The 144179-nt window shown below is 41.1% G+C and overlaps 2 protein-coding genes and 1 long non-coding RNA gene across 19 annotated transcripts; 1 reads left to right on the forward strand and 2 right to left on the reverse strand.

Annotated features, from left to right (window-relative positions):
- Positions 1-4045: 4045 nt before the first annotated feature.
- Positions 4046-120470, forward strand: LOC129400843 (uncharacterized). Of its 12 annotated transcripts, none has more exons than XR_008627939.1 (9): positions 4046-4212; positions 51473-51567; positions 59353-59419; positions 67381-67455; positions 88693-88762; positions 90252-90415; positions 92692-92792; positions 117052-117148; positions 118684-120470. It is a non-coding gene; the product is annotated as an uncharacterized LOC129400843 (long non-coding RNA). The 12 variants fall into 12 exon arrangements; XR_008627932.1 differs by lacking the exon at positions 67381-67455 and adding an exon at positions 96835-96885; XR_008627940.1 differs by lacking the exon at positions 67381-67455 and having other exon boundaries at positions 118684-119454; positions 120228-120470.
- Positions 96592-118634, reverse strand: TRIM13 (tripartite motif containing 13). Of its 6 annotated transcripts, XM_055123908.1 has the most exons (5): positions 118380-118634; positions 117741-117861; positions 117181-117202; positions 107527-108654; positions 96592-96635 (listed from the first exon to the last, which is right to left on the reverse strand). In XM_055123908.1, the coding sequence occupies exons 1-5, from the start codon at positions 118456-118458 to the stop codon at positions 96627-96629; spliced, it is 1359 nt and encodes a 452-aa protein (XP_054979883.1). In that variant the 5' UTR covers positions 118459-118634; the 3' UTR covers positions 96592-96626. The 6 variants fall into 6 exon arrangements, with proteins under 6 accessions (XP_054979883.1, XP_054979882.1, XP_054979887.1 ...); XM_055123907.1 differs by lacking the exon at positions 96592-96635 and having other exon boundaries at positions 107419-108654; positions 118380-118633; XM_055123912.1 differs by lacking the exons at positions 96592-96635; positions 118380-118634 and adding an exon at positions 118111-118299 and having other exon boundaries at positions 107419-108654.
- Positions 98573-107412, reverse strand: KCNRG (potassium channel regulator). Its single transcript, XM_004604610.2, has 2 exons — positions 104569-107412; positions 98573-100691 (listed from the first exon to the last, which is right to left on the reverse strand). Exons 1-2 carry the CDS (start codon positions 105144-105146, stop codon positions 100451-100453), a joined length of 819 nt encoding a protein of 272 aa, XP_004604667.1. The 5' UTR covers positions 105147-107412; the 3' UTR covers positions 98573-100450.
- Positions 120471-144179: the final 23709 nt, after the last annotated feature.

A 144179-nucleotide genomic window follows, 5' to 3' on the forward strand; every position in this document is an offset into this window, starting at 1 on the left:
GCGTTTTGCAGGAGACAGCCCCCGGGGATCGGCGCGGGGCACGTTGCCACGCCTGAAACAGGCGTTCCCCTCTCCAGATTATATTCCTCGTAAAATCTAACGCCAGTGCATCATTTGGGCGAGTTCCCATTTCACCGCGGAAAGCGCAGATTTGTTTCCAAAGTGGACTCCAAATCGAGATTTCTCGTGCGGGGTCCCGTGGTGTGCACAAGGTTTCAGTGGCTCAGCGAATTGCTCGATTGTGTGACGTTGTAGGCACGTTAGTCTGAATCTAGCTCAGGCAAAGCATCATTTGCCAATGCAGAGTTGCTTTTTGAGAAAAGAAAGAAAAAGTAGGTAGGCTGTTAAAGATAACATGGGCTTTCAGAGCCGTGTGTATACTTTTTGTTTTAAGTAGAATGGGGGGAATAGGGCAACTTTATAATTACAGACGCTCAGTTCGGCAAGATAGTCTGACATACCTCACCTGGACAAAGATAAATTAGAAAGGCATGGGGGATTGTAAGAAAATGAGAACAGCGGGCACTACAGGAAATCAAAGGATGAGCACAATGAAAGGCTTATTTTAATAAATACGTTGCATCAAGAACAACTTTTGTTAAGTATTTGAGAGAAATAGAAAGTTGTTTCCAAAAGTAGCATAGCCTGAGTCTAGTCTCACCTGTAGATCTTCTCTCTTTGTATATTGCATAAAGAAATTTGTGTGACTGGGCCGGTTTTTTTTTTTTTCAAAGAGGGTATTTTGGTATTTTCAGTTGTGGTGAAGAAGGGTGGAATAAAAATGAGCAGAGCTAGTCTGGGATTGACTACTGTCGTTACCGTCAAAACATTAGTAGGAAACCAAGACTGGTTCCTGAGGTTCGCTTAATGAACTTAGTTTTGTGTCTTAAAACATTATAGCAGTTTGTGAACATTGTTCCTGAAATGAATACCTGGAGGTAAGGCTGACCACCGCAAACAAGCACGTAATTCCAAGCCTCCATAATTCCATCGTAGCTTTTTCTGTAACAAACAAGAGGACGCTGCTAAACCGCCTCCGCGCGCAGGTTGGAGTCGTGATAGCTGTTCCTTGTACCACCAAGAGAAAACCCAGACCCGTGTTGCAGACTGATTCCAAATTCCAAACTTAAGATCAAATGGTTTTTCAACACTTTCTAGAGCTCGCGGATAATGCTACAATAAAGGCGTTATTAAGTAAAATAAAGTTAGGGGTTATTAGGATGAGTTGGGGTCCTCCCACGTTTGGAGCACACAAACTCCCCGCAGCTGTCGAGCAGGCCGATGATGACCGTTCCCGCGAGGAAGGGCGGGGACAAGCTTGGACGACTGGTGGCTGACCCGCCTGGGACCGCTGCCCTCCCCGAGGGGTGCTAGTGTGTGTGTGCCCCGTGAAGATATTTCCTTGCCTTCCCATAGCTGACAAAGGTCGTGACCCGTAAGGCCGCCCACACGCTCCGCGCGCGTCGCAGGCGCTCCGGCCGCCTTTGTCCCCGTAGGGACTACCTCCAGGGAGGGGACTCGCTCCAAGGATGTCACGAAAGTTTCCCCAGTCCTTGGAACGCTTGGAATCTATTTTGCTGGAAGCTGGGGCGTTTATTCTGTATCAGTCGGGCAACAAGTCCTCCGAGGGCCTCCAATTCCCAGTGGCCTGTGCCCGACCTGGTCGCGCTCACTCGCTCCCCGGGCCTCCCACTCTGTAGCATCCGATGACTGGTGGGCGGGGAGTGGGGGTTACACTAGACCCCAAACCACAAGGCTTCGCCTCCCAGCCCACACGGGACAGTCCCAATCAGTCTCGAATTGCAGTTCCAGACCCAGGTCTGGGCAGACTGCTATATTCACTTTAGCCTCGGGGTTGTGGGCGTGGAGAGCAACGGGGCTCCTAGTAGCTGCAGGACGCCCTCGAGGACCACCTCCCCATTAGGTCTCCGAACTGAGGGGGGGGGCCCTACTCTAGCTCAGGGAGCTTAAATCTTGGCCTCCCATCTCCACACTAGCCGAAGCCCCGGCTCTGGGTGCGCGCAGTGAGCTTTCGTTTTGCTTTCGCTCCCTCCATTCGTAGTTAGGAAGGCTTTGGAAGAAGTTGGGTGAGAGCCTGCATGCTGACAAACTGGTGAGGACCCCGCGCTGAGGCCCAAAGTCGGGGAAAGGTTGAAGCTGAGGCCTTGCCCACCCAACCCTCCCATCGTTCCCTTGCCGGTGCAAAAAGGGCCTGGTGACCCTGACTTGTTGCAAAGACACGCGATTTGAAGATACTGATACAGCCCAATTGGCACGAGAACGAATCATCCTTCGGATGCGGGCTGTATCTTTCAAAGCAGACGGCCTGGCCCAGAGACTCAGGAGGAAGAGGGGCGGACTCGGGCCTTGCACTCGGTCGAGAGCAAAGGCTTGGGCGTCGCGAGCCTGAGAGCGCACCTGCACACCGGGCTCTGAACACTGCCAGGTGTGAGGGAACCCCCAGCCCGCCCGTGCAGTTTACTGCAGGCCCACGCAGTTCTGCGTTTTGGAAACCCGGCCCCAGCCCCCAAGTGCCCCAGCTTGCTCGGCTTTATCTCGCGCCGCTCTTCAGGGTGCACCCGGTTCACTCGGCTTGTTTGCTCCTTGGGCTTACAGTCCCTCTCTGGAAAATCAAAGGGAGGTGGTGGGGGACCAGGAAAAGTTTCTCCAGCCCAAGCAAACGGACAGACATCTCGTCTGGTCCGTGCGAAAGCGCTTCTAGGTATAAATGAATCCTTCGCTGAGCTAAGAAGCCCCCGCCTCTGGGCCTCGGGATGCAGGGCCCCCGCGAGCCTCTCTCGGCCTACACGTGCTCCCGGAAGGAGGATGGCAGCACGGGAAGTTTCTCTTACTCCTTAGCAAAGGCGTGATCTTCCCAGACTGTTTACCAACTGGGAAACTGCTGCCGGAAAGGTCCGACGCCTTTCCTGTATCGTCCCAGCTCGGCCCCGGCTTTCCTCCCCGTGACCTGATGGGCCCAGATTACTCCGACTCCCGGGCACTCGGCTGCGCTCTATGTCCTGCAAGGACCTAGGCTCGCGGGTCGGTTACGCTCACTCTCGCTGTTTGCACTTGGCGTTCCTTGGGAGGCGGGACTCGTCCCTACCGCCCTGCTTGTTTACGTTAGTCTCAGGAACTGAGGCTGGGGCCGCTGAGGAGCTCAGTTTCATTTCGGGGCCTATCATTTCGCCACCGGGTTTTGGAGGCAAGTTGGAACGTTTTAGTCACACATCTAACTCTTAAAGCAATTCCTCAAAAACTTGATCCGCGTCGTCCCTGCCCGGGCAGCCGGGCTCTGCAAAGCGCGCGGCCCCACGCCGTCCAGGAAGCGGGAGAAGAGCTCGCGCCGCGCCCCGCTGCACCTGCGGGGGAGCGAGAGCGTCTCCGCGCCACACGGCACGTCGGCACCCGACTCCCGGGCCAGCCACCTCCGCCCTTGTGCTGGGGGCCAGCCGGGTGTGCCAGCCCACCGCCCCCGTCCCCTGGGCGGGAGGGGGTGGAGGAGGCCGGGGCGAGCGGGGCGGGGGCGCTCGCTGCGTTGGAGGGCGGGAAGGAGGGGGCGCGGGACGTTCGGGAGTCCACGCACTCGCCGCCGCCCCGGCCCCCGCCCCCACCCCGCCCGGCGGCTCGGGCGCGAGTGCCCCCGCCGTGCTTCGACGTTCGGCCCCGGCCGGAATTGGTGAGCCGGGCACTGCCCCGAGCGGGCGAAGCTCCGGCGCTCGGGAGCCCCGGGGAGCTGATTTCCCCGGCGGGCACGTGACGGGCTTGGCAGCTCTCCGGACCGGGCGGCGCGGGGGAGGGGGGGGACGGCGAGCGGGGGCGGGGGGCGGGCGGCCGGCGCGCTGTGTACTTAGGTCGTGTGCTGGGGCTTTTCTCTCCCGGGAGCGGCGGGGAGGAGGGGGAGGGGCCACCGCTCCGCCTTCTCCTTTTCGCAATGTTGACGCAATCTATAAATAGTGGAACAAAAGAACCAACTTCCTCGGAGCTTTGCTGAAACTGCACAAAAAATCGAGCCGAGGGGTTCCCTGGTGCCCGCGTTGGGGCGGGGAGTGCGGCGCCGGGGGAGGGGGCGGGAGCGGCGGCGCGGGCCCCCCGGAGGGGGCACCTGGCCGAGGCGCCGCCACCGCCGCGCCGCGCGAACCCCGGGCCCGGGCCCCTGCGCGGGCTCGAGAGCTCGCCCGGCCGGGGGGCTTCCTTCGCCGCCGTTGACAGGTTAGTGCGCACCGCCCCTCTCTACGCCGCGCTGATGTTTTGTTTGCCTTGGTGCCCCCTCCCCCAGCCTCTACTTTTAGAAGGGGACCGAGGGAGAAAATAGAAGCCGGCGCGCGGCTGTGACAGCCACAGAGCCCTCCACCCCGCAGCCCGGCGGGGCGACCGCGAGCGCGAGGGGAAGGTCCGCGCCCGGCCCCGCGTCGAACGGGGCCGCCCGCGCCCGAGCCGGCAGGACGCGCGTGTGCGCAGCTCGCTCGGGGCTGCGGGAGCGCGGAGGCGGGAGCGCCTCCAGGGCGCGGGGCGACGGGCGGGGGGCGCGGGCGGGCGCCCCCGAGGAGACGGGTCGGGGCCTCGCCCTCTCGGCGCTCGGACCCGGCGTCGTCGCCGCCCGGTCCCGCGGCTCCCGGAGGAGACTGGACAGAGACGCGCCGTCGCCGCACGCCGCCGCGCGCCGGGACCGGGGGGCGACCCGCTCTCCCGACCCGCGCCCGAGCGCCCGCCGAGTTGCCGCGGCCGTTCCTCGGGGCGCGGGGGCGGGGGCGGAGCTGGCGCTGTTGACAGCCCGCGGGAGCGGGGAGGGCAAAAGTTGGCGAGAAGGGGCGGGGGCGGGGGAGTCGGACTGGGGGAGGGAGCGCGCGCGCGGGATTCGGCGGGGAGTGGGGCCGATCACGTGACGGGCAGACGCCCCCGCGACAGGCTCCCAGCGGGTGACGTCACCATCCCCTGACTGCAGGGGGTGGCACTTCCGCTCCCTCCCCCCTCGCCGCTCCCTTGGGGACCCCCAGTCTCGCCCCTCTGGAGCCCGAGGCTGCAACCGTCCGGCGGAGGGCGGGGGCGGAGGGTCGCCCGGCGGGTGCCGGGTGGCCGGCGCGGGGCGGCGGTTCCAGCCGCCGAGTCCCCGGCTGGACTGAGCGGGAGCCCAGGCCGCCTCCTCCCGTCGCGCCCCTTTGTGTGCGCGGGAGACTCGGGGCGGTGGCCGGTGCCAGCCCCCCGCGGCTCCTCGCTCCGGAGGGGGCGGGGACGGGCCCGGCGCGGTCAAGTCCAAGTCCAGCCGCGTCCCCGCGCGCGCTAGAGGCCGCAACTCTTGGCCATTGGCAGGGCCCGCGCGCTTCCCCGGGGCGGCTGGTGCTTGGGGACGCGCTCAGTGGCGCTGGCCGGTGCCCCGACCCAGTGTGTGTGAGTGTGTATGTGAGTGTGTGTGTGTGTGTGTGTGTGTGTTGGGGGGGTGGGTAGGAGTTTATCGCCCCTCTGGGGGACGATCTTCCAGCAGTCGTTATAAGCTATTTGGGGAAACGGGGTTTTGGTGACTCAGCGCGGAGAGCGCTATTTATAAGCAGATGCGTTACTAGCGGGGAAATACACTTTGCTCAGATCTGAGCCCAGGGAGGGGAAGGAGTTCATAAGACTGAACTTCTAAAAAAAATTTTTAGTTTTTATTTGTTTACGGTTTGACTGTTCGAACCCGCAGGTGTAGTAGGTCTCATGAGCAGCATATTAATCGGAACACGGTTCATCTCAAAAAGTTGAAGCAGCTGCCAGGCTAGATGGAGAATTTTAGGAATACACTGGGGTTGTCTGTCTCCTTTTTTTTTTGAGTGGTTTTATGTGAACTAGGAGCAGCTAGTGCAGAGAAATGACCCAGTAAGCTTCCCAACAGACTGTAAAATGTCCAAACTGTGCTTATCAATTATGGGACTTACTAAATCCGGAACACCTTGTGACAATGAGGCACACAATAAAACGAAATTTGATGATGCTGAAATTTTCTGTACAGTATTCTGTAACTGTAGTGTGTAGTGTTCACCATCAGAAATCTGCTGGGAAGAGTAAATTACACCAGCCACCTAATTTCTCCCAAGAAAACACTACAGAAATGTACATTACTACTGACGTTTGCAGAAATGTATATTAAAGCTTGGAGCTTGGACAGTAAGTGCTGAAAACACCTTGTTTAACAGTCTGTTTTTTGTTTTAATTTTTCTCCCACTCCAATCCTCATTTAGAAATGTCCAGAGAAACAACAACAGTTTGCTAGGGCCACCCCTTTTGCCCAGTTTTCTGTAGACAGAGTGACCTGAAGTATTTCTTAACAGAGGTGGATTTGGGGGTCAGTCAAGTTAGGCCTTTAAACATCCCAAGCTGAACCAGCAAAGCAGCAATCTCTGAAGAAAAGTATGGGTAGGAATTCCGGGAGTGAAGAGAGGAGGATGGGAAGGGAAATTGGCCTGTCACTGGGTTGTGCAGGGCTTTGTATTTATTCCATGCTAAGAATTTTATTTTTGCCTGAGAGCTATAAGTTTTTGCTGGGCTCACATACCCTTTTGAGAACCAATGGGAAATAATGTGGTCTTTTTTCTTGAAAATGTACCTTGCAGCCCTCTACTATAATTTTGCATGTACTTTCAAGTGGTTTATTCCTGTAAGTAAATGACTGGGCCTCAAGATTAAAACTTGAAGGAGAGGGAGTCATGAAAGGATTTTTTAAAATGTAAATGTGTGAGTGTAAATATTTGCAGGTATTTTAAAAGATTACACTTAGGGTCCTAGAGTCAAAGATGAATTATGAAATAGCTTGTGATCTAAGAATTGTCTAGGAGAATCTTGCCTGTACCTAAGTGACAGTGGGGATACCTAGAAAACATAGTCAAAGATTTTTAGCAGGGTTGATAGAATGGGCAACTGGTGGACTGTGAGGGAAGGGCAAGAAATTCCTAAGTCTGGTCTGGTGTGAACTAGCTAGGACGGTGAAGGCCTTGGGTAGGAGACCTCCAGCTTATTCCTGGAACTTGAAATAACAAGGAACTTCAGTCTAGGAAGGTTGGAAGCAAGGAGTGGCTTCTTGGAGTTAGGAAAATGTAGCAGAGTCCTTAAACTTCTCAACCTGGAGAGAGGTTAAGATGGGCATTCTAGGGAGTCAAGTGAGAAGTGAAGGAAGGGATGGCCTAGGGAGCACCAACATTTAGAGAAAAGGGGACAAGCCAGAGGAAACTTTGAAGGACTGTGATGTGATGAAAGCAGAGTGTCCCTAATGAAACTGTAAATCCTGATTCCGTATAGGGAATGAAAATTATATATTGCTGGGTTGACTCCTTTATAAGACTGTTTCTGTGAAAAAGAAGCACCTACCCAAAAGATTCTAATTTAAAAGGGAGGAGAAGAGAGGATTAAATCTTGTTTTTCCCTACTTTTGAAACTAGGCTATTGAGAGGAGAAGAAAAAGTAAAATGGAGGGAATCAACTTTCTCTTTGTCTTTCTTGTCCAGTTGTTAAACCTTCTAGGAGAGTTTGCATATAGTCTCTGTAATAGTTTTTTGTTGTTGTTCTCGTTGAAACCACATCTAATCTCTATCAATTAGTACTTCGAGCTACTAAAATCTCAATTGGATTTAGGAGACCAGGAAATGGGGGGAGGAGGGAGGGAAGGATTTCTTTCTCCATCTCTGTCCTACTTGTTACAATTAACCTGAACTAGAGATTTATTTGAAGCAGAGATGTAAGTACATAATAAACCACCGCTGCATTCACTGTTTTAAAATAACAAGGTTCCTTGACTCATAAATATGCAGTTTGGATTGAACTCTGCAGGGCCGCTTGTTTCTAATCCCCCTGGCGTCAGCTGGGGCAGCTCCTGGGCTAGCGGCTTGCATCATCTGAAGGCTTGTTCACTTGTGTGTCTAGGGATTAGTACCGACTGATGGCTGGGACCTTTGCTGGACACTAGCCAGAACAACGACGTATAGCTTCTCCTGCACCCGACCAAGCGGGTTCAATCTCCAGCACCACTGGAGTGGTGGTCCCTGAGCACTGCCAGAAGTGATTCCTGAACACCACTAAGTGCAGCCCCCAAACAAAACAAAGTTTCTCCTTGTGGTCCAGGTTCTCCACAGCAGGGCTGCTGAGACTTAGAAAAAGCTGTATCATTTTTATGGCCTGGTTTTAAAGGTCATACAGTATGCTTCCCACCATATACTAGAAGCAAGTAAATAATGCAATATGTATTCTAGAAGGGAAAATGGACTCCACTTTTAGTGGGAAGAATTTCAAAGAATTTGCAATATTTAAAATACCAAATACTGGGGCTGGGGCGATAGCACAGCAGGTAGGGCATTTGCCTTGCATGAGGCCGACCCGGGTTCGATTCCCAGCATCCCATATGGTCCCAGAGCACCACCAGGAGTAATTCCTGAGTGAAAAGCCAGGAGTAACCCCTGTGCATCGCTGGGTGTGACCCAAAAAGAAAAAAAAAAACAATACTAACCGCAGATAGATACAATAAAAACCATATACATAATTTTTTTTTTTTTTGCTTTTTTGGGTCACACCCAGCGATGCACAGGGGTTACTCCTGGCTCTGCACTCAGGAATTACTCCTGGCACTGCTCAGGGGACCATATGGGATGCTGGGAATCAAACCTGGGTCGGTCACGTGCAAGGCAAACGCCCTACCCGCTGTGCTATCACTCCAGCCCCATACATAACATTTGGTATAAAAATGTTTACACATCCTTTTTTTTCTATTAGAGTAAAATGTTTTTTTAAATTCAAATATTTCATTGTTCCAGCAGAGCTAATCTGAATAGCAGTTTGACTCATGCTCTCCCCTCTCCCTTCTGCCCGTTCGGTTCTCTGGGACACAGGCATGTGTCTTTCCCACGCCAGGACACCCCTCCCCGTGCCACACACAAACTATGTCTCAAGAGTGAGGATCAGATCATAAAAGTTTTTCTGTTCCCTCTTTGAATTGACCTGACTTTGGATTTCACTAAATCCTGGGCAATACAAACCCTTCAGTGACATAAATCCTAATTTATCAAAGTTAGAATGTGAAATACTATTGGAGATTATTCCAATTAGTGATTGGGGGACCAAGAAGTGCCTAAAAGAGCCTGGGGTCACTCCCAGTGATTCTCAGTCAACTGGTAGGACCCAGGGATATCATGTTGCTCAGGATCTGGGGAGATCGGGACCACGAGGACCACGCTGAGACCTCTAGGTCATACCCCCTATACTGAGGGGGAAAAGATGTGGTACCAGGGATCAACTGGGGTCAACCACATGCAAGGCATTCCCCTCTACTCCTAAACTGTCTCCCCATGAGTGACTTTGTAATAAATGTTTTTAGGTGTCATAATTTTGACTATAGATTTGAGCATGGTTAGCCACAAAATATTGTAAAGGGAGGGTTGAGATCTAAGTATAAGAATTTGCATATTTTCATGAAGGTAACAGAACACCATTACAACAACAACAAAACAATTCATTTTCTCCTATTCTAACAATGAACACTGAATTACTTTAAAATCAACATATAGAAGCCAGAGAGATAGTGCAGTGAGTGGGCACTTACTTTGCACCCAGCTGACCGACCCCAGTTCTATCTTTAGCACCCTGTAGAGTTTACCAGACCCCATCGAGAGTATGGTGCTGATACTGGTCAGCCCCCTGACAACCTTCCACAGTAGCCCCCAAACCAAAAATAAACAAAAGTAATTTAGTGTATAAAGGGGCTTAAGAGTTACATTTCTGAGAAAATGAAAACTACCTTTCTTTGCATAATCAAGACTATAATCTTTTCTTATAACCTAGTATCTTTAAAAATTTTCCTTAAACTAAAACTTTCTTGGTTCTATTCAAATAATTTCCTTTATGAATCAGAGATAAAAATTGCCCTTTGATTAATAACTTATACTGCCTTAAAATACAAATCTATGTATTTTGGTAAGTTTGCATAATTATTTACATTTATAAAGTGAGATCATACTATGAATTCATATCAGAGAATACAGGCTTTAAAATAAATACATTTGGAGTTGGGTACATAACTCAGCAGTGGAAAATTTGCATTGCATGTGTGAGGCCCTCAGATGGATCTCTGGCACCACAAAAATACATTATTCTTTTTTTTTATATTAGTTTATTTTTAATTAGAGAGTCATTGTGAGGGTACAGTTACAGATCCATACATCTTTGTGCTCATGTTTCCCCCATACAAAGTTCGATAACCCATCCCTTCACCAGTGCCCATTCTCCACCACCAGTAAACCCAACATCCCTCCCCCCCTCCCCAGTCCCGTCTCCCCCCACCCCACCCTGCCACTATGGCAGGGAATTCCCTTTTGTTCTCTCTCTCTGATTAGGTGTCGTGGTTTGCAATAAAGGTGTTGAGTGGCCATTAAAAATACATTATTCTTGATTTTTTGGTTTGGGGGCCACACCTGGCAGCGCTCAGGGCTTACTCCTGGCTGTGCTCAGGAATCACTCCTGATGTTGTGACCTGCAAGACAAGGGCCCTACCAGTTGTACTATCACTCTCGCTGACAAAAATGAATTTCATAATAAAGTCTATGTAAATAGTGAGCAAGCGAGCAACTTGTGAACCCTTTATATCTTAGTGATTTTTGAAGCAGTCTGCTTTTTCTGAAACATGATGAGTTAAGCGTATCTTTATTTTGAAGTTTCTTATATAGCAGTGATTTTAAAAACTGGTACAGTGTGCACATTAAATTCTAGACTTTGTTATCAGGCTCCATACTGTTACTAATAATCTGTGACGTCATAGCTACCATGGAGGCAGCTCAGAGGTGCTTAAGTAAACACTTATAAATTACGTATTGCAATACCTGCTGAAGGAGGAATAGCCTCAACCAATCTGTGCCATATAGTTTTACAGATGCTAATTTTCTGTATATTTATTACTATAGAATTATGTCAAAATGATGATAACATGAAAGAAAATTGGAAGTGGGCCAGTCTGTTTCTAGACATCCTGAATGAAGGCGGGATAGAGAAAAGTATTTCAAGGTAGTTATCTAGTGAATGCTTTTCTTAAACATACAAGCTAGGCATTTAGCAAATCAATAATACTGAAAATGTCACAATAAGCAATAAACAATATAATTTCAATGAGAAAAATCAATAATTGTTAACTAATAATATTGCTCTGTTATTATTTAAGAGCTAAATGCAATTTTACTTTTTTATTAGGTAGAAAATATATCTCAAGTCAGTAAAAATAACATTTCTCCAAAATCCAGATGAGGGAGCATTTTAGGGAGGACAATTACACAGCCAGGCCAGTATGAGTGGAAGGGTTAGGGAGCTGGCCTTCCGCTCAGCGCCCTGATTAAAGTGCCAGCACTGCCAGAAGTCCCCTGAGCACTGCCAGGAGTAAGCCCTGAACACTGCCAGGTATGACCCAGAAAAAAACAGAATTATACATCCTTGAGATGGTAAAGTCATTAATAAGAGCGCATAAGCAAATTCAATTTTACCAAATTAAGTTACAGTCTTCCCATCAGATAGAAATTGAAAATAAATGCTAATAACCAGCATTGCTAAGAAGGCAATGAAAATTATACTCTCACCGATTACCATTACTATTTTACTCTTGTATAATCTTAAAACATTCAGATCTTAATACCCATGAAGTCCCACTTTCATGGATATAATATTTTCATTACAGAATCTGTAGAAAAGAAATAATCTGGTTATCAACATCAAATAAGCCATAGTACATTTATGTAGTATCATGCAACCACTAATAATACTTAATTCCACAAATAAATAATGTTTAGTTTAATAAAGAGTTAAAATGTTTATAAAGTGGTTTCTCTACTTTAAAATGGTATTTATTTGCATGCATAAAAAATTCAGTGAGGAAAGTACACTAAAATGTGTTGTGTGAATATGACAATTTTGCAGCCCTTTTCACTATTTCTAAACTGAACTTTTTTTTTCTTTTGGTCACAGTTGTGGAAGCCACGACTGGAAGTGCACAGGATCCAGCAGGGTTTCTCTGGGCAGTGCCAAGGGTGCATATATTCCCAGGTATCAGACCCAGGGCCTCATACATGCAAGGCATGTGTTCTTCTACTTGAGCCATATACCTGATCTCCATATTATTTTGATAAAACGCTTCCTCCCAAATATTTAAATCAAATATATTTAATTATTATAATACTAGGATATTAAATAAAGCAACAAAGCTTTATTTAATCTTTATTTTTTATTTAATCTTTATTTAATCTGTCTACTTTTTACAGGTAGTTTCTCATTTTGAATATTAGGGCAGCAATGTCAATAATCTCTGCTTACTAAAAATAAGTAAAGTATAAGCAAGTAAATATTACGTGAAGGGTATCATTTGAAGGATAAACTTTAAAAAACTTTAGGGAAAAGTTCAGGAATGTCAAATTGATCTATAAAGCTATTTTAATTTCTGGATTTATCTTATGACTTCTAGTATTTAAAATCTAAAAATAAATTTTATAGTATAAATATATCTTAAATTTCAATTATGATCAGAGGATAAAATTTATCCTTAATATTTTAAAGAACACCAAGTATAAAATTTTGTATGTAAATTATGTACAAATTATAAAGGATAAAAATATACCATTTTAAAATATCTAGAATAAAAGAGTTTTAAGTTTCCTCATACTGGCATGTAAAATGGTATTTCAAATATTATATGCCTATTGATTTCATTCTTAAATGTCCATTTATAAATGAGACAATACAGAAGCTTACAAGAAACTTACAAGAAAACTTTTGGCTTTGGGGCCACACCTGGCTCTGCTCAGGGCCTACCCCTGGCTTTCTCAGGGGTCACTCCCTGCAGAGCTTGAGTGGTGTGGTAGGGATCATATGTGGTGGTGGTAGGGATCAAACTTGTGTCAGCTATGTGCAAGGCTAGTGCCCTAGCTACTGCACTGTTCACTTAGGCTCCAGTTGATCTTTTAGAAAAACATTTGTCACAAGAAAGCTTTGTGAAACAAGATCTTATTTCTTAAAATATCCCAGATTTTAAAATTAAAAATTTGGAAAACCCCCAGCTACAGCCACCCAAATGTTTTAAATTTAGAAATGTCAATATGCTGAGCTATGAAAAATACATATTTATTCAGTTATGTCATTACTTTTACTCTGTCAAACTTGTAGTATTTATTTGTATTTTGTAATTCTATTTCTTGTGGTCATTTTATTTTCATCTATTTTAAATTCTCCAATATTTATAATACGTTTCAAATATTCATATCTACTAATTTTGATGCACACTAATTTTTCCCTATATGTATACTATGCCTTTTTCATTAATTTGTATGTGTATGTTTGTGCCTGTGTGTGAAGAAAAATCGTTTTATTTAGGGATTCTGAGGAGGGAGAAAAGGAAGGAAAGAATTACTCATTCAAGAGAAAATGCAGGCAGGGCTGGAGCAATAGTACAGTGGATAGGGCATTTGCCTTGAATCTGGAAAGACACAGGTTCAATCCCCGCATCGATATGGTCCTCTGAGCACTGCCAGGACTTATTCCTGAGTGCAGAGCCAGAAGTGACCCTTCATTAATTCTTAAAGGACATTTATTTAGATATAATAGTTTTGGGTTATGCTGATTTTGCCTTAAAACTGTGCAGGCATTTTCCCTTTGATTTCTGTCTTTGAATTACTGCCAAAAAAGTCTAAGGCCAACATGACTTCCTCCCTTAACAAATGATTTAGGTTTCTTCATAAAAGTCTGAAAATGTTTTTCTTAATTCTGTATACTTAACCAGGATAATAGCTTAACCAGGGTAAACCTTGATACTGATACCATGATGATATTTCTTTGAACATTTTATTTTGCACTTCTTCCATTATTTTGTGGAAATTCTCTTCTACTATATCTTTAAGTATCTTTAGTGAGTCATTTGTTACATTGTATATTCAGGAAGATTAATCAGAATATTTTATGCTGTGTTTAGGTCATTTCCATATTATCTTCTTTACAATTGCTTTGAACTACTTATCTTGGCATCCATTGCCATTTGTTTAATAAATTCATTTGTTAACTGGGATTTACTTAGTGTCTACTATGTATTGTATGCCAGCACCTGTGGTATATAAGATACTATTCTTGCCTTTATGGAGTGTTGAAGCTTTTGATTGAGGATAGGGGAGGTAGGAAGAAGTAAACAAATGTATAATAGTGTAAGGTAGTGACAAAAAAACCAGGCGAGTAATTGTAGGGCATGAGAAGTAATTGTAAATTTTAGAGGGTTAGAGAAAGAGTATGAGTACTGGATGGGCCACATTGTAAGAGGGCTTAAAAAATAGGCCTTAGTGAATATTAATTTTGTTCTAAGTGTAATGAGAAGCTGAGAGATGCTTTAAAGGAAACAATCTAACGGCCAATGGGAAGCATTTCAACAGCAATGGGGCATAAAGAACTGGTAAAATAGATGCAGAACCGAAAAAAGCAAAACTGGAGCACTGATGTAACTAGCTTCTGGATGCAGCTACTCCCCCCATTCCCAGAGAAACACCGGGAAGTCTGATATTCTTAGACTTCAGAAACTAGGCGGTGGGGAAACCAGCAGACCTAAACCCCTGACTTGAGGGGTGGGAGTGGGGCCTGTTTGCTGCTGATACCTCGGTAGGCTATGGTAGGATCGGTTCCGAGAGTAGAAATGTTGGATTTGGAGCTAACTGCGGCTGTTGGGATGAAGTTCCTAGAGCAGTGAGGATGCAGGAAGTGAAAAAGAAGTTTCTTTGTCATCCTCTTGACTGAGACCTCCGCGTTGACAGACATAGCAGGATTTCAGCTGGCAAAGTAGAAATGCAGTTTGCAGAGTCCTGACATCATAGGACTTAAATATTTCATTGTTAAAATAAGCACTTAATAAACTTGCACAGTTAGTATAATTGTTAGGAATTTTTAAAAAGTCATAAAGAAGGGAATACAACTGATAATATTGACATAATGGAAGACTTACGGAGAAGCAAACGGTGGGGAGAAGAAAATCAAGATATTTGTTTTGAATGTCTTAACTTGGAAGTCTTTTTTTTTTTTAATTTATTTTAATGTAGACAAAAGCCACAACTACTAATACAACTCTAGAGTTGAAATTGATTAGATTACAAGACTCCAATGCTAAAATAGATAAGTATTTAAAAAATAAAGTTTTAATGTGAAAATTATTATATTTTATCATGGGGTTGTTAAGTCCTTATCTAAGAACTTAATAAAGCTGTTGCTAGTTGAGAGCCTTCACTTTTATTGTTTTGGTTTGTTGAGTTTCGTTGGCTTCTATGATACTTTCACATCTAATTTGGTGTGCTCCTACAGATATTTCAGTATTGAGGAATTAGGAGGTGTTCAGAGACTTCAGGATCTATGGTCTCCACCAATGAGCTGACATGGGGGGGGCTATGGGAGGTGGGCGTGGCTTCTGGAGGTAGTGTTGAGGGGAGGCTAACTTGGAGATCTTTATTAGACATCTAAGTGGATCTAAGTGGAGTTCCTGGGAGGCAGGTAGATATGAGTATAGAGTTCAACAGAGATCAAAAGGATAAAATACAGTTTAGGAATCCTAATAACTTAGGCATTATTTTAAAAACAAAATAAGGGGGCTGGAGCGATAGTGCAGCGGGCAGGGCATTTGCTTTGCTGGGTTCGATTCCCAGCTTCCCATATGGTCGCCTGAGCACCGCCAGGAGTAATTCCTGAGTGAGCCAGGAGTAACCCCTGTACATTACTGGGTGTGACCCAAAAAGAAAAAAAAAAATAGGGGCCAGAGAGACAGTACAGAGTTTAGATGTTTGCCTTGTATGTGGTCAGTGAGGATTGAATCCAGGTACTGCTCACCCCTGAGCCCTACCAGGAGTAATCCCTGAGCACTGCTGACTGTGGCAAAAAACAAAAGTAGCTGGATGACACAATCTCAAGAAAAAATTAATGTTAAGGAAAGGAAAACAGTAGGGTATGGAATACCCATGAAGTTCTCAGATATTGGAGAAGGGGAAACTACCTGTCAAGAAGGCAGTCATCTCAACAGGAGTAGTTTAAGTAGTACTGTGAGCTAAAAAGTGATACTTGGAATGGATTGAAGAGATAATAAAGGAGAAAGTAGACACAGTCTTTGAAAATTATTATAAGAGGAAGCAGAAAAAAGGAACCTATAGACCTTAAGGTAGATACACGATGTATAACATAATATTCTATGGGGTTTATAGTTAACATTTTCAGAGATAAGGTCCACTCCAGGTGATAATGGGTCAACCCTGGCAGACACTCCAATCCTCCAGCAAAGGATGCAGTGCTGCTCTGGGACTCTGTGGTACCAGGGACCACCATGGCCATGTCTGTGGTGCTCAGACTCTTCTCGAGTAACAGCCAGTCGTAATGCTGGCGGGGAGCCAATGGGCATGCAGTGGTGGGGATTGAATCAGATACCCAACCAGTATAGTATACAGTATTTCTAAGATGGTAAATACAGTATGGCCACTGGGGAATAAATTAAGTTGTGCAGAAAATGGAGAAATAAGAGGATTCCTTAAAACAACAGGTTTATAGACCATCGTGCCTAAACTGAAACTTTTAAAAAGTGTTATTTGGGGCATTCATAAGGAGACTTGCCTTAGATAATAGGAGGAATAATTCATTCTTTATAAAAAAGAGAATGTATATAAGTACAGATTGTGGCAGAGTGGGATAATGGTTTGGAAGTGAGGAGCAGGGAAAGGTCAATTTTTAGGAGAGAAGAGATACAAAATCTCTTGGAGAACATGAAGAATGAACTGGAGTTCCTCCCCACTAAAGTCGGATCTGCTGAAAAGGAAGCATTTGATAATTTGTTTTCCATTGCTGAGAATGAAGAGATATGTGGTCAAGCGGCCACACTAGCAGCCGTACGGTTTTGGATTTCTGTATTTTAGTATTTTAGTGAGCTTTTTTTGTTGAAATATTGAATGTAATCAAAGTAAAGTGAAAGTAAAGTGAAATTTATCAGTTACACAGGCGGGGTGGGGGGCTGGGGAGGTGGGGGGGTATACTGTGATTCTTGGTAGTGGAATATGTACACTGGTGAAGGGATGGGTGTTCGAGCATTGTATAACTAGGACTTAAACCTGAAAGCTTTGTAACTTTCCACATGGTGAATCAATAAAAGAATAAATTAAAAAAAAAAAAAAGAATGAACTGGGAATGTGCTGGGATCACCAGTCTTTTCTTTTGATGAGAGTTCAACTTCTAGCCATGTCTGCTTAGTTGCTTAATTGCTCCAAAATGACTCATTATGAAATCGTAGTATTATTTTTGCTTCATTGACAGATTGTGATCTTTTCTTTTTCTGGTTGCTTCTTGTAATATTTTTACAGTTTTTACTATTGCTCGTGTTTCCTATTTTATAAAGTATAAGGGAAGAAGACTTTGTATTCTGCGTTAATTCATTCTCAAAGTCTAGGATAAACATTTAAAACAGACAACACTTCATATATTTTCCCAGTTCATCCTTGATATGGAAATATAATTGATAAGAAGTCAAAATAATACTTTTTTTTAATAATCACATTTACTGAATACCTATAAGCTATACCAGGCATTTTGCTATGCTATACTAACTAGGCACTTCATTGAGTACATGATCTTTAAAACTTATTATCACACCCTACAAGGTCAATATGTTACCAGTTATTTCCATAAGAAAAAACTTTTTCCTGGTGATGTCAGATCACAGAATCATACCTGAAGCTCACAGATGGCCAATATTAACAAGGTAAGAGCAACTTTCTCTCTCCTTTTTTGGGTCAAAAATTATCATCTAAGGGACTTTTCTTTTTGACGTGTAAAATAATTGCAGAAGTACACCATACAAACTCAGGGAAATTTCATGTACATTTATTTAACATGATTCTGTATCATTAAACTCTTGGTGGGAGTTGCTAACTGAGAGACTGAAGGAACTTATTAAATTAATTAGGTATCCATCTATAACTGTTACTGTCATTAAATATGATACTGAGAACTTGCTATGTCAGAATATTATTATATATTAAAACTATTATAATTTTATAAGGCTATAGGATGTGATCAGTGTTTACTTTGGAATCCCCATAATAATATCAAACTTTCATTCTGGTCAGTAGTGCTTCTTACTTAAGTGATGATACTGAAAACATAAACACATATTCATGACAAGTAAAAACTTTCTTTTTGTGATTTAAAGGTAGAAAATGTACATTAAGAAAATATTTTTAAGAATAAAGACTGCATTGGGGCCAGAGCAATAGTACAGCAGGTAGGGCGTTTGCCTTGCATGCAGCCAACCTGGGTTCGATTCCCAGCATCCCATATGGTCCTCTGAGCACTGCCAGAAGTGATTCCTGAATGCAAAGCCAGGAGTAACCCCTGTGCATTGCCAGGTGTGACCCATAAAGCAAAAAACAAACAAACAAACAAACAAAACCAAGAATAAAGACTGCAGGAAAAACAATACTTTTGTTTAGGTCGTCTTTCCTAAAGTGGAAAATACCACCTCCACAGGAGCTGGACACACTGGGGAATGTGGTCAGTTGGGGTGCTACTTGCTGTTGTCTGTTCTCTTATAGACCCTACATGGTGCGGTGGCAGGACTGGGATTGTGTGTGTGTGTGTGTGTGTGTGTGTGTGTGTGGTGTGTGTGTGTGACCACGCGTGTGCAAATAAAGCAGTAGACCAACTAAGTTTGAGAACCTCTGAGTTAGAGGCATCTATTATAGTTGAATATTTCCATGAAAATAATTAAATTCATAAAATTTAAGCTGTTTGCTTATATATGCTATATTTATTTATAACTGAATTATGAAAGTTTCCTCAAGTTATTTAAAAATTCAAAAGCATTTTTAGTGGCTGCATAATGTTCTTTATACAATGCACTATTTCTCCCTTAAGTGGTAATTTTCCATTTTTATTACAAATAATGTTGCTGTGAACTTTTTCATGTGTAAATCTTTTTGAGGGGCCAGAGAGCAAGTATAGTATGCAGTGAGGCCTTGCAGAGCCTGACTTGGGCTCTATCTCCAGTGCCACACATGGTTCCCCATGTCCCTGAGCACAAAGTCAGGAGCAAGCCCTGAATTGTCAGCCCCTGCTGCCCCCCACCAGGGTGTGATAACAAAACAAACAATTCTGTCTGAGCATTCAGATTTCTCCTAAATTAGAATAAATATCTATAAATGAGCTTACAGGTGGGCTGGAGTGATAGCACAGTAATAGGGCATTCGCCTTTCATGCGGCCGACCCCAGTTCGATTCCTCCGCCCCTCTCGGAGAGCCCAGCAAGCTACCGAGAGTATCGTGCCCACACGGCAGAGTCTGGCAAGCTACCCGTGGTGTATTGGATATGCCAAAAACAGTAACAATAAGTTGGATATGCCACAAAACAGTAGCAATAAGTCTCACAATGAGAGACGTTACTGGTGCCTGCTCTAAACAAATCAATGAGCAACGGGATGACGGTGACAGTGAGCTTACGGGTTGATATCTATAAGCTTCTTCACCTGGTAAAATTCTAAATTCCCTTTTAATTTTCTACATGATTTTGTATTGAAAATAAATCAAAGGGGAAACAGTTTATGGGCTGCTTTTTTTGGGGGTGGGGCAGACCGCACCTAGTAATTCTTGGAGCTTAGTCTTGGTTCTATTGCTCAGGATCTCTTCTGTCAGTGCTCAGGAGACTATATGTGGTGAGGGGTATCAAACCCAGGCTAGCCACATGCAAAGCAAGTGCCTTACTCACTTGACCATCTCTCTGGCCCTTGTACTATCTTTTTTTTTTTTTTTTTTTTTGCTTTTTGGGTCACACCCAGCGATGCTCAGGGGTTACTCCTGGCTTTGCACTCAGGAATTACTCCTGGCGGTGCTTGGGGGACCATATGGGATGCCGGGAATCGAACCCAGGTCGGCCGCGTGCAAGGCAAACGCCCTACCCGCTGTGCTATCGCTCTGGCCCCTGTACTATCTTTTTGAAAATTAATATATTACGGATATTTTTAAAGTTTTGTCTCAGTGATTATATATTTTTTAAAAAACGCTTACATTAATGGGAAAAATTTGTTCTTTGTATATGAATTTGTAAGGTTTACAGAGCAAACTTAATTTTTAGAGTCCAAATATAAATGTGTACCCATTTCATCCCAATACTTCCTTTTTTTTTTTTTTCAAAGTATCACCGTCTCTTTCTTCCTGTTTCTGCGTATGCTTACCCAATAGGATTGCCTGTCACTAAACATCAGGGTTTTTTTTCCTTTTTGGGTCACACCCAGCGGTGCAAGGGGTTACTCCTGGCTCTGCACTCAGGAATTATTCCTGAAGGTGCTCGAAGGACCATATGGGATGCTGGAAGTCAAACCCAGGTCGGCCGCATGCAAGGCAAACGCCCTCCCCGCTAAGCTATCGCTCCAGCCCCTCAACATCAATTTAATCTCACAATGTCCACCACTAATTCACAGGATAGCCTTGCAAATTCATCTAAATAAAATGATAAGGGTAATCCCAGACTTAGAAAATTTGACATGGAAATTTTAAAAATACCTAAACTAATATTACAAAGCAATTCAATTGTGCTAGGATGAAATTCAGAGCCATTTAAGTACAGTAGGTTTGCCCAAGTGTAGAATTAATTTAGACTGGTGATAGAACAGCAAAATTGAGTAAACCTCCAGCAGAAATCTACACAAAAGTAAATAAAATATTTAGTTCCTTTTAATAATCATTACATATGTATATTAATCACTCACTAAATACTTACTGAGCATATTTTGTGTTTTAAACACTTGTTAAGTACTGGAGTGAACAAGCTGAATACAGAAGTTATTGATTTTCTAGAAATAACATACTAGTTGAAGAGATTAGTTGAAGAGTTGAAGAGATTGGGCTGGAGCAGTAGTCCAGTGGGTAGGATGTTTGCCTTGCACGCAAGCTGACCCGGGTTCGATTCTTCCATCCCTCTCCGAGAGCTACTGAGAGTATCCCACCCACGTGGCAGACCCTGGCAAGCTACTCGGGGCATATTCAATATACCAAAAAACAGTAACAAGTCTCACAATGGAGACATTACTGGTGCCCACTCGAGCAAGTCGATGAAAAACGGGACGACAGTGCTACAGTGCAGTGCAGTGTGCTATTTTTATAACTAAATATTATTTAAGTGAAACAAGTTATTTATCCCTTCCTGTCCTCCCCCTCCTCTGCCATTTTTGGGGGAAGAGCCTTCTAAGTGGTGTTCAGGAGGCCCCAAGGCCCAGAGGCCCTTTCTGGGAATCTAGCTGGTCAGCACTTCAGCTGGTTTCAGGCAACTAATTCCTCAGTTCCAGTGAAGCCTGAGGATGCACCCCATGATTCTGGGGGACTGTGTAGTTCCAGGGATCATATTGGGGTTGGCCATATGGGTCAAGGTATGGGTCAAGGTATGGGTCTCCAGCCTCTCCCCATAATTTTTAGAAGATGTACTGAGACAAAAGTTAAAGATTTCATTGTATGACTAAAACCGAACCATGAACAGCTTTGTAACTGTGTATCTCATGGTGATTAAGTTAAAAAAAATTTTAATTTTGGGAGCCGAAGTGATAGTACAGTGGATAGGGCATTTGCCTTGCACAAGACTGACCTGGGTTTGATCCTGGGCATCCCATATTGTCCCCCAAGCACGACCAGGAGTGATTCCTGAGTGCAGAGTAACCCCTGAACATTGCCAGGTGTGACCAAAAGAGCACCCCGCAAAATAGGTTTATAATTATTAGGAAATATAAATGATCTCTTTCATAAATGAGATCGTTCAAAACTCTAATAATTAACATGCCTTTGTGCCCTGTGCCTTCACACTAAAGAAAAGGATGAACTGGTATAAAGTTTACCCTCTTCAGTCATAGCTAGGAATTTCATTATAGTCTTGTCTGACCCAATCTCAGGCATAGCATGTTGTGGAAGAAGATAAATATGCCACATTTGGGGAGTAAGGGATCCTAGGTTTTAGCAAGTGATAGTGCTGGTATTGACACCTTAGATGACATATGATTTTACAAAATGTCACTATCTTTGAAAAATAATGGATTTGACTAAAAAGATAATCTCTAAAACTGCTTTAAGATTTAAAAATTCACTATGCCCCTTCTCTCTTAAAATATTTCTTTTTTTCATGCCTCTACTTATACTGAGGGTAGGAGAAAATGATATAAGGAAGAGTATACAGTTGGGAAGAATAAGATTTATTTATGTTTATTATTTATAATGATCATTTTCTCAAGTTACTAAATATTTTAATAACATTCCAACATATTGATATGTCGTTATCTCATTTTTAAGGTAGTTTCCTCAATTTTTGTAATTATGTAGCACTGTCGCACTGTCATCCTATTGTTCATCGACTTGCTTGAGCAGGCACCAGTAACATCTCCATTGTGAGACTTGTTGTTACTGTTTTTGGCATATCGAATACGCCACGGATAGCTTGCCAGCCTCTGCTGGTTCAGGCAGGATACTCTCAGTAGCTTGCCAGGCTGTCTGAGAGGGTTGGAGGAATCGAACCTGGGACAGCCGAGTGCAAGGCAAATGCCCTACCCGCTGTGCTATCGGTCCTATGTAAGGAAACTTTAAAATCCTTACTTGCCTACTAGCAAAATACTGTTGCAGGCTCCCTTCTGCCCCATTTCACTTGTAAAGAGAGGGGAAAATTACTCTAATTCCTTTATCAACACAACCTATATACATGGGTTTCTCTCAATATGAAATCCATTTTGGACAATGTTTCAGTATTACCTATCCTCCTTTCTGAACAGTAACATCCCTGAGTGAGGTCTATATTTCTGCAACTCTCCTGCAGTAATGAAATGTAAACTAAGTCAGTTCTATTCCTGCATCAAGTCTGGATAAGGTGTATTTGAGTTTTATTTGAAGTTGAAATCCGTAAGATGAAAATCCACCAGCATCCAAGTAAGTAATGAAATTTGGCATATACCATTTGTGGTCTATCTATATTTATCCACTGAATAAATTAATCAGAAATTTTATACTCCAGGGACTGGAGCAATAGTACAGCGGGTAGGGTGTTTGCCTTGCATGCAGCTGACCTGAGTTCGATTCCCAGCATCCCATATGGTCCTCTGAGCACCGCCAGGGGTGATTCCTGAGTGCAGAGCCAGGAGTAACCCCTGTGCATCGCCAGGTATGACCCAAAAAACTAAAAAAAAAATTATACTCCAGTTTAAAATTACTTTAAAAGATAGTCTGGGAGATAAGGAGCTTACCTTGTACCTAAGCTGCCAGGAGTGACTCCTGAGTGCAGACCCAGGAATACACTCTGAGCACAGCTGGGTGTGGTCCCAAAATAAACAAATGAAAAATTACACAAAGATACCCTAAGGTAATTTAGCAAATCTTCTGGACCTAATATTTTTTGTGTGGGAGATGAGAAAAACTTCCCTTGTGCTCTTTGGCATGTAAGATATCTTTATATTTAATTCCAGACTGGAGTGATAGCAGTGAGTGGGGCGTTTGCCTTGCACGCAGCTGACACGGGTTCAATTCCTCTGTCCCTCTCGGAGAGCCCGGCAAGCTACCGAGAGTATCCGACCCGCACAGCAGAGCCTGGCAAGCTACCCGTGGCATATTCATATGCCAAAAACAATAATAACAAGTCTCACAATTGAGACATTACTGGTGCCCGCTCGAGCAAGTCGATGAACAATGGGATGACAGTGCTACAGTGCTATATTTAATTCCAGTTACTTTTGAGCTGCACCATGGTACCAATTTGGGGTCCAAAGGAACAATTCATATTAAAAATTATTTCTAACAATAGCTATGAACATTATAATCATTAATATTAGTGAAGGTTCCCCCCCCACTTGGAGAGCCTGGCAAGCTACTGAGAGTATCTCGCCTGCCCAGCAGAGCCTGGCAAGCTACCCGTGGCGTTTTCAATATGCCAAAACCAGTAACAAGTTTCACAATGGAAACGTTACTGGTGCCCACTCGAGCAAATTGATGAGCAACGAGATGGCAGTGATACAGTGATTAGTGAAGGGATGTTTGAAGTCATATAATCTAGCTCTTGTTTCACAGATAAGAAAAGTGAAGACTAGAAAATATTTATTATTTGATGATGGCTGGAGGAATCAGTTGGGATGGGAGATGTGTGCCGAACGTAGATAATGGACCAAATTATGATGACCTCTCAGTGTCTGTGTTGCAAGCCATAATGCCCAAAAGTAGAGCAAGAGTATGGGGAATATTGTCTGCCATGGAGGCAGGGGGAGGGCGGGAAAGGGGGTGTATACAGGGAATATTGGTGGTGGGGAATGTGCACTGGTGGAGGGATGGGTGTTTGATCATTGTGGGATTGTAACCCAAACATGAAAGCTTGTAACTATCTCACAGTAGCTCAATAAAATTCTTTTAAAAAGTATTTGTTATTTGCAGCAGTAAGCCTGGTGTGGAAATTGGGGGTAACTGGGCTTCTAATACTTTTTCAGTCTAACATATGCTAGAAAGATAGGTTATGAGAAGAGTTTGTAGGTAACACTACTGAACAAATTAAAGAAACATATGATCTGATGAAGCTTCATGATGGCATGCAAGTTTACCAGGTGGTTGAGGGCCTGAGTTTGATACTTGGCAAAAAGAAAAAAGAAAATAAGGAACAGGAAAAATGGTACAAGAAATATGACCATTTAGATAATCAGAAAACATTTTCACTTAATTTTTTTAAAGACAGTTTTTCTTTTAAAAATCTATTCAAAGAAATGTGAGAGGAAAACAAAGAGTTGCATGCTCAAGAGAACAAGAGCATCTCTGGAGGGGAAAAAGCTTCCTTTTAAGATTCAAGATTTTTTTTCCTTTTTGGGTCATACCCAGCAGTGCTCAGGAGTTACTCCTGACTCTGCACTCAGGAATTACTTCTGGCACTGCTCAGGGGACCATATGCAATGCGAGGGATTGAACAGGGTTGGCATGCAAAGCAAAGCAAATTCCCTACCCACTATACAATTGCTCAACCCCTCCCCCTTAAGATTCTCATTGGATGATCCATTCTATCTTAATTTATTACCACAGACACAAAAGAGAAGTGCCTTTTACACAAATTGGTGGCCCTACTGGGCACAATAAATGTCAAGGTAGAAGTTCAGTAAGTTTGGCAGGAAACATTTATATATGTCCATACTATATACCTATAGCATCTTACTTGTTCTTCTGAAAATGCATTATACATAGATCATGATATAAATTATGCCTGCAGGAATTGTACATATGGGGACACTGCAAATAAACATTTTGCATATTTTTATTAATTAGAATAAACTATTTGCCAGAATAAACTAATAGTTCAGACCCAAAATGTATAAGGGTTCAAACTTGTTTCTTAAAATTACTCAGTTTGTGGCCAGAGTGATAGCACAGCAGGTAGGGTGCTTGACTTGTTGATTGAAGGTTCAGCAGCTGACCCAGGTTCAATCCCCAGTATCTCATATAGTCCCTGGAGCACTGCCAGGAATGATTCTCTTTTTTTGCTTTTTGAGTTACACCCGGCAGTGCTCAGGGGTTATTCCTGGCTCTGCACTCAGGAATTACTCCTGGAAGTGCTCGAGGGACCATATGGGATGTTGGGAATCAAACCGGGGTCAGCAACATGCAAGGCAATTGCCCTACCCACTGTGCTATCGCTCCAGCCCAGGAATGATTCTTGAGTGTAGAGCCAGAACTTAATCCTGGGCATTGCCAGGTGTGACCCCAAAATTAAAAAAACTAAAAAACTTTTTTTTTTTTTTACGGAGATAGAAATACCAGTCTGGAAATGTAAATACCAGTTTGCTAGTAAACCACATGGCTCCACATGTATTAGGTCCTGGGTATAACCCCCCTCCACACACACACACAATTGTAGAAACATACACATAAATGGATAGAGCACTTAGCACTTAACTTAGTATTTTTTTCCTTTGAGTAAGTTCTCATTTGAATCATCAAGCTGTTCTCGGTTATTAAGTTTTTAATAGCAGCACTGCATGGTTGCACTTCTGAAATCATAAACAGGAAGTGTGAATATAAATGTCAGTAAAACTAACTCATTTCTATGGTTTCATGTTTTTCTTCCCCTTATTTTCTTTCTTTTTTGGGGGGGTGGGGGTGGGGGGAAGAGCCAGCAGGGCTCTGGGGCTGTGTGGTGCCAGGAGTCAAACCTGTGGCTCCAGCCTGCTGAGCCATCTTCCCAGGCACTTTTTTATTTTCACGTTAATACTTGATATATGTTCTTAAAAATGACTACATGAAATAATACATTATTATTTTCATTTGACAGTCTAACACTTAGGCACATAGAGGAACTCTATGGAGTGAACTAAATGTGTACTTTGACGGGGGCGGGGGGGGGAGGATGAAATGGACTAGAAACTGCTGCTAATCTGGCATTGTTAGAAACTGCTTTTGTATAAAGGTTGCCCAACTTTATTGTAAGAAAACTGGATCAAAAAAGAAAGCAGGGAGAGTGAACAACTCTTATTTTCTCTCTAAAAATTCATTATTGAAAACACATTTACACTTTTTACAGTATTTACACCTCAGCCTTTCTTTAAATGTGTTACACCACATTAATTAAGGCAACCAAAGACTACCTTAAATACTGCAGAACTCCAGAATATCATCGCTGATTCTTCCCTATTAAAATTTAGAAGGGGGGGGCGCGGCTGGAGCGATAGCACAGCGGGGAGGGCGTTTGCCTTGCACGCGGCCGACCCGGGTTCAAATCCCAGCATCCCATATGGTCCCCTGAGCATTGCCAGGGGTAATTCCTGAGTGCAGAGCCAGGAGTGACCCCTGTGCATCACCGGGTGTGATCCAAAAAAAGAAAAAATAAATAAAAATAAAAAAATAAAACTTTGAAGGGGTCTTATAATTAGTATTTTCCATAGACATTGTTTAATTTTCACTCCCAAATGGACATAACTGTGAAAATACTAAGAAAAGATTCTGGATACAGTGGGAAAGATACTTGCTTTGCATATGGCCAAACCTCATTCAATCCACACCATCATGTGATCCCCCGACCACCACTATCAAGTTCTGAGCACAGATGGATGTGGCCAAGCACCCCGCACCCCCTCAAAAAAGAAATGATTCAAACCGAGGATGAGGGGAGCAGTGAGATAGTGTAGGAGTTGAGGCACTTGCATTGTATGTGGCAGATCCCGATTCAGTCAGTCTGTGGCACTCAATTTGATCCCCTTGACGACACCAAGTGTGACCATGAGCAGAGAGGAGTAGCACCTGAGCATTACCAGATGCAGCCCAGTTCCCCATAAATTATTCAAATTGGCCAGTCTGGAACTTCTTATATTACATGAAATATTTCTAGAGAAATGCTACCAATATATCAATTCTTCAGTAATTAAAAAAGATTATGGGGCCGGAGCGATAGCACAGTGGGTAGGGCGTTTGCCTTGCACGCAGCCGACCTGGGTTCGATCCCTGGCATCCCATATGGTCCCCCAAGCACTGCCAGGAGTAATTCCTGAGTGCAAAGCCAGGAGTAACCCCTGAGCATCACAGGGTGTCACCCAAAAAGCAAAAAAAAAAAAGTAAGGGACAACCCTAAAAAAAAATTATAAAAATGTTTCTTGGTCTTAAACTGAATACCAAAGGAACAATTCTCTGAAATTATCAAGACTATCAGTTAAGGTATAGGGAAAAAAAAAAGAATGATTAGCAAAAACTGAATCATGTCTCCTTTTATCTTCCCAATGATTATCATATATTATTGTCTCTTTCCAGCAGCATTTAGTCAACCATTTTGTATTTGTCCAAGTTATGATTAAATTCTTGAAGGTTCAGCTCTTCTCCTTTCCTTCCTGGTTGAATCACTGGAAGAAAAGAAGATTCCACTTACATTCCCTTTTTCTAGTCAGGTTTTCTTTATTCATCTAGCAACACATTTTTAGTGTTTGGCAGAAAATGTTGAGTCTAGAGAGATAGTGTAGTGTAGTGGGGAAGGTGCTTGCCTTACATGTGGCCAGGTTGTATACTCGGCATTGCTGGGTGTGACCCAAGAACAAAAAGTATTTTGTATTTTGTATAGACTACTGGAGAAGGGGTTTGACAAAATGGGGCTAGGGAGATAACTAAGGATTTTACAATAGCTAAGATATGAACTTGACATTTAAAAGCTTTAAATGGTTAGTTTAAAAATGAAAAGGAAGTGGAATTCATGCTCACTTCAATCAGCTTAATCAATGGCTCAATCAATAGTACTCCTACATTAAAAATAAATAAATTAAATAATTTATAGCACTGTAGCACTGTCATCCTGTTGTTCATCGATTTGCTTGAGCGGGCACCAGTAACGTCTCCATTATGAAACTTGCTGTTACTGTTTTTGGCATATCGGATACGCCACAAGGAGCTTGCCAGGCCCTGTCATGCGGGCGGGATACTTTTGGTAGCTTGCCAGGCTTTTGAGAGGGACTGAGGAATCGAACCCAGGCCAGCCGCGTGCAAATCAAATGCCCTAACCGCTGTGCTATCGCTCTAGTCCAAAATAATTTATAATAACATTAAAAAATGAAAAGGGATAAAATAATAAAAATGAAAAGGGTAAAATACTTGAAGTTCATTCTAAAGTAACTATAAAAATTAACAAGTTTTTGGGCCAGTAGGGTGCCTTGCAAGGTTGGGTGCTTGCCTTGCAAGCAGCTGATCCAGGGTCAGTCTCCAGTACCCCATGTGGTCCACCAAGCCCACCAGGAGTGATCCCTGAGCACTGCCAGGTATGGTTCACAAACAACAAAAAACAAACAAATAATAAGTTTAGGCATTATATTTACCAGAGGGAAAGAAGGGAAATAAACTAAGATTGAAAGCTTTGTGATACAAAAGATTGCATTATTACAATGCAAACCGAGAGAGTTACAATAACTTGAAGCAGGAGGAATGAACTTTAATATTAGATCAAAATAAAGCCTCACTGAAAGGTTGAAGACTCGGTATCATAATAAGCTACCGAACCTTTCCTATGAAAGTTACTATCATTGTAGAAATTGATTAAAATCATATAGGCTAATGAGGAAAGATCTGCATATGATTTTTTTGTAAGATGGGTTGTCAATTCAGAACAATCTTAGAGAAAATGATCTTTAAAATTCATTCCTTAAGGTCAAAACTTATGTTATTAAGCATTAATTATTTGGCTGTTCCCTTAATGGATGAAATTTTATTCAAACCAAAATGAGTAAGACTGAAAGACTTTGTTCTTCTGGGTTATCTTACTCAGCATTTTGGATATTTTTTTTCTCTTTATTCTTTGTCATACTGGACATGAACCCAGGACTTTATACATGCAAGACACGTGATTTACCACTATATCCCTGGTCCCAGCATTCTGCATTTGTGATCTTAGCCAGCGTACACAAATACATGCTTTAAAAGGGACTGGAACAATAGCACAGTGGGTAGGGGATTTGCCTTGCACATGGCTAACCCGGGTTCCATCCCCAGCTCCCGTATGGTCCTCCAAGCTTGCCAGGAGTGATCCAAGTGCAGAGCTAGGAGCAAGCCCTGAGAACAGCTGGGTATGGCCTAAGAAACAAAACAAAATAAACAGACACAGACACAGACACAGACACAGACACACACACACACACACACACACACACACACACACACACCCCTTATGAGAAAAACATTAAAAATAATTACCTCCATTTTCCTTGACTATATTTTGTTTGTTCCGGGAAGGAGGAATGGCCCCACTGGTGATTCTCACTCAGACAGCCAGGTCTGCATTCAGCTCAAGGGCCGAAGGGTGCAGTGGATGATCAGAACATGCAAAGCTGAGGAGTTACCTGGGCCATCCTTGTGGTCTTTGTGGCCTCCAGGGTGCACCCTGGAGTGCTCAGTGGCTTCCAGAGCTGCATAGGGTGATGCCTGGGCAACCGTGAGCCCAGATATATGCCCTAAGCTCGGTCCTGTCTCGCAGCCCCATAACTACTCTGGTTTTGTATAAAGGCGATGGCTTCCAAAAGATAGAGCACAAGTAATCCAAACCATTTAGCTCTTGGACTTCAGTGTGGAAATTGTTCTAATAGAGTTGACATAAATTTCTATACCCAAATGAAGCCTTGTTTATGGAACTATGTAAATAGAAAACCAAGTTTAAAACAGGATTCCAGGGCCAGGGATGTGGTTCAGTGGTAGAGGCCTTGCCTTGCATGTGTGAGGCCCTGAGTACCACCCAGCACCACAAAAAAATAATAAAGATAAAGAATTCCATTTTAGAATATATTATCCTGAATAAATGTTTCATGCCACTATTCCCCCCCGCCCCGCCCCAAGTGGGTACACCATTCCTGGAGATACTGCAATACCAGTTCAATGTAAAGCCACTATTTCTAAGCATCTGCTTTCTTAACATCTTTTAACCTTAATTTGTCAATTATTTCTTTTCTTTTCTTTTAAATTGAAATCTCCACAAGCCATACCTTTAAAAAAAAAAAATCTAGTCCAGATTACCAGGTGTACCTATCTTTCTGCTTTATGACTTGTTCTCTAGGTAATTCCCTTCCCTTGCTTAGAGCATATATTTTTTTCCACTGTTACTTCAAACTTTTTACTTGACATATGTTCTTTCTCTTTTTTAGCATTTGTTATCAGAAAAAAACATCAGTGAGGCAGTAGCTCAAGTGGTAAAGAAACTGCTTTACATATTCAAGACCTGCATAGATCCCCAATACCAAGTGACCCCACAATAATAAAAGTAAACAAAAATACTGTCTATGAATGGCTCTCACTCACTTTTTCACCCCACATTTACAAGTAATTTACCTGTCTTTACTGATTTCCTGCTAATCCTAGGGAAAAGTAGTGGCCTTTATCTTTTTACATGGCAGTTCCTTTCTTTGTGCCTTAGAGTCCATAGTCCATAATCCCCTCAGAATCTTGCTCTGCCTCGAGCCTTTTTTTTTAATCTCTCTGCAGACACTTCACCCCACTTTTTTGTAAGTATTGTTAAACTCTTCACTGTAGAATCTCCTACTTGATCCAGTAACCTCCTTCCATAATTATATAATTCTTAATTTCTATTTGAACAAGGAAGGAAAAGCCTTGAAATAAGTTATTGTAAGCTTTCTTGATCTAAATATATTTTTCAACTAAACACAAATAGAATTTTGCTACTCTTAATCCATTGAAAGTGTTCTGGCAAACAGGATTGATAGGGAAAGTGCAATTTCTCATGATTTCTTTGTTTTGTTGTCTGATCTTTATTTTTCTGATGTCTTAACTTACTTCTCTCTGAAACTTCGGGGAGCTCTGCTGCTGTGGCCCTCCAGACTTCTGCTCATCTATCTCAGTTCCTTTACTGCATCCTGTAAGTCCATCCAGTTACCAAGACTGGCTTTGTTAACTAATGTTGGGTCTCACTTACTCGCCCTATACTCAGTCTTTATGAGCAGTGGAATTCCTTTTCACCATAATTCCAGCTACCACCTATATCTGCTTCTAAAACAGATCTTTCTCAAGCCTCAGACACAGAACTCCCTACTTCTTTACCTATATTGCATATGCCCTTCATCTTCTATGTTCAGTGTCCTCATTGAGGCTTCTCAGCTCCCTCCCCTTTACAGTTTTCCATCACACATACACACACACACACACACACACACACACACACACACACAGAGTCTTGAGCCTAAATTTTATCTAAAGGCAATAGATAAATGTTTTTTTCTATTGCCTTTATCCTGTTTAATGCCACCATTGTACTCTAAAATCAAATAAGTAAAAACAAGGAAATCACAGTTTTCTAGGCATTCTAGGCTTCTCCACCATCTCCTCCATAATCGTCACTACTCTAATCCAGAATCTCTCATGCCCACAGTCGCTGTAAAATCATTCAAAAATACTTCCATCTACTGAAACAAAAATAAAGAAAGAAAAGAAAAAGAGAAAGAAAAGAATACTACTAAGGGCCAAGGAGATGGCTCAAAGAACCAGAGCACTTGTGGGGGAGCCCAGGGTTTCGTCCCCACTAAACTGGGACTAAACGGTGAAGCTGGGAATATCTCCTCAACAACCATCAGGTGTGCCTCCCAAAAAGAAAGAGAGAAAGTGAGATAGGGAGAGAGGTAGAGAGAGTAAGAAAGCCAGCTGCTACTGCTAGGAGCACACTTTACCAAATTCCCCTTGGCATTTAAATTCTGCAAGACAGGGCTATAGCTCAGTGGTAGAATACCTGCTCTGATGTACATGAGGTCTGGGTTCCATTCCCAGCATGGAAAAAAATAGTTTAAAAACCTGAAATGACAACCATGCTACCTAATATTAGCAAACAAAACCATGAAGAAAACACATATCACTTGTACTATTTCCACAGGTCAGAAACTGTGTTCATAGAAACTGTGTTCGTACTCCCATACCTAACACTGTATAGCACATAACAGCTGTTGCTTAATTTGTTTTTAATAATAGTGGCATAATTTATGTCTGAAACTTTTGTTCTGATTTTGGTTCTGAGACCTCAACTGGAAGTGCTCGAGGGTGTTACTACAGGCTCTGTGCTCTGGACCAGATCACTTGGGGACCACACAACACCAGGTTATAATCCAGACTTCCTGTGTCCGATACATGGGCTAAGCCTCTGAGCCACCAAACAAGTCGTATTTTGCTGAGGGCTGTGGGGTGAGGCGCCCCTCTGGGGATACAACTCAGGTCTCATGCATAAAAGGCATGTGCTTTCCTACTGAGCCATGCCCATATAGTCATCATAATTTAGCGATATGTTAAGTGCTTAAAGATGTCAAATAATTCTGTAAGATTCAATTAACATTATGTATTAAATATTTATATATTAGTACTATATACTACAACAGAATTTTTTAACTTTGGTAGCTCATTACAGTTTCCTGTAAACATACACTCCACATACACCTACACACATGTTCATCAGGCATTAGATTTCCTACAAACTGAGCTTCCTTTTTCTCCTATCCTACTGTCAGAATCAGTGATAATGAGGATAAGTTTCCTCCAGGGCCTTCCTTAATCTGAGAGTGACCTCTGGATCAGGTTGCTGTGAGGAGCCCTCTTTGTTCCCCAAGTCTTGCTCTTAGGCCTGAAAGATGAGTGTCTACTCCATAATATACAAACTACAGTTTACCTCAGGAAGAATAACAAAGTCTAGTATTCAGTAAAACTGTATGAGTGAAATTCAATAATGCTAATATACAATGAATTCAGAGCCTTTATCAATCAGGAAAGAGAGAGGGAAGTGATATTTTGTTAAAGAGCTGTCAAAAGCAATGCTTTCCAATTATTTCCAATTTAGTTTTCTGTTCTTTTTAGTGTACAAGTACTTTATTAATTGGTAGTAATATGTTTGAAATTAAGCGCACAGAACTAGTTTTGTGGTCAAATAAATGTCATATGTGAAGTAATTTTACATAAAATCATTAAAAAAATTTTGAACGTCCTCATTGTTAACAAATGTATGTACTTTTTTACATCTAAAGAATTAAACCTTAGTATTTTAAATAAAAGGAAAGGAAATGTGAGTATATATAAAGGTAGATGGGAAGATAATTAGACTTAGTAATATGCTCCAAAAATTTGTCAGGAGAATAATTTTTATCTAGTACACTTTATTAGTAGTTTTATAGTTTAATAAAAGTATTATAATTTAGCCATGTAAACTTTGAGTTATTTTGTAATAGCATTAACACTTAATTAAAAGAAAAAAAGCACTGTGCTTTAAAAAATATATCCCTTAACAGGGGAAAAAGAACTCTTTGATTGTATATTTGATATATATTTAACTGACAGTTAAAAAATAATTTAATTTGTTTCTTATTTCTTCACTACGAGTTTCTTTAAAATTAGGTATATGGTCTTTATAAACCATCCTGAGTTCACTGGGTCAAAAGTTAACAGTATGGGGTCATCAAGTAAATTGAATGTTAACAGCAAAAATTAAAGGACTTAAATTAAAAACATAGGGTCTGATCTTAAGATAAAGAAAAGCAAAGAAAAATATTCCCACAAGAGCTGTAAACTGTTCACCTATTTAAAATAAATGACTCCTTCAAAGCTGCCTGAAAAGTTGATTTCTTTTAAATATATATGCATTTCTTTTTTAAAACGATGTGCATATTTTATTCTATTTCCCTATAGATTGATTCTATAAGAAATAGGTTTTACATATTAAGAATAGAAATGTAGCATGAGACTCAACTGTCATAGAGAATTGGCCACACAACTGTAGTCCTATTTCCTACATACCAGAGAATGTCAAGTTTACTTCTAATGAGAAAAAAATAAGAAAAAAGTGTTAATAGAGCCCTGGTTTCATCTCCAGCTTCTATTTAGAACAAGGCTGATCTCGAGTCAACAGTACCTCAGAAAGAGTTAGAACTTTTCAGTTTTTTACTCAAGTTTAAATTCTATTTTATTAAAACCCTTGATTTTTTTGGATAAAGTGTTAAGAATAATTTCTGTTATTTACTGGTTCTTCTTTATTATCTCCAGTTGTACCCCAAATCCAAACATTTTAATGGTTAGAACAGATAACCAGCCCTTCAGATATTTCAGACTTAACAGTTGGAGTATCAAGTTTTGAGAAGGGCCTTTTTAAACTGAAGACAGAAAAGTTGGCAGAGATGTTAAAGTGTTTTAAATCATAATACCACTAGAAGAGTGAATGTTTTAGGATGTTTAGAGGGGGCTGGGGACACCATTTTCTTTATGGTTGAAAATGGTAGAATTCATACTTTCAGGGCTATCACATGTAGATGAAGATGAATTTGTTCTCAGCACTCCTGAGGCACTTTGATAATGGGTAGCAACAACTAAAAGTCAGCTTTGATCTATTATGATTCCGTGGTTCCCAGGCCACAGAGATAGTACAGGGATTAAGTCACTTGTTTTGCATGCAGACAGTCCCAGTTCAATCCCCAGCACTGCATATGGTCCTCCAAGCACTATCAAGAATTCATCGTGAGCACTGAGCCTTGGACACAACTAGATATGGCTCAAACAACCCCCCATCACTACCCGCACAAAAATTAGTATATTCTGTAATTCCAAACCTGAGTAGACTACATTTTCTATGTTAAGGTCATATAAAATTATATTAGTTTTAAGACAAAATTTCAGAAATATAGTACTTAATATGACATCCAAGGACAGCATTTTCTTTGGGGTGGGGTGAGGGAGTTGGATCACACCCAGCAGTGCTCAGGTGCCACTTCTGGCTCTTCATAGAGAGAATCACTCCTGATGGTGCTCAGGGGATCATATATATGTGATGCCAGAGGCCAAACTGGGGTGGGTCTCATGGAAGGCAAGCACTTTAACCCCTATACTATCTCTCTGGTCCTTATTTCTTACAATTTTAACTCAGATTATAGAAATACATAATAAAATATGACGAGTGTTTTTCAGATTTGTTTAGGTGACAGATCAATTAGCCTCTCTTCTTTAGCTGATCAGTTAGCCTCTCTTCATTCCCATTAATACTGATCAATTAGCCTCTCTTCATTCCCATTAATACTGAATACCAGTAACTACCAAAGAAACAGAACAAGGACATAGTACCAGTCATTATTAAGCTCTCAAAACCAGGAATTATGTGTCCATTCTTGTAAATATACTCATACAGGCAAAATAACTGTTATTGTATTAGTAAATATATGGTACCATGTATTGTATATTTTCTATTGCTTCCTTAACAAATTACCATAAATGTAATGTTATGACACTGTTGCGTAGTACTAAAGCAGTAGATAGTCGTTATCTATAGTTCTGTAGATGAGACATCCAAAATAGATCTCAGGGAGTTTGTGAAACTATGGTAGTAGGCAGAGCTGCATTCCTTTATGGAGACTCTAAGGGAAAAAAATCTATTTTCTTGCATTTTCAGTGTTTCAAGGCCACCTCATTTCTGGGCTTATGGCCCTCTTCTGTCCTCACAACAGGAAACACTGGTTGAGCCTTCCTCACAACTCATCACGCTGACATCAACCCTTCTGTTTCCCTCTTCCACATTTAAATGAACTTATAAATATACTGGAACAACTCAAATAATCCAGAGTAATCTATTTTAGGTCATCTGAGTAACAATTTTGATTCTCTTGCATAACCCCTTGCCATGTGACATAAAAGCCACATCAGTTAGTTTTTCAGGATTAAGCCATGAACAATTTTGGGAGGACCATTATTCTATGTTTTTCTTCCTGTTTTTCTTCAAAGAGCTCTATCAACCATCATCTAGCTCTGAAATTGTATGTTCACACTGTTGATATGCATATGATTCTAGAAAAGGGATCTATAACTTTCAATAAATTTTTTAAAATTTAAGAATCATATGGGCTGGAGCGATAGCACAATGAGTAGGGCGTTTGCCTTGCACAAAGCCGTTCCAGGTTTGATTCCTCTGCCCCTCTCAGAGAGCCTGGCAAGCTACCGAGAGTACACCGCCTGAACAGCAGAGCTTGGCAAGCTACCAATGGCATATTCAATATGCCAAAAACAGTAACAACAAGTCTCACAGTGGAGACATTACTGGTGCCCACTCAAGCAAATCGATGAACAACAGGATGACAGTGCTACAGTGCTATTATTTTTGTTGTTGTGTTTTTTTTAGAAATAGTTGTAATCATCTAAATTTTATCTTGTACTTATATAACTTTTTTCCACATTGGTATGCATCATTTTTTATTGCTCCTAATTGTAAATCCACAATCATTCAATAGTATTTCTAATATTAAATATTATATTTTTCCACCCTATTTTTCTTTCCTTATTAGATTTAATGCTGAATGAGCATTTTTCTGCATAGAAATTTTTCCAGATTTTTGGTTTATTTCATCTTAAATAGGAATTTCTGCCAGGAATGATATGAATATTCTCATAACCCTTTTATGCACTGTTAAATTGCTTTCCAAAATAACTTTAATTTTTTTTTAGTCACCATAAGATACAGAGTTACAAAGCTAATCATGGTTGGGTTTCAGTCATACAGTGTTCCAACACCTATCCCTCCACCAGTGTACATTTCTCATTATCAATGCCCTCAGTCTCTTTCCCATCACCCTCCCCCCAGCCTGCCTCTATGACAGGCACTTTCCTTCTTTCTGTTTCTTTCTCTCTCTCTCTCTCTCTCTCTCTCTCTCTCTCTCTCTCTCTCTCTCTCTCTCTCTCTCTGTCCTCCCTCCTTTCCCACCCACCTCCTCCCTCTTTGGGGCATTATGGTTTGCAATACAAGTACTGAGAGGTTTTCATGTTTGACCTTTACCTGTTTTCAGCATATAGTTCTTATCCAGAGTGATCATTTACAACTATCTTTGAATGACTTTTAATTTACATTGCCACTAGCCTTCATTCATATCATTAGTGTGAGTAGGATTTTTAAATTTAAAAAAAATTGGGGAACCGAAGCGATAGCACAGCAGGGAGGGCGTTTGCCTTGCACACGGCGGACCTGGGTTTGATCCCCAACATCCCATATGGTTCCCCGAGCACCGCCAGAAGTAATTCCTGAGTGCAGAGCCAGGAGTAACCCCTGAGCATCGCCAGGTGTGACCCAAAAAGCGAAAAAAAAATCGGAAGCAGGGGGTCACACTCGGCAATTCTCAGGAATTAGTTCTGTCTCTGTGTTCAGGACGTGCTCAGGGGACCATATGGGATGCCAGGGATCGAACCCAGGTCAGCCTTGTGCAAGGCAAATGCCCTATCTGCTGTACTATCACTCTGGTCCTGGATTTCTAAATTTTTTTTAATGATGCTTTTAAGATAAAGAAAAGACCCTTCAGGTCACTTAAAGTTTTATCAGTGATATATAAAAAAATTATTCTTGGGGCCAGGGGCACTTACATGTCTTACATGCGAAAAGTCCCAAGTTCTATCCCTGGCACTATATACGTTCCTCCCCCAGAATTTCTTAGGTATCACCCTGAGGTTCAGGTTCCCCAAAGCACCCTTGGGATGGAGCTGGTGAGCCCTATGATACAGGGTGAGTACACTTCATCCTTGACCCTAACACTGAACCATCTGCCTAGAGGCCAAGAATCATTTGGAGTGGCCCTCAGGTCCCCTGATTTCTGCTTGAAAGAACCAAAAGCCTGACATACAAGCAACAACAAAATAACTTAGTTCTTAACTTCTTGTTTGGGTTTTATTGTTTGTTTGTTTGTTTGTTTTTAGTGCTAGAGATTGAGTCCAAGGTCTCACACATGTGGGGCATAAGCTTTAAGATGAGCCTTATCCACTACTCAGTTTCTCAACTTTCAAATTCAACTTGAAAATATGGTTATTCTTTGTAAATTTTAACAGCCTTTACTTTTCAAAGGGATCTTAAAAGAAATTCTTTAAGTACTTAGCATTTAGAATTTCATAGCTTCTATTTTGTTAAGCACTTAATGTTTGACTAGTCAACAAAACCCAAGTATTTTAAAATCTACTAAACTTATAAATACAAAACTTCAGTTCTTTTACATTTCCTGATACTATGTATATGCATAGTTCAAAGAGTCTCTTATACTTCTCATTAGTCATATAATTTAATAGGTCAACTTTCTTTAAATGTTACAAGAAGTTAAAATATAGGGATCTGGGATGGAACAATAGCACAGCGGGTAGAGCATTTGCCTTGCATGTGGCTGACCCGGTTCGATTCCCAGCATCCCATATGGTCGGCTGAGCACCACCAGGAGTGATTACTGAGTGTAGAGCCAGGAGTAACCACTGGGTGTTGCTTAAAAACTAAACAAACAAACAAAAAACAGAATCAACCTAGATGTTAGCAATAGAAGAAAGGTAGAATCTGCTAAATAATATGTAGTAGAGCAATTTATATTAAGTATTGCAAAAAATATGTTACCGGGCAAAGCATTGCTGGGTTTGGCCCAATAAAACAAAACAGAAATAATAATAATATGGTGCCTCAAATGCTTGTTAAGCATTACCTCATGTTAAGTGGAAAAAGACAAATGAAACTGTTTCCACACATCAACCAATAAAATTAAATGTACAAAAACTGACTATAAGGGAACATGGAAATTATTGAGTTGGTCTGGACTGTGATTCCATTTCCTTTTTCAGAGCTTTATAAATGTTGCTGTGATATCTTTACAATTATAATGAAATATTTTAAACCATGCTAGAGATTGGAAAGCCTTGCACTGGCTGATCCCAGTTCTATTGGGGTATCACCTGGTGCCCCAACCATCTTTCCATGCAACCTTGGGGGCCTCTGAGTGCCACTTCAGTGGTTTGGTAATCCCTGACACTGCAGAGCCCAGCAGCACCACATCTCAGGACCTCATATTGGACCACTGATCCAGATGACAAAAAATTGCTCATGGGGACAGGGGCCGTCCAGGTCTTCTGAACACCACTTGAGAAGATCCTCCCTGCCCCCCAAAAATAGAGGAAAAGGAAAAAATTAGCCTATGCTATTATTTATATTAATGCATATCATATATATACATATGTGTGAGCATATATAGTTCTCACTCCTGAAATGTACAAGTAGACAACACTAGCAAAGGACACAATCTAGCCTCTTGTCTCTTTCTTGTTCTCCACTATCAGAAAACAGGTTTCCTGAAGAAAAAATTAGCTCCAGAGCTGGCACATAATAAGGACAAGATAAGTGTACATAAATAAGGGTTATCCCAGAAAACAATGATGAACCAAATTTTTGGAACCAAAGAACCAAAACTGAAGATTTGGTTCCTACTAGCTATATCTGGGATAATCTTTTCACCAAAATAACTAAAGCCAGAAAAAAATATTTAGAGGTGAAAGGTCATGATAAATGAAACTTATTTTCAAATGGTTCCCCCAAAACTATATGGGGTACACACTTATATACGGAGAAGACATACATGCAAACAAAGCAAATACACAAATGGAAAATCACATGACCTTATTATAGTAGATGTGAATAATCCGTAAGTAAATACAGCAGAAAGGAAGGCTCTCTTTTTGCACTGTTACTGCTTTGTGCTAATGTGGTAAATGTAGAAGGAGTACTAGATTTGTTGAATTATTTTGGATTTGTCATAGTAAAATTGTACCAGCAGTGGATGCTAAAACTAAAGGAAGATTATGACGCTGAGAGAGAATATAGCAGGCAGGGCACTTGCCTTGCAAAGTTCAAACCCTGGCACCACATAGAGTGTGCCCCAAGCACCGCTAGGAGTGATCTGAGAGCACAAAGCAAAAAGTCCTAAGCACTGCTTACTGGGTGTGGCCTAAACACCGAAATTAAATTAAGATATTTTGATGAATGCAAGATTTATCTTCCAGGGGCTGGAGCAATAGTATAGCAGGTAGGGCGTTTGCCTTGCATGCAGCTGACCCGGGTTTGATTCCCAGCATCCCATATGGTCCTCTGAGCACCACAAGGGGTGATTCCTGAGTGCAGAGCCAGGAGTAACCCTTGTGCATTGCCAGGTGTGACCCATAAAGCAAAAAAAAAAAAAAAGATATATCTTCCAAAGTCTCATTCCAAATTTCTGGTTAATTGCCAAAATGAAAAAAAAATAGTAATACAATGGAAAATTCAGGCCTCATATGGACCAAGTGATCAAATTAATACCATCAGTAAGGACACATGGACATCATTTGCTTCCTTAAATTATCTGTTGAGAAGGGTATAATATCACTGTTGCAGTAGTCTACTTGAGAATGTATAACTCAATGTAGTCATGAGGAAACATCGACTGTATTTTTTTTTTAATTCTCTTTTTGAAAAGGAGAGTGGAAGATGTACTTTTTTTTTTAATGTAGGAGTACTGCTTTTTATTCAGCCATTGATTAAGCTGACTGAATTAGGCATGAACTCCACAGAAGATATACTCTTGAAAAATCTCAAGGCCATAAAAAATAGGGACTGTGAAAATGTATCAAGATAAAGGTACCTAAAAATGTAATGATAACTGAATGTAGTACCTGATACCAGACATTTCTGTTAGAGAGAAAAATGCTACAAAATCATCCTATAACGTTGAAGTAGATGATGACTAAATAATTATTTAAATGTACAATTATGAAGTTGATGGCAAATATATTCTCACATATTTTGGGATGAAAGGTTAGAATATATGTATCTTCACTACAAATGATTCAGAAAAAAAAAGACCTTATAAATACATGAAGAGAGAGAAGTGGGGGGAGAGAAAATGCACAGAAGCAAACAAATGACAGGTTTTCTTTAAAGAATTTTTATATTTTTTATTTTGAAAATGTTTTATTATGTAAAATGTTAGTACCAATATTATATTGTAATGTTGCTGTACCATCCCTTGGTGGGCCAATATCCCTGCTCTCCCATTCCCTTTAGCACACTCAAATCACAGTTCTACTAACTATATCTCAGGGTTGTTTCCATTGGGAATTGTCGAATTCCAGACTCTGCATATGAGCACGCTCATCTGGTATCTTTTTTTTTCTGACTCACTTCACTTAGCATAACTTCCGCTAATTCCATCCAAGTTGCAGTAAAATGCATGATTTCATCTTTTCCCACCACAATTTCTTTGTCAGCTCATCTATTGTTGGGCACTTGGGTTGTTTCCAGATCTTGGCTATTGTGAATAGTGCAGTGATGAGTATAGGTGTGCATACACCCTTTCAGATTCATGTTCTTGTATTCTTCGGGTTGATACCTCATAGTGAAATTGCAGGCTTGTATGAAAGCTCTATTGTTTTTTTAAAAAGTCTTTAAACCATTTTCCCAAAGATGATAAACTAAGCAGTAGTCCCACCTGCAACAAATGAATGAGAATTCCTTTTTTGCCAGCACTTATTGTTTCCTTTTTGATACAGCCCCTTCTCACTGGGGAGAGGTAATATCTCATTGTCATTTTGATTCACATTTCTGTAATAACCAGTGATGGTGAACATTTTTCATGTCTGTTGGCCATCTTTATTCTGTTTTGGAGGGACTGTCCATCTTCTCTCCCTATTTTTATGGGGTGGTTTGTTGGGTTTTGTTGTTGATCTTTGAGAGTACTTTGTATATCTTGGTTATTAACTCTTTGTATGGTGTGTGATATGTTAATATTTCCCCATATTAGTAGTGTGTCTATTAATTTTAGGTCTCATTTTTTCACAGTGCACAAGCTTTTTAGTTTGATGTAGTTCCTTTTTTTAACTTTTGTTTTCTTTGCCATATTTGCTCTTTTTGTGTGTGTTTGAAATTATTTCCAAATAACAAGTTTTCTTTTTCCTTTTTCATTAAGTTCACCTTACAGAACTACACTGACCTGAAAGTAAGAGATAATTTAAAATCCATCTAAATGGGACTAGAGAGAAAGTTTGAGTTATAGGCCCTTAATTTGATCCCTAGTACTGCACTCCTTCCCCACTTAGCACCTGCTGGGTGTAACCCTCGACTGCCCCCTAAATAAACCCAGCTGGGTTTGGCCCTTATTTTTATAAATCCATTTAAGCAAATTGTTTTTAAAACATCTACTATACTGAGTTTTCAAGTTAACTGTTCATAATGCTACTACTCATCCTTAAAAGGTAAAGACCATCAACTTTGTTAGGCAAACTATGTTTTTTTATGTAAGTTAATATATTGAAGCCAACATTCCATCAGTTGTCATTTACTCATTAAAAACAGGAAAATAGAGAAAAGCACTGAAATTACATGATCTTCTGTTCTCCACAATACCCGTATTTACCACTCCTTTGCTGGTGACTGCATTCCAGTTTCCAAGTAAAATCTGAGATTCTAAATAATGACTTCAGTTCTATTCCATTGACAAAGAGGAGTATGCAGAAACCCAGCCTGGTGGGTGGAAGGGGGTGGAAGAAATTAACTCTATACTGTATTGAAGATTTTTTTAAAAGCCAAAGACTTCTGCTCTAATTGATTCTCTACATTGACTCTTAATAGATTTGTCGTTTTATAGACCATTAAGGTTTAAGGTTTGAGGAAAGTATTCTGACTATATTCTTACTGTGAATTTATATCCTGAAGTAAAAGTGCCTCTCCCACCCCCACCCCCCCTTTAAAATTCAATTCAGGAATAATTTGCACCCCCTTGTGGTCAAACATAAAATTCTTCATTTTCAAAACACTTTTTCCAACTGTTTTTTATTTTGTTCAGGCATAGGAGCCATGTTAATATGTTTTTTCCTATTTTAGTCAATCAAGAAGCATTAATAGTTTCTGGTTTATTAGTACTCAAATAAAAGAGACTTAAGTCTTCTAGAAGTGACCTCCACATAAATTTTAGTCTATGCAAAATGGAGATCAGTTTAGCAGCCATGTCATGAACTATTAAGGTGTGGGGGGGGTGGAAATGCATATCTATGCTCTCATCAACAGCATGGTGTTAGGCTTCTCTTCAAAGGCATCATTGAAAGGGGGAGTAGATTAAAAGAACAAAGTTTAAAACAATCCTACAAATAAATTCCCCAGATATTCCACTTCTGGCCTATTCCCCACTTTCAGTACATTATATTTTTAAAGGACAAAGAATATGTAATTATCTCTGGATGACATATTTTAATATTTTTACTTTATATACTTTAGATATTTAAAACATTTTTTCAAAACAATTATTTTTAACTTTAACAAATTTTTAAAAATCAATAAAACTTTTCAATTCCATTTTCATGTTGCTCTTACAAAATGGAGAAATAAATTGACACCTTTATTCATCTAACATATCATTACTTTTTTGGCAAAAGTAATTGATCATTTTCAGGGGCTCTTGGCCACAAGTGCTAACTTAATAACTGTATGATCTTTGAACATCTCTTAAGACTAGTGTTAATGACTGACTCACTATACTGTGTTACATACAGTCCAATGCCCTTAATGTATTAACTCATCTACATTCTTATAACACGGTGAGACTAGTATTACTCCTTTTACAAAAAGATAAAACACAGAAAATAACTGGTGAGGCCACAGCTATTAAGGAGCAAGCCTGAAATCCAAAGCCAAGTTTGTACAACTGTCCACTGACTTAACCAACATATAATGTATCATAAAGATAGAGTATTCTGCCATTTTATTTCCTTTTTAATTTTTTTTTTTGGTGTCAAATCCAGGGCCTCAGATATACAAGGCATGACCGCTCACTATTGAGGTCCCAAATCCTTGCCCTGTTGCCTTTTTGAATATCTCAAATTATTAGCATCCATTTCTTTTCCAATTGTATCTCACTAGCCTCTTTCATTTCCATTTCGTATTTTAGGCACTTTCTTGATCATTGTCTTATTTAATCCTCACAGTGATTTATTTATTTACCCAAATCCTAGTGGTTCATAACACTTTTTTTGCAACAAAAATGGGGGAAATATGGCAGCGCCTTAGATCTTAAACTGTTGTCATTTTTAGGAATCTCATTACAACAGGAGCTCAAGAAAATAGTAACAGATCCAAAAAGTCAAATGTAAACATTTAGAATTAATGAGAAAAAAGCTGTCTTTCAGCTTTTTCTTTTCTTGCCCTCCCTCCCTAACAAGCTTGACTAACTTCACCAAGCAAGTGCATTATTTAAAGTTGTAGAGGTTTATTTAAAGTAGTGGCGACTTGATCATGAGTTGTCCGCTCACAGCGCCTAGCTTTTAAACGTGGACACAGATTTCGCCTACGTCTCGTGCTTCTGCGTACTGGATCTAGGATTCTGGGGCCGTTTCCTGGTCAGTGTCGGCGTCGTCCGGAGCGACCCGCGGGCGAGGCTTCCTCTCGGGCATGGGAGCAACAGGCGCGACTCCTGCCTAGGGAAGCGCTGGTTCAGCGCCGTGCCCGGCCCGGAAGCGGCAACACGCGGGTGCCCAGCTCCTGCGCCTGCAGCCCCAGCGCGGGGCACGCAGAAAACCGGCTTTGCCACTTACCACGTCCTTTAGCTTTCTTACTCTTTAAAAAACCACCCCGAGAGGCCACACAGATAGCCTGTTCGCGTTCGCGAACGAGACGTTGCGACTCGATTCGAAGAAACGCGCCGCTTGGGAGCGGGAGGAAGGACTCCGGCAAACTCGAGCCCGCAAGAACCCCCGGGTCGGCCGGGGGTGGCGCGCACACTCCGCCGAGCCGGGAGACCCGCCCGCGCGAGCCGCGCCACAGGACCACGCCTCCCGCCACTGCTCCGGCGGGGAACGGCCCGGACCCGGGCTGACAGAGCGGGCTCGGGCTACCGCCGGTTGCTCTGTACGGCCGCGAGAAAATCCGTCCGAGTCTCTCGGTTTCCCGCGCCGCAAACCAAGAACCGCCGTCAGGTTCTCTCGCGAGCGCCTGGAAAGCGCCGCCACACAGCAAGCGCTCTGCGCCTCGGCTCGTCTAGCCCGCGGGTTCTCAGAACTGTTACTAAAACTTTAGACACCGCAGTAAGGCACTGCCCTTTTAGCGTAAGCTGGACCCCGATTTGTTCTCCTCCACCACGAGGGAAAATTCCTAGGCCACGACCCTAGGTTCCGTGGACCCGGGCCCACCAGCCCCCAAGGCTCCTTCACTCGATTCGGCAGAGCCCGGAGCTGTGCGCACGCGCAAGGAAGTACCGGGAGAGCGACGCGCGCCCGAGCTTCTGCGCATGTGCAAGGCGCGGGGCTTGGGGGCGCGTTTGCGCATGTGCACGAGTGTCTGGCAGGCGGGCGGGGTGGGGGTGGCGGGGCCGGCGGCGATATTGACAGCTGTGGCGGAGCCCGCGTTCCCGGCATGCTCTTGGCGGCGGGGTTGGCTCTAACGAATTTGAATGAGGAGCCTCCGAGCTTTCGGCGCCATTTTCGAGTGATGCCCGATCTCATTAATCTAGCCGGAGAGACGGCGTAACCTGTCCGAGAGCCCAGCGCCACTCGAAGTCCGCCGAAAAATCGCCAAAAAATCGCTAAAAATTACTTTGACCCGAGAGAGGCCGCGGAGCTCCGCCGGGGCTGGCGCCGTTGGTAAGAGCGTGAAGAAGTAGCTGAGCGGGACTCGGGAGGTGGCAGTGGTGGGACCGGCGGGCAGGCGGTGTGCTGGGGCGAGGGGGGCAGCGCTCGGGGGCGCAGGGCGTGAGCCGTGGGTCCGCCTTTATCTCAGGGCCGGGAAGTCCTCGAAGGCCGGGCGGGAGGTGGCGGGGGCCCGCGAGTGGGCGGCGGCGGCGGAATGTGGCGGGAGCGCCGGGAGCCACGGAGGGGGAGGGGAGCTGCAGTTTGAGCGGGACGCGCACTGGCTGCGGCGGAGCAGCCGCCGCCCCGCGGATCTGTCAGCGGGACCCCCCGCCCGGGGCAGCTCCCCCGGCCGCCGCGGGCGTGACAGGAGCCGGGGCCGACGCGAGCGGTTCCGCGCTCGCAGTGGGACCCGGCCCGCGGGCGCCGTCCTGGGCTCCGAAACTTGGGGGCCCCGGAAAATGGACGGGCCGGGGCCGCGGCGGGGCCCGCGCGTCTCTGCGAGCGTCCGGGCCGCGGGCGCGCGACGCCCCCGCCCCCACCCCGAGGAGCGTGAGTTTCCCGAGGCGCCGGGAGAGCTGCGGGGACTTTCGCTTTTTTTGCCCGCGGGCTCGGTCGGCGGCGCTCGCGCTGCCCGCCCGCCTTCCTGGTGGAGGAGGGGGAGCGGGACTCCGGGGTGCGATGAAAGAGGGTGCGACCTCCTCCTCCCGCGGCGCACGTTGCTCCCGAGACCTTTTCCCCTCTCCCGTCTTCGGGGACGTGTCGCGCACCAGGCAGAGGCGACTCTGGGAGAGGCGGCTTCGTGCTTTGCTCCCCGAAAGTCTCTGCCCGGCCGACCTAACGGTATATTTGCGGTGCGCCCCGCGGGTGCGGGGGGGCTGTTGTTTGTCTTTTCCCTGGGGTGACTGTGGGGCGGGGGCGCCTGGTTCCTGCCACCCTCTCCCCCGACCCCTCGGAAAGGACCGCAGCCGGCTGGCTGCCAGCAGCACTCGGGCTAATGGCCTTTGTACCGACGTTCCCCGCTCGAGAGGTGATCGAGTTGGAGTCCCTCCCGGCCCCGCGCCCCCCGGTTAACCCTTCGCGGAGCGCGCCGGGCAGTGCGCGGGGCGCGACGGCGGGTGTGCTGGGGGTGGCTTTCGCGCAGCTCGGCGAGGGGTCGCCGGGAGCTGCGGGGCGCGTGGCTGACGACCCCGGGTTGAGCGCTGGGGACCGCTCCCCAGTTTCTCCGACAGCCGCCCCGACCGCGATCGGGCGCTCCCGGGGAGGGTGAGCGGCGCCAGGTGATGTTTTTCGAATTGTGGCTAACGGAGCTCCCGGGACACCGGACTGCGAACCCCTGATTGGCTGGGAGGAAGCGAGGTGGGGGGACCGGGGGGTGATTACTAGATAATAGTTCCCCACTTTACGAAAAATTATACTTCCAGAGCCCCACGAGAAGGGATGTGAAATGTTAAAGCCGGGAAAAATTTTGCAAAGCTTTGCATAGTATCAAAGCTATTGAGAACCTCGCACTATTAAATAAAATCCACAGCGTTCAAAATATTTTCATAAATAAATGTGATGCTAAATACGAGGGAGATTTTGGTTTTAGATTTGGGGCGTTGAGTAGTATTTGTTTTCCCCTTCCATGAAGGACTTTCAAATGTCTCTGAAATGCAGTATTAAAAGTAAAACGGCTTGGGGGAGGGGGATGTAGTTTTAGCAAAATTGTAATCTTCCTGACTGAAATTACGAGACTTGTGTTTTCCTGCTCTTGTTCCCTATTGGTTGAAAACGAATGTAGAATTTAGAATTTTTGTTTCCCCTCCTCCCTTTGGCAGAAATTTTTTCTCTTCATGTATTTTTATTAGATGATGATTACGGGAGAATCCCTTTTTCTTTGATAAAAAAATTTAATTTTCTTAATGTTAATAAGAACGAGGTTTCCCACATTTTCCATGTAAGTTGGATGTATTTCTAAAACGCCTTGCATCTCATTTAAAATGCAAGGATTGTATTAATTCAACCATTGCATTGGACTAAAACTTTAGTTTACAGGAAATCTAAGTTGCTTAATTTAGACAATACAACAGGTAAGTATGCACAGGTGCGTATACATGATTTTGTTCCTTTGATAAATTCATTACGAAGAAATATATTACACATAACTAGGTTTTCTGTTGATTTTTGTTTACTATTTGAGACAGTCGTCAGTATATTTCTGTTAACAAACTTGTCATCCATTTAATTGCATCTTGATAAAAGTCGAGTGTGGTTTTCAAAGAAAAAAACAGTAAACTGGTAAATGTTTTTTAAAAAAATTATTTAATAGAAATGAATAATAGCTGAAATTTTGTTTTCTCACGTCACGTCAGATAAGCATTGTAGAAAATTTTCAAATGAAAACATTCTGTGATTCCTACATCTCCGTAGGACTATAAATCTAATTTATGTTAATAAGTGGAATAGCTTAGCATTGCCTTCATAACAGGAATTGCAATTACAGAGGCTCAGTACCTTTTTTTAAATTGTTTATTTTGAATCTCATGAAAATTTCATCCAAGGCACCAATTATCCTTTATACAGTTATTTTTTACTGAAGTTGTAGGATTTAAATGCAATTTTACCTTACAATACTTAAACTAGTCAGATTTGTTCCTGTACTTCTGTTTCAAATTTCATATTAGTTTATGACTTGGAGAGTTTTGAGGAGGATGAGCTAGGGGGAGACTTTAAATTCCACCGTATAGTAATATTTATCCATTCTTTTGTGCTTTGGTTTATGGGAGGTTTTTTGTTTGCTTGTTTTGAGGGTGGTGAATGAAGAATTGTTTAATAAGCCATTTTTTTAAAGAAATGAAGGATTACTTTTAAATACTGCTCTTATAGCTTGAGAGCTCCTAAGTAAATAAAGTCCATAACATGAAAATATTTTCATATCTAAATGTGATGTTGAATATGAGGGAGAGTTTGGTTTTAGATTTGTGGACATGGAATAAGTATCAGATTGAACAATACTAATAAATATTATTACCCGTGTCTGTTCTATTTTATTTCCTTTTTGTATAAGAGTTACAAAAGTCTTGTATTACCACAGGAAAACAATTTGGGGGTAAGATGCTACTACAGTAACTTGTCTCCTGGGCTCACATAATTTTAGGGTGCAGAAAACTAAAGAAGCTAAGGTATAGATTCATTTGTTTACACTTTGGACAGAGGGTGTAATTGGGGATCAAACCCGGGGCCTCATACATTCCAAGTGAACTAGCCCCTGCCCCTCACACTTTTTTTAAATACAGGTAAAAGTGTACTTTTAGATAGTTTTACTGCTAACTTTTTAATGTTGTATATTTACAAAAGGACTTGATAATCTGGATCCCTTGTATTCATTATGCTTTGTGTAACGTTTTTGCTTTTCATTTTGTGGCCATATATATTTTTATTTCTGCTTATTGGTATGTAGTAATTGCCCAGAATGTCACAAAGTAATTCAATCCAGAAGTACTAATTTATTATTTGGTTTACCAAATTAACTGGTAATAAAATTAGCAAAAAAATATTTTAAATGCCCAATGACTATATTAAATGTTTCTTGTACAAATGTTTCTTATACATGGTACACATACTTTCTCCAATTAAAAAACTCAATTGATTATAAACTTAGCTTGAAATCCTACTTTATAAAAAATTAATCTCATTTTAAAATTTGCTGGCCTAAAATTAGCTCTTGTTTATTAACTCATTAGTTTATTTTAACCATTTTATTTTAAAGAAATAACAGATTATTAGTTTGATTATAACTAGAAAATACGTTTTATATAGGATTGTAAAAGTAAAAGGTGCCGTTTTTTTTTAAAAAAAAAATTGTTCAACAGACTGAGAAATACTTTTTACCAAGCAACTAATTTGGGCATATAATTAGAACTCAGATTATGACTTTCTGAAATTTGTTTATCCAAAATCTCAATACTAAAGGAAATCAATAATAAACTGCCAGTTTCTTATAAATAAGTGATGAAGATGTAATTAAATTGTTTACACATATTTACGAATGACATTAAAACTTTAATAATCATCTTAATATAATGAAAGTAACAGGTCACTTTTAGAATCTCATTATGGATATGGATATGTTTGATTATTTGTATATGCAAGTGACTATAGAGCTTTCCTATAAGTATAGTTCTCAGTGAGGAAATTATTTTCTTTCACCATTTCTTTTATCCCTTTTTCCTCACCTGATTGAGAGAAGCTTTAAAAGCTTTCTTTTTAGAAAGACAAACTTGAATATTACAGTTGATATTAAATATGTATTTTATTCTTTTTTTTCTTATATGAAAGATTTAATGTACTTTTTTTTCTCTAGACAATGTACTATTAAAGACCTGACATAAGTTCCAAGTATAATTACAAATAATAAGCTGTATTTTGTAATAAATAATGTTGTTGGTTTTTTATATTTTTTATATCATCATGCATGTTGTGTTCTTTATTTTCTAGTATGTTTTGTTTCCCTACTACCTAAAAACACTTCTCTTGGAGTGCATACTGGTTTCTAATATATTCTCTGATTTAAAGATAACTTCACTTTCAGTGTGCTCAAATAGAAATGTATACAAAGCTCAGGAAGCTTTATATATTTTTGAGAAAGACTGGATAAGATTTTAATTTATTTAAGGGCATGGTATTTGGATTTCTGTTTGTGAATTATATATTCGTGGGGTTTGTCATTAAACCGTCAAATATTTGACAGCAGAGAAATAAAGTGTTTGACTTTCTTCTAAACTTTTAAAGTGGAAACTCAGCATTATAGTTTGCATTGAGTTTATATTACAAACATTTGGTAATTTGATAATATTTTTATATAGTTTATAGGATGAAAGATTCAGGAGAAACATGGGGGTGTTTACATGCAAACTTATATACACTTGGTTCCATCACCTCTCCTTGGAAACACTGAAAAAAGGTTGATAAAGTCATCTATTTATTGCCAATATTTGTTCCAAAAGTAAATTCTAAACTTTGTTAAATTGGAGCTGTACAAATATTGTACAAATATTTGGATATGGCAATATTATTCACTTAAGCGTACCAAAGACTGAAGTTGAAAATAATAGCCATCTCTGTCATTATAGTATTTGATCTATGGGGGGAGGGTATTAAAAATTTCCCTCTGTCTCTTGAGTAATTTTTTTTGTTGTGAGTTTTGAGTTTTTGAAATAAAAATTATGATTCTGATCATTTTCTTAGGAAATTAATCTTTACTAGTCCTCTAATAACTCTTTCTCCTTTTCTTTTGCTCCTCTTTCATTCTCACTCTCATCTCTTTCTCATCCACATTGCTTTGAAATGAGTGCCCTAAAGAGAAATGAAAGCAGAAACATACTAATCTGATTTGTTTGAAGCGGCTTCGGATGATAAAGCATATCACAGGTGTTTCTAATCAAGTTATTTCTATTTAAAAAAACATTTTCAAGTTAGGACTTTGAACATAAGCAAGATTGGGGTCATTTTAAAGACCTGACCTCTGTGTCAGGGATCAGCTATGGAACTGCAGGAGGCGGAAATCTGTTGAGTATCTTCATGCTATATAATACATGACATTTTTATTGCAGGTTTTGACCTTTAGGAGAGAGCCAGTTCTGGAGAACAGCCTAACTTCTTTGATTGAACACTCACATAATGCTTTGGAACATTATAGGAGATTAAGGTATACTAATGAATTTTTAAAGCATATATTTTTGCAGTATAATTGATCCAGACAATAAAGATAATATCTTGTGAATTAGATCAATAATGTTTTAATAGAAATACGAAGTAACCAAAGTTGAGCTATCTTTTTAAAAGTTTTCTTTTTCATTCAGTTGATTCACATCATCTTGTATTAGGTCCAATTCTTTATTTTGAAACAAAGTTTATATAGTGATTTTTCTTCTTAAGGGTGTTAGCAGTATGATATGCAAATTAACGTGGATTTTTCCCCCCTTATAAAATAGGGGCTTTAGAGCAAGTAGATTTTGGTCGTTCACTGTTTGACAAGGTCTACTGGTAGGTAGAGTATGCGAAATTACATAAGATTATTTAAGAGGATTTAAAGTGTTCCAGACCCAGACCCATCCTGTTCAAAAGTGGCAATGTAGTTCAAACTGTGTCTTACTCAATATACTGATTAAAACTTTTTTGGCAAAAGTTACACATACATTATAAGATTCTAGCGACATTTTCTTAAATTCTAATGTACTTTATCAAAGAACCATATTTATCTCGTTTATTTTCTTGATTTTTTTATAGTTTTAGTTGAAAAGGTCAGATATTGAGCCAATAATTTTTCAGTGGCACTTGAATAATAAAAATCATTTTTTTATAATTTATAATTAAATTATTTTATAAGTAACCAGATTATTGGTTAATTTTTATCATGAATTATTACATGGTTAATGTGTTACTGTAATAGTGTATTAATGCAATATTATGGTTTTTAAAGCTAATTCCTGAAATGAGGCTTACCAAAATATTCTACATTTTCAAAAAAAGTTTTATCCACTTAGTATTTCCACCTAGAAATATTTATATTAGATCCTGAAGATAAAATCAGAAAAGGATAGTCTATGAGCAAAGTTTAATTATCATGATTGTAGAGCCATTTTTACCTTTAATAATTTTTAAAGAGTTTTAAAATGTTTGAACACTGCAATACAAATTAAAAATTAAAAACTATTAGACATTGAAATACATAATCAAAGTACTAAAATTTGTAGTCTGTATTAGGGATCAGAAAAATATTTCGGAATATGTGAATTCCTTAATACTTGAGATTAAGCAAAATAGTAAAATTTAATAGAAATAATTCAGGTTGAAGTTCAGTGTCATAAGTTATTAGTTATTAGTGTCATAACATTAAGATATCTGATATATTTATAAGCTATAAAATGCATGATTTTGATTTGAGAATGTTATTAAAAATTAGCTAACTTTTAATGGAATGGAAATATTTATTCTATTAAATTATCTCCCTCTAATTTTAACTAGTGCTTTTTAGGATAGACACTATTAAGAATAAAATTGGGAAATGAGGTTTCTGAATATCTAAAAAAGAATCCGGGTTCCATTTATCACTTTCAATACAGGTATTTGTAAATACAGTCTTAATTAAATAGAAGGGAGACACCTTTTAATTTATATTATAAATACAGAAATCCAGAGTTGCTCCTGAATTACAGAGGTTATGATTTATTATCTGTTCAGATATAAATATCTAACATAAAATTACCCTCTTTGTAACTACATTCTGGCTAATAAACCTTCTAATGTTTAGTTTACTGCATAACATCTAAAAGAATCCAAATACTGTTTTTATTAATAATTTCAGCTTTCTTTAGTAAGTTCTTGAAGGATAAGAAGCTTTAATTAGTATGTGTTATTTTAGGTGATAGGTTCATAAGAGCTTGTACAGTTATGTGTAATAACTATTCTTTATCCCTTAAAAGTTCTGTAAGGATTTTGATTGTTTTAGATTTGCAAACCTGATTTTCTGTAATCCTTAATATGAGTTCATTATGTTAAGAGTATGGGGGGAAAGATTTATTATGTTAACATTTTTCAGTAATTTTAAAACTTGGTTTTGGTTAACTGTATTTCCAGGATTTAAATACCATTCATTTTCAGGAAAAAATTCTTAATTGCTCCTAAAATATAGTTGTACTGTCAGAGTTCCTGCTTTGTTAGTTATCCGTAGGAGGAAAAAAACATGTGAATAAGCTAGAGATAATTTAACAGCTACGTATGGAGGTTTAAATTATTTATCAATGATATATTATGCTAGCTTATAAAAACTTACTTTAATAAAATTTGTCAGTTATAACAATTATCTTTAATAGAAATTTGATATATTGCTGAAGATTCATTAAAGAATAGATTCCTATGTTATTGGAAGCTTTTTACATATGTGTATATTTCATGTGGTTTCTCTTGACTAGCAAATTTATCCATTAATCCATTCCTATTTTAATATTAAAGACTTAATGCATCAGAATTATATTTTAGGGTCGGCATTTTCAAAACAGTATTTTAAGAATTTAACTATTTCAATAGCATTTGAGTTGTTTTATATTAAAATGAGGATGAAAGTTTTTTTAATAAATTTTTTGAAGTAGGAATTTTATTCTCAGTACAAACCTTAATATTTTATTAACATAATTTGGGTTGTTTTATAGTTTCCTGTGTTCATGGTTAGAATCACTTGGATAGAAAAATGCAGCTGGTTCAGTTGTAGTTGCTAAAACTGATTAGTCCACTGATTCATGTTTATTATAATTGTTCCTAAATATTTTAATTAAAAAGAAATCTTTGAATATTGTATAACTGAAACTTGATCATGAACAGTCTTGTAACTATCTCATGGTGATTAAATTTTAAAAAAAACACTTTTGATATTTGTTTTTGTTGCGTAGCTTTTTTCTAACTATGTTAAAATTTTTTAATGCTGTGATCTTTAGAATTGTTTCATCTTAAGCAAAAAACTTTTTAATTTTGATAAAAATAACACTGGGTTTTTTTACAAAATACCTGAATTTCAAAAGAATTGCTTTTAAATTTCAAATTAGGTTTTAAGTAGTATCTCATTTAAATCTAAAACTAAAAACAAATATTCCTATTTCTGTTACTTGTCAATTGATACTTAGGTTTTGCTTCATATTTTGTTCAAAGTAGGCAAATCACATGTGTAAGTTTTTTTTAGTTTGGAACTTTGTAAAAGTTTTATGGGTTAAATTTTGTTTCTTTTCTAATATGGTCTGGTATCAGACGTTTGACGCTGACTGGCGGTATGAAACCTGGGAGATCAGAGCTTTCTATAAGCAAAATATATTTTATTTCTTGATTAGAGTTTAGATATTTTCATATTTTCCAGCTGAATAGCTGACTTTTAAAACTAAATTCTAAGAATGTTGATAATTGAGCACAATTTTATCTTCTCCCCAGCCTGCTTTTTAAAGAAAAATGTTGTTTGAATAATTTCATCATAGCAGACTTGCTAGGTAGGTTGAATGAGCTAAACCATTTTTTTCTCTGTGTGAAAACTGCATATGCTTTTCTCAGCCTGCTACTTCAGCAACAGCAGCAGCGGTGGTAAATAAACAAACATCACCACAATCCTGCCCTTATCCCTTTCATCAGGGAACAGAGCCTATGAGATTGTTCCTGCTTGTCAGATGTTGTACGAATAGCCTTCATATACAATAATCCTCGTCAGAACACCAGCTTTTACACACCGAATAGGAAGCACCCAACTGTCAATGTAACATATAGAGTATAAACCCATTCTTTGTCAAAATACTGTTTTCTTCCCCAGGCTGCAAGAAGAGAACAGTAGCTGTTTATAGTTCTTAGATTCATTCGTCTTTTTATTTATTTTTTCTTTTATTTTTATTTTTGGGTCCCACCCGGCAATGCACAGGGATTACTCCTGGCTCTGCACTCAGGAATTACTCCTCGAGGTGCTCTGGGGACCATATGGGATGCTGGGAATCGAACCCGGGTCAGCCACGTGGAAGGCAATCACCCTCCCGACTGTATTGTCCCTCCAGCCCCTAGACTCATTAGTGTTATTCTTTTTACTGATTTTTTTCCCTGTGATTTTAGTTCATTTGATTTTGATATAGTTTATTCTCAGTTTCAGTGAAACTTTTTGTTTCTTATGGCATGTTTCATGTTTTTCACTTTTAAACTGATAGACTGAAAAAATAGATAATTCATTGATGATAACACATTAAATAATATATTGAGAAAAAATAATTGACTGTGGCCACACAGGAATGTTTCTTTCACTTTAGAGTCATATTCTGTACTCTTATTACTTTCAGATAATAGTCATCTAAACAGTCAAATTCTTGTTGATATTATAACTAAAAAGATCACACATTTGTATTAAGTGTGTACATAAAGGTGGAAACCCATATGTATTTTTTTCCCTCACTGTTAAAATAATGTCTTATGTCCAGGAAATTCAGCTTATTCTAAATTTTTTGAAAATAGGATTTTGTGATTTCAAGGGTTCTTCTGATTTTTATTATTTGCACAGATGTGCTTAGCCTAAATATTTGCTTTTCTTTTGTATCTAAATAATTTAAGTAGATTGCCGTTCAGGGGACTGAATTTTGGGTCTTTACTGAAGTTCTAATTTCATTTGTAGCGTTCTTGGTGGAGACTACAAATAAGGGTTCAGGGAAATAGACCAAAAGGCTAGTCTCATGTTTCGCATGCCCAAGGCGGAGATGCAGTTCCTGGGCAGCGGGGCCCAAGCAGTGGCCTCCCAGCCTGGAGTGGGTGGCCACCGAGCACAGCCAGGTGTAGGCCAAGGAAGCAAAACCTAGTGAATCAAGCCGAGAGACCCAACTTAAAGTCAGATATTTGCAAAATCATTAGGAGAAACTAGTTGTTCATAGTTTTCATTTAATTCTGCTCATATTACTTCTACTCAGTGTTTTCCCTTGACCCAGTCATAGTAAACTCAAAATACTGGTTATCTACTAATACTGTCTCCATAGAGGTTAGTTACACTGTGTACTTAATTAAAATAACAAATGACCCACAACTTGGTCTAACAGTGAAATCAAACATAATTCAAACAAATGGAAATTACTTTTTTGTTTTGCTAGTACTCGAATGTCTTAATAATGTAATTTATCAGGTAACATACTAGTAACTTGCCCTGAACCAGAAGTATGTTACATAATTCTTTTTATTGAAAACATCTTGCTTCTACTATTATTTACTGTGTAAATGGACCAGAATATCTAGGTTAGCAGGATAACCTACACCAAGAAATATTTTTCCAGATATGTTAAATCATAATCTTTGGGAGTGGGACTTGAGAATTTGTGTTTTTAAAAATTGAGTTTTTCAGAATCAACACGTGTGAAGCACTGCCCAAAATAAAAGGGGTGAGGATTGGGGCTGGAGCGATAGCACAGCGGGTAGGGCGTTTGCCTTGCACGCGGCCGATCCGGGTTCTAATCCCAGCATCCCATATGGTCCCCTGAGCACCGCCAGGGGTAATTCCTGAGTGAAGAGCCAGGAATAACCCCTGTGCATCGTCGGGTGTGACCCAAAAACCAAAAAAAAATAAATAAATAAAAAATAAAAATAAAAAAAAAAAAAGGGGTGAGGATTTTTCACAGTAAATCATTGCTAGTTTTTGCTTTTCTTTTTCCATTTTTTTTTTCTCTTTAAACCTTTGGCCATTGTGGACCTAGCTTAGTAACTAATAACAAATCCTAGATTTTTTTTTTAAACCTCAGCAGTTGTAGCTTAAGTATATTTTCATAATCCAACAGAAAAAAATATACAAAATCAGAACTTAGTTTTTTTACCAATATATTAGATTAAAATTTTGTCTGGTCAAGTTGTTTGACCTATATTATACCCACAATTGATGAAAACAAAAGGAACAATGACTTTAGATTTTTCCTTTTGTTTTTTTGGGCCACACTCCACCCTTGGTGTTTAGGGGTGACTTCTATTTGTGCTGGGGACACTGTATATGGTGCTGTGAATTGATCCAGGTCAGCCACTTGTAAAGCAAAATACTCTATTCTATACCCACTGTTCTACACTCAAGCCCCATTTTAGAATTTTTAAGGGTCAAGGACATAACTGAGTGATAGAGTGCATACTTAGCATATACAAGGCCGTTTCAGTACCTGTTACACACATATATTAAAATTCCATTTTAGATTAAGCTATTTTTCTTTATTATTCATCCAAATACAGAAAGCATACAGAAAAAGCTATTCATATACTGCTTCTGGGAGCATTTGGCTTTATTGAGAATTTATATAGCTATGAACCCAACAATTTCTAAATGTTCTAGACAAGCTATGAAGGCAGTGTCTGTTTTCTCCATAGAGAAAGAAATATTGATAAGGTAGTATTAGTCTTAAGCAACAGAAGTTTGAGAAATTTGTGGGTTGCATTTTTTTCATGCCACCATTAAAATGAAAGTTGTGTAGCATGGATATCCTAATTTAGGAAACAGTCACAAATAGATACATAGTGTAACTTAAAAGATGTTTATGTGATAACAAGAAACATTAAAGCACTAATATTTTAAATACTTGAGTTTGTAGTATAATGTAAAAACATACATAATAGATAAAATCAAATTGTGTATTTTGGTTATATCTTAGGAGAGGAAATGGGATCAGTATGATACAAAAGAAACTCAGTGGTGTGTGAGCGTGCGCACGCGAGTGCGTGTGTGTATGTGTGTGTGTTAAAGAACATAAAGCAAAAGTGAGCATGGTACTCCTGGTGGTGCTGGGGGGACCATATGGAACGCTGGGGATCAAACCCAGGTTGGCCACATGCAAGATAAGCATCCTACCCACTGTACTATCACTCCGGCTTCTTTATTGATGAAGATAACTTAGAGCAATATATACTTTGAAGATTCCACATTAGGATCTTAGGCTTTTTTTTTTTCTGTGTCATGCAGCAACAGTACCAATGTGTCACTTGGTATAAAAAAATAATAGCTTGGGGCTGGAGCGATAGCACAGCGGGTAGGGCGTTTGCCTTGCATGCTGCCAACCTGGGTTCGATTCCCAGTATCCCATATAGTCCTGAGCACCGCCAGGGGTGATTCCTGAGTGCAGAACCAGGAGTAACCCTTGTGCATTGCCGGGTATGACCCAAAAAGCAAAAAAATTAAAAAATTAATAACTTATAATCATGGCACACAAAAAAATCAAGTATGAAGTTCCCAGGGTATTTTTTAATTTACAGTTGAGCTTAAATGTTTTCATCCTGTTCATACTGGCATTTAATCCTTTCTGCTCTTAAAAGTAAAAGACCAAAGAAGCAATTTCTCTTTTCTGAATAATTATTCTTTCATTAACTCTCTAATTCAGACAATTTATAAGCATTTTCTTTGTTTTGTACATCGATCATAATTTCAATTTCTTTATGCATTTTAGCCTCCAGCTTAAATTTTTTATTTATATGATATAAAATTATTGGAAATGGACAATGTATGTATTTTAATATTTTTGGTTTATCTGTTATGTATGTACTTACATGGAAAAAGATTGCTTGTCTTGGAGAATGATCTTGAATTTATCTTAAAATACCTGCAATTATTTGATGTCTTCTGGAAACTCAACCTAGACTAGCCTTTCTCAACTGAAGACCATATAGCCCCCAGCGGGCCTTTAGTATATATAGCAAGGAATTGAGAGATAATAAATCAAAGTAAGGGGAGGTAATAGCACGGACTAGGGGGCCAGCCAATGTCAGAGGGATCCCAGGAGGAAAGAGTTGGAAGGGGCTTGTGGTCAGTTCCAAATGCTGCTGCTTATACATGTTTTATAGTAATAATTGTTCTGTACCATATAATAATTAGAAAACAGTAATAGTGATCATTAGAAAACCTTTAATTGAAAATCTTCTATCTTAAAGTTACGAAGGTTTTAAGTTTTTATTTTTGTCTTTTCCCTAGACTTAATAATAGTAGAATGAAGATCATAATAAAGCAACCCTCTACTTAAACCAGCAATTCTTACCTTGTAAGTATTAACTCATAGCCCTTCTACCGTTATGATTAAAGTTTCTGTTTTGATGGGGCTGGAGTAATAGCACAGCGGGTAGGGCATTTGCCTTGCATGTGGCCTACCCAGGTTCGATTCCCAGCATCCCATATGGTCCCCTCAGCACCGCCAGGAGTAATTCCTGAGTGCAGAGCCAGGAGTAACCCCTGCGCATGGCCAGGTGTAACCCAAAAAGCAAAAAAAAAAAAAGTCTGTTTTGTTATGTTTTACTTCTAGATACTTTTTTAAAAATTATTTTTAAAGTAACATCTTTATTTGGTGGTGGGGTGCTAAGTTACACCAGCATAGCTCTCCAGACTATTTGACAATCTCCTTTGTCCTTGAGTGGTACCTTTCTAACCTCTTACTTCTTGTATATTTGAAGTTTAGTGTGCATTTAATGTAGTTCAAAACACAATTGCTGGGAAGTATTTTATATCCAGACTCTCTTCCTCTTTAGATCTGAAAGTCAGAGGGGTTATAGGGGGTACAGTGAGGCACTTGCCTTGCACTCATCCACTCTCGTTTAACCATTGATGCTTACATTTGATCTCTTTTGGTGTAGCCCTAAAAGTAGTTTAAAGGGGGCTGGAATGATAGCACATCGGGTAGGGCGTTTGCCTTGCACGTGGCCGACCCAGGTTCAATTCCCAGCATCCCATATGGTCCCCTGAGCAAGGCCAGGGGTAATTCCTGAGTGCAGAGCCAGGAGTGACCCCTGAGCATCGCTGGGTATGACCCAAAAAGCAAAAAAAAAAAAAAAAAAAAAAAGTAGTTTAAACCCTTTTTCTTTAAAGAAGTTCATAAACAATGTCATATTTGTTATCTTTATTATTCATATTATTGACATTTATGGTTTTATAAAACGAAGGCATCGATTTGATAAGTTTTTTCTATTATTAATTTGATTTTACATTTCAGTAGACTACAATTCAGGCTCCTTAGTGAGGTGCTTGAAATTTAGCTGTTAAACTTTAGGGGGAAGGAAAATGGTCAATTCCTTTCCTTTTATATGTATACTTGGATACTTTTTTCTTAGAATAGGTATTTTACCCAAATTTACTTCAGTTTTGACAAGCTTTGTTTCTCACTGAGAGACAAAATTCTATGGGAGTAATTTTAATAGATGAATTGAAGTTAATATACCCCTAGAAAGACTCCACTCAAGGTCAGGTAGATATACAAGATACTTGATATCCTAAAAGCAGTTACCCAAGATTCATTTCCACATACTCCTTTAGCTAATTCAGCATCCCTAAAAGAATTGAGTATGGCCATTTCTGTTCTTGATTTTATGGGGTGTCCCTATTTATTTTCTTAATTGCGATTTTGTCATTTACAATACTATTAATGGTTTCTTATGCACATTATTCCAACATCACACCTATCACCAGTGTATCTATCTCCCTTCCTCAGGGACCCCCCCAGTACCTTTTCCTCCCCCAAACTCAGTTCTCCATTTTGTTGAGTATGGCCCTGTTTTTTCTTGGGGGGGCCACACCCGACAGTGCTGGGGCTTACTCCTGGCTCTGCACACTCAAGGATCACTTCTTATAGGCTTGGGGAACCATATTGGTATCAGGAATTGAGCCCAAGTCAACTGCACACAAGGCAAATACCCTACCCATTGTATTCTATCCAGTCACATGATTGCCCCAATGTTTAAATGGAAACTAGTACTTTACCCTTTTTGGGAGAGGGGCAAGGCTCGTGGCTTGAGGCATACCTGTCAGTGCTCAGGGATTACTCCTTGCTCTGAATTAAGGGATCTCTACTGGTGGGGGACCGTAGGTAGTGCCAGGGATCAGACCCAGGTTGGCCGTGTATAAGGCAAGCACTGTACCTGCTATACTATCTCTCTGGCTCCTAAACGAAGGCTTAATGATGAGCAGTATGAAGAGTGGTAGCTAGATGCCACAGGTCACTTTTTCTAATTTTTCGCCTTCATATTTTTGTCTCTGGAAATCTAGAATGGAAACACTTGCAAGTCCCCAAAGAATTCTATATAGTCCAGAATTATATTTCTTAATTGGTCCCTTGGAAGCCAACTCAGGTTAACTTCTGTATAACTTAGTACTACACCCTTTTATAAACTGGAGGGCTACTTTTTCAAAAGATAGAGGTATCTTTTCATTTCCAACATATAAGCAGATTCTTAACGTCATTTTGTAAATTTGTAAGAAAACAATCTAGATAAACTCCAGCATATTTTTCACATGGCTTTTGCTGGTTTGTTTTGTTTTGTTTTGTTTTGTTTTGTTTTGTTTTTTTTGCTTTTCGGGTCACACCCAGCGATGCTCAGGGGTTACTCCTGGCTTTGCACTCAGGAATTACTCCTGGCGGTGCTTGGGGGACCATATGGGATGCCGGGGATCGAACCCAGGTCGGCCGCGTGCAAGGCAAACGCCCTACCCGCTGTGCTATCGCTCCGGCCCCTTGTTTTGTTTTTTAAGGCTTGTGTTGTCTGTCCTAAGTAGCATGCCTGGAATTCCATTTTATCCTAGACTTTAAAATGATAATGTTGATACCCAGAAAAAATGGATAAATCATAACAGTCGTCATTGATTGTTTTAAGATGGTGTTCCTTCTCATTTTTTTCCTATGCTTGTTTAATGACATTATTTCTTTAATATAGGAATTTTTCCCACCAGCAGTGAATGAGGTTTCCTTTTTCACCACATCCACAACCAATACTGGTTGTTTTCAGACTATATAAGCCATTCTTTCTCCATTAAAAAATTATGTATATGTATATAAATATCGACTTAATAACTTTTTGCAGAAAGAAGATATTCCACATAGTTAATGCTGTTCAACAAAAGCAGAATTTTGCCTTTGGTTTTACAAATTGAGTACAGATGAGTTTTGGGGTGGAGAGGGCCTCCCAGGAAGCGCTCAGGAAGCCTAAAACCAAACCACCGCTAGTTACACCCAGCACTGCCTGACGTGCTGCTGGTGTAGTGCTGAGAGGCCACCAGGGTCACCCTCGTGGTGGTTAGGGGTCTGTGGTATTAGTGATCGAACTCAAGGTCTTAAATATTTAATCCAGTCTCATACCTCCAGCCCTTTGAGCTATCTTCTGCTCCTGAAATACTTTTCAAATTAAAGCCGTAAGCTTCTATTGCTTAACAGAAAACATTCATAAATAGTCATGTTTCTTTCCTTGTTTGCCCTTTTTTTTTTTTTTTTTTTTTTTTTTTACTTTTTGGGTCACACCTGGCGATGCACAGGGGTTACTCCTGGCTCTGCACTCAGGAATCACCCCTGGCGGTGCTCAGGGGACCATATGGGATGCTGGGATTCGAACCCGGGTCGGCCGCGTGCAAGGCAAACGCCCTACCCGCTGTGCTATCGCTCCAGCCCAGTTTGCCCTTTTTTTTAATTAAATTATGTGTAGATTTTTCACATTACATTTAGGAGTTAACAGTTTCTGTATTATTACAAAATGATAGTATATACTTTGGTGTAAATAAAATAATTTCTTTAGGTGTTTGCCAGAAGTTAAAATCATTGCTTCATTTTAGCCTACAGAAGTAGAAATCTTAAGACAGTTTCTATAAAATAGGAAATACTGAGGCCAGAGAGATAGTATAGCGGAGAGGGCATTTGACATGCATGTGGTTGACCAGGGTTCAATTCCCTGGCATCCCATATGGTCCCCTGAGCACTGCCAGGAGTAATTCCAGAGTGTGCAACTTCTGGTTGTACACACTGGAATTACTCCCTCTGAGCTTCACCAGGTGTGACCCAAAAACAAAACTATAAAATAGTAAATAGGATTTAATACAATAAATTCACCAGTATTCTATTACTAGTCCTATAAACAACTGTGTTTGGAGACAAATAGGTAGGAAAGACATCTTTGAGGATATGCCTTTTTATTTTACTTTAATTTTTGTTCTTTTGGACCACTGTGCTAAGTACCTGCTTCTGGCTGGACACTCAGTGATCACCACTGGAGGGCTCAGAGAACCTTATGGTGTCAAGATTTGAACTTTGTTTGGGCAAAATAAATAACCAAAACAATCTTGGAATGGAAGAAAATTGGAGATCTCACATTTCCTGGTTTTCAAACTTAATACAGAGCCATAGTAATAAAGACTAATGGAATACACTAGGAGGACCCAGAAATAAACTTTCATATATACATTTAAATGAACTTAAACAATTGTGCCCTAAGAATAGGATATTCAAATAGAAAAAAATGAAATTTGATATTTAACATTATACCATGTATACAAATTAACTGAAAATGGATCAAAGAACTGAAAGTAAAATCTAAAACTATGAAACTCTTAGGAGAAAACAGAGGAAGCTTCATGAAATTGGACTTTACAAATGACATCTTTTATATAACACCAAAAGTACAGATAGCAAAAGCCTTAATTGGACTTTATCAAAATTTAAAACATTTTTATAAAATCAAACATGAACAACTATATAACTCACAGTGGTTAAATTAAAATAAATATATGTGTGTATTTATATATGTAAAATTTATATATGTAAAATTATCAATAGTGAAAGTCAGTATTCAGAATGTGAAAAAATATTTGCAAAACACAACTGGTAAGTGGTTAATATCAAAAATATACAAAGAACGATCATCTAACAAAACCAAACAACCTAGTATTTTTAAAAGATCTCTTATTTTAAAAAATTGTTATAATTGATTGGGTTTCTGTGGTTTACAATGCTATTAATAATGGTTTTCAAGTGTGTTAAGGGGCTAGGAGGATAGTTCAGAGGTTAGGGACAATTAAAATACCAGCACCACATGCCACCAGCACCCAAGCTCAGGGCCCAAACAGTTCCCTCACTCTTGAGGCCTAGTACTGAACTAGTGTGGCCCTCTGAGACCTTTTGGGAATACATCACTGGGTCCATTACCACCACTGAACAGAGTACTTGAATAGTGATTTCTCCAAAGAAGATATACAAACATTCAGTAGATACAAGGAAATATAAAGTAGCTGAGAGGTACAAGCTTACAATGATGCAATTTCTGGCAGATATTTCTCTGGACTTAGTTACTAAAATACAGAAATCCAAAACCATGCGGCTGCTAGTGCGACCTCTCGACCTCATATCTCTTCATTCTCAGCAATGGAAAACAAATTATCAAATGCTTCCTTTTCAGCAGGTCGACTTTAGGGGGGAGAAACTCCAAATCAATAATAGTGAGTTTTTTGTTGAAATATTGAATGTAATCAAAGTAAAGTGAAAGTAAAGTGAAATTTACCAGTTACACATGGGGGGTGGGGGGGAGGGGGGAGGTATACTATGATTCTTGGTGGTGGAATATGTGCACTGGTGAAGGGATGGGTGTTCGAGCATTGTATAACTGAGATTTAAACCTGAAAGCTTTGTAACTTTCCACATGGTGGTTCAATAAAAGAATAAATTAATAAAAAAATAAAATATGTAGCTTTTTCAAGTTGGCTTTTCTTAGTAAAAAAGAAAAGAAAAGAAAATATACTCAAACAACTATTAGGGAAGTAAAAATAAAAACTACAGTAAGATACCATTCCATACCCTATTAGATGGCAGTTTTGGTTTTGTCTTTCTTGAAAAATATGTGGAGATTACCTCTCAGGGGAGATGCCATCATTACAAAGGTGGTTTTCACAGGGCAAGGCATACCCATTGCACTCCAGATGTGCTGAGCCCTGAGATTTCTCCAAATGTGGGGAACTCAACTGCCTATGGGAGACTGTTTTTACTCTTCCCTGGAAAAGGGGGGAAGGGAGAGTGAGAGAGAGGAGAGAAAAAAAAGAGAGAGGAGATCAAAACCCTTTTACATTTTTGATGGAAATGTATGTTGAAAATTATATGATTAATTGAAAATAGATTAAAGCAGAGCACAGATGTTTATATAGTAAGTTTTATAGCAGCATTAAATATAATAACTGAAAGATGAAAACAAACTAAATGTCCATATGAATGAATGAGCAAGATGTTACATACAACTGAATACCATCTAGCCAGGGAAAGGTAAAGAAGTTTTTGATAACATGGACACACCTTGAAAAGATTTCGCTAAGTTGAAATAAACCAGATTTTAAAAGCATTGTATGATTCCAGTTATATGAGATACTTGCAGTACTTAAATTCATAGAGATAGAAAATTAGTAGTTCCTGGGAGCTAAGGGGAGTAGAGATTATTTTGTATGAACTGATAGATATGGAGAGTTATCATATAACTATGGTAACTCTTAGTGAGATGTGGGATGCGGGGTTGCACAACTATGGATGGGAAATTTTATGTCATTTACACATTTGTTTTTGGTTTTGCTGTGCTTTGTGTGTGTGTGTGGGGGGGGTGCATATCCAGCTGTGTTTGGGGCTTTCTCCTGACTCTGCACTTGGTGGTATTTGGGATACCACATCGGATGCCAGGAATCGAACCCGAGTCAGCACTTACAAAGCAGGTGTCCTACATGGCCGTACTATCTGTAATTTTTTTAATTTAACCATGAGGACATCTTAATCGAAGTGGTCTTTTTGCAGGGGAGGAGGGGTTTGGGTTTGTGACCTTTGCATCTTGCAGTATTCACAGTTTTTTAAATTTTGTCACTGGTTTAGTTAAAATATATAGACTTAGCCAAAAAAGGTGGGGCTTGGCATTGAAATGACCTAATTTCTTTTGAAATGTACTTAGCTTATAAGTGATTTTATGTCTACCGTGCAGGACAAAGGAAAATACATATTAAACTGTTTTGTGATTTTAAGTGATTTAAGATTTTTATTGAGAAGAGACTATTGGTCCACTAGAGCCGACTTTGACAACGATGACAATGCCTGCCATGTAATAGGTGTTCAATAAGATCTTTACTAAAGGGAAAAAGATAAAAGTTTGAAAATGTTTTGTTTGAACTTTTGTCCGGAAAACAGGTGTGAGTGACAACTGGAGTGCATGCTTTAAACATTTCTCAGTTAATTGCAAGTATTTCTTTTCATTACACATCTTAAGTTGTGTAGAAACTTTAGGCAATATGTGAAACATGAATTGCTTGGATGAGCTACATATTGTTAATGGTAAAGATTCATAAAAATTAATGTGAATATTTCACAGTTGTTTGTATAAACAATTAGAATGGAGAGGCTAATTTCCGTGTAAATCATAAATTGTAAAATATAACTTTAGCATAGCTATCTTAACGAGAAAAAAGTTAGGGCTCAAAAGTCATGGCATTTTTTGTTACCTCTTTGAGAAGTAATTTTTTCTGAGTGGAAACTGATAAGAAGTATACTTTCCTGGTAAAAATACAGACAGATTGGTAATAGGAAAATTAATGAGCAGTACAGTACTATGCCTGTTTTAATCTCTCATCTCTGTATACAAAGTTAACTCATCTTTCCAATGCTTCACTCTAGAATTACTTATATGAAAGTATATTCAGCTTTTTGGGGAGCAAATCTTTTTATTTGTGTCATTTTGTTTTTATTTTGTGGCGGCAGAAATTAAGCCCAATCTCTTGTATGCAGGTTCATGTGTTTTGCCACTGAGCCATATTCCCAACCCCAAGTGGTTTTTTTGTTTTGTTTTGTTTTTTGGTTTGCATTTTGGACCACACCTAGCCATGCTCAGGGCTTACTCCTGTCTCTGCACTTAGTACTTACTCCTGGTGGTGTTGGGGGGACCATATTAGGATGCCAGGGATCGAACCTGGGTCTGCCACATGCAAGGCCCGCTGTACTATCACTCTGCCCCCCCCAGCCCAAAATGATTTTGACTCTTAGTAATTAAGCCAAAATAGAGATAAATGTTGAAGGTAAAATAATGTTAGCTATTTTAAGCAAATTAAAATAAAATTATTTTGTTTGAGGTTTTTTGAGTAACTTTACCTTAGGATTCAAAGGTACATTTGTGTTTTGCTGGTTTATTGAAACTGAGCTCTTGTGTGTCATTTCTTTTTTTTCTCCCCCTTGACATGAAGTCTCCTACTTAATGAAGATATCTTTTGTTACTGCAAGGAATGAGATGCTGTTTGTAAATTAAACTTTTTATCAAGGTAAAGAGCAGATTTCATCAATTTTGTTTATGTAAGAGGAAAATATAATACGTTTAAAAGCTTGGTTAAATAGCTATATTTACTTATTTAAGCTGACACAAAAATACTTTTCCTTTAATTACACACCTTTGTATTCTGACATAATGTGGTAGGCAATGTGCATGGCATGTATTAGGTTTATCTTGAATTTCAGGTAGAAATAAATTTTGCTATGCTATTTAAAAGTTTCTCATTAGTGTATATTACAAGAACCTTGGATCTTCATACATGGAACTATGTAGTGTATTTTATCCTCTGTTTTAAAAGAAAGAAAACATTTTGTATCCTTAGGTATTTAAAAAAAACAAAACCTTGGAGTAAAGTAGCAGCACATAATGGTTTGTGGATTTTGAAAAAGTGCAGGCCATATTGTGCTGCCTCAAAAATACAAGGATCTGATCTTCTGAAGAAAATGTTTCTTTTTGTTCATAGCTCTTTGATAGCCATGTCAGCAGTGCCTTAGCAGCACGTAAATATTGGCGTTTAAATCTAAAATTATCTCCAGTATTAACTGTGCTGCTGAAGTAAGGTTGGCTATACTCTACATTTTTACTTTAATATATGTAGGTATTACTAGATATATTTTTAGAGTTACTAAAAATGTTATCTCCAGCATTACTGACAATCGTTAGTATGAATCTATAAAAATGTTAGTGCTGATTTATCTGTATTGTGTATAAATGAAAATAATTGCAGTTAAACAATATGTTTAGTGTCATCAAGAATTTGCTTATGTTTATATATCATCAAATAAGTGTATTTTAACTTACATTTGTATTTCATATACTTGGATTTTTACTTAATACAAACATAGTTTTCCCTCTGTTCCTGCAATAAGGTATTTATTTCAATAATATGTTATAAAATAAAAAATTTAATCGGAATTTATAATTTTTAATAATTTTTAAATATTTTATCATAAAAGGAGAAAGTGTCAACTCGTGGATAATAAATTCCCTGAATCTTTGTTCTCAAAATGTCTTTAATCATACTTTTAAAGGTGGGAAAAACTTTACAGTTAACCAGTTTGTTGGACTAGAAAGGAAATGGGAACTCAAGTGACTGGTACACGCGACGAATTCTGTGATGTATTATCTTAATTCTATGTGTTCTAACTTTATTATTTTGGGGTTTTGTATTAGATATTTTATAAATCTTTACCCGAAGAATTTTTTTCCAAGTAAAATTAGAAATATGGAGTCTTTATTTTGTGGCTTTTGGTATCCAGTCTTTAACTTCAGAGTACAATAAAAATCTCATTATAGCTAGTAATTTTATGGATGTAAATATCATTTTTATATTTATAAACATCAAATCATGTTTAAGATATGAAAGAGATGCTTTCTTTACCTCAATTCCTTGCTTGTTGTGATGTTTTATCGTTAAACAAAAAACTGGTGTTCGGGTAAGACAACATGTTTGTACTTGGCCTTGCTTCCAGTCTGGTTTTCTGTAACAGTGTAGGATTTTATAGTCCTGACAGAAATCTACAAAGATTTCATAATGAATAATTGCTAATTATAATTTTCTATTTTGGGAACCTGAAGGACACTTCAGATATGATTGGAGGAATTCAGGAATCCTTTATTTAAAATTTAATTGGAGGGGCCGGAGCGATAGCACAGATGGTAGGATGTTTGCCTTGCACGCGGCCGACCCAGGTTCGATCCCCGGCATCCCATATGGTCCCCCAAGTACTGCCAGGGGTAATTCCTGAGTGCAAAGGCAGGAGTAACCCCTGTGCATTGCTGGGTGTGACCCAAAAAGCAAAAAAAAATAAAATAAAATTTAATTGGAAAATAAGAAAATTATTCTTTTGAACTAAATGTAAGAGCAGTCTGGCATTTTTCCAGCCCTCACAGACCAAAAAATATTCCTCAAATAAGGAACCACTGTATCTATGATGGACTTAAATGCTGGAGTTTACATGGATAATGATGCCTGGAACTTTTAAAACCTCTTTATTGGGCCAGCGAGGTGGTACAGTGGGTAATATACTTGCCTTGTATATGACCTACCCGGGTTCTATCCCTGGCACTGCACATGATCCACTGAATACTACCAGGAGTCAACCTTCAGCACTGCTGAGTGTGTCCCAAAAGCAAAAGCCAAAATTAATCATTTATCATTACAGGTGAGATACCTCCAGTGGCAGCATACATACCCAGTATGCTCGCCTGAACCCAGTCTCCTTACGCACATGCTGCTCTGCCCTCAGGCTCCTGTGGATTTGGTTCATCCCTACCACTATCCCCTCATGGCAGAGCACACTGCATGTTGGGGCAACAAACAACACCAGCACTGATGATGACCATAATTTTTTTTTAAATAAATTTATTTATTTTTAATTAATGAATCACCATGAGGGTACAGTTACGGATTTATACACATCTGTGCTTATGCTTCCCCCATACAAAGTTCGGGAACCCATCCCTTCACCAGTGCCCATATTCCACCACCGTAAACTCAGCATCCCTCCCATCCTCCCCAATCCCATCTCCCCCCCCACCCCACCCTGCCACTGTGGGAGGGCATTCCCTTCTGTTCTCTCCCTCTAATTAGCTATTGTGGTTTGCAATAAAGGTGTTGAGTGGCCACTGTGCTCAGTCTCTAGCCCTCATTCAGCCCGCAACTCCCTTCTCCCACATGGCCTTCGACTACATTATAGTTGGTGATCCCTTCTCTGAGTTGCCCTTTCCCCAGAATGTGAGGCCAGCCTCCTAGCCATGGAGTCAACCTCCTGGTAGTTGTTTCTACAATTCTTGGGTGTTAGTCTCCCACTCTGTTATTCTATATACCCTAGATGAGTGCAATCTTTCTATGTCTGTCTCTCTCTTTCTGACTCATTTCACTTAGCATGAAACTTTTCATGCCGATCCACTTAAATAAAAAATTTGTGACCTCCTTTTTTCTAACAGCTGCATAGTATTCCATTGTATAGATGTACCAAAGTTTCCTCAACCAGTCATCCGTTCTAGGGCATTCGGGTTTTTTCCAGATTCTGGCTATTGTAAACAGTGCTGCGATGAACATACATGTGCAGATGCCATTTGTATTATACTTTTTTGCCTCTCTGGGATATATTCCCAGCAGTGGTATTGCTGGGTCAAATGGGAGGTCAATTTCTAATTTTTTGAGAATCGTCCATATTGTTTTCCAGAAGGGCTGAACCAGTCGGCATTCCCACCAGCAGTGTAGAAGGGTCCCTTTCTCCCCACATCCTCTCCAACAGCGGTTGCTTTTGTTCTTTTGGATGTGCACTAGTCTCTGTGGTGTGAGGTGGTATCTTGTGGTTGTTTTGATCTGCATCTCTCTGATGATTAGTGATGTAGAGCACTTTTTCATGTGCCTTTTGGCCATTCGTATTTCTTCTTTGGTAAAGTTTCTGTTCATTTCTTCGCCCCATTTTTTGATGGGGTTGGATGTTTTCTTCTTGTAGAGTTCAACCAGTGCTTTATATACCATTGATATCAACCCCTTATCTGATGGGTATTGTGTAAATATCCTTTCCCATTCTGTAGATAGTCTTTGGGTTCTGGTCACTGTATCTTTTGCGGTGCAAAAGCTTTTTAGTTTAATGTAGTCCCATTTGTTGATCTCTGTTTTTACTAGATTGCTTAGTTCTGTGTCACCTTTGAAGATACCTTTATCTTCAATATCGTGGAGGGTTTTGCCGACCTTGTCTTCAATGTACCTTATGGTTTGTGGGATGACCATAATTTTAAAACATTGATAAGCATCATTTATCAAATTCTTAACCCCTTTCTTTTATTTAATTTCAATCATTTTTCCAAAGAATAGTACAATTATATGATAGTTTTATTATACTGGCACACAGGTATAGAAATATTCATGCAGTGTGTTACAAAGTTTATGTAGTATTTTTCTACAACAAAGAGAAGCTAGCTTTTGTGGGTTTTGTTTTTCTAAATAATAGATGAAGAAACAGATGATTTTTTTTTTTTGCTTTTTTTTGGGTCACACCCAGCGATGCACAGGGGTTACTCCTGGCTCTGCACTCAGGAATCACCCCTGGCAGTGCTCAGGGGACCATATGGGATGCTGGGATTCAAACCTGGGTCGGCGGCATGCAAGGCAAACGGCCTGCCCGCTGTGCTATTCCTCCAGCCCCTAAGAAACAGTTTTTAAATTGCATAGGAGAATTTTTCTGTCTAGATGTTCCAGATATAAAGAAGGACCATTTGGGGACATTATAGTTAAAAATTTTACCCTTTAAGGTTAATTGTAAATTGACTAAGAAATAGTAAAGTATCAATGACTGAATAAATAGCAGTATTCCTACATTTAAAAAAAAGGTAGTAGTAAAGTTTGGGTGTTTTTTTTAATCAACTTTGGGGGAAAATACTAATCTTTTACACTCACGTTTGTTTTTAAGTTGAGAGCCATAGAATTCCAGTATTAAGCATGTTAAATCTGTTACTTGGAATATTGATTAAGTTTGCTGCTAACTCTGGCAAGTATCCAGGAGATAGTGATAATATCAGCAGTTTGTATTACATATTCAAATACAGGTCACTTAAGAGCACACATGTGTGTATTGTAAACAAATTAATTGTAGGTATCTTAAAGCCACTAAGAATCATTGTTGGTGCATGCACAGATAGTCATAATTGGGTTAGCAGTACTAAACTTTGATAAACTATGATCTCTGTATTGTATTTAGAAATTGACATTCTAAATCAATTTTTTTTTCCTTTTGCAGGTTGATATCCTCTATTCATGGGAAAGTGTTTTATTCTGTATTGTTTTTCATTGAGGAAAAATAAACATGTACTAAATATTTAAAATATATTTGATTCTGTTAAGTATTTAGGCTATTGTAATTCTGGAAGAAGAAATGATTCCATCATTAGGATATTTCTAACTATTAGGATGATTTAAGTTTTTTTTTTTTTGGTTTTGCTTTTTGGGTCACACCCGGCGATGCTCAGAGGTTACTCCTGGTTCTGCACTCAGGAATTACCCCTGGCGGTGCTCAGGATGCTGGGGATCAAACCCCGGTCGGCCGCGTGCAAGGCAAACGCCCTACCCGCTGTGCTATCGTGCCAGCCCCTGATTTAAATTTTTTACTATTAAGGATCTCATATTATTTCTGTTTTACTACTGTTAGTTTGATCCCTTTCAATGCAAAGCCACAATTTAAGATTATTTCCTTGCCATGTCTTTGTACAAAATATTTTCTGTGGACTTCTAATGTCTTTTAGGGAAGGGGTATCCCAGGTGGTGCAGAAGTGCCACCAGCCTTTATCTAGAGAAATTCGATGCCAAGAACCCCTAGGATGTGCTCCAGCACTATTCAGTCCCTGTGGCACCAGCGATACCTAAACCACACCTGGTACTGTGGGTCTGGGAATTTCCTATGATGTCTTTGTTTTTTAAAAACTATATGCAATGAAGGAAATGTTTAAACCTATCCATTAAATTTACTGTGTAAGGTGCCAGGTTTGTTTGCTTTTAATACTAAAATTCAATACTCACAATTTGAGTACAGTCCAAATTTTGTAGGACTTTTAATCATCTGATATTGTATTCTTATGGTTGTGCTTTGGGTGTGGGGTTTTGTTTGTTTGTTTTTATTTGGGGGGGTGGGGGGAGTACCACACTGCTGTGCTTATGGATACCTCCTGGCAGTATGCAGGTGACCATATACAGTACCAGATTGAGTGGGTTGTCCGCATTCAGGGCAAGTGTCTTTTGTTCTATCCTTCGAGCACCTGTATTTTCAAGAAATACCAAACTGCCTGAAGAGATTTATTGGTTGTATTTATCTTACCCTATGAAGTTAGATTTTGCTTCAGATACTCTGCAAGAAAGAATTTTTAACTAATTTTCGTCCTAACTGTTCAAATTATAACTTTAGGAAGTGGGAGAAACTTTAAATCATCCCAGACTTATTTCCACATCTCACTCTTGAACTAACAGGTAACGGGATAATAATAGAATAGCTATATACGTATATATATTTATATATAAAGCGATGCTATGTGAAAGTGCTGGTAAGTTCTATAGAGAACAACAAAGCCAGGGAAGAGAGATGGGATAAAGATGTTAGGGAACAGGAAGGGGTTAACCAGTCAAAATACCTCCCAGAAATTTTTGATCAAAGACCTGGAAATGAAAAATAGTTAAGGGGCAAGATATGTTTATTCATTAATTTATTTGGTACAAGGAATAGCAATTGCAAAGGTATATGAGTAGTTAAGTCTGTATAATAAAATATACAAGAGGGAAAATAGTAACTCAATAAAGGGCCCAAATCTAATAGCTGTTTAAACCTTCAGTTTAGTTTGCAGATGTAATTTTCCATATTTTTAAGAGAAACTTGACAGTTTTATATGTGTGCCTTATCCTATTTGACCTATGCAGATAGAGCATTTTTTTAAATCTAATAAAAGGATAGAACCTCCATCTGAGACCATTGAGAACATGAATAAATGTTTAATGGTTGATTTTACGTGAGTAATGGTCAAGGGTGTTTTTGGTTTGTGGACTATATCTGATGGTACTCAGAGCTTAACTTCTGGCTCTGCATTAGGGATCATGTCTGGTGCTTCTCAGAGCCTGGCTGTGCAGTCAGGATGCAACTCAGGGATCATATGTGCTTATTGAACCAAGTTGGCCACACGCAAGGCAAGCACCCTACTCCCACTGTACTTTCTCTCTAGCCCCAATGATCAAGTTTTTACAAACTACTTTGGATAGTACAAATTATTTTCTTCTTGATCAGTTTTGCTACTCAAATCTAATGGTGCAATTTGTTCATATTTCTCATTACCCATACAAACCAGTCTTTGACACCTTCATTCTTGAAATTGCTGCCATAATAAAATACTTCTTTATTTCTCACTGAGGTTTTTTTTTATTAATTTTTTATTATTGAATCACTGTGAGGTACAGTTACAAACTTATGAACTTTCGTGTTTGCGTTTCAGTCATACAATGATCGTTTACCCATCCCTCCACCAGTGCCCATTCTCCACCAATGTTCTCAATATCCGTCCCACCACCCCACCCTGCTTCTGCTTTTTATTCTCTCTCCTTTTGGGTGTTGTAGTTTTCGATACAGGTATTGAGTAGCCATCGTGTTCGGTCTATAGTCTACTTTCAGAACACATCTTTCAACCCAGTGGTTCCTCCCACCATCCTTTACTGAGCTGCTTTTTACCCCAGCATGTGAGGTCGGTTTCCAAGCCATGGAGCAAACCTCCTGATCCTTATCTCTACTACTCTTGGGTGTTAGTCTCCCATTCTGTTACTTTATATTTCACAGATGAATACGATCTTCCTATGTCTGTCTCTTTCTGACTCATTTCACTTAACATGGTACTTTCCATGTTGATCCACTTATATGCAAATTTTATGTTTTCATCTTTTCTAACATCTGTATAGTATTCCATTGTGTAGATGTACCAGTTTCTTTAACCAGTCATCTGTTTTTGGTCACTCCAGTTTTTTACAGATTTAGGCTATTGTAAACAGTGCTGCAATGAACATAGAAATGCAGATGTCATTTCTACTATACCTTTTTGCCTCTCCGGGATATATTCCCAGGAGTGGTATTGCTGGGTCAAATGGGAACTCAATTTCTAATTTTTTGAGAAGCGTCCATATTGTTTTCCAAAAGGGCTGAACCAGTCGGCATTCCCACCAGCAGTGAAGGAGAGTCCCTTTCTCCCCACATCTGCACCAGCACCGGTTGCTTTTGTTCTTTTGGATGTGGGCCAGTCTCTGTGGTGTGAAATGATATCTCATAGTTGTTTTGATCTGCATCTCCATGATGACTAGTGTTAATCTGCTAAGTATATAATACTAATCTTCCTAAAACTCTGCTATTGCTTATAAGATATAACTCAAACTCCTTAGCTTGCACTTTATTTTGCCCAGTCTTTTTTTTTGTTTTGTTTGTCTTCAGGTGAACTAATCCTGATCCATCTCTTTCTTATTTCCTATGCTTTTATGCCATTTTACCACCCCAATTCACCACCCCAATTCTCCCCTGACTGATTTCTTTACATTTTTTTAAAACTAAGCCAAATGTTTCAGTATGCTTTAAGTTTTTCCTGACTTTTCACATTCACGTGGTATGAACAATGTATGTGTAATTATTAGTCTTGCTCTCTGAGCATATCTGAGGGGTATAACCGTTCATAATCATTCTCATTGGTAGGTATATACCAGCCTCCTAAATGTATTAAGTAATATGAATAAAACCTTAAGTTTACAAAACAAAATGAAAACTAGACAGACTAGAGATATTAAGCACCAATCTAAATATCAGATAATGAAGTTCAACTATTTTAGTTGACACTGATAGAGTTAGGGTTTTGTCTTTGTTGTGAAAAGTAGATGTTTTAAAGCTGTGTTTGTACCAGTCAGATTATATTTATAGTTTTTTTTTTCACTTTAAAAATACAGATTATTTCAGTTTTTTAGTACTGTAAAAGCAATTAATAAATGTATTTTTTAAAGAAGTAATTAACGTGTTATCGTGTTTTTTATAAGTTTGTAGAAGATTTGAAATGCCTAGTAAAGGACTAACATAAGTGGTATACTGTGCAGCTATATAAAACAATATATAATGTGTCAGGAGCTATTCTTGGCACTATGCTCAGATCACTTGTGGCAGTGCTTAGGGAAGACCATGCAATGCTGGAGACTGAACCACAGTTGGCTACATGCAAGGCAAGTGCCTTAACCCCTATGCTATCCAGCCCTGTCTGTTTTGGGTTTTTGTTGTTGCCATTTTAATAAGCATTAGTGGGTTTTGTTACAAGAGGAATGTCTTGGGGGGACTAGCAGGGGAGGAGGAATTTGAAAAATAGGTTTCTTGAAGCAGCTTACCCTACCACAAAATCATTCCCTTTAGAATCCCATAAAAAGAAATTCTGCTGAGTTCAGAAAGTTTAGAGTAGTAATGACGGGAAAACTGAAAAGAATTTCAAGAGTCAGATAAATTTTAAATCAAATTCGTTTCAGGGGAGCAATGTACTCTCTTGGGGGGTGAGGGGCCATGGGGTGGTTGATTGGATCACATTCAGTTTGCTAAAGGCTTAGTCCGCTCGGGGTCAATTCTTGCAGTACTTGGGCCATTTGGGGTGACAGACAGAATCTGAGTCAGCTGCATGTAAGGCAAGTGCCTTAACCACTGTACAATCTCTGCAGCCCCTTCACTCTGATTTTAAAAGGGATACTGAAAAGTAATTCGAGAATAAATCACTTCTTGAGCTCTTTGTTGAGGTTTCATATCATTTTCCCATTTTACCAACCCTCAAAACCTGAAAAGATAAGTAAAATCAATTTTTAAATTTTAAACTATATATCAATGTAAAATTAAAATCTAGTTCATTTTATAGTCAAGGAGATGGTAGCTCAAAGGAAGAAGTATATGCTGTAGACCCAGATCTTAATCCCCAGCGCCCCATATCTCCTCAAGCACTGCCCTGAGTATCATGTCTCCTCAAACCAGCATCCCTGTTCTCTTCAGCTCCAAACCCCTGGTCTGAGTATCTCCTGAGTACTGTTTTGAGAGCTCCTCCTTTGCCCAGGTAATTTCTAGGGAGTTGTGTATGTGGGAGACTTCACCCTGTACCCCGGGGGAATTGCAGGCACAGAGCACATGCTCCAAAGTTTGAGCCATCTCCTTAGCGCTGGAAATTAATTTTTTGTGTAGTGTTTTGGACCACACATGGCTCAAGGCTCCTGGCTCTTTGCTCATTGATCACTCCTGTCAGGGCTGCTCATTGATCACTCCTGTCAGGGCTTGGGACCATAGGCGGTCCTGGGGATCTAATCCTGGTAGGCTGTGTGCAAGGAAGTCACCTTGTACTATTCTCTCCAGCCCTGCAAAGTAACATTTAGTCTCTCACCCAGAGAAGAGATAAAAGGATATGCTTCTGGCTAGGAAATTTTTTACATTTATCTAAAATTTACCTTAGAAGTACCAGATTAATCTATATCACAATATTTTGCTATTAAAAAAAAGCATAAATGGATTTTTAATGATAATTTTAGCAAATTTGAGCATGAGAAGATGCATCTGTTTACCGTATGGCATCTTCCATATCACACCTATATGTCATCTCCAAGGGTAGCTTTTCATAGTAGGTGAAGCATTTTGAGTCAGAAGAGCATGCAAGGCCTGGAGAGATAGTACAGCGGGTAAGGTGCTTGCCAGGGTTCCATCCGCGGTGTCTCATCTCCCAGTACCACCAGGAGTGATGACTTGAGTGCAGAGCCAGGAATAACCCCTGAGCTTTACAGGTGTGGCCTCAACCCTTCCCCCCTCCACCACATACACAGCACACACACACAAAGAAGAATTCAGATGTTTTGAAATGGAGGAAGAAAATATGTGTGTGTATTGCCTAAAGAGAAATCTAAGATTGGTATATATATGTATGTGTGTGTGTGTGTGTATATATATATATATATATACATACATATTTTTGGGTCACAGCCAGCAATGCACAGGGATTATTCCTGGCTCTGCACTCAGGAATTACGCCTGGCGGTGCTCAGGGGACCATATGGGATGCTGGGAATTGAACCCGGGTTGGCCGTGTGCAAGGCAAACGCCCTACCCGCTGTGCTATCAGCTCCAACCCCCTAAGATTGGTATATTTGACTTTTTAATCTCAAAATTTATTAAGAAGTTGGTATTTTCAAAAACAGTGATTCACAGTTCATACTAAAGGTCTTTTTTTCTGTTAATAGCTAACAAGTACATATCAGTCCAGTTATCACTGGTCAACCTTTTGACCATGATATAAATGAACTAGGGTTTGACCTGTTGGTGACCCATTTAGATGCTATGAGCAGTCATTAAATTTAAGAAAGCCGGTTTAGAATCTGAAGACTTGACTAATAGAATAAGAATTGTTGCTTTGAGGGGCTGGAGAGATAGTACAGCAGGTAAGGCATTTAAATCCCTAAACCTCACCAGGAGTGATCACCGAGCAGAGCCAGAAACCCCTGATAACATGTAGGTGTGACCCACCAAACAGGAAAGATTTAAAGATGTCATTTGAGGGCCAGGAGAGAGCTCTAAGCACTAGTTGTGCATGCTTGGGGTGCAAGCACTGATGATTTGATGCCACAATTACCTTATGGTCCTCTGGGGTACCATTGGCTATAGCTCCTTCCTCCCTTCCCCCCTAAAAAAAAAATGTCATCTAAGAAGAGAACCAGCTTGAAACTTTCTAAAATGTAAGGGCATTAGTGCTCTTGAAAAGCAATTTTAAAAGTTGTAGGGAAACCGAAGTTGTTTTAGCTGAACTTAACAGTTTCTGAGGAGAGTACTCGAGTTCAAAGTAAAGATTTAAAAATTAGAAGCTCCTAACTTGTTTGAGAACTATAAAATAATGGAGGGGCTGGAGCGATAGCACAGCGGGGAGGGCATTTGCCTTGCATGCGGCCGGCCCAGTTTCAATTCCCAGCATCCCTTAGGGTCCCCCCAAGCACTGCAAGGAGAAATTCCTTGAGTGCATGAGCCAGGAGTAACCCCTGTGCATTGCCAGGTATGACCCAAAAAGCAAAAAACAAAAACAAAAAATAATGCAAATGCTAACCATGTGGCATATACTAGTTTAACAGTTTTTTTAGGGGTGCACATGCTAATTTCCGCAGCACAGAATCGGCTTAGTCTTCGTTCTGTAGATATCACTCCTGGTAAGGTTTAAGGGCCCATATGGGGTGCTAGAGATTGAACCCAGGCCAGCCACCTGCAAGGCGAGCACTCCTACCTGCTATACTATCTCCGACCCCTAGTTTGACAATTTTTAAATACCAAAAATTTAACATTTATTTTCAAGAAATTAGCCTTATATAAGCCAGAGATCGTGAGGCAGCTAAGTCAGCTGTGACGCACAGTGCAGATCCAGTTCAATCTCTTAACTCACATACAGTCCCCTGAGCACCTCCCAGATGAGCACTGAGAACTGCAGGTGTTTCCGCACACACAGAACTTAGAAGTGCACTTTTTGTAGTTTTCTGAGAACTGCTAGAAATCCAGCATAGAGTTGAATTTTTGTTTTTTGCTTAAGTTCTTAAAAGATAATAAAATTTGGATAAACAAATCAATTCTTCAGAAATCCTGAAACACTTGATTTTAAAATTGAATTACCATTCAATTGAAATTCAAATTAAATTAAAATTGAATTGAACTACCATTTTCCAAAGTACAACATAAAAAAATTCAGGTTTGCTTCTTGAATCTTGTCATATTTACAGGTGTTGGGCTTTGGGGTGGAGGGGGGGAGTTGCTGTTTGTTTGATTTGGGGCTATAATTAACTGTCCTCTGGGGCCACAAAATACTTGGTTTTGAGCTTGTAAGTCTCTCCTGGCTATGTTCAGGAGACCGTAGAGTCGTGGGGAATTGAACTCAGGGCTCCTGCATGCAAAGCAGATACTCAGCCTGTAAAGCTCTCTCTCTGGGCCAAAGAGGCATTCATTCTTCAAATGGACTGTTTGCAGGAAGATAACGTTACTATGATAGGCAATGGGTGTGGTTGACTTATATCAGATACTCTTCTTTGTTTTGTTTTTGGCTTTTGCTTTTTGGGTCACACCCAGCAATGCTCAGGGGTTACATTTGGCTGTGCACTCAGGAATTACTCCTGGTGGTGTGGTGCTCAGGGGACCATATGGGATACTAGGGGTCGAACCCAGTCAGCTGCATGTAAGGCAAATACCCTACCCACTATATTATCCCTTCGGCCTCCTGTAGAAAATATTTTTTAATACTCTTTGCCAGCCTTTTGAACCCTAATCATTGTTGAGCCTTGATTAAAGCAATTATATAAGCTTGGCTTAGACATTTTTATGGTATGTTAATTAAAACAGGCTTATTAGTTTTTTCTAGTAAATAATTTTTAAAACAAATTATACATGAGATTTTTGACATGAAAGTACTTTTTATTTGATTTGGGGCCACACTTAGCAGTGCCTAGCTCCTGGCTTTGCACTAAGGAATTACTACCGGTGGGCTTCAGGCACCATTTCGAGGGCCTGAGATTGAACCCAGGTTACCATGTTGAAGGCAAACACTCGACCCACTGTGTTCTGTTGCTACAGCCCAGTAAGAAAGAGTTCTTAGTATAGTTATGAATATCAGCCCTGGCACATTTGTTAACGTTATTTGTGTGTCTGGAAAATAAAGCAGTAAATTTATTATATTTTTGTTCGCTTTTGTTTGGAGACCACACCTACAGTGCTTAGGGATTTACTCCTAGCTCCGCTCTGAGGGATCACTCCTGCTGGTGCTCAGTGGACCATTTGGAATGGTAGGGACCAAACCCAGGTCAGCCACATGCAGGGCAAATAACAATACCTTAAAACCCAATACATTTATGGATAAAGTTTTAGATGTATTCATAAACCACTCAGACCTTAGGGCTTCTATAAAGGATAGAAATAATAACTGCCAGTACAGTGATTATTCCTTGCCAGATTCAGGTATATCACCTCAAGAAATAGTCGCACGGAAATAGCATGTCAGGTAACCCATTACTAGTCAGAGGAGTAGTCATCGAGCTTAGATGGTTTGATTGTGGGTCTCAGGCTTTTTTCCTTAGCAGTAATATTTGCAGCCTGTCCTATGCCTGACTAATGGTAGGGGGGAAATGTTTACAGGTATTCTGTTGTAAAATGCTTTTGTAGATGCTAGTGATACCTCCCAAAGAGTCCTAAAGACAGGAAGTTCAAAGTCTCGAATATTTCACTTTGTTTCCACATGCCCTACCTATGCCCTGCCGCATAGGCATTTTCTTAGAGGTATTTCAGAAACACTGGATCTGGTGGGTTCATGTGTCCATGTCCTTGTATGTATGTGTGGTCCCTAAATATGCATATATGCATGCAGATATATAGATTCAGTCTTTTTTTTTCTTTTTTGGGTCACACCCGGCAATGCACAAGAATTACTCCTGGCTCTGCACTCAGGAGTTACTCCTGGCAGTGCTCAGGGGACCATAGGGATGCTGGGAATCGAACCCGAGCCGGCCGCGTACAAGGCAAACGCCCTACCCACTGTGCTATTGCTCCAGCATCTCAGCCATTTCTTAATGTAATAGAGTAATCCTAAGATTTCCTCACCTGACTGTACAGAATAAGTCTACACAAACTCTCCAGCATGGTTGTTCAATTGATACAAATGCAGATGCCACACCCAGTGCTTGCAGGCCTGGGGCTACTCCGAAGCCTGCTTAGCCGGCAGTGCAGGCTTGACAGTTCTGTGCCAGGGCGGGGAGGCCCTGTGTGTCTGTGCCCGGGCAGGAAGGCCTGCTGTGTCTGTGCCAGGGCGGATTGGCCTGATGGTCTATGCCCAGGCGAGCAGGCCTGATGGTTCTATCTCCAGGCAGAGAACAGTGGTTCTGTGCTCCAGTGGGCAGGGGTGGTGGTTCTGTACCCATGCAGGCTGACAGGGCTTCACCCAGCCGTGCTCTGCCGGCAATCAGACTCAGGTGCTCAGCACATGTGAGGCATGAGAAATGCCTTGTTCCCAATTGTGTTTTTTTTTGTTTTTTTTTTTTTTGCTTTTTGGGTCACACCCAGCGATGCTCAGGGGTTACTCCTGGCTTTGCACTCAGGAATTACTCCTGGCGGTGCTTGGGGGACCATATGGGATGCCGGGGATCGAACCCGGGTCGGCCGCGTGCAAGGCAAACGCCCTACCCGCTGTGCTATCGCTCCGGCCCCCTTTTTTTTTTTTTTAATTTAATTTTATTTTATTAAATCACCGTGTGGAAGATTACAATGCTTTCGGGCTTAGGTCTCAGTTATACAATGCTGAAACAACCATCCCTTCACCAGTGCCCATATACCACCACCAAAAAAAAAAAACCCACACAGTACACCTCCCATCCCGCCCCCCCACCCCCTACCTTGTAACTGGTAAGTTTCATTTTACATTCTGTTTACTTTGGTTACATTCAATATTTCAACACAAACCTCACTATTGTTGTTAGGAGTACCCCACTAGATTCAGACCTACTGTTTTGAATTTCTGTACTTTAACAAGAAGTCCAGGGAGATTTCTTCCAGATATTAGATGATTGCAGGCTTGAAAACCCAATCTGTGGTCGTCTTAATATGGCGGCCACCGCGCCCTTCGTCCCCGGAGAGAAAGAGGCGAGAGAGAGAAATACCTTTCCCCTCCCGGGCGGGCACAGGGCCGAGGCTTAGTTCTCAGGCTGGAGACATTCTGCGAGGAGTTGCTCACACCGAAAAGCTGTGTTGTTTTTAAGGCATTCAAATAAACATCAATGTCATCTCACCTAAATACACTGAAAGTTCATCAAATCTTAAGAGTGGCTGGTTTTTTGTTTTGTTTTGTTTTTTTTAAATAAGAGTGACTGGAAAGACACTTGCTCGTATGTGGCCACTCCAGTTTGATTCCTAGTACCATATATGGTCCCCTAAACAACACCAGGGGTGACCCCTAAGCACAGTCAGAGGAAGCCAGGGTGTTGCCAAAAACAAAACCTAAGAGGCTGGAGAGAGTTTAGGGGGTGATGCACTTGCTCTTGCAGACAATGCCATTTGGGTCCCCATCACCATATATTGTCCGCTTGGCACTGCCAGGGCTGTCTACACTGAGTACAGAGCCAGGCCGCCTTCCCTTCCCCAATGAAACAACCTAGAGGAGAAAATATACCTTTTGTAACTGTAATATTTGTTATTTATTTTCTTTTTGGGTCACACCTGGCAATTCACAGAGGTTACTCCTGGCTCTGCACTCAGGAATTACTCCCGGCGGTGCTCCGGGGACCATATGGTATGCTGGGAGTCGAACCTGGATCGGCCGCATGCAAGCCCTCCCCGCTGTGTTGTCACTCCAGCCCCTGTTTTATGTCTTGAATAAAGGGTCATTTCTAGAGCTCAAGTCTCAGTGGCCTAGGCCTGCATATTCAGTGCTCAGCGCTGCACTGGCGTCCACAGCCACAGGCAGAGGTGCTGATGTGACTTCACAGAACATTCTGTTTGGGACTTTTTTTGTTTTATTATAAAGTTAATTGACATCAATAGTAGTAAGGCGAGTCACTGGCAAAATAGACAAAATATCAAAACTTGACAATAAAATCCTTTCAAGGCATATTTAGATCAAATCTGTTTCTAGATCACTAATACAGTTTCATTGGCAGAAAGAAATGAAGAACATGAAATAGTACTTGCCAAATATAAAGTTTTCTGTGTGATGCTTTTGTAAGGACTTTTTGTTTCTCATTAAGATGATACAGCGACTGAAGAATTTCACAGAGCATATCTATCTTCTAAGTAATGCAGATTGGGGAAAGTTTGACCGTATATCTGATACAAGTTTAAGGAAAATTGTCTAGAGGCTGGAGCAATAGCACAGTGGGTAGGGCGTTTGCCTTGCATGCGGCCAACCCAGGTTTGATTCTCAGCATCCCATATGGTCCCCTGAGCACCACCAGGAGTGATTCCTGAGTGCAGAGGCAGGAGTAACTCCTATGTATCACCCGGTGTGACCCAGAAAGAAAAAAAAAAAAAGAAAAATTGTCTCTAGCAGGTGCAGGTGGATTCCAGGTGTTCTTTTTGAAATGTTTCAAGAAAGCATGATGGGGGTGAGGAATTTTAGTTAGCTTTGTTACTACCTTAAGATCCGGGGTGTCTTGTTTAAATAGCACTAAAATTATCTAATGATTTTTTTTTATCATTCATGGTCAAGCACATGTAACATGTTAAATGTCTTAAGTAACACTACAGTCGGTTACTTAAGACATTTAAAATCCAAGTTTATAACCTTGTTTAGGAAAACATTCATATTCTGCCTAACCAGAGGGGCTGGAGAGTGGAGCCAAACTTGCCTTGCACAGCAATGCCAGGAGTGGTCCCTGAGCACAGAGCCAAAAGTGAAAATGAGCACCACTGGGTGTGCCCCCCTCCCCAAAGAATCTGACCAAAAAATTATTTGCTTCTTTCCTGGACAGATGATAAAATGTGATTACTTTTCCTAGCAGTGCATTAGCATCTTTCTAATCTTCTAGACTCAACTCTGCCCACTTGCCTGAACCACAGTTTCCAGCCACTGCCTTTAAAATCTGTGGCATTCAAAAGTATTGCCTTAGAAGGGGGAATCATCAGTCTTCTAGGTTCTTCCTGGGCTTTGGGGACCAAACATCAAGTGACACTTTAGCTGTAATTCTGCTTACTATATGGTATCTCTTAGATCTCTTTCATATGGTATCCTCTTTCTTGCCTAGTTAATTCCTCCCAAACTAGGCTTAACTTTATCTGTCAGTAAAATATGTAGGCACTTTATAGTTGAAAAACGTATTTCTTAGTAATTTACCTGATGCATCTGACACTCTAAAATTATTCTTTGCAGTTTTCTAGAATTAACTTCTCACTGCAAAATAAATATCATTGTCCTCATTTTTAAACAAGGGTAAAGACTAACATCGTTCCATTAGAATAGAGTTTTTATATCAAGATTCTAGACATAACACATGGCACAGTGAAAACAGCTTAGGTAGAAGATTGCTGAATAGAATTTATCCAGAGACCTGTGAAAGAAAGCTTGAAAATTATGAAATCAATTTCATCCTAAGTAAAGATGTGGATGATTTAGCCAGGGAGAGTAAATTCCTGGTTTTTATTTTTTTAACTAAGTTAACCTTTTATTTATTTCCTATCTTAGCATAATTATTGTTACATGAAATTATTCTATTTAAGTATTGATACTTTCAATTTATTCATATATGGAATATATAATTTTATAATTTGTGACTTCCGATATTACTTCAAATTTAACATTAAAATCAAACTGAAAATTTAGCAAAGGGGATGTGCAATTAGTTTTAAAATTAATATTGAATGAATTAATCTGATATAACATAGCTTTAAAGGGTAATTCAAAGTTGAATTTTCTTCTCAAGTAGACTTAAACCTGTGTTTTCAAAGCTTTTACTTTTAACATTCAGTAATTTTATAGTTAAAAATAAAGTTTTCACACAAATAGAATGCGTTTTTGAGATTAATTTTTCTGTTGTGTTTGTCGGGGGCTGTACCTGCTGTTACTCAGGGTTTACTCCTGGCTCTGTGCTCAGGAGACCATATGCAGTACCAGGCGTTAAATTGAGGTTGGCTACATATAAAGCAAGCACTTTACCCCCTGTAATATCTCTCTGTTCCTGGATGAAATAGTTCTTTACATACTGTGCTGTTGACTGTATCACTTACTCTATATAAAAGAAACTAACACATGCGTATTTAAAGAAGTAATATAGAATTAGGTTAAAGAATTCAATCAAGAATTAAGAAAAATATACAAAATCAAGTAAATAAAGTGAGAAATGAGTTATTCGTTAGATTAATTTGATGATTAGACATGAGACTTTGATTTTCTATCATTTTACCCATCAAAAACCTTCAAACAATGAAACTTCCATCACTTCATTCTCATTTGAAGGTGTATATGGCTCGTTGTTCATCCAACAATTCACTTTAATCAGCACACTTGACCCTCAGCCTGATCTCTACAGTGTCATCAAGATGTATTTTACTATATCAATTGAGTTTGTAAAAGGATCAGAGAATTTGCTTTAGAAGACCATAGCATGAATGGAACAAAATATTACAGCGTGCTACAAAAGATCCATGTTTTATTGAACATTAATATTTTAATTGTTTGGGTATCTTGATTACTTTGCCAGTAGAATAAAAATGTAAACTAAAGCTTAGATGTTGTCGTCCCAGAAAAATTCTAATCATATTCTAATACTTTAAAATTGACTGCTGGGGCTAGAGCAATAGCACAGCTGGTAGGACGTTTGCCTTGCCCTCGGCCAACCCGGGTTCGATTCCCAGCATCCCATATGGTTCCCAGATCACCGCCAGGGGTGGTTCCTGAGTGCAGAGCCAGGAGTGGCCCCTGTGCATCGCCGGGTGTGACCCAAAAAGAAAATAAATAAACAAACAAATAAATAAATAAAATTGACTGCCAGGGGCTAGAGCAATAGCACAGTGGGTAGGGCGTTTGCCTTGCATGCGGTCGACCTGGGTTCAATTTCCAGCATCCCATATGGTCCCCTGAGCACCACCAGGGGTAATTCCTGAGCACAGAGCCAGGAGTAACCCCTGTGCATCACCGGGTGTGACCCAAAGAGCAAATAAAAAATAAAAAGTATGCTGAATATCATTAATTCTTTTTTTCTTTTTTTTTGCTTTTTGGGTCACACCCGGCTGGATGCACAGGAATTACTCCTGGCTCTGTGCTCAGGAATTACCCCTGGTGGTGCTCAGGGGACCATATGGGATGCTGGAAATCAAACACCGGTCAGCTGCGTGCAAGTCAAATGCCCTACCCGCTGTGCTATCACTCCAGCCCAAGAATATCGTTAATTCTTATAAAAAGAATTTTATCAAGTAATAGGTATTATGTAATGATATAGGAGTTGTAAGAATTTTATCGTATATGATTTTAAGTCATAGAAGAGGGATCATGATTTTATTAAAATACAGAAGACTAATTTGGCTTATATAAGAATGCTTGAAGGCTTTCAGTTTTCTTTAAGGAAAATCTGATTATATTTCAAACTATACAAAATTATATAATAGCCATGACTTGAAAATATACTTGAAAGATGCATACTCAAAGGATTCAAATTATAAACTCAGAATTTGTTGGGTGTAAGCAAGCCTTTATACTTGTACACCCTCTCTTATTGTACAGCATAGGTTAAGAAGGATGGAGCTGGAGCGATAGTACAGCAGGTAAGGTGTTTGTTTGCCTTGCACGCTGCTGACTCAGTTAGATCCCCGGCATCCCATATGGACACCCCAGCACCGCTAAAGTAATTCCTGAGTGCAGAGCCAGGAGTAACCCTTGTGCATGGCTGGGTGTGACCCCCCCACCCCAAAAAAAAAAGAAGGCATTGGATTATCGAGAATGACTATCAGGTTTGGTGGTTTATGTTATGTGACAGAGCAGAATAGTTTTATCTATAATTTTATTTCATCAAAAGTTGTTTTTAAAATTCCTCAGGGTTTTTTTGTTGTTGTTGGCATTTTTCAAGTGCTATCATACTTTATTGTTAAGGAACTATTCTGTGCCCTATCCCAAAAAATAGTTCATATAGGCAAAACACTTGTAACCTAGATGAAAATATAGCACAAACATATCAGAAACAGCTAGAGAATGATGGCATATAAAATATAAAGTATCTTTCTTGGAAGTGGGGTAGAAGACACAAGAAATTAGAAATTATCTCATCATATAAGATTTCTTGGATGTGGTGGGGGTGGGAGCTGATGAGTTGGATTTAAAACAGATATGATAAAACAGAGGAATTGAAGACATTTTCTCTCTTTTTTTTTTCTTTTTGGGTCACACCCAGCGGTGCTCAGGGTTTTCTCCTGGTTCTGCACTCAGGAATCATTCCAGGCTGTGCTCAGGGGACCATATGGGATTCTGGGAATCGAACCTGGGTCAGCCATAGGCAAACGCCCTACCCGCTGTGCTATCGCTCCAGCCCCGAAGACATTTTCAAGTGCCAGAAATAAATCAATGCATAGTCAAGTCAAGAGAGTCTTTTTTTGTACCTAGTTTAGAACAGTATAATGTACCTAACATCTCTCTCATAGCAGGGACTTCCTTATTCTTTCTTATTGACTGTATATTCTAGAAGTCTAACAGGTTTCTGAGTAAATGAAAATTGATTGCTACAAACCAAAGGCAATAACTTAATAACAAATTAGTAAGTTCTAGAAAAATATGTGCCAGCTAAACAGAAATTCTCAGTCTTGTTCCTAATAACTAACGTGTTATACCTTTCACTATTCCATGTACCTCTCATTCTTTTCTATTAGTAGCTATAGCGAAGGTCTTAGCTGTTTTTTTATTTCATTTTATTTTTATGAAGTTGTTCACAATAATTTATTACATTAATATTTCAACACCAATCCCACGGCATTACACCTTCCACCACCATATCTTGCATGTTTCCACCCCAGCCCCCAAAGCAGGTTCTGAATAATTTATTTTGTATTGATTGTTATGAAAAATCCACTAAAAATGATTGTAAACTAACTTCCTTCTTCCCTCCCTCCCTCCCTCCCTCCCTCCCTCCCTCCCTCCCTCCCTTCCTTCCTTCCTTCCTTCCTTCCTTCCTTCCTTCCTTCCTTCCTTCCTTCCTGTCTCTCTCTTCCATATCTAGTGATACTCAGGGCTTGAATCACTCCTGGTGGGGCTTGGAGGACACATGCAGTAATAGGAATCAAAACCAGGTCAGCCATATGAATGGCAAGCACCCTACCCTCCCTCCCTCCCTTGTCCCTCTCTTCCCCCCTCCCTCCCTCCTTCCCTCCCTCTTCCTTCTTCCCTCTCTTTCTTCTACCCTCTTCTATCCTCCACCTCGTCCCCCCTCCTCCCCTCCCTCTTTCCCTCCCTCCCTTCCCTTCTTCCTTCCTTCCTTCCTTCCTTCCTTCCTTCCTTCCTTCCTTCCTTCCTTCCTTCCTTCCTTCCTTCCTTATCTTGAAAGTTCTATGCAATTTTGATAATTGTTTTTGAGCAAGGTACCCATGGAGTATTCAGTATGCCAAAAACAGTAACAACAAGACTCACAATGGAGATGTTAATGGCGCCCACTCGAGCAAATCGATGAACAACTGGATGACAGTGCTACAGTTTTTGAGAACAAATAGTAGTCTAACTGAACCTCTAAACTTAGCAGCAAAGTAGTTTGATTTCCTATTGACTTTCATTTATATATCTCTGAACTGGTAGATGCTGGTAGAATACATGTCCTTACATTAGAAAATACTTGGGGGGGGGGGCAGAGAAAATAGTACAGGAGGTAAGGCACTTGCCTTGCATGCAGCCAACCCCTGTTCAATTTCTGGCACAACAAAATGGTCCCCTTTCCGTAGCACCAACAGGTGTCACTCTTAAGCACAGAACTAGTAATAGGCCCTGTGCAAACAGTGTGACCCAAAACAAATAAGAAACACAATTACCATAATCAAAAAAGAATGTCAAAAAAGAATGTGTTAACAGCTAATTAGAGAGAGAAAGCAGAAGGGAATGCCTTGCCACAGTGGCAGGGTGGGGTTGGGGGGAGATGGGATTGGGGAGGGTGGGAGGGACACTGGGTTTACGGGTGGTGGAGAATGGGCACTGGTGAAGGGATGGGTTCCCAAACTTTGTATGAGGGAAGTGTGAGCACAGAAGTGTATAAATCTGTAACTGTACCCTCACGGTGATTCTCTAATTAAAAATAAATAAATTAAAAAAAAAAAAAAAAAAAAAAGAATGTGTTAAGTAGTGCTACAGTTTTTGGAAATGACTGTGAAGTTAGTGGAATGCTTCTCAGTCCCTCTGCTTACTGAAACCACTTTATTGAGTAGGAATGGGCTTTCTTTTCAACTTTCATGAGTAATTCTTTTAAAAGATTTACAAGTCACACTAGAAGTTTTCAGAAACCTTAAATGTCAAAAGAGAATCTCAAATCTGTAGCATTCATTTCCTGCTAGGACGTTGAAGTCATATTGATATTGTAACATGGATTTATTTTTATGTATCCTTCGAGCTTTTATATAAAATTGGTCCTTTTAATGACATGGATAAATTATCATTTTTTAAAAAGTCTATTGTTGACTTTTGGTTTGGTTTTGGATATGGTTGACATACTGGATTTCACCCAACAAGTAAGTAATGTTTCCTGTGGTAATGCAAATTTCCCCCCTCCATTGATTTACCTTATTACCTGTTTTCTAGACCTAAATTTTGATACTACCATCACAGCAACCCCAGTATGAAAACTGTCCCTTGATCACTTGGAAAATCAGAGAGCAGACATTGTATGGAGCTAAGTGCCTGACCACAACTTATGCGAGCAAAGGGCACTAAATGCTACATGAAATAATCCTCAGCACAAAACTGTAAGTAACTTTGGCCAGTTACCTATTAATTCAATTTAAAAAGTCTTCACTCTGTTATTTTTGGCCTTGTATCACTATATCACTGTCATCCCGTCGTCCATCGATTTGCTCAAGTGGGCCCCAGTAACATCTTCATTTGTCACTGTCATGTGCTAGTGTAACCCACTGGCGCTGTTCGCTCCAGGAACATGAAGAGCACGTTGTTGTTACTGTTTTTGGCATATCAAATATGTTACGGGTAGCTTGCCGGGCTCTTTTGGCCTTGTATGCTTAAAAATTAACATGCATTGAATTGTAAAGCAATGGACTTTCTTGATTCCTGGGTAAGGGGAAGCTGGAGGCATAGAAGAGGTTAAGGTTATATTTGGCCAATTCTCTTTTCCATCTCAGGTTCCAAGAGTGAACCCTGAGCATTTATCGAGGAGTTAGCCCTGAGCACAGCTGGGTGTGGCCCAACCGAAACACACACATACACACACACACACATACACACACACACACAATGTAACTAAGCATAGATTAACTGTTCACACCAAAATTCATGAAACTTTTTGCATTAAAACCTGATGTAAAGATTACATGAATTTGGATAACTAGATTAGAACTCAATTATTGGAGCTTTGTCTAGGAAATGATTAAGAGTTTTAGTCTTCATAGAGCAAGAAATGAGAGGCATTAACCTATTGAAATAAAATAAATTTGCCAAGAATTGGCATTTCAGGGGCTTCAACTGCAAATATGACAATACTACATATAAAAATTCTAAGAAATAGTTCTGGTAGCGTTGAAAATAGGCATTACTATTAATAGTAGTCTAGAAATGATGAAAACCTGAACAGAAAGAGGCAGTAAGAAAAAAAAATGAAAGAATAAACGTCTTTCAAAAAGATTACAAAATATGATGATCTGGATAAAAGAGAAAAGCCAAAAATTATGTTTTCTATACTGGAAGATAATGATAGCACTGAAGGCCAGCTTGAGAAGGAAAGATGTTGAGTTCCTTTTTTAAGTAATTTAAGATAATTTCCAGACATTACAGGGGAAATGTTTTGATTCAAGGTTGCTTAATTGCTAAACATACAGAACTGGAATTTTTGGTTTGTTTTTTGACCACACCCAGCAGTGCTCACGGGCTATTTCTGACTCTACTCAAGAGTGACATTTGTCTGTGCTTGTGGGGGGGGGTTACTTATATGGTGCTGTGATTCCAACTGGGGTGCGCCGCATGAAAGGCACTCTCTCTGGGCCCAGAATCAGAATATTATATAAAAGTTATACTGACAAGGTAATTCTCTAGTTATACACAGGATAAAAAGCTTAAGTAAAGCAATTACTGTTTTTAAAACAAGGACTCATACATTTATATAAATAATTTGATGAGGTAATATAATCTTCATATGAGATTAACAATCTCCCTTTTTTCTTTAGGACTGTCACATTTTGTCAACTTTATGCTTATAAGAAGATCTGTGCACTTCTATCAGTTGTAATGATGAATGTGCTAATATTCTTGAAATTTACCATTGTTTTTATTATAAAACAGATCTTTCCCATTTTATACTGAGGAAATGCAATTAAGAACTTGGGGCTGGAGCAATAGCACAGTGAGTAGGCCGTTTGCCTTGCACACGGCCAACCCAGGTTCGATTCCCAGCATCCCAGATGGTCCCCCAGCACTGCCAGGAGTAATTCCTGAGTGTAGAGCCAGGAGTAACCCCTGTGCATAACTGGGTGTGACCCAAAAAGCAAAAAAAAGAAACCAAAACTTATAGCCGAATTATTCAGTTAAAATTTTGTAAAATTGACATGGCTTTAATTTCTCAACTGGAAAGAGAATGGTAATTGAATTGTGGGAAGTATGTTGGTCTCCAGTTTCAAAAAACAGTACAGCACAAAGATCTGGCATTCTGACTGAAGAAATGTAATAATAAACAGAAATTTGAAAACCAGGAAGACAAGTTTTCCAAGAGTACAACTGTGGCGTTTCAAAGGAGATATAATAGATTATGGAAGATGGCCAGAAATAGGTTTAGATCATTGAAATTCCTAATTTTTAATGAAGAAATCATTAAGAGGAAATGAAAGTTCTGTCTAAAACAACTGAACTTTTCTTCTCACCCTAAATCAAATTTTCTTCTGAAAAAAATATAGTCAACAAAAATCAAATAGGAATTCAGCACTGCTTGCTTAAGTTATAGCTAGGAGTTTAAAGAGTGACCAAAGCAAGAAAAAACAAATTTCAAAACTTAGTTGAAATAAAATTTCTTTTTGTCTAGGAAATAACCTTGTTTTGTGGAATTCCTTATTTCCATCCTAGTTACATATGACTTGTATGTTCTGACTGCAGACTTCAGCTGTCTTTCCATGACTTCTGAAGGTAAGTTAAGTATTGCTTATAGTCACAAAATATTCATTCTAAACTTATATTCCCTTAACTTTTGCAAAAAACGGGGGTTATGTACTTTAATAGTATTGAACTTTTATTAATATATATTTATATTTCCCCCACCCTCAATTTTTTGTTTCAGTTTTAGGCCACACCCAGTTGCATGCAGGGCAAGAGCCTTACCCACTATATGCTTTTCAGCCAATATATTCCAATTTTAAATCGACTATTTTATTCTAATTAAATATAATATTTTGTGATCTTCATGTAGTTAGCAATCCTATATATACTACTATATTTATTCTGCCATGCTTACTTCTCATCTACTCACAGTATAAGGTTTAGCTTTTTAATACATTTAAATTTTTTTTTGTAGTTGAATTTAGGTAAATATTAAGGTATTTTCTCAGATTTTGGGTTTTGGTGTAAAATTTATAAATAACATTATCTTTGCTGTCGTATTGGGTTTGAGGTAGCCAGAACACTTTCCACAGAATTAGATAATGAATGTTGGGATGGGAGTCGAGAGTTGGGAGTGGAAGATATAACTGCGGCCGCATAAGCGGCCACTGAAATAACATTATCTTTAATAAAAACAATATAAGGCTCGGGGCTGGAGTGATAGCACAGCGGGTAGAGCATTTGCCTTGCACGTGGCCAACCCAGGGTAGATTCCCAGCATCCCATATGGTCTCCCGAGCACCGCCAGGAATGAGTGCAAAACCAGGAGTAACCCCTGAGTATTGCCAGGTGTGACCCAAAGAGCAAAAAATAAAAAACAAACAAAAAAAAACAACATAAGGCATAATAATTCTTGAGATGCAGTTCTGTGGCAAAGCAGTTAATTATAGTTTTCACTAGGTTGTTGATATTCCAGAAAACTAAGAACATTTAGTACTGTATTTTTTAAAATTTTTTTATTAGTGAATCACCATGAGGTACAGTTACAAACTTATGAACTTTCATGTTTGCATTTCAGTCATACAGTGATCGTTTACCCATCCCTCCACCAGTGCCCATTCTCCTCCACCAATGTTCCCAGTATCCCTCCCACCACCCCCACCCCATCTCCCACCACCCCAGCCTGCCTCTGCGGCAGGGCATTCCCTTTTGTTCTCTCTCCTTTTGGGTGTTGTAGTTTGCAATAGAGGTATTGAGTGGCCATCATGTTCAGTCTATAGTCTACTTTTGGCACGCATCTTTCAACCCGAATGGGTCCTCCCAACATCCTCTACTTGGTGTTCCCTTCTCTGTCTCCGCTTCCTTTTCCCCCAGCATGTTAGGCCAGTTTCCAAGCTGTGGGGCAGACCTCCTGATCCTTATCTCTGCTACTCTGGGTATTAGTCTCCCATTCTGTTACTTTATATTCCACAGATGAGTGCAATCTTTCTATGTCTGTCTCTCTCTGACTCATTTCACTTAACATGATACTTTCCATGTTGATTCACTATATGCAAATTTCCTGACTTCATCTTTTCTAACAGCTGCATACTATTCCATTGTGTAGATGTACCAACGTTTCTTTTTTTTTTTTTTTACCCAACGTTTCTTTAACCAGTCATCTATTTGGGGGCACTCTGGTTTTTTCCAGATTCTGGCTATTGTAAACAGTGCTGCAATGAACATAGAAATGCAGATGTCATTTCTACTATACCTTTTTGCCTCTCTGGGCAAAAAAAATTCCCAGGAGTGGTATTGCTGGGTCAAATGGGAGCTCAATTTTTAATTTTTTAAGAATAATCCATATTGTTTTCCAAAAGGGCTGAACCAGTCAGCATTCCCACCAGCAGTGAAGCAGAGTCCCTTTCTCCGCACATCCGAACCAACACTGGTTACTTTTGTTCTTTTGGATGTGGGCCAGTCTCTGTAGTGTGAGATGGTATCTCATTGTTGTTTTGATCTGCATCTTCCTGATGTTTAGTGATGTAGAGCATTTTCTCATGTGTCTTTTAGCCACTAGGATTTCATCTTTGAGAAGATTTCTGTTCATTTCCACCCCTCATTTTCTGATGGGGTTGGGTGTTTTCTTCTTGTAGAGTTCAACCAGTGCTTTGTATATCCTTGATATCAACCCCTTATCAGATGGGTATTGGGTGAATAACCTTTTCTCATTCTGTAGACTGTCTTTGTAATTTGGTCACTTTTTCTTTTGAGGTGCAGAAGCTTCTTAGTTTAATATAGTCCCATTTGTTTATCTCTTGTTTTTACTTGTTTGGCCAGTGGCATGTCATCTTTAAAAATACCTTTAGCTTCAGTTGTCTTCTACATACCTTATGGATTCTAGTCTGATATTGAGATCTTTAATCCACTTTGACCTGACTTTTGTACATGGTTTTAGGTAAAGATCTGAACCCACTTTTTCATATGTAGTTGTCCAGTTTTACCAGCAGCATTTGTTGAAGAGGCTTTCCTTGCTCCACTTCACGTTTCTTGCTCCCTTATCAAAGATTGGATGATCAGGGGCTGGAGCGATAGCACAGCGGGTAAGGTGTTTGCCTTGCCCACGGCTGACACAGGGTTGATTCCTAGCATCCCATATGGTCCCCTGAGCACCGCCAGGGTTAATTCCTGAGTGCAGAGCCAGGAGTGACCCCTGTGCATCACCGGGTATGACCCAAAAAGCAAAATATATTATCAAAGATTAGATGATCATATATTTGAGGGTGTGTGTCAGGATATTCAACCCTGTTCCATAGGTCTGCGGCTCTGCTGTTCTAATTATTACCGCTTTGTAGTAGAGATTGAGGTTGGGGAGGGTGATTCCTTCCATTTTTTTTCCCCCAGGAGTTGCTTTAGCTATTTGTGGGGGCTTATTGTTCCATATGAATTGCAGGAGTGTCTGCTCCATTTCTTTGAAGAGTGTCATGGGTATCCCTATAGGGATCACATTGAATGTGTACAATGCTTTGGCGAGTATTGCCATTTTGACAATGTTAATTCTCCCAACCCGTGAGCAGGGGATATCTTTCCACTTCCTCATGTCCTTTTTTATTTCTTGAAGTAGCGTTTTGTAGTTTTCTTTGTACAAGTCCTTTACCTCCTTAGTTAAACTGATTCCGAGGTACTTGATATTCTGAGGCACAATTGTGAATGGGATTGTTTTTTACATGTCACTTTCTTCTCTCTCGTTATTTGTGTATAGAAAAGCCATGGACTTTTGGGTATTGATTTTATAGCCTGCAACTTTATTATACAAATCTATTGTTTCTGTGAATTTCTTGGTAGAGGTTTTAGGGTTCTCTAAATAAAGTATCATCATCTGTAAATAGTGACAGCTTGATTTCTTCCTTTCCTACCTGAATGCCCTTAATATCTTTTTCTTGCCTAACCGCTATAGCAAGTACTTCCAGTACTATGTTGAATAGAAGTGGAGAGAGTGGGCATCCTTGTCTTGTCCCTGATCTTGGAGGGAAGGCTCTTAGTTTTTCCCCATTGAGGATGACGCTTGCCATAGGCTTGTAGTAGACGGCTTTGACTATATTGAGGAAAGTCCCTTCTATACCCATTTTGGCGAGAATTTTTATCATAAACCGGTGCTGGATCTTGTCAAATGCTTTCTCTGAGTCTATTGATATGATCATATGTAGTATTGTATTTTCATCTCATCTATTTCTTAAACTTTTTGCTTGAAATATTGAATTTTGATGTTTCCTCTCTTCTTTCAGGCTCCTTTGATTCCGGGAAGTTAATGAATTTCCTACATTCCTTATTTAAAATTTTTTCTTAGTAGAGGCATCTTTATGAAATTGTATTATGAAGCAATTGGAGGCTTAGAGTGTTCTTCCCACATCCTCTGTTATGCAAGCAAGTTCTCCAGTGATGTAGTCATTTCTCCTATATGTGATAGAGAACCAATACAGTTATAGAGTAAAACTGGTTTATAAGATACAGACAAAAAATTGGTTTTTGGTAAGAAAATATTATGATTCCACAAACCACTATTTTTCAAGTGTTGCCTTTTCCTTGTCCATTTTATATCTCTTTAGGACCCTGATTTCAGATATACACTTTTTTTTTCTTTATTTTTGCGCAGGGGTTATTTCTGGCTTCGGGGACAATATGGGATGCTGGGAATCAAACCCAGGTAGGTCCCATGGAAGGCAAGCACCCTACCTACTGTACTTTTTCTCTGGCTCCCAAATGACTTCAGATATACTTTTACAGTAACCCAAATTAATTGATTATTCCATAACCTAAGAATTATTTGTACTTATGACTTCACTCACTTATAAGGGAAGTCATTGAAGTTCAAGACTAAGTTAGAATCTTTAGAGCCTTACTAGATGTGGAATTGGGTGATGAAAATTAGCTGAAAAAAGTCAGAGTGGGACCGAAGGAGAGACTCAGCTGTTGCTCTATGTTACTGTAAGGCTGACGGGCCTTTCCGTGTCATTGTGCTGGTCCATACTTGTGTGTCTGAAATCGATGGATAAATGATTCGGTGAAACAAGGTTTTCAGTGTGGTTGAACAAGAAAATATATATCCTGTTATATTTTATAATTTAAAGTAGACAGGTCAGTGAAGAAGGTAATTGGTACCCATATGAAAACATTAGTCCTTTTTTACTGATGCAAGCAAACAGGTTTTATTGGCTTATGTTTTTTCTAACATGATGTTGTTTTCTTCAAAGTACATGTACTTCCTTTCTAAAACAAGATTTAGTTTTATTCATGTCCCAGCTTAGTATCCTATTCTCTTTTTGAATAAACAATTTGGGAGCTTATTGAGATAATGACAGATGTTTCTCTAGATGAGAAAATAAAACCTCTAAAATATTTACTAAAATGATAAACTCAATCCTCTCTAAAACTATACTTTTTACTAGGGAATAATATATATAAATTTTGATGCTCTTTCTAAAATCCTCAGCATTATGAATTCATAACCTTTGAAACACTAATAAAAAGCTTTATTTTAATTTGAACCCATTGTTGGTGTTGTTCTTGTAGTAAGGTCTAAAAAAGAGGCATTTATTTTCTTTCTTACATTATCTCTAGGGTCTGGAAAAGTATTTAACACACATTCAATAAATATTTATTGAATATTATTCCAGTTACTGAGGTTCCACTAGCACATTTAAAAGAACAATTCTTATCTCAAACTAGTTTCCTGCAACTGAATGATTGAAGAACGAATTAATAGAAATGGAAGCATTTCCTTATTCCTTGCCAACCTGTACTTACTGTAATTTTTGCTTCAGTGTTTTGTTTTGGAGCCACACCCAGTAGTCTTTAGATCATGCAGTGCTGGGAACAAAGCCTACTCTCCTGTGTGCAAGCACTCCAGTTCTCTGAGCTTCTCCCCAGCCCTCTTTCAGTATTAACTTGTTAGCAGTTTTGATCATCTAGTCATCAAAATAAACATGTGTAAATATGACAATTATATCCAGCTAGCTAGGTCACATCATCTTCAAAACTAAGATGACACATGAAGTGTTCTTTGTCTCTATTTTCAACACAAGCTGTTCTGCAGAAGAATGAGTGCCACTAGAAACTAAACAAATTATTTGTAGTTTTTTTTTTTTTTTTTTTTTTTTTTTTTTGCTTTTTGGGTCACACCTGGCCATGCACAGGGGTTAATCCTGGCTCTGCACTCAGGAATTACCCCTGGCCGTGCTCAGGGGACCATATGGGATGCTGGGATTTGAACCCGGGTCGGCCGCGTGCAAGGCAAACGCCCTACCCGCTGTGCTATCTCTCCAGCCCCTATTTGTAGTTTTTTAAAATTTGTATTAGTAGATTAATATTAGCATTACTAATCTTGAAGTATTTTATGCATTTATACATAACCTCTTGAGGTATTGTTAGGGAATTTTTAAATTTTTCTGTCAGTATATAAATATATATATACTAAGATTATATAGATTAGTTTTTGGAACTCTTTTACTGAGAGGTTGTAAAGTAGAATTCATCAGTATAAGATAAAAGGCATACTTGGCTATAACAGTCCCTTAAACTGCCATCCATCATCCCACCTCCCCCACCCCCTCTACTCCGCACACATATACACACAGTCTTTCAGATATTGCTGCTGCTTTTTAAATTTTCTTTGTGTGTTTGGGCATGGGGGTTTGCGTCATACCCTGTCATGCTCAGGAGCTATTTCTGGCTTCATACTCTGAACCATATGTGATACTGGGATGAAACCAGGGTATACTCATACAAGTAAAGCACCTAATCTTCTGGACTGTCTTTTCTGCCCTGCTTCATCTTTGTAAAAAGACTAATGTATCTAATGGATCTGTTGAAAAGCAAGTCTCCCATATCTGAACCCTCTCACCCACTTCCTTGTCCACAGTGACCTCTTTGCTAAACATTCCATGAATAAATTTAAAAGATATATAGCTTTTCTTATTATCAATACTTTTAAACTTGTAAATGCAATCTCTTTTTTTAAAGGCTGTATTTTATTGCACGAATGTTATTCCCTATTGATAATCTTTAAATTTATTCCTAATCTCTTATTATAATGTGGATGAATTTTTTCACTTGAATGCAAGCTCTTTGACAATAAAGATTTTGGTCTTAAATGTGAAAGCAGTATATATGCTGCCTATCAGATGTTTTAACATGTTTTTAAGTGAAAATCAGTGGATAAGGTACTTGCCTTGGAAGGGGCTGACCTGGGTTCAACCCCCAGCACCACATATGGTGAACACCACCAGGACCTCTAAGCGCAAAGCCAAAAGTAAGCCCTGAGCACTGGGGCTTAGGTGTGGCCCCCCAAAATAAAATAAAGACCAACCATTCCATTTATTTTTTATTGTAACATTGGGGATGGCTTCGCAAACAGAGCTCAGATTTTACAGAGGCTACTTGATCCAGCTGTACAGACCTGACAGTTCAGTGCTCAACCCAGTGGCTAGTGTGCTGCTCTGACATTGCTGGTCAGTGACCACCAAGACCACTTCTCATGCCCACCAGGGCTGTACCCAGCAATGCTCAGGAGCCACCAGGTCTCAAACCTGGGGCTAGTGCAGCCCTTTAACTTATCTCCCCAAACCTAACTAATGGTATTTGTAGAGGTACTTGGTGCTCTCTGGCTGAATGGCTCTTTTAGGTGTTCATACTATAGTGTTGAGAAAAATTATGCTAGCACGTAAGTCTGTGCAGAGGAAAGGGCTGACTGATGTAGTGAGAAATGAAAAATGGTCAACTGAAAGTGGACCATCCTTTATCACCACTGTTAGCACTGAGTGCCTACCACCTGCCAGTATAGTGAATACTTTTTTTTTTACAGTATCTCCTTTAACCTTCACATACCCTATAAAAGAATATTTTCCTCATTTGATAAATGAACAAGTTGAAATACAAAGAGACTTAATGACTTGCCCAAGTAACTTAGCTAATGATTACATTGGAAGCAAAAATCAAGTTATCTGATTCCAGAGACTATTCTTGAGAACTGTTTCAGTGGTCAGGAAAAAAAGAAAGAGGCGCTGCAGGTAGAACACGGGTCAGAGCATCAACCTCACGCGGCGTTTAGAGCAGGCAGGCAGGCAAACCTGAACTCTGCACTCTTGAGGTCTGAATACTATAGGAAACAAAGCCATGTACTCAGGCTGAATCTGACTGACATATATGTCCTAAGTATGCAATTTCTAAGCAAGAAAATAACAGTTTCCCTTTATTTCAAAAGAGAAAGGACTTCATTTGTTCTTGTTAGATTGCCCTGGCATGATGGCAGTCTCTGGTTTCACCATTTTGTTCATGGTGAGAGCTTCAGGCTTTTGTATCCTTTCAAAGCTATAGCATTCAGTTTTGTCCTCAGAGCATACTGTCCGAGTGCTGACCAGATGAAAACCTTCCATTAGCAAAGTGTCAATCAGTAAGCCGAGGACATTAGTTCCATTGGCCAATTTTCGGTTATCAGGTTTTATAGAAACATACCTAAAGGACACAGACACAAAAAAATACATAATTATGAAGTATCCTTTTAATAATAAAACTAAACACATGTGATCAATATCTCCAAATAAAGGTGTTGTGCCATTTTCAATCACTTTATTTTTTACTTTATTTATAAATTTATTTATTTTTTGCTTTTTGGGTCACACCTGGCAATGCACAGGGGTTACTCCTGGCTCTGCACTCAGGAATTACTCCTGGCGGTGCTCAGGGGACCATATGGGATGCTGGGAATTGAACCCGGGTCGGCCGCGTGCAAGGCAAACCGCCCTACCCACTGTACTATTGCTCCAGCCTCTTTATTTATAAATTTAAATCAGTAACTTGAGCATACTGAAAATAAGACACCTTGCTGTAATCTCCAGATTATTTTTAAACCCACATTTAGAAATATAACCAACACTGATAAATTTTCAGAGAAATTATTTTTTGATGCAAACACGAAATTAGCTTAGCATTTTTAATTTGTGAGGGTTGTCCCAAGCAGTGCTTAAAGGAGCCTAGGAGCGACTCCTAGCAATCAATCCTTAGCCTGATGCTAAGGGTCAGCCCCATGCAGTGCCTGGAATCCAGCCTGGGGTCTCTGCATAGCTGTCTTGTGCTCCTGCTCTTTGAATTTATCTCTCTGGCTTTTAACATTTTTATATAAAGTAATTTGACTATTCCTAATTTTTTTCAATTTATTAAATAGTCTACACACATACACACACACACACACACACACACACACACACACAACCTGGGATCTAACTGTACCCATCAACACCAACTATAAATTTTCTTTTGTAAGTTATTCTTGTCAACTGCTTTTTATTTCAGAGTAAATCCTGCAGATACAAAATGTTGAAATGATTTTAAGTTCTACTATTTAAGCAGTTCTAACTAATCAATGCTGAAAAGCAAAATATATGGAATCAAAAAGCCTATGGAGTCAGATTATAAAACATTATTCTCTAGAAAACCCAGACAGAATACACATAGTTCAAGAAAGGTAGTAACTTTTCAATATGAGTCCACATAGGTAAATCCTTTATCAATCCTTTATCTACTATCAAAAGTTTTTTAAAAATATCTGAGTGTCCTCCCAGCATTTGTGAAGAAAGAGTTTACATTAGTTCCAGGTAATAAACTATCTGTAGTTTTATGGATTAAAAGGGCCTTGGGATCATTCCTAGCTTCCCTTAATTAAAAGTGAGGGCTGGAGAGATAGTACAGGTGCTTGCTGTGCACACAACTGACTCTCAATCACCAGCACCGAATATACCGGTCCCCCAGCACTGAAATGTCAGGTGTGATCCCTGAGTACAGCTGGGCATGGTCCAGCTCTCACCCTGTACCCCCCATCCCAAACCATGATTGAAATAGAATAATTACTTGTAGCTCATATTTATAAAACTCAGGCAAACAATTCACTAATAAAATGTACAGATCAAAGAATTTTATTATGTTTACAGACTTTTAACTCTAATAAATCATTTCACATACCCTTAGTCCCACACCTTGATTGTGTAGCCTAGAAACATTAGTCAAGAAGAAAATCAAATCCAGGTCAGCTTCATGCAAGGCAAGTGCCCTACCCACTATACTATCTCTCCAACACCCAACTCTTTTTTTAATTCACAGATGTATCTATGCATTTCTTTTATGGAGTTCACCTCCACAGGACAGTATTCAGGACAGCAAGTACCAAGTAGAATATGCGACTTGTCTTGTGTGACAGACATCCAAGCTGTAGTCATTTGTAGGCTCCTTTTGGCCTTTGTGGACCCCCAATTCTTTTTTTAAGTGGCATATAGCTGAAAGAAATCACTGAGCCAAAGTGCTAATTCTTTATAAGGACGAATAGAGAAATGAAAGATTTTAAGGTAAAGAAACCAACAATAAATAGAAAATAAAACTTATTTAAAAAGCAACTGCAGATTTTCCACTTGAGCCAGTTTTTAAAAAGAGCATAGACCCTGCAGTGCATGGTCCCAAGAACTCCACAGGGGACAACCTCGAAAGCATGGATCTGGAAGTAACGTCAACACTGCCTGGTGCTTTCCCCCTCACCACAACCACAAAAAAAAAAGATGCCAAACAGGTATTTTTAGTACTGTGGACTTGGGAGGTAATAACTGAGCAACCTACTAGGTTAACAAGACTTTATAGTGGTAAATGACACACTGAACAGCTGGATAAACACACAGACCATCAGGAGCCATTCAGACTCCTCCACTTTCCACCTTTGGAAAGCAACTGAATAACAGACAGAAGAGGGAGATCAGAATAGCCAACTCCTAAGGTATGCTTTCTTTTTAAGGCTATGGTTTTCAGTCAATTACCAGCAATCCTGAATGTCACTGTATTTTTTTTTAGAGCACAAACATTTAGGAGGCAAAAAAAATTCTGAATTTAACTGAAAAGAATATATCTGGCACCCAAAAAAATTAATTTAAAAAATTTTCTAAGAATTACTGATTTTTGGAAGTTTAATGTCATTCTCATGTTAAAATTGGGGGGAAAAAATACCTACCATTTCTAAATACAAAAAGCAGCAAATGAATCACTTGGCACTGATGTACACAGAATATCCCAGCTTGAGTTTCTAATCTTGTTATTCAAAACTGAAGTTTGTTCCAAGTGAATAGTTTATAAAAGAGCATGTTGTATTTTCAGGATTTTTTGACCTTGCATGTTTATTCTTAAAATCAACACCAACTTTACTCGGCTTTTTAGGAAAGAATTCCCCAAGGTCTTAAATCACTTGAATTTTACAAAGCAAAACCCGATTATTTCCTTTCTGTTTATATTAGTCCCTCATGAGTGAAAAGAAAGTTGTACCCAGAGGTGTCTCCAAACAGAAAATATGGTCTTCAAAATGTGGTCTTCAGTTTTCTCCAGTCAGCATATTCATTTAACTGGTTCTTTTCACAAAGTAACATTTCAGCCTCTTTGGAAGGGCAGGAAAGTGTGAAGTTTTTAACAACTGTCACACTTCTCTGTTTCCCCATTGGTGAGCAAGACCAAATGGTGTGTTGTGAGAGGCAAAACATTGCAAGCGTTCTGGTCGCTACTGCTGGTTAATATTCCAAAATATCCCTTACCACCACCATGTTTTTAACACAAGCAGTAAAGAATATGTGCATACTTCTTTTTCTCCTTGAAAATTAAAGCCAGCTTTCACAGTAAAATAATGTAAGACAGCATTAAGACATTTTAAGAAGGGATAAAAAGTATCTGTGACAGCCGAGTGAAAATCAACCTTAAGAATCCAGCCAAGAACAACAGGGTCAGCTAGAGTAATGGACTCAAAAGTAGCAATTCTTAACATACTGACAGCCTATCCCAATATTTTGAGTTGTCTACAAGTGCCAAAGATGTAATAGGATCCCAAATTTGCCATGGAATATGTCTGCCTTAATGGTGTTTAAAAATAAAGTAGGATGGAGAAAACTCAGTATCAAGTCAGGAGGACTGAAAGAACAAATATACAGAAAGTTAAAGAAATCCGGAGAAACCATTGAGACTTTGCTATATGCCAGCCACTAAAAGAATCTTTTTGTGGGGTGGGGGTTATCCTCTTTCCTAAAACATTAAAGATTAGAAATGTTTTAAATCTTTGAAATTATTTCATCCTCTACCTTGAATAACAATTTCAGTTTTCCGTGGACAATGGACAATCTTGGTTTATTCCCGCTCTGCCACATAATATTCTCTGTATTCCCATTTGATCATTCTACCATACTCAATTAATTCCCTCAAAACATTATTTTGAGCACTCATTTTCTCTAAGAAAGATTTCAAGCATGAGAAATTTTTGAGAGAAAAATCAGATACTAATATAGAGGTAGGTTATACGCTTCAAAACACTCAGTACCTGACTCCAGTTTGGTTCTCAGTAGTGCTGTCCGAGCCACACTGGAAAACCAGGTCATGATAAGAAGGTCTCTGGGGCGGAAGTGGAAGTAAGGTCGTCTGAGGGAGGGAGTCACTGCTCCAGAGTGGGGCCGAAGGTTGCTCTAAAAATACTGTAATTCTTCCAGTTAGCATCTCGATTGTTTTACTGCAGGAACCAAATACTCTGAAAAAAGTTTGAGTATTTCGACTTAGGAAATGCACCTCTAAGAGAGCAGGTTTTGGCTGCAGCAGGTATTCTTGATTTAACAGGCCAACCAGAGAATCAAGTTCATAGAAATGCGCCTCTCTCTGAAGCCTAAGGTAGTCTGAAAAGTCCAGAGGTAATAAAAGTTGGTGAGTTCTCAAAAAATCTAAGATGAAGGTAAATAAAAAACCATCTCTGTCCACAAAAATCTGGCCCCCTTCCATCTTGAATTCTTCATCTCTGCCATCTAACATTCGTGACAACCTAGAGGCAGGAAATTGCTTGATGGTCGAAAATCTTGTTGTGAATATCTTACCTCCCACGTTCAGGGTAACGAGTTCCTGACTACTCATTCTTCTCTCGCTGCTAACCAGAGGCTATAAGCCATCAGCTACAGACTCAGGAATGTATGTCAACCTATAAATGTTGTTGGTTATAAAGGATTAAGAAAGAGAGGGGAGGGGAAAATAAAGAGAGGTAACTTCTGTAAAACAAACAGTGTATCCATAGCTGTGTTAGCAAATTGCAGTTGCTTGGGAACTTGCAGTATACAAAATGAGAAAGCAACAAATGAAAACTGGAATAAGGAGAACTGCCAATACATCTGTGTCAAATAGAGCCATTTGCCATATTCCATTAGAAAGTTCTCCATAAAAACCTGTTGTCTTAAAAGTCTATACTTAAAAAAAAAAAAAACTTGGAGCAGAAAAACACTCCCCCCTCCCTAGACTTTTGAGTCCTAATAGCAAAAATAAGATTTTCCCCCAAAAAATGCTGTCATAATTTTTGATGCCCCCTTTAAGAGTTTAATAACCATGGGCTGGAGTGATAGTACAGCAGTTAGGGCGTTTGCCTTGCACGCGGCCGCCGACCTGGGTTTGATTCCCAGCATCCCATATGGTCCCCTGAGCAGTGTCAGGGGTAATTCCTGCGTGCAGAGCCAGGAGTGACCCCTGTGCATCGCCGGGTGTGACCCAAAAAGAAAAAAAAAAAAAGTTTAGTAACCAAACCATATATTGTCAGTTGGGGACAAGCTAGCCACTACCTCAGAATTTGGGTCTTTTCATAGTTAGCATGATTGTTCTGTACTTTAAATTCAGTTGCCATTTTTTTTACCCCACTCCTGTTTGAACTGCTATCCTAAATTAAAGGACTAAGCTTAAAGACGTCTGGGTCTGGGCTTTCAAAAGAATGTCCTGTGATAGCAGTAAGGTCAACTAGAGAGCACTGACGTAAGGTCACCTCCACATTCATCTGTTTATACAAGGTGAAAAATGTAGATTATTTTTTGTCTAAGGGAGATAAGACATCCTTTCCTCATGTGGGCAGTAGGATAGCGTGGTGTTTAGTAACTTTGTGCTATATAATGGCTGACAGATTATTTTCTTACCAAGTGAGTCTTTACTACTAAAAAAATTAACTTCTGAGTAAATGAATGTGGTCGAAGGGTTACCAGATTTGTAGTAACACAATGCTGGCTTTCCCAGTTGTCAGGTGACCCTTTAAATTTTTTGGTTTTTTGTTTTAGGGACATACCCACTGTGCTTAGGGCTTACTCTTAGCTCTGCACTCAGGAATCACTCATGGCGGAGCTTAGGGAATCCTGTGGGGTGCAGGGATTAAACCCAGGCTGGACATGTGCAAGGCAAGAGCCCTATTTGATGTACTGTTATCTCTTTGGCACCAGGTTACCTTTCTTACTTTGAAAAAAGCAAAAAACTATCCCTTTCCTTACAGTAATTTAACACTTCTGTACACCAAATTCCTTTGTTTGCAAATTTATAAACACTTAAGGAGAAAAGACAAGTTGAAACATCTACTTGCTAAAAACAGACTTATCACAAGAAAATGCCAGTTTTTACATGAAATTTGCATTTTAGTGAACAGGGAAATCAAGCCAGCTTACAAATGCAATCCTTATCTTTTTGAAAAGAATGTTCATGCTCCCAAAAGAAAGTTGCTTTATGAGGCCAGAGAGATAGTACAGGAGAAGGCCTTTGTTCTGCATGGAATCAACCCTCAGCAGGATCCCAGCACTGCCAGGAATGATCCCTGTGTACAGAGACAGAAATAGGCCGTGAGCACTGCCTGACCCTCAACTCCCAAATTTTTCAAGTTTTTTTAAAAACCAATTTGTATTACCATTTAAATGAACAACCTATGAGCATACTACTTCATCAGGACATTATCATCAAGTATCCTTTATCCTGACACCTCCCTTTTGGAGGCTGAAGGGATTGGGCCATACTTGCAGTGCAGCTCCTTGTTCGGTTTAAGGTCACTCCCTGAAATGGTGCTCAGGAGACTGTGTGGAGCCTGCCTGCACCTACGCAAAGCACGCCCTCCGTGTGAGCTCTCTATTCCCTCACCTCCCATTTTTATCACTGCATAAGCAACCCGTGGATGGGGGAGGAGGTGTGGAGGTGTAGTGTGCTTAATTCAGAAACACTACAGCGGAATGTTCAAGACTATGTTGTTAAACTTCTCTTTTATCTTTATGCTTAATTTAAACATGCACAGGACATTATTTTTGAGAAGAGTATTTTTACAGGAAATAACCTGACTGGACTTGACAAAAACTGAACTACCATTCTGTTTCTAACAAAAAACAGAGAACCATTTAGGCAGATTTTATAATAGTTTATATTTGCACACAAATTCTGCAACATTGTTCAGCACCACCAAACTAAAATTTTTGAACTGTCTACTGAAAATGGAAAACTCATTTGTCACCTGTTCCCAGTAAAAACCTGACTGTTGCACAAAATCAGCAGAGTTAGTCAGGCAGTAACTGAAGTCTGAAAGACAGTCTTTCCAAGTTGCAAATTCATCAAATACAGACCACTCTAGGAATGTGGTAGGCACGAAGAAAACAAGAAGGCTCAGCAGCACCAAAACCACAAGGAACTGAGAGAAGCTCCAGGGAATCCTGCTGATCAAAGTGCCAGTGTCTTGAGGCAAAGAAAGTTTATCCACATCCACTAGTTTTATGTCTTCCCACTGACTGGTATCAAAGTTCTTCATTACAGGGCTTGTAGGCAAATTAGAGGGAGGTAAAGGAGTTTCCTTGATTACTTTGATTTTCTCCCTAAACTCCTGCATCTGCTGCAGAAAAATGATGGGTTCTGAGACATCTTTGAAAGCTTCTGCGATGTTAAAGGCCACCCGCTGCTCCTGCAGGATGGTGTTGAGTTTGTTGATCTCTGGGTCATAGGCTTGCATGACTGCAAGTTTCATGGTCTCAAAATCAGACAGGATCTCATTCTTCTTTTGATCCAGTGTGTGTTGTAAATTCTCAAAAAATTCCTTCACTTTATCCGAATCTTTAGTTAGTAACTGGAGAGATTTCCTTTTGCTAGTTTCCAAAGTATCCAGACGAGAAAGGGCATCTCCCCGACGCCAGGTCTCAAAGCTCTGGAAAAGGGACTCAAAGGCATCCCTTTCCTTAGCATAGGCTTCTTCAATAGAACAGAACACATGCTTGGCGTGTTCACCCCGAGTGGCACAGATCCCACAGATCAGCTGCATATCCGTTAGGCAGAAGATGTTGAGAGGCTGCCCCAAGTGTTCTTTGCACACTGGCATTTTGGGAGAGATCTTGATCTTGTTATACTTTTCCACAATACCTTTCAGGGAGTAATTAACCTGCAGGCTATTGACTCCGGTAGCTGAAGTTTCCTTACGGCAAGTGGGGCACTTGAAAGGAGACACTCGCCACAAAGAATTCCGCACATTCCCCTCTAGGATCCCTTCTAAACATTTTTTGCAAAAGTTGTGTGAGCAAGGCAAAACTCGAGGATCATCAAACAGGCTGCAACAAATTGGGCACGTGAGATCTTCTTCAAGCAGCTCCATTACATCCTGGTATAAAGAAAGAAAATATTTTACTCCAATAATCCCCCTCCATCAGAACTACGTAATAATTACAAGAAACTGTCTTTAGATATTAAAAATGATCTTTCACTGAAACAAGCAGGCAAACAAATCAGGTATTTCAGGAGGGAATGCACACCAAGCAGATTAATCTGCTGGACTAGAACTTGGTCCTTATTAATAGGATTCCCTGTACACAAGGCCTTTGTGTGCTTCCCAACAAGTCTTTGGTTGAGACAGGGTTAGGACTAGGATGACTTCTAGTTGAGCCAGCAGGACGCAGCTGATTGTTTTACAACAGGGCTGACTACTAGCTGTCAGAAACAAAGCTACCCAGTGTCTGAACAGAATGAGCTTTTTAGTGTGAGCCTACAATTTAAAATGGTATGCTATTTCAAAGAAAGAAGCACAGAAACGCAAATCTAAGTATCGACACTCATGCAGGCTTTTATTAAAAGATGTGGAGGATTTTTCTATAGTGAAGATTGTAATGACTGAAATCAGAAGTAAAAACCTAGATGAGTTGTCTTTCCCTAACAAAGGTAGACTTTTTGAAACAAACAAACAAAAAAACAAAAACCCACCAGAACAGGGGTTTGGAGTGACAGTACAGTGGTTGGGCATTTGCTTTGCACATGGCCGACCAGGATTCAATACCCACAGCATCCTGAGCACTGCAAGGAGTAATTCCTGAGTGCAGAGACAGGAGTAAAGTCTAAACTTCGCTGGGTGTCACCCAAACACAAACAAAAAAACCAAAACAACAACCAGAACTCCTCCCAGAGCAGTAGTTAAAAGCCTCTGGTACTATCTCTAGAGTATTTCTCAAAATAGTAGTGGGAAGAAACTTCAGTAGTGGGAAGAAAATCCAAGAGGTCAATACTATTTTCATAATGATATGCTTTTGATATAACATTTCAAAATGTGATATGCTTTCAGCACCTGTTGATAGTCACACTATAACAACAATAATGGGGAGGGCCCAGAGAGACAGTGGAGGGCAGGGCACTTGCCTTACACATGACCCCCTGAGTACCACCAGGATAATCTCTGAGCACAAGTGAGTACACCCTGAGCACTGCTGGGTGTGGCCAGACAAGCAAACAAAAAATAAGAGGCATCAAACTATACAATTCATCACTGTATCTTTATCACCTACAGTGGAGTGTGGATAACCAGTGAAAAGTTTTTTTTTTTTTTTTTTTGCTTTTTGGGTCACACCCAGCGATGCTCAGGGGTTATTCCTGGCTTTGCACTCAGGAATTACTCCTGGCGGTGCTTGGGGGACCATATGGGATGCCGGGGATCGAACCCGGGTCGGCCGCGTGCAAGGCAAACGCCCTACCCGCTATGCTATCACTCCGGCCCCCATCCTGTGTACTTCTTTATATAAGTCTTATTAACATTTTGTATGGCAAAATGGGAAGTAAATAGCATTTCTGCTCCTTATCGGCAGGTATTTGGTGAAAAAGTACTTTCGTGACTAAGCTGCAAGCTCAACCAGCTATTTTTTTAATGAACATTTTTACTTAAATTGACAAACTTACTCAGATTTAGGCCTCCACCCAACCATTTTCTTGAAAATGAACAAATGAGCCCATCACATTTAAGGAAAACAAATGACTGTTTCTTGCCAATAACCAAAACGACTTTTTGGGTGAAAATTAAAATTCTGAAAACAGTATTTCCCACTGTGAGCTTGACTTCTAAAAGAAAATTCCTTTTCTTATGAAATAAGAGGTGATATAAACATATGGATTTTCCTTTTACAGAGGGAGATATGTTAGTATTTGGAAATTGGTATGATATGTGAGGCCAGTTAGCTCAAATCATCACATTACATATCATGCATGGATAAAGCTCAAGGCAAGTATGTTTAAAAGAAAAAACTCAGATGACATACTGCAAATCATCTTTAAGAAAATAACAGCTACTGAGTTTTCATGTAGTGTGTAAACAAGATGCAAAATTAATTTATAGCTCTTCCAATGTGCCACAGGAGGGTTCAGAGATCTAGGACAGTGGGTAAGGCACACAGCTGACAGGACCTTGATTCTCAGTTTCGTCTATGGTCCCGATCTGTGGCAGGCAGGAGTAAACCTTGAATAGAGCCAGGTGTGCCCAAAAAACAAAAAGCAGCTCAGGAAAAATTACGATCTGGAGAATCACAAATTGCATCGGGTCAGAGAGATGGTTTAAGTGCTGGAGAACTTGCTTCACCTGTAGGAGCCCCAGAACCAATTCGGTCCCTGAGCAATACTTAGTACCATATGGACCCCACACACACAAAGAAAAAAAAAATGCATCAAAATTATAATCTGTTGTTCCTTTTGTGGATGCATGTGTACGGTTGATTTGGCTTTTTTTTTTTTTTTTTTCAAGTTACACCCAGCACTGTTGGAATACTTGCAGTGCTAGGGACTGAACTTGGGCCTCCCTGCATGCGAAGTATATGCTCGGCATGCTGAGTTGTCTCTCTGGCCCCCACAGATTTATTTTAAAGCAATTTCTCAATTGCTTTAAATTTTTCAATTTCAACATCTTACTTAGGAAAAAAAATACAAAAACTGCCTTTCAATCCTACCTTTTTGTTGTTGTGGGTGTGGCTATACACGCTGGAATTACTCCTGGCAGTGCTCAGCGGGCATGTGGGATGTTGGGGAGCAAACCCAAGCCAGCCACATAGAAGGCGAGCACCCTACCTGCTGTAGTATCACTCCAAACTTTCAATCGTACCTTTAGTGAGTATACAGCAATGGAAAACAATTCTTACAAAAGAGTCACAAAATATAAGTAGAAGCTAGTTTGTATTATACTTCCTACTCTAATTTTATTTTTATTTTTGAGGGGAGGCACATCCAGCATGCTCAGGGGACCAAGCCAGCCAGCCCTTTACAAAGCAAGCAGCTTAACATACTCTCTGCACTAGTTCTCTAGTCCCTAAAGTTCCAGTTTTAAATCAACAACCCAAAATGATTATGTAAAAAGTGGTCATTTATTCTTTTTTTTTTTTTTGCAATGCCCAGAATTGAACCCAGGACCTCACACATGTAAGGCAAGTGCTCTACCACTTACCACTGAGCTACATATCAACCCTTAAAATCTTTTTTTTTTTTGGTTGTTGGGCCAACACTGTGGTACTCAAGGGTCAACCCCCCAACTCTTTGCTTGGGGGGACCCTGTGGTGCAAAGGATCAAACCCAGCACAAGACAGGACAGAAAGCTGTTATATGTCAATTATATCTTATTTTTCAAAATGTAAAAAATGGGAAAAATAAAATTTCTGCTACATTAAAAAAAAAGGATCAGACTACACTACACAGAATGACAGAAATAGCTTATTTGTTATGTGGCTCTCTTAAACAGTTTAAAAGTTCCTTTTGTGAGGACCAGAGAGTAGCACGGCAGGCTAAGCACTCAGGAGGCGCCTCTAAGCACTCAAAAACCAAGAAGATAAAATAATTATCTTTGTGCTTATATAAGAGCAAGTTACTTGCCTCTTGTATTGTTATCCTAGAATAAAAAGCAGATATTTTCAGTAGAATTCCTGATAAGTACAACAAAATTAAGCTAATACGAAAGACTCATCTATACTCAGAAAATTCAGTTTTTGAACTGAATTTAGTCCAATGACTAAGGTAACATTCTGAAAATCCGTAGCATTAACTTACTAGACAAGAACATTCTTAATTTCTGTCCCTTTCCTTTTCTTCTCTGTACCAATATTTCTCCTTGACTCTACTCTTTTGCTTATTCTTTTAACTCATTTCCCGATATCGTTGCAGTACAAGAGTACAATCTTGTGATTTCCTTATTTGTGTCTTACCCTTCCACACCGCCTGCTTAATTTCACTTTCCCTTTTCTCTTTTCTCCTGTGTCACTTGATAATCACCCATGAAATAAGAGGAGCAATTTTGCTTGGTTTGGGGCCATACCCGGCAATGATCAGGAGTTATTCCTGAGTCTGCACTCAGAATCACTTCTGACAATGCTCAGGGGACCCTGTGGGATACCAGGGACCAAACCAAGGGTAGCCATATGCAGAGCAAGCACTTTCCCCACTGGACCTTCTCTCTAGCCCAAGACAGCGATTTTTCACCCCTAAAACAAATTCTTTTCTTTTATAACCATAAATTTTGCAATCACTGACCTAAATTATTGTCCCTACGGAATACTATTAGTAATTTTTATGATAAAACTGTATTTAAGATTAATTCCAGCTCAGTCAAGGCACTGTCAAAGTCTGGCATGCAGATAGTATTAGCCAGCTTGATTTACCTGAATAAGTCAGATTATTTACACAGATAATATCTAATACTGTGCTGCCACGTGGAAATAGGTTATTGGTAGAAAACTGATTAAGCACTACCTATAAACTACTTCTAAAGTAACTATGAGATGACAACCAAAAATCTAACTTGATATGAACAAAGCTCCTTTACTTAATGGAGAATCTCATATATATATATATTTTTGGGGGGGTCACACCCTGTAGTTCTCAGGATCACTCACAGGGGTCAGGGGAACCACAGAGGGTGCTTAGGGTCAACCCAGATTTGCCACGTGCAAGGCAAGCGCCCCACCTGCTGTACCACAGGCTCCTGTCATGAATATCTTATTCTAATAAACCTAACTGAAATACACTAAAAATCTAATTATGCTAAAGCAGTTTTTAGGTTGATGCTACTGTATGTATTATGCTGGCACTAGGCACTGATATTCAATACTGCAGAAATGCAGGGGAAATAGGAACAGCTCTCTGAGTGTTTTTCTTTATTCAATATGGACCAGCCCAGCAATGCTCCTGGGGTTATGCAGTGCCATGATCAATCTCAAGACTTTGTACATGACTGGCACTTGTGATATCCCCTTGCGCCCCTCCAAGGACAGGAGTGCTCCCTTAGATAGCACTGTCCTGGGAGTTTAAGTAGGGCATACCAGGCTACTGTTCAAGTAGGATATATTTGTGGCAATTATGCCATAGGAGTAACAATAAACTCTCAGCAAAAAGTTTCAGTTCAATTTTTCCTTAGAAATATACCAGTAGTGGGGCTGGAGCAATAGGTAGGGCAATATGTAGGGCGTTTGCCTTGCACACAGTCAACCCAGGTTTGATTCCCAGCATCCCATATGGTCCCCTGAGCACCGCCAGGAGTGATTTCCTGAGTGCATGAGCCAGGAGTGACCCCTGTGCATCGCTGGGTGTGACCCAAAAAAAAAAAAAGAAAAAAAATATACCAATAGTACCAGTGGTAGAATTGGTATTGGAATATTAAAAAAATCATAAAGAACTTTATAAAAATAAATTTAAATTTTTTTGAAAATAAATACACCAATAGGGGCTGGAGCAATAGCACAGTGGGTAGGGCGTTTGCCTTGCATGAGGCCGACCCGGGTCCAATTCCCAGTATCCCATATGGTCCCCTGAGCACCACCAGGGGTAATTCCTGAGTGCAGAACCAGGAGTAACCCCTGTGCATCACCAGGTGTGACCCAAACAGCAAAAAAATAAAATAAAATAAATACACCAATAGCTGTAACAAATGAATGAGAAGAGTTCACAGCATGGAAATCTGCTTTATAAAAGACTTAACTGGAATTTAATTAGCACTTAATTCTTATAGTACTTAGAGAATCTCAGACCAAGATGACAATGGCAGTGTTTTATGAATAACAGAAATCAATAATCCAATGACCTAATAATAGTACTGTAGCATTGTCATCGTTCACTGATTTGCTCGAGCAGGCACCAGTACCAGTAACGTCTCCATTGTGAGACTTGTTACTGAGAGTATCTCGCCCGCAGGGCAGAGCCTGGCAAGCTACTCGTGGCATATTTGACATGCCAAAAACAGTAACAAGAAGACCTGATAATAAAGTTAATTTCTGGCAAATGCCTTATACAAAGGACAGAAAAAAAGTTAAGGAAGATGGCCTCAAGTTCAACCCTAGGCACCTTATGGCCACTCCTTGTCCTGCCAACATCACCAGCTGTGGCCCTGGTTGTCCCCAACACCACTGAGTACAGGCAGCTCTATAACTCTGGGCCTACACAAAGGTTCACACAGCCATACCATCAGGAATGGCCTCTGTCCCCTCAACATGGGAGGCCACCCACACCCCAGAAAGGTGTAACAGACTGAAGCTGGAGAGGTTACCCCCCTCTAACTACTGAGGAATCTTTCCAAACGATAAGATCAACTTGAACAAAATGAGTGCCTTAATTTTAAGGAAACATACATACTAATTATTATTCTATAATTATTATGATTTCTTAAATTATAAAATGTGATTATAGAAAATTCAGAGGGGATAAATCACCCATGATCACATCAGGACAGAGCAACTATTACTGTTTTGGTATGTATCTTCCAGTGTTATTTTAGCACATAACTTCCAATTTCATGTTTAGCTGTTCCCATGCTATTTTAACATTAGCAATAGCATACAGGTTTTACCTTTTTTTTTCCACTTGTAACACATACTTCCCCTTCCATATAAAACATAACAAAGTCCTTTTCATGGAAAATTTTGTTGGTAATTAGATTTCTTTAGTTTCCAGGGTATTATATTACATAATGATTAACGATTAACCTGTAGAAAAGCTTTGGTCTACAGCTCTATTCCCTTAGATAGCACTGTAGCACTGTCATCCCATTGCTCATCGATTTGCTTGAGCAGGCACCAATAACATCTCCATTGTGAGACTGTTTTTGGCATATGAATACACCACAGGGAGCTTGCCAGGCTCTGCTGTGCAGGCCAGGATACTCTCGGTAGCTTGCCGGGCTCTCTGAGAGGGATGAAAAAAATCAAACCCGGGTTGGTTGTGCAAGGCAAATGCCCTACCCGCTGTGCTATGGCTCCAGCCCACACACAATGGTTTTAAATATCATTTTTTAAAAGGTCCTTTTTACAAAAGGCCACACCCAACAGTGCTCAGGACTACTCAGTGTCAGGGGCTGCTGCTGGAGGTGCTCAGGGGACCTTGTAGTGCCGGAGATAAAGCCCAGGCATTCCACATAAAAAGCATGTGCTTCAGCCCTTTGAGCCACGCCCCAATGTTGTCCATCTGAAGAGCTGAAGAAACTGAGGCTCTAGCTAGAAATTTCCAGGCAACTGGGGCTGGAGAGATGGGACAGCAGGGAGAGTGCTTGTCATGCACACCAAGAGGATGTGGACTTTGGGAACAAGAGGCAGCCTGGAGAGTTTGTTCTGTTTTATTTTGTATTGGAGTCACACCTCGTCATGCTCAGGGCTTACTCCTGGCTCTGTTCTCAGGGATCCCTTGGTGGTACTCAAGGGAGCCTCTGTGGTGCCAGAGATCAAACCTGAGTCATTTCCTTAGATAGTTTCTTTAATTATTACATGACTCAATAGAAACATTTTAAGGTTTTTTTAACTGAATTCTGCGTTTCCCTCCACCTCACAAAATCTTAGCCAATGATATATGAGCACTACCTCTTTGTGCAGTTCCTATCCTTAGGTCAGAACCATAATTTTATAGAGCTGTTTGGTTTTGTTTCTAGATCGCACCCAGCAGTGCTCAGGTCTTACTCCTTGCTCTACACCCAGGGATGGGGCTCATGGGACCACATGGGATGCCAGGGATCAAATCCTGTCAGTCATGTGCAAGGCAGGCATGACCCCACTGTACTACTGCTTCAACCTAAGCTTAGTTTTTTTAATTCATATTCTTATCATACCAACCCAAATTGAACAATGTAATGCAATACTAGTACATATCTCTTACCTATATACATAAAGAATATATACTAATAGAAATTATAATATAGGATACTTAGCTTTAAAGTATTTTAGATATCTAGCTAAGAACTTTCTAAGGGACAAAACTGAGTTTCCCACTCTAGTCTTCCACGAGTGGCGATTTCTCAGCCATACACAGCAGGACTAGATCTAGAACCCAAACTTCCCAATTCTTAGACCACAGTAAGAACCCAAAAGAGGGTCAAAAATTCACTATCCTAATTAATCAAATGGCACTTAATCATGGCTCTCTAAATACCTTCTAAAACTCTCTGATTGTTGTAAATTATGTGACAAAAGGTTCTTCAACAAAGGGCAAGAGGCCTGAACTTGCTTCAGCAAATTGATTCAAAACAGGAGTAGCCGGCTCAAACACCAATTTTATAGGACACTATATAGAACAAAGGAATTCTACCACACATACTCATAATGTTTTGGCAATATTAATGTGACAATTTGGTAAACCATCAAACTACATAACTCTAAGGTGCTTTAATTACATATGTACAAATACCGTGAGGAAACTGTAAGTACACATTTAATGTGTTATGTTAAACATGAGTATACTTTAAAAAAGGGGTCCCAAAAGATGACTGAACTTTCCAACTCAATTTCAGGGATGGCAAAGCAAGAGCCACACGGGAGAGTAGGAACAAAGGAGTTTCATGCAGATGGGGTTTCCGGTGCAGAGGCCAGGCGGGGCAAACATGCAGGGTAAGAAGACCTGGTGTTACAGAAGGACTTACCCAGGGGATCCAAGCACGCCAGCTAGTGTGAAAAAATGAAGATGACATTTTAATAAAGAAGCATCTTCTTAATGTGCAAGACAGCCATATAATCAATCAATAGTTGCATCAAATTCTACTATACCAGTGCTATGTATATGAAATCATGCTTTTAAAAATATCTAAGTAAAAAAAAAAAAATCTCCAGACGGAAAACGCAGCCTTCAGACGCTCTAGCAGCATGACAAGAAGGGTTGACATATGTGACATATATATGAACTGCTGAAACTTCGCTTTTGCGCTATACATCGTTGGGTTCCAACACATTTACAGAACTGCCCCAGAGAATTCCCGGGTATGGGCGGTATTTCTAGTTTCCAACAAAAATACATCAGAACGCACACCCGCCTGACGGCCGACGCGAGCGCATGGAGCTGGATGGGGGCCTCGGCCGGGGACCCTGCACCCCCTCCTCATCGGAGCGGGGGGCCCTGGCCGGGGACCCGTGCACCCCCTTACCCCTTCTCACCGGAGCGGGGGACCCCGGTCGGGGACCCGTGCACCCCCTTCCCCCTTCTCACCGGAGCTGGGGGCCCTGGGCGGGGACCGTGCACCCCTTTTCACCGGAGCGCTCCCTCGCTCCGCCCGCACGCAGGTGTCCCGGCGGGCTCCGGTCCCGGCGCGGCGCTTGGCTCCCGGCGACTGCGGAGAGACAAAAAGGTGGTGAGCGCCGCCCCCCGCCCCCGCCCGCCCGGCGGGGGCCCGCGGCCTTTGTCCGCCGCCCGGCCCGGCCCGGCCCGGCCCGCGCCGCCGCGACCCGAGCGCTCGCCCAGCATGCCGGGCCGGCGGCGCCGAGGGAGGCCGGGGCGGTTCCGGGGCCCGGGTCGCCGCCGCCCGCCGCCCCCGCCGCCCGCTCCCGGCCAGGCCCGGCGCCGGATACCTGTCGCCGACCTCGGGCGGTGGGAAAGGAAGGGCGGCCCCGCCACGAGGGCCTCGTCCACCAGTCCCGGGGCCGGGCCACAAAATGGACTCGCGGCGTCGCCCCCTCCCGCCTCCGCCCGCAGCGCGGCCCCGCCTCCCGGCCCGCCGCTCCGGCCCCGCGGGCGCTGAGGGGGCGCGCGGCTCTTCCGGCCGCAATCGCCGCCGCGCGCCCCCGCCCGCCCCCTGCGCGTCCCCCGCCCGCCGCCGCCGAGCCCCTGGGAGCTGCGCCGTCCGCTGACCAGCCGCCCGCGAGAAACGTCGGCGCACCACGACCTGGTTGGGTTTGGATTGTTGTACTTTTTTTTTTGTTCGTTGCATTTTTAGGAACAAAAAAGAAAGCCCAACCCTTCACACCGCTTCATCTGCATCTCGGGACCGGAAGTGGACTGGGGACCGAGACGAGTGGTCCCCTCCTGCCTCCCCCGCACCCAGCCGCGCTCTCCCCCACCCTGGCCGCCCCCTACCAGCCTTGCTTCTGTGTCTCTGCAGGGAGGCTGAGCGCTAGCTCCCAAATCTGCTTACCTTTTTTTTTTTTTTTTTTAGGAAGGAAGAACATCACGGCTTTTTCTTTCAGAGCAGAGAATTACATACTGCTGCAGGTTTTGTAGCTGCTAGTCTGACTCATGCCTGACATCCAGTCTCCTATATTAGTCCCTGCCTGATACCAGGTTATTAAGCATCTTATATTCTTGGAATAGTGATTCCAAGAAGAGTAAAAAGGGAAGAATGAGTGAGTGACTTTTCCAAAATGTGCCATCTTGGGGAAGTGTAGCGAACAGAGAAAGAAGATGCCTGAGGTTGGGGCATGTTATCTGGAAAAGTACTCGCCAGAAACCTGAAGCAAATGAAGGCTTCAGTATCTACCTGTAGTGTTAGACTGTTTTATGTACCCCAAGCTTCAACTGTTAGTTCTTTGAACAGAAGGGAAGGAAGTACTAGTGTCTTCAGAATTTTTGGCAGTCCCTCTAGCTCTAGTGCTAAGCAGGCTCTAGTTCTCTCATTCGTGCTGGCTGGGGAAGCCCGGCTCTGCAGGGGAGCAGAACTTGGTGAAAAGGATTTGAGGCACACCATGCCTCATGGATCCGGTGACCAGTAACACAAAAACTCCCTCCTCACTCACTTGCTTCTGAGGTGGCCAGTTCCTCTTTATGCATCTCCCTTAAACCTTAAAAACTTGAAGCCATCGCTTATTTATTTATGCCATTCATCTTCATAGATGCAGAGCGCAAAATTATGAACCTCGTCCTAAAATGAGGTGATTTCTCCAACGTCAAAGTTGAGAGGCTGAGCTGATAGTCTGAAGTCAGATTCCAGGTACAGGGTCTTTCTGTAGTGCCCTGTCAGTGTAGGTGAAAAACTGCACCTCGTCTCGGATTAGTGCTACTAAGAAAATTATTTCTAGAAAAATTTATATATATATATGTATATATATATATATGGACTGGAGCGATAGCACAGCGGGTAGGGAGTTTGCCTTGCACGCAGCCAACCGGGTTTCGATTCCTCCATCCCTCTCAGAGAGTCTGGCAAGCTATGGAGAGTATCCCGCCCGCACAGCAGAGCCTGGCAAGCTACCCGTGGCGTATTTGATGTGCCCAAAACAGTAACAACAAGTCTCACGATGGAGAGTTACTGGTGTCCATTCCAGCAAATTGATGAGCAACGGGATGACAGTGACAGTGATTTATATATATACATGTATATGTATATTTGGTCACACCCGGTGGTGTTCTGGGCTTGCTCCTACTTCTTGGAGCCAGGCGTTGAAATCCGGTTGGCCACATGCAAGTAAATACCTTAATTGTAAATACCTTAATTCTAAGTAAATACCTTAGTTGTAATATTTATTTAATATTAAGTGATACAAGAGTGAAATATTATTGACACATAAGTCAAAAATTATACTTGACATTAATAAACATTTGCCAAACAAATGTGTAAACCGCTGGTTAAATCTGCATAGAAATTCCTGGGATGCTTTGAAAAAGAGAAGTCACCAAGAGAACATTCAGTATTAAAGTAGCTTAAGTGTAGAAGCACAGGGAAAGAAGAATAACATCTCTCCTCCTGGGTTCCTGTTAAAACAGCAACCGGGGAATCACCACATATAGTGGACCAGAAAAAAAAGTAACTGCCGGATTGAAATCTACCTCCACAGCGACATCCTTCCCGGAGGAGCACAATGTGGCCAGATCCTGTTCCAGATAACACTTAAGGGATTATCAAAATTCTGGATACACTGGAATTTCCTTCTATTGACTATTCTGCAGCTAAGTAAACTAACAGCTGAAGTTTTGGAATCCGTATGCCAGCAAGCAATAAAACTATAGATATACTGCTAATATTGTCTGACTTTTGTGATACTTTTTTTACTCTTTGCTGGAAATCAGAAAAGCCAAGATGTCACACTGATGTAGGCAGGTTCCCCCAACCTGTCAACTGGCTGCAGTGCCAAGAGTGGACATCTAAACTCTGATGTCAGTGGACCCCACGGGTGACTTATGTGAAGCATGGAGGAGAAAGACGGTCACTTTCTCCCCAACCACCTCTGCCACCTGGGACTCAGGGTTGCTGGGTTCTTGTCTCTCCTCGCAGAAAGGAACTTCAGGAGTAGACAAGCAGTGAAGTAAACAGATTTTATTTGGAGGATTTTTAAGGTGTGGAGGGGGAGGGAGTGAGAGAGAGAGAGAGAGAGTAACGCACTCAAGAGAGAATACAGGCTTCTCCAGGGGTGGAGAGAGCCCTACACACATCCTACCATTAGACACAAAAGCATGAAAGTACACATCTCAAGATGGGATATGTGGGCGACACATGTGCATCACGTGCATCACATGTGCTCGGCCATTTGGGCGCAACCAGCACACGGGCTCGGGCAGCATATGCACACCCTTCCTTTGTCCAAGGTGTCTTTTATAGGCTCTTCTCGGGTTGTTTTCATCCGGAAGTTCTGGAGTCTTCTCAGGGCTGGATCACGTTTTAATCAGATTAAGGGAGAGGTCAGAGGGTTTGAGGAACTTTATGGGGAGGGGTCCAACCTCCTCAGGGTCTGCTGAAGTTCTTATCAGGTCTGTTTTCTGTATCCACAAGGTGGATCAGTCTTAGGATTTTCCTCCCACAAGTTCTGTTGACCTAAGTTTGTTTCCAAGGGCCTTTCCCTATCCACCTGCCTACATCAACACAAGCATGTCCTATGCTCATCCACTGAGCTACATCTCTGACCTCTTTGGGGACACATTGTTATGGGCAGGATTTCTAATACATATAAGCATACATCTGTTGATCATATTATATTGATTTACTTTATGTTGTTGTTTTTGTCCTGAGTTTTGGATTTTTTTCCCCCTTTGTCTTGACAACGGGTAAAAACATCCCCCTTCCCGGGGCTGGAGTAATAGCACAGTGGGTAGGACGTTTGCCTTGCACGTGGCCGACCCGGGTTCAATTCCCAGCATCCCATATGGTCTCCTGAGCACCACCAGGAATGATTCCTGAGAAAAGCCAGGAGTAACCCCTGAGCATCGCCGGGTATGACCCAAAAAAACAAAAAAAAAGAAGTCAACCTTTCTGCCACCTACCAACAGTAAGTGATCAGATGATCAGATATTCCCGAGCACAAGGACAGTGCAAGCAACCTTTGACAGCCACTAAATTATACCATTGTCAGAATGGGAGCATCTGGGAAACAAGCTCATAGCAACTGTGTACAGGAAAGGGCTGCTGGTGAGCCTTTTCAGAAGCACCTTATTATTCTGATCTTCTTTTGTTGGCAACTGCCAAAGTCATGAGTGCAAGCCCCAACATTGCCCCAGCAAGAATTCCTGGCAATAAAAATCACTGACATTTCAAAGCGTTGTGAAAAGAACTTGGGCTTTTGAATCAGATCTGCATCGAAATATCAGGTTCGGGACTAGAGCAATGGTACAGCGGATAGGGCGCTTACCTTGCACATGGCTGACCTGGGTTCACTCCCGGCATCCCATATGGTCCAACAGCACTGGCAGGAGTAATTCCCGAATGCAGAGCCAGGAGTAAACTCTGAGCATCACCAGATGTGGCCCAAAAATAACCCCCCACCAAAAATAAAAACCCAAACCATTGTTTAAATTACTGAAAGTTTGTAATCCTCAGTTTTCTCCTCTGTAAAATGAGGATAATGATTAACAATCAAGTTAATCAAGGGATTAATCCCAATTAATCCCAATTAATCCCAATCAAGGGATAATTAGGAAACAGATAAGGCCACCAACATCTATGTACTGCCACATACAAGGTGTTTAATAAATGGTTGCTACTGTTACATGAAGGAAGAAAATCATGCTGAGTTTGGATTATAGTTGGCTTGGATTTGTAAACTTGAGGCTCAAGCGGGGCCAAAGTGCCTATGCAGTAGAGAAAACTGGTACCGTAATTTCTGATTTACTGGGCTGGAGAGATAGACTGCAGGTAGGGCGCGTGCCTTGCACACAGCTGACACAGTTCAACCCCAGGCATCCCATATGGTTCCCTGAGCCCGCCAGGAGCCATTCTTGAGTAAAGAGCCAGGAGTAACCCCTGACACTGCCAGATGTGGCCCCAAAACAAAATGATGTTGATGATGATGATAGTAATTTCTGCTTTTCTACACCAGTTCAGGATGGCCTTTTTAAAAGCACATACCCTTTCACTTCTATCCCTCTTTCCTAGTGCTTAGGGAAACTTAAAAAAAAAAAAAGAGCCCTGGGCCAGAGAGACAGTATAGCAAGTAAGGCTCTTGCCTTGCACGTGGCCAGCCCAAGTTCAGTCCCAGGTATCCCATATGGTCCCTCCGAGCATTGCCAGGAGTGATTTATGAGAGAGTGATTTATGCACACCCGAGCATCACCAGGTGTGGCCCAAAAACCAAAAATAAAAAAAGGAAGAGGACTGGAGAGATGGGGCTGGGTTAAGGCTTTTGCCTTGTAGGACTCTGGTTCAATCCCTGGTGCTACATAGTTCCCCGGTCACAAACAAGAGTGACCGCTGAAAATTAGCAGGTGTGGCTCCAAACTGCTCTATAATAAAAATATAATTTTTAATTAATTTGAATTTTTGAAAGAAAAAAATAATATGCAACATAAAGAAGACAGCAGGTTTGTTTTCTCATTTTTTCTCGTGGTTTGGTTTTGTTGTTGGGCTACACCGGCGATGCTCAGGATGTACTCCTGACTTGACTCTGCACTCAGGAATTACTCCTGGCAGTGCTCGGGGGACCACATGGGATGCCAGGGATCAAACCAGAATCAGTCAAATTCAAAGCAAAGCCCCTACCGGCTTTACTATTGCTCCAGCCCTTTTCTCTTGTTTTTTTAATGACAATGTAAGAAAATCAAGAGGAAAATTCCTGGCCAGGGGAGATGGTTCACAGGGTTGGTCTGTATGCTTTGCATGCGGGACCTACCCAGGTAATTCCCGACAGCCAGCTGTGTTCCCAAATCAAGAATACAGAAAAAGGCAGAATGTGGTTGGGTGGGTGTTTGAATATTATCTGTAATGAACTATTGTGATCTACTTTATGAAAATAAAATATATTAAAATGTATAAAAATCACAAAAAAAGAATACGGAAAAAAACTATAAAATATTATCCTAGAAGTCAAAATTCAATCTAAGATGATGAAATGAAAGACTACTTCACCTTCAGCTGTGCTGTTTCTTGGTAAGAAAAAGGAAAATATTAACAATAATAAAGATTACATTAGCACATGCTTATAATGCTTATATAATCCTGAGGATTGTGGTAGGCACCAAGGGCACCTATCAAAGAACTTTCTATTTGGTTAAAAAGTCTTCCAAACATCAACTAGATCAGTAACATACATGGCAGTGGCTGTTCAAGAGTCTATGTGAGTAGTGAAGACAAAATCCAAGGAAAACCTGAAAAATCATGTATTACCTAGGGGAGACAACCCAAGGAACACTTGAAAGGTTGTGGGATTTGAAGATGAGCATGAGGAAGAACATTTGATTTGAAGAACGAACACCCAGGACGGATATGAACAAGTATTTGACTTCACAAATACTGAGTCATTGAAGACAATAGCCTGGTTTGGAAATAAAGTTTGAGGTCAAATCGTGAGACATTTTCAATATCTGAATAAAGAGTTCAACTATTCTGTAGGAAACTTCTAACTATATAGAGCACCAGCAAAATGAAGGCAGAATCTCATGAAGAGTGATATGTTAACATTATTAGAGAAGCAGAAGAAATTTCCTTAAATAGTTTGGAGGTCAGTTATAGAAACATGTGTTTTCTTAATGCGATAATATATAAGAAAATATGGCATCTATGGCTATGTGAACCATTTACTATAAAATATATTTTTAAAGTTTTTCATTTACATGTGAAATATAATGTAGAAAAAAAAATTTTTTTTTTTGGCTTTTGGGTCACACCTGGTGATGCTCAGGGCTGACTCATGGCTCTGCACTCAGGAATCACTCCTAGCAGTGCTGGGGGACCATATGGGATGCTGGGAATTGAACCTGGGTCGACCGCGTGCAAGGCAAACGCCCTACCTGCTGTACTATCGCTCCAGCCCTCAATTTGTTCAAGTGGGCACCAGTAACATCTCTCATTGAGAAACTTATTGTTTTTGGCATATCCAATACGCACGGGTAGCTTGCCAGGCTCTGCTACGCGGGCTCGATACTCTCGGTAGCTTGCCGGGTTCTCCGAGAGGGGCGGAGGAATCGAACTCCGGTCGGCCCTGTGGAAGGCGAACGCCCAACAGCTGTGCTATCGCTCCAGCCCTAATGCAGAAAAATTTTAACCATGAAAACTACTGTCCTAAAATCCTCCAAAAGGAAATTATGTTTGTATATATACATATTAATTTATCTTACTACAATTATTTTAACTATACTGTGTGATTAAAATTAATGTGCTGATTGGCTGTATCACTGTATCACTGTCATCCCATTGCTCATTGATTTGCTCGAGTGGGCACCAGTAACATTTCCATTGTGAGACTTGTTGTTACTGTTTTTGGCATATTGAATACGCCACAGGTAGCTTGCCAGACTCTGCCGTGAGGGCAAGATACTCTCGGTAGCTTGCCTGGCTCTCCGAGAGAGATAAGAGAGACAGAGGAATCGAACCCTGGTTGGCCTCGTGCAAGACAAATGCCCTACCCGCTGTGCTATCACTCCAGTCCTGTTGACTGGCTATGTTTTAAAATATACTTAACTAGAACTTTAAAACCATTTATACATACTTGAAACACATTGCTATTTTGAAATTTTAATAATTAATTAGATTCACTGTATCACTGTCATCCACTTGTTCATGGATTTGCTTGAGCAGGCACCAGTAATGTCTTCATTTCTCTGTGTCACATGCTAATGTAGTCCAATAGCGTCTGCTCGCTCCAGGAACACAAAGAGCACGATGTTGTTACTGTTTCTGGAATATTACATGTGTCACAGGTAGCTTGCCAGGCACTGCCATGCAGGAAAAAATTAAAAATAAAAATAAAGAGGTCACGAAGCCGCAAAAGCCCCACACTCCAGGAAAAAATTATGTTGCTCTCTTCTGGGAGCTTTGTTTTACAGTCTCTAGATCTTGGCCATTGATGAGATTACATCATCATGGGGTGGGGGCAGTTTGAGGGTGTGACTGCCAAGCTACTGGAAAACTGGGGATCTGGGTGGAGGAGGCCCAGTCCCAATCTGAGCAGGTTTAGAGATCTCAGCCACGGGTTCCACATGCCTGGATTCCTCTGCCAGTTCCTTCATGTGTGAGGCTTGTCCAAGTGTGTGGAGATTAGCCTTGAGCATGGCTGTTGCTGAATTCTGGAGGTTTTGATTGATTAGATTCAGTTGTGGTAAATGTGATTTTTTATTCCCATATATGTAGAATTTTATTCTTTTTTTTTTTTTGCCTTTTGGATCACACCTGGCGATGCTCAGGGGTTACTCCTGGCTTATGTACTCAGGAATTACTCCTGGCAGTGCTTTGGGGACCATATGGGATGCTGGGAATCAAACCTGGGTCGGCTGCATGCAAGGCAAATGCCCTACCTGGTGTACTATCGCTCCAGCCCCTAGAATTTTATTCTTAATGAAGAGTAATATTATCAGGATCATATCAGGTAAAAATCAATAAATAATGTATATTTGCCCCTGATATATAAACCTGCCTTTATAGTGTTTTTGTTTAGTTAGCTAATTATGACATTTTCTCTTGAAATATGTCAGTTATGATGATAAAATTTTATAATCACGATCACGATATCCCGTTAATCACCAATTTCTCAGGCGGGTTCAGTAACATCTCATTTCAGCCTTTCCCTGAGATCTTAAAAGTCCATATTGACTCAGCCCTCCTAACAATGTTGCACTGGGGGCTCTTCAGGGTCAGGAGAATGAGATCCAGCTTGTTACTGGATTTTGCATATGAATACACCATAGGAAGCTTGCAAGGCTGTCCCATGTGGGCAGGAAACTCTCAGAAGATTGCCAGTTTCTCCAAGAGGGAGAAGAAGGCTAAAGATATCGCACTTGTGGCCACGCACTTCTGAGAGTTTGCTTTTAAGTCTCTCTCTGGATGTTGGCCGTTGATGGGATTACACACACCTGGGTTCCTCTGCCGGTACCTTCACGCATGAGGCCTGTTCGAACGTGTGGAGAGGGGCCTCCAGCATGGCTGTAGCTAGGTTCCGGTGGTCTTCAGCTGCCGGGAGCTCTGCTCAGGGTGGGGAGGGAAGCTGGAGCCCATCCCCTCCGAGGGGCCCCAGGGAAGACAGCCAGGTGTGTGAGCAAGAGACTCTCTGCAATAAAATTTTATAATACCTGTTTAGAAAAATTTCATTCTGTTCTGTAAAATATTTTTTAGAAGATTTCTTCAGCAAATGAGGGTACAACATGAATGAGGGCTCTGCAGTTTTCAGTAGCTGGCAGATTCTACTTCAACACTCACTTTATTGTAAATAAAGGAGATAGTACATATCTTCGGTCTAAAAATCTAGACTATCAGATACTCGCCTATGTGGTATCATACAAGAAAATATAGGCTTTGTGTTTTTTTTTAAGCATCAGTCAGTTGAACTTCTCTAGTATCAAAGCATGTGGTAATAACTGCCTTGTCCAAAATGTGTTTATCTTCAAACGCTCTTGTTTATAATCCCAAGCTGGTTGGTTGTTGCTAGAATGGAACTGGATTTCCAGGAACTCACACTGGAACTAAATCATTATTTCAGCTCTCCTAACAGCTGCATAGTATTCCATTCTGTAGATGTACCAAGGTTTCTTTAACTAGTCATCTGTTCTAGGGCACTTGGGTTGTTTCCAGATTTTTGGCTATTGTGAACAGTGCTGCAAGATCCTCTTTCCCTGGTCTTTAGTCACCTGGTGTTCACTCCTGGCCTTTCTTTGTCCAACTCAGGAACACTTGTAAGGTCAAGTCTTCTGTCTTAAATTTATATTTAAATGTATTTAAATTCTGGAATGCCTTGAACATTCCATTTTTGGACGTTCTCAGGATTTAATTCTTGGATGAATGATTCTCACAGTTAACAGTAGGGGACAATAAACTTAAAGCCTGCATTTACATCATTTTTTATTGGCAAGTGACTGTTGTTTAGCTCATACCTGACTATGCTCAGGGCTCACTCCTGGCGCAGGGCACAGGGCACAGGGATCTGGTAGTGCATGGGGAACCATATATGATGCCAGGGATCAAACTGGGGACCATTACATGCAAGGTAAGTGCCCTACCAGCTTATCTCTTTAGCACCGCACCCTTCTTTTAAAATTAAAATTTAATTTCTCTAAGCTTTCTCCTTCCTCTTCCACAGCCCTTTCTCTGCTGGAGTTTATTTCTGATAGCTCTTTTGCTATAACCCCCCCTGCTTCCTAGTTCCCACTTGAGAATTTTCCCTTCTTTTCCCTCCACCACTGCTAGCCACCAATACCAGCTCCCTGCTCCCCAGCACAGCACAAGAACAGGCAGGTTCACCTCCAAGATGTGTCACATCATCCCTTCACCTGATGCTCTTCTTCCATTGCACACACTTCCATTTGTTAGTATGAGTTTGGAAAATTTTGAAATAGTGTTTGTCTCCAACTTGACTGTGAAGTTGTATGTGTGTCTATGAAAGTGTCTGTGTTTATTCTCCATGGCATTATTAGCAAATAAGTGAATATTTTTTCAGGAATGTTTTAGGGAAGCAAAGTTCTCTCTTTCAAAATTACTGATGTGCCTCAAACTTTTAAAAATTAATCAGGGGGGTGAGGTGGTGGAGGGAGGTATTCTGTGATTCTTGATGGTGGAATATGTGCACTAGTGAAGGGCTGGGTGTTCGAGCATTGTATAACTGAGACTTAAGCCTGAAAGCTTTGTAACTTTCCACATGGTGATTCAATTTAAAAAAAAAAATAATCAGGGGTCGTAGAGATAATACAGGGTCCTAGGTGCTTGTCTTGCACAAGGCCGACCCCAATTCAATCCCTGGCACTATATATGGTTTCTAAGCGCAAAATCAGGAGAAAGTCCTGAATGTTGGGGGTACAGCACAAACACACACAATAAATAAAATTAGTTATTGAGAGCAGCTGAGATGGTAATATACTCTGAATTTTAATTCACTTAAAATAGACACTTAGATGTATTTTATCAAAATAATCTTTCTCCCTTTTGTTGGCAAAGCAAAACATTTTTTTTTTTGGTGTGTATCAGGGGGTGCTTGCAGGGGGGCTATAGTGGGTGCTGGAAAACAAGGTCATGCAGTTTTAGTGGCTTGAGGGTTGCTTGCAGTGCTGCTGGGGGCCATGTGGTGGCAGGGATCAGACTCAGGAACTAGCCCATACACTAGCATGCACCCAACACTTTGTGCTCTCCCATTGGTCCTGCAAATGGTTTCATTTACATTGATCATCATTCACATATAGTGTGCCTCATAAAAAGAGAATTTTCTTGGCTACTCCATAGATAATTCTTTGTTTGTTTGTGTTTTGGACCACCCCCAGCATTGCTCAGGGCTTATTCCTGACTCTGCACTCAGGGATCACTCCTGGCAGTGCTCAGGGGACCATATGGGATGCCGGGGATCAAACCTGGGTGGTCCACATGCAAGGCAAGCACCCTACCCACTGTACTATTGGCTGTATTATTACTCTGGTCCATAAGCATAAAAAAATATTTTAAGAAAAAAATTTTTAAAATACAGGACCAGAGAGATAGTAAAGAGTTTAAGGTGCTTGGGGGCTGGAGAGATAGTACAGCGGGTAGGGCGTTTGCCTTGCACGCGGCCGACCCGGGTTCAAATCCCAGCATCCCATATAGTCCCCTGAGCACGGCCAGGGGTAATTCCTGAGTGCAGAGCCAGGAGTAACCCCTGTGCATCGCCAGGTGTGACTCAAAAAGCAAAAAAAAAAAAAAAAAAAAAGAGTTTAAGGTGCTTGACGTGCACACAGCCATCCATAGTTCAATCCATGCCTCCAACTGGACTCTGTCACCTCAGGACCAAGCTCACCAAGAAATTAACCTGCCAAATTTTTAAGCTATTGACTCAAGAAATAAGTGAAACCTCTAGACAAGAACTGAGTGCTGCAAGCAGGTAAAGTGACAAACATGAGTACCTTTCAGTACCTGTATTGCAAACCATGATGCCCAAAAGAAAGAGAGAGAAAGAGAGAGAGAAAGAAGAGAAGTGTCTGCCACAGAGGCAAGCTGTGGGTGGGGGAGGGGGGCAGTGGCAGAAGGGAAACAGGGAACATCAATGGTGCAAAATGTACACTGGTAAAAGAATGGGTGTGGAGCATTGTATGACTAAAGCTCAATCATGAAAAACTTTGTAACTGTGCTTCTCACGGTGACTCAATAAAATTAAAAAATAAAGAATAACAAGACAAGCACCAACCTCTCAGGCCAAGAATATGAAAACACAGGACACAAAGATGACCCACAAGCATGAGAAAAAAGTTTCCATTATCACAAGTCATCAAAGAACTTTCAAGCAAAACTCAATAGACCGTTTTTTTTCCCCTCATTGAATTGGCAGACATTTACAACATTATATAATAACCAGTATGCCAGCGATTTAGAGATGACCGCTGGACTAGAGCTGTTACCAACTGGATTCCACAGAACATCAAAAGACTGCGTGGCCACCCACCTACGAGATGGTCAAACTTCTTCGTCAAAACCCTGAATGAACGGTTTGAGGCTCTTCGTGTTCCTGGAGCGAGCAGATACCATTGGGCTACACTAGCACACGACAGGAATGAATGGAGAAATTAATGATGCCCATTCAAGCAAATTGAAGATCAACAGGATGACAAGTCACAAGTGATACGAGTGATGCCAGCATTGAATAGCATAGATCCTTGTCTGCTGCTGACTACCAGCATAGCTAGATATAAACTAATTTGGTAAATGATATTAAAAGAAAACACTTGGAGTATTGGTACAGCAGATAAGGTGTTTGTCTTGATTTGGCCAATCGGAGTTCAATCCCCAGATCCCCGGATCCCTGGCATCCCCAATGGTCCCCTGAGCACCACCAGGAGTAATTCCTGAGTGCAAAGCCAGAAGTAACCCCTGAGCATTGCTGGCTATGACCCAAAAAGCAAAAAATGAAAAAAAAAACAAGAAATACAAAACCCATTTAATATTATTTCAAATTGTTATAGTTCTAGGAATTTTTCCTAGGAAAATAATCACAAACACAATTTATATCCCAAGTACAGCAGTTACAGAGCTCTGGGGAGTGGGGGGATTAGAAACATCACAATTCTTCAAAAGATTATGAGTTGAACAGGTTCCAGTACATTTATACAGAAGAATATATATATGTGTGCATATATATATATAGTCATTTCAAAAACACATTATAGGACCATGGATATGGCTCAAGTGGGTGAGTTCATATCTAATGTGTTTGAGATCCTGGGCTCAATCCCCGACATCTTCACCCTCCACCTCAAGCTACCAAGTTGTCTGGGCCTGCACTGCAGGGCAGAATATCATAGAGTCACCCTGGCACCCAACACCAGAAGCACAGGGGTGACCCCTATAAAGCAATAGTAAAGTCGTGTTACAGAAACTATTTAAGGGCTGGAGAGACAATTTAGTGGGTAGGGTGTTTGCCTTGGAATTGGCTTGCCCGGTTCAACCCCTTCCACCACACATGATCCCCTGAGCATCACCAAGAGTGATTCCTGAGCACCAAACCAGGATCAAGTCCTGAACACAGCAGGGAGTTGCCTAACCCCCTCACCACCAAATTAGAAACCAACAACAAAGGAAAAATAGTGTCCTTTCATTATATAAAATACCAGAGGGTCAAAGCAATAATACAGTGGGGGGAGAGCCTGCACTGTATGTGGCCAACCTGGGTTCAATTCCCAGCACCCCGTATGATTCCCCAAGACCTCCAGAGTGAACCCTGAGTGCAGAGCAAGAGGTTAGCCCTTAGCGTAGCCACATGTAAGCCCCAAACCAAAACACAGAACAACAAGAAGAACAACAGAGCAGATTTTAAAACAGTATATCCAGTATGGTGCTGCTTATAAGCATGCACATATATACTTTTTAAATGATCACATGTTAACAATGATCACAAAGAGAAAAAAGCAAGAATGAATTTTTACTTTGTTCTGACTCTCTACTAGAATTTTTGAGGTTTCTATAGTGGTTATATTATATATTACTTTCATGATAATTCCTAAAATTTCTTTGAAATAAAGCTATCCTCTCAAATTAGATTTTTTTATAATGCAACAAATATACTCCGATATCACTGTATCACTGTCATCCCATTGCTTATTGATTTGCCTGAGCGGGCACCAGTAATGTCTCCATTGTGAGACTCGTTGTTACTGTTTTTGGCATATCGAATATGCCACGTGTAGCTTGCCAGGCTTTGCAGTCCAGGTGGGATACTCTCAGTATCTTGCCAGGCTCTCCGAGAGGGACGGAGGTATTGAATCGGGGTCTGCCGCGTGCAAGGCAAACACCCTACCTGCTGCATTGTCGCTCCAGTCACTCAGATAAATATCCAAGAAAATTACAAGCATATTTTCTCACAATTTACTGTACAGAAATGTTTGGCAGAATTGTCCAGAATGGGAAAAAAAATAGAAATAATTGAAATGAATTCAAATGTTCCACTACTGATGGATAGATAAGCAATACGTGATAAATTCATGTGATGAAGTAAAACTATGAAAGAGGAATAAAGGGCAGGGAGTTAGTAGTACAGGAGATAAGGTACTTGCTTTGCACGAGGTTCTGCTGGTGTGAATTCTGGCACCACATATGGTTCCCCAAATAAGACCAGGACTGATTCCTGCATCCAGAGACAGGAATAACCCCTGAGCACTGCCAGGTGTGACCCAAAAACAGAAAGAATGAAACACTGATTCCTGCTACAACACAGATAAAACTTGAATACCTCATGCTAAGTGAAAGGGTTTGCCAAGAAGGCCTAATGTTGTAAGGTCGCATTCAGAAGAATTGTCCAGAATAAGCAAAAGCATTGAAATAGAAAGTAAATTAGTGGTTTCTAGGAACCAGGGGGCAGGAGGAATCTAGAATGACTCGAACTGGACACAAGCTTCTTTTAGGGGTGTTGATAACATTTTGCAATTAGTAGCAATTGTTGCACCACTTTGTGAGTACAAAAAAAAATCGCTGAATTGTACAGTTTTTTTTATTGGCTTATTGCTCGGGTAACACACCTGGGGATGCTCAGGGCTCACTCCTGGCAAGGCTTGTGCTGGGAAAGAAAAAGATTACAGCTAAACTTTCTGATCTATTTTGATGATTTACCTTTTTTGGGGGAGAGGGTCGGGGGACAGGTGCACCTGGCTGTCCCTGGAAGTGCTCAGGGCTTACTCCCAGCTCTGTGCTTGGGGATCACCCCGAGTGGGGCTGCAGGTACTGGGGATGCAACCTGGATTAGCTGTGTGCAAAGCAAACCCTTCAGCCCCCGAACTAGCTCTCCAGCCTCCTCCGTTTTGAACAAAGAAACTCTGAGGATTGAGTTTGCTGAGGGTGAGGCACACGAGGGTTGAGGGAGGGTCCAGGAGATCACTGCAGGGACCCTGACTCTGGGGGCCAGTGTGGTGCAGTCACATCCTAAGCCTGAATCGGTCTTTTAACAGGAAACAGACAATTGGTGTAGCACGCTCTGCAACGATAAACAATGACTTCCACAGGGCTGTGAACTATGATATCCAGGTAACAGTGACTTTAAATAGAAAAGTAAATGTACAGAGGGTCTGGCTAGATGCAGACACTTCTCCAAAGCAGGCCAAGAGGCAAGCAAACAGGCCCATGAAAAAGATGCTGCTTGTTTTCTTTCCTTCTTAGGTAAACCAAAGCAATAGTGAGATACCTGCATGACCCCAACTTCCTCTCATAACAGGGCCCACCTCCCCAGGTCACGTGGACACCCACTCGCCCTTTTCTGACTATATAAAAGATAGAACCTCAAGGCTGCAGAGAGACTATAGCAAGTATGGCACTTGCCTGGCCTGTGGCGGACCTTGATCCAGGTCCCAGAATTAACATTATTAAATGAACACCTGAGCACTGACAGGAGTGGTTCCTGAGCACAGAAGCAAGAGTAAGCCTGAGCAATGGTTGTTTGGCACAAAAACCTATGTAAGCAAATAAATGAAAAGTACATCTGAAATAATAATACTTTTCAGAAAACAGATAGTTCTGTATTTAATAAATACATCAGAAGCTAAAGCTCTGAACTGTTTGCTTGAATGCAGGATCCCCGTCAGCCTCTGCGAAGGCACACCCAGCCCTTCTCAGCTGCCTCAGCCTGTCCTTGTTTGCCCCTGGAAAAGATAACGTTCTGCTGCCTGCACAATTAGCAGCTTCTCTCAGTGTGTCACCTGGTTGGCGGGCGCTTGCCACACAACCCAGTATCTGTTCCCAGTTCCCGGTGTGGCTCCAGACGGCAGTTGAGAAGCTGCCCCTGGGGAAGAGAGGGAGCTCGGTGCCCCTCTGGGCATGCCCCGCCCGCAGATGAAGCCTGGCCCTGTCACTGCAAAGATCCTTGGTGATCTCCTACCACCACCCCCATTCGTGACTAACCTTTTTGGTTTTGTTTTACTTTGGGGTCACACCTGGTCATGCTCAGGACTTACGCCTGGATCTGTGCTCAGGGATCAGTCCTGATAACACTTGGGCACCATGGAGGGTGTTAGGGATCAAACTGGGACCAGCCACATACAAGGCAAGTCCCTGTCCTCTGTACTAGTTCTCCAGCCCCTGAATCAGAGTTTTTGTTTTGTTTTGTTTTTTGCTTTTTGGGTCACACCCAGTGATGCACAGGGGTTACTCCTGGCTCTGCACTCAGGAACCACCCCTGGCGGTGCTCAGGGGACCATATGGAATGCTGGGAATCGAACACCGGGTCGGTCGCGTGCAAGGCAAACGCCCTACCCGCTGTGCTATCACTCCAGCCCCATGAATCAGTTTTAACAAGATCTCCATACCATTGCTTCACACCTGCACCTTTGAGAAATCAGAAAAGTGCTTGTGCCCCTCTCTGCTTCTCTCCAGGGAAAATATCTCAGGACCTGTCCTATTTCAGGGCCAGTGGAACCTGCAGCTCACAGTCAGTTGTCACTCTTCTCAGAATCTTCCATTACTGCAGCTCCCCTACGTCGGCCTGCAGAGCCCCAGCCTCTCTGGAAGCTCTTTCCTTACTCAGGGGCTGCGGCCTCCTGGGGCACCTTTTCAGCCATGCCTCTCCCCAGCTAGGGGCCCCAAATCCTCTTGCCCTTTTGTAGGGGTGGGGTGACTCCTGGCTCTGTACTCAGGGATCACTCCTGTCAGGGCTCGGGGACCATATGTGGAAACTGAGCCCTGGTCAGCACCCACCCACTGTACTATTACTCTTGCCCTCCTGTGTCTTTCAGAGCCACGTGGGCTTGTCTGGTAACTGCCTCTCACAGTGGGGGACTGGACGGACCTCATGGGACCAGGAACTCTCCTTCCCACAGTTGGCCAAGCCCAGCCTTCCCGCTCTCAGTGGACAAAGCACTGAGAACGGTTCCACTTTCCTACCACCACTTTCTACAGCCCCAGCAGACACATGATGTTTTCTCAGACAGACACCCAGGAAAGACCGTGGAGAGGTAGAAAGAGGCACAGGGCAGGGAGGGCCACGCTCCCCTCCAGCTGGAGGGCAGAGGGACAAGCACACTCAGAATGTTGCAGCACTGGGTTCTTGGGGGTTTGAATCTGGGGTTTTTGATTAACTTTTCCCCAAGCAGAAAGAAAGAGATCAGATAGCTTCTCTGGACCAGGAAACAGACATCAGACTTGGAACCAATACCCAAGGCCCTCGGCTATCTACCTGAGGGTCAGGACCATCTACACACTTTCTTTCTCACACCTTATCGTTTATTACAGAAAAATCTCAATCCCCCGAAATGTATTTAATATCAACTACTAACCTTTCTTTGGGGTGGGAGCCATACCCAGCAATATTCAGGGATCACCCCTAGCTCTGCATAAAGGAATTACCCCTGTTGGTGCTCAGGGGATCATATGGGATTTCAGGGACTGAAACTGGGTGGGCTGCAAGCAAGACAAGGGCCCTATCTGCTGTGCTATCCCTCTAGCCCCAGCTTCTAACCTTTCAGGAACCAGACCAGGTAGGACACTTGCTTACTTGCTTGCAAGTATTCAGTTTGGGTTGGATCCCCGGCACCCCAATATAGCCCTCAAAACCTCCCTAGTAGAGATCCCTGAATGCAGAGCCAGGAGTAACCCTCAGCACTACCAGGGGTGACCCTCCCAAAAAAAACCCAAATAATAATAAAACATATAAAATAATCATGATCACGAAATCCCGTTGATCGTCGATTTCTCAAGCGGGCTCAGTAACCTCTCAATTCGTTCTATCCATATAAAATAATAATAATAAATAAAATTAAAATCAAACTGACTTTTGAGAGAAGTCTATTTTTTTCTGGCACAAGGACTTTGAAGAGTCTGGAGGGGAGGAGATTCGGTGTCCCAGCAACAGACACTGCGACTGCAGAAAGGGGAAGTCTCGGGGGTAGACTCTAGAGAGCCAGTTCCCTACTTCAGCACCCTCCTCGGAGAGACGCGGTCACGGGAGAAGACACACTAGCTCGCCCTGTGGCTGTAAAGAGCATTCCGACTTGGAAACGGTTAGAGTTTCCCGGGAAACTGACCTGGCCAAGTCTGCACGCCGGACGCTGAGAGGTGTCGCGTCTCCAAGTCCCTTCACCTCACTCGGACTGTTCTGGTTCTTTTGGACTAAAAGTTAGTTAACGAGGACTTGTTCTGTGCCGCTGAGATCCCTGACGCTGGGGTGCGGGTTTGCTGCGTGTGTTTCAGGGGCCACTCGTTGGTGCTCAGGGCTTACACTCAAGGACCACTTCTGACAGGTGCACCGTGCGGGATGCCAAGGCGCGCAAGGCACGTGCCCTCCCCGCTGTATATCTGTGCGGCTCTGAGGTATAAGTTTAAATTACTCCAGTTTCTAGAGTCCCCGGCCTCCTGGTCACCCCCCTGGTGTACATCAGGGCCGGGGAAAGACCGACGGTCTTCTGGTGCACGCGCGCCCTCTGCCGGTCTTGTGAGGCAACGCCGCTCGGCTCGCACAATTCCGGCCTTTTTGCACCACTCCACCGTGATCATCTCTTGTGAACCAGGCAAAGGTGTGGCTAAGGGTGGGTTCAGAGACAAAGAGAACTGCCGCAGTCTTAAAAGATCTCACAGTGCCTTAGGATACACTCAAGTCATCATAATTCAACTTTCGAGGTGACTCACGGGGGGGTTGCTCAATGTATGAGTTTGCTGCCACAAGTTGCACCCAAAACCCCAGTCCAACAACATGGCACAACCCCCCTTGGCTTGGAGAGGAGCACTCTGACTCACCTACCATTTTCGCCAGGCACAGAAACCACCTGCGTAGAAGCAGCATGGCCCCAAGACCCAGGGACCAGGGTCCTGGGAGGAGATGCCAGACGCCAGCGGGCCGCAAAGCGGGTTTAACAGGGAAAGGATGTAGATTTAGAACAGGAGCCAGGGCTATACATTTAATATTTAACGCGTTTAATGTTTAATACATTTGATATTGACAGGTAACAAAACCATGAAAAATAAGCATAAAAAAACCTGACCTTTATAGCAATAAACTTCTAATTTACTATGACCTAATTCCTTGTCTGTTTTAATTGGAATTAAATCCTGCCATGTTTTCACATTTAGGTCAAAAGATCTAATCCATTTCTAAGTAAGACTCTGAGCATGGCAGAGATAAATCCCAAGCCCAAAAAGAAAAAAAAAAGAAAAGAAAAAACCTCTGATCACTCTGACCCCAAGTTTCTTTGCTTAGGAAGTTTTATTGATGTGGAAGGAGGGAAGACTCACCTGAAAGTGCTCCCCCCACACATATGCAAAAGAAAATAAATTACGATCCCTGGAGTCATGCTATTTTTTTAATGTTGGGGGGGCGTGGAGGGTTGCACCTAGCAGCTCTTGGGGCTTACTTCTAACGGCATAAGCTCCTAAGCACTGCCAGGCTCAGCTCCCAAACCTGGCAGAAAATTTCTATATATTTGGGTGTATTCCTGTTTAATTTAAGGGGAAAAAATGGATTCTGTGGCTGGGAGCTGCACCCAGTGGTGCCCCAGGGCTCTCCCTGCCCCATCCTGTTCTAGCTCAGACGAATGGAGAGACACAGATGGGCAAGCCTAAAGCCTGGACTTCTGGACAAGGAAGGGTGCCCCCAGGCCAGGAGGATGGAAGGAGGGTCTGATCTACCCTCTCAGCATCTCATACATCTTATTTTTAAGATTCAGAAGGAAGAAGATCCTCTGTCATAGGAATCTATGTTGTCGACACTTAAGAGTTTTCTGGGAGATCAGGAAGGGAAGTTTAACCTCGTGTGTGTGTGTGTGTGTGTGTGTGTGTGTGCATGCGTGCATGCGTGCACATGAGAGAGTGAGGGGGTGATTGTGGGATGTGTGTCTGGCCTGACTTGCCTATAATTCAGAATCCAATTTGGACTCCACAACTGGACACTTTTAAAGCCCCTGAATACTGTGGAATCTAACTGGGTGCTCTGTGGCACCATAAGGTCTATGGTAGTATTGACCAGAAGCCACGATGCTGGCCCCCTGGATGCACCACAGCCTGGGCAGCTCTGAAGCTGACACTGGAGATGGATTTAAAAATAGTGGGGCCTCCTGCAAGCCCACAGGCCTGGATGTCACGTTAAACTTTCAGGAAGATTTCGGTGAGGAGTATGGGGCCAAGGTGACACCAGTCAAATTCTGAACCCTCTGTGAACTTGAGTGGCTGCCGGCGGGGACCACTGACAGCAGATCCTTGAGGGCAGTGTGGCAGGGAGTTCTGGCTGCCCGAATAAAGGCAGAGTGACACTGTAACTGCACCAGCCAGGGAAGAGGAGATCAGAGACAGGAGGCAGAGCCTGGCTGCACCCCTCATGGTCCTTGCTAGGCCCTTGAGAGTCCATGCTCTCCAGCAGAAGCTGGGATGCCAAACAAAGATTAAGTTTCTCTATGACCCTGACCAGCATTGCTATTGGGGTGAGATAGCCTAAGAAATATCACTGTATCACTGTCATCCTGTTGATCATCGATTTGCTCGAGCGGGTCCAATAACATCTCCATTCATCCTAGCTGAGATTTTAGCAGCCTTTCTTTACTTGTCCTTCCCAATGATGCCACATTGGAGGCTCTTCAAGGTCAGGGGAATGAGACCCATCATTGTTCCTGTATTTGGCATATGATTACGTCACGGGTCTCCCCCGTGCGGGCAGTAAATTCTCAGTAGCTTGCCAGTTTCTCCAATCAGGAGAACTAGGCTCTCAGATGTTGAGAGGCTGACATACTGTACGCCAGTACCTTAGCATACTGGGAGAAAAAGAACAGATAAGGAAAGAAATCAAGGGCAGAATCAAGAAGATGAAAAAGGGAAGTACTGGGGGAATAGGGGCCAGAGCTTCAGGTCTATTGGTGATATGGAAACGTGGTATAGGTAATAGTCAAAGGACTCAACAATACTGAAGATCTAAAATGCACCCACCCACTTTGAAATATGCCTTCACGATAGCAGGTGATGGTCTGGAGAGTGAGGTGTCAGGGGAGAGGAAGCATGGAAACACTAGTGAAAGATAAGTTCGCACTGATAGCAGGATTTTTTGTTGAAACATTGTATGCCTAAAACTCATCTATCAATAATTTTGTAAATCGGCTCTTTAAATAAAGTTTAAATAAAATTAATTATTCACGTTGAAATGAAAAAACTTCAAGCAGAAATGAGAGAAATGCAAAGTACGGTAGCTGGTATAAAAAACTCAATAGACGTTTGACACCTAGCAGAGAAAGAGAAGCAGAAGAAAGGACAAAGCACGCCAGAGGAAACCTCTACAAAACAACAGAATGTAGGAAAATCTGAAAAGAAATGAAGAGCACGCCAGAGAACAAACAAATATAGGACTCAAATAAATGCCCCTCCTGATCAGAGTGCCGAGGATGAAAGCGAACTCAGATCAAATTCCTGGATGCCTGGACGAAAGGAGGCCCCCTTCTCCCCCCCCCCCCCCCACCCATCCCTGGCTCCTCAGGCCAGGGACTGGCCCTGTGAGACAGCAACTGCGCCCAATAGCTCACAGATCTCTGCTAGGAACAGGGAGGACATGGAGACGCTCCGGAGACTGGAATAATGGTGGGATGCACCTTGCCTTGGAATCCTCATTGCCCCTATTAAAAAGAAGCTGGGAGCCAGGGCTGCTGATCTGTTCGCCTTGTGGGGCCCAGTCCTTACCCTCTGTCTTGGGTCAGCATCCCCCTAATGCCAGGCAGCTTGCCTGCCTGGGCCTCCAAGCTGTGTTTTTTTGCTTACATTTTGTGCCAGTAGGCCGACCCCTGCTTGCTTTGAGTGGGAGGATGCAGAGATGGCAGGAAAGCTCAGTTCATCTGGCCCCTGTTGCTCCAAGGGTTACGAACGCCCCTACTTTGTTTGGAGAGGCCTCAGTTGCCCACTTAGAAAATTCTCTGGGGAAGTCCTGAAATGTACCCTCCTCAGTATGTAGATGATTTCATCCTGGCAGCAGAATCCCAAGAGAATGGCAAGACCCGCACAGAGGCACTGCCCCAGCCTTTGGCTGAGGCTGGGTACCAAGCTTCCTGGGAAGAAGCGCTGAGTTCAGAGGCAACAACCCGGACACCTGGGCCTGGGCAGTGGCCGGTATCCTACCTCTCTGTGGCCTGGGAACAGCCACCGTGTCTCGGAGCTCAAGCTGAAGCAGCCCTAGTGGCTGGGGAAAGCTAAAACAAACTGGCCCGAGGCCTGTAGTTTGGGGAGGATGACGAGATGTCTCCCAGGAGAGTCGCCGGGCACAGACCTCCCACTGCTGAGCCAGAGAAGTCATTCAAAGTTATGAAGAGAATCTGTATTCTTATTACTGTCCTTGTGTAAATTGACTGATAACACTGATCAAAGTAAACTTAACCAGTTGCTGTAGTTATTTAGCATAAAGGAGAAAAGAAAACAGAAGACTACGTTTCAGCAGCTCTTCCCTCTGTGCTACTTCAGAACCAGCGTGTTCCAGCAGGTTGGCTTACCAGCAACCCCTTCCCTGAGGGAGAGCAGGAGACAGCTGGGGCAGCCCAGGCGGGGCAGGCAAGCATGCCACTGCTACGTAGCACACTGGTGATTGGGTATGGTCTACTTGCTGCAAAGTCACTGTCACTGTCATCCCATTGCTCATCGATTTGCTCCAGTGGGCACCAGTAACGTCTCCACTGTGAGACTTGTTACTGTTTTGGGCATACCGAATATGCCACGGGTAGCTTGCCAGGCTCTGCCATGCGGGTGGGATACTCTCGGTAGCTTGCCAGGCTCTCCGAGAGGGACAGAGGAATCGAACCCAGGTCAGCTGTGTGCAAGGCAAACACTCTACCCACTGTGCTATCGCTTCAACCCCAGTTTGTTTGATTTTTGAAGGGGCAGCAGCCAGTGGTACTTAGGGCTTGTCCTGGTGTCCTCTTCTCGGCGGACGCCCATTCTGGAGACATCTGGCAACCCCACTGGCCTCTTAGCTCTGTCTCCTCCAGCGAGGAGCCCCTTTCCCTTCAGAGTGCTGCTGCAGGGCTGGAGTAAGAGTCCAGAGGGTAAGGAGCTCACCTTGTTCCATCTCAGGCATCCTGTATGGTCTCTTGACCCATGCCCAGAGTGATTCCTGTGTGCAGAGCCAGGAGTAACCCTTGACTGAGCACCACCCCCCAAAATAAACTAATTAAAAATAAAACCAACGAAGTGCTGCTAGAAACAGACAGATCTGCAATACAAGTCAGGAAGAAAAAGAACTGGGAGGAAGCAGGGGGAAAAACATCTTCCTTTTCTTTAAAAATAGCTGAGGATGAGAGTAAGTGCAGGCCCTAGGGTTTTTGCAGATGGCTGAGCCCAGTTCAGTCCCCGTGGGCAGTATAATGATCCCTGAGCACCGTGAGACAGATCCCACAGCCCAGCACAGAGCAGCCCCCAAGCAGCTCTGGATTTGGTGCAAACCCCATCGGCCCCACCCCCCACCTCCCTAAAGAAGCAAAGCAAAGCATGCAGAAAATAAAGAAAAGGACAGATAAACCCTCTATAGAGCCTTCACAGCTTTCCTGGAACTGGGCGCCCAAAGGAAGAGCTGTCAGAGCAACAAAAGGCAAAAGGGATGATGAACCTTGGTCATCTGAAACCATAAAAGGTGCAATTCGGAAAACTGCAGGAGAAGAAAGGAAAGACAAAGGTGAAAATTTGTGGGAGTAAAGGGCAAAGGTAATAAGGGAGAAACTGAGTAAGGCCAGCTATTGTGAGCCACGGCCAGAGGCTGCATCTCTGTGAACATCTGACTTCGATTTACAATCGAAGCAGAAAAAAATGTATTTGAGAGTACAACTTGGTTCATTCTTTAAAAAGAAAATTTTTATTCAGTCACTGTGAACTAAAAAGTTTTTAATGATTGCGTTTCAGGCATACGGTGTTCCGACATCCATCCCTTATCCATGTCCACTTCACTATACCGATGTCCCCAGCTCCCCTCCCTTCCCAAATCCCTTTTTGGGAACTGTGGTCAACAATACTGTCACTGAGAGGGTGCATGCAGGTCACTTTACTATCTTTCAGCACCCCCCTCCTGGGGGTGATACCTCCCTCTACCACGGTCACAGCGTTCCCTCCATTGTGAACTTGGTTTATTCTTTTTTATTCATTATAAAAAAATTAAAAATTTTTATGAAGTTGTTCACATTCAATATTTCAACAGCAATCTCACCACTATCGCAACTTCCCACCACCACTACTTTGAATTTTCCCACCACACCCCAGCCTGCCCCTTGGGCAGATGCTAAATAATTTATTTTGTATTGCTTGCCATGAATAGTATGAGTTGTCACACCGCTGTGAAAGTGGCCATCCGCTCCTGGAATTCTAAAATTTTTAAAGATTTGGGGTCCGGAGGCATCTCTGTGACATGCTGCTCTCTTTCAAGATTCATTTGTGAGTCTCTGAATCATGGCTGTTAATGTGCTTAAATGGCGCCCAGAGGCAGTCCTTGGGCGTGACTGCCAGGAAACCAAAAGAAGAAAAATTGGGGGAGGTCGTGCCTCCCCAACTCTGTGAAGCCTGGAGTTTTTAGTCACTGGTTCTACATACCTGGGTTTTTCAGCAGGTTCATTCTCAAGCATGGGGTGGGAGGGCTCGGGATGAGCCTGTGAGGTTGGCCGTGAGCGTGGCGGCAATTGGATTCTGGAGGTTTGTGGTCACCGGAGGAAGGTGGAGGGACACACTTGGCCCCCTCTGAGGTGCCATGGTGAAATCAGCCTGGTGCCAGGTGTGGAGACATCTCTGCAGTGTGCTACTCTCCTTTGAGATTCATTTGTGAGTTTCTGAATCATGGCCATTAATGCACTTAAATGGTCTACTTAATTAATTAATTAATTAATTTATTTATTTATTTATTGCTTTATGGGTCACACCTGGCAATGCACAGGGGTTACTCCTGGCTCTGTACTCAGGAATCACCCCTGGCAGTGCTCAGAAAACCATACGGGATGCTGGGAATCAAACTGGGGTTGGCTGCGTGCAAGACAAACGTCCTACCCACTGTACTATTGCTCCAGCCCCTTAAATGGTCTACTTTAGATCTCTTTTGAGATTTATCTATGGGTCTCTGAAGAAAGGCTGATAAATGGGCTTGTGTAGCTGAACCGGAGGTGGTTTGTGAGCATGGCTCCCACATACCTAACTTTTGGCTGTTTAACTTCTTGGGAAACTAGGTCCCAAGTTGTTGGGGTCCGGCCAAAGGCACAGTGGCAATTTAGTGGTATCAGGAAGCCTGAAGTCACCATCAAGCTGTTGATGCACTCGCCCTGCAGGTACAGGTTGACCTGTTGGGTGGCATCATACCCCAGAACTTGGTTTATTCTTGCCCAAGAAAGTAAACAGATGACAAAGCAGACAATACAGAAGTGTCTAAGGTGAAAAATGAAGGGCTCTCCTCCTCCTCCTCCCTCACACCTGAACTCAAACTCATTCAGAGAAGTGTAGGTGAAGGATAAGGGTTGTGGGGAGCAGATTCAGGGGAGCATGTGTACACCTAAGACAAGCACAACACATCGACCTGCTCAAGGCCATTCCCGAACACTTTCGGTTTCTACCTTCAGGGAGTCAGCAGGAGCCGAAGGGGGGCTGTAGCAAAAGTGGGGCCACGAGTTGGCTAGCCAGTGCTGCCCACATATGCTGAGCTTATTCCCAGCAACTCTGCTTTCCAGAATCTTACTAAAGACTCTGATTAGTAATTAGTAATTATTAATATTATGAATGAATCAGTTATACCTCATAATCCATAACTAATAATTATTAAAGCATATTAAAACTTTCACACATTTCATTAAATGTTTATTCATATTTATTATTACATAACTATTGTTATTGTTTATATAGTATCTAAAGTACTAGTCTAAAGCATTCTCCAGGGTTAACTGTTTTGTATGAAACTA

This window comes from Sorex araneus, chromosome 1, assembly GCF_027595985.1.
Source record: "Sorex araneus isolate mSorAra2 chromosome 1, mSorAra2.pri, whole genome shotgun sequence".
NCBI classification, from domain to species: domain Eukaryota; kingdom Metazoa; phylum Chordata; class Mammalia; order Eulipotyphla; family Soricidae; genus Sorex; species Sorex araneus.

Bases quoted from the DNA above. Each gene is read 5' to 3' on its own strand.
- KCNRG (XM_004604610.2), bottom strand. From the start codon at position 105,146: ATGAGTAGTCAGGAACTCGTTACCCTGAACGTGGGAGGTAAGATATTC. The intron at 100,692-104,568 runs GTACTGAGTGTT...TGTGTCCTTTAG, and splicing joins GAGAACCAAACTGGAGTCAG to GTATGTTTCTATAAAACCTG.
- TRIM13 (XM_055123907.1), bottom strand. From the start codon at position 118,458: ATGCAACGAACAAAAAAAAAAGTACAACAATCCAAACCCAACCAGGTC. The intron at 117,862-118,379 runs GTCAGCGGACGG...GTCTCTCCGCAG, and splicing joins ACGTTTCTCGCGGGCGGCTG to TCGCCGGGAGCCAAGCGCCG. The intron at 117,203-117,740 runs GTGAGAAGGGGG...TTTTCACACTAG, and splicing joins GCCCAGGGCCCCCAGCTCCG to CTGGCGTGCTTGGATCCCCT.